The 144,179-nt window shown below is 41.7% G+C and overlaps 2 protein-coding genes across 5 annotated transcripts in view; one reads left to right on the top strand and one right to left on the bottom strand.

Moving 5' to 3' along the window:
• Positions 1-42,201: 42,201 nt before the first annotated feature.
• On the bottom strand, positions 42,202-114,247 carry antxr2a (ANTXR cell adhesion molecule 2a). The gene is made up of 17 exons (XM_067521527.1): positions 113,739-114,247; positions 109,960-110,031; positions 106,472-106,543; positions 105,101-105,182; positions 104,906-105,010; positions 104,623-104,691; positions 103,429-103,509; positions 96,935-96,995; positions 96,145-96,240; positions 93,998-94,067; positions 87,205-87,283; positions 86,481-86,576; positions 80,361-80,411; positions 78,979-79,068; positions 77,037-77,204; positions 76,516-76,596; positions 42,202-44,756 (listed from the first exon to the last, which is right to left on the bottom strand). The coding sequence occupies exons 1-17, from the start codon at positions 113,855-113,857 to the stop codon at positions 44,718-44,720; spliced, it is 1,431 nt and encodes a 476-aa protein (XP_067377628.1). The 5' UTR covers positions 113,858-114,247; the 3' UTR covers positions 42,202-44,717.
• A 27,483-nt stretch (positions 114,248-141,730) lies between these two features.
• The window catches only part of prdm8b (PR domain containing 8b), a 5,273-nt gene continuing 2,824 nt past the window's right edge, over positions 141,731-144,179 (top strand). Inside the window, exons 1-2 of one of the 4 annotated variants that reach the window (XM_067522157.1) lie at positions 141,731-142,084; positions 144,122-144,179. The exon at positions 144,122-144,179 is cut by the window's right edge and continues 167 nt beyond it. In XM_067522157.1, coding sequence (XP_067378258.1) covers positions 144,128-144,179 — 52 coding nt within the window. In that variant the 5' untranslated portion in view covers positions 141,731-142,084; positions 144,122-144,127. Of the gene's footprint in view, positions 142,085-142,197; positions 142,494-142,524; positions 143,087-143,822; positions 143,968-144,121 lie in introns of those variants that run through there. The other 3 variants (XM_067522161.1, XM_067522158.1, XM_067522159.1) reach the window with 3 other exon arrangements.

Raw genomic sequence — 144,179 nt, 5'->3', positions numbered from 1 at the left:
ATTAGAATTTTTTAATTCAAACTTGTCCTTACTAGGGTTTTCCTGATTTACTAACCTTTTAACCACTTTGTGGTTTGTCCATCATTCAACTGTCCATTAATGCCTTAAGGGCATAATTAGTAACGCTGGTAAAAATTTAGATATTTTTCATTCCACTACTTGTACTTAAATACTTGGATAAAGGTGCCTCTCTTCTTCTTTGCAATATGCAAACTGTGCATAGAGCAAACCAACTACAACACATGAAGGAAATGAATTAAAAATTGCGCACAAACCTTCTTACTGCAAGTAAACCCAACCCTTTAGCCACTGCAATACTGAAAAGAACTCATGAAAAACTGATTAACATGATAGAAAATCACCAACACTCACACTGTTGGTTTAAATAAGAGTCAATAGCGAAGGTGAATGCGTGATGTTAGTTAATTTGCCCAAAAAACAAAAGTTCGTTGGCCTAAAAATCTTTTCCTTTCTTGGTTTTGTGTTAAATGTGACCCCACACTCATGATCCAAACTTAAATATGAGTCAGTGGATGAGAGAACAAATCAGAATTGTTTATGAAACAGCTATGGTTAACGGTTGCTCTGTTTTTAAAAAAACAATCTAGAAAATGTCATTTAGAATTTGTTATCTATTCGGTAAAATTGAAAATTACAATTCGAGAGACTTGACTTGTATATGGTTTGTCTTCAGCCTGTCTGTGAAAATCTGGTTTAAACCTTGAGGTCAGTCCAAATGAAAAAAACAAAACACTTCTGAATTTTCTCAACTTGTTTGCAAAAACTAGTTCCCAGGTGAGATGCAATAAATACAGAAATGCATCAAAGCTAACATATTTTCTGTGTTTAAATGAAAGAGCAACACCAGTCTGACCACACCATTTATGTACCACAAACAAATGTGACTTTTTGTCTTTTCCAAGTAGCTGTTGGACCTCATCGTCCTTCTCTGTCACACACACAACTAAAAATCATCAGGTCCCGGTGTCTCAATGATAATGTATTCTCTCTTATTTGACTTTTTAATGGGCTTTTGCCTAATTATCATCACATGGTTTCTCAGATGCGTGCTGGAGAGGGAACCCAGGAGTCAGGGAACAAAAGGAGGTCAGATTTGGAGGTGTTGGCACATGGCCTGATCCGCTCCGGTACCCCCCTCTGCCCATTTTTGCGTGATGATAAATTTTCCCCTTGAACATGATGTCAATATGTTGATGTGCCTTCCTTTATTAAGATACCATCCAACTGATAACAAGTCCTGCTGTGTGTTACCAACATAAATAATTAGAATAGAGACCAAGGAACGGCAGGTGGCTTTTGGCACAAAGAAATAATCATACTTGATGTGGAAAAATAAAGTAAAAGGACCCATCTGTTCACGGCGGGGGGAGGTGAAAAAACACGTTAACATATTGTCAGTAACATTATGAAATACACAGTTAATAATTTAGTCATGGCACATGGCTCCGGACACTTGTTTTAAATAATCTAACAGAATGAGCCAGGGTCTGCTTCAAGGCTTCAAATTAACTGGAGATTTGCACGCTCATGACTTGTCCACCGGCCATTTTGTCACATGCACTGCCAATTATTTACTCAAAGGGTTGATGAAGAAAGAGGTAGCGAAGCCATGTGATGTTGAAATAATCATCTCTCATTTCAGATCACCCAAGAAGTACTGTACCAGCAGAAGGAAAACCGTTGAAGCCTAAACTCCGTCAGTTCAGTACACAGATTGTCACATTTAACACCCAATCAAAGTCCATGATGTGGAATTTATTCACTTTACTCTGCTTTTTTTAATGTTTGTATCATTGTCCGTAGATTCTTCTGCATATTATTTTGTTGTTTGCCTAAACACAAGTGCTATCTTCATGTAAATGATAAAGAGAAGCATTCTAAACCCGTTCCAATCTTTCCAGCCATCTATATCACGGCAAATGTCACATTTGTATGCAGGCTGACAGGCCAGATTGGGTATACAGAAAAGCTCAAATTACCAAAATGAAGAGCTTGTCTAGGATGGCCACTCGAGCTAATCAAACATCAAGAGGCCTCCTGTCAAGATCTTTTACTGTTACGAGGAAGCACTGGTACAGTAAGGCCACCTCAGGAGACTGCATGGATATACACTCATAAGACACTTTATTAGATACACATGTCTGAAGGCTTGTTAACGCAAAGATCTCATTCATTAGCCAATAACAAGGCAGCAATTCAGTGCCCTGGTCATGAGGATCAGCCAAAGTTTAAACTTTGAATGTGGAATGTCGAGTACAACCATCTATAGGGTGAGGTGACAGATGCATAAAGAAAAAAAAAAACGTTACTCAAAAAACAAAAAAAACAAAAAAAAACAACCGAGGTTCGCAGAAGAGCATCTCTAAAATATACAACGCGTTGAACTCTGAAGCAGATGGGCTGCAGCATTAGAGGACCACAGTGGGTGTCTGTCAGCTAAGATCGGGAAACAAACGCTGCAATTTCAAATGGCTGATCAAAATTAGACAGTGGAAGTTTGGATAATTATCTCAAACTGGTTCACTATATAGCCAATGGCCTCCAAAGTCACTAGTTCTCAATCCAGTAAAGCACCTTTGGCATGTGGTGAAAGAGGAGTTTTGTATCAGCGACTGTGTGATGCTATCGTGTTAATATGGACCAGAATAGCAAAGGAATATTTCCAACACCTTGTTGAATCTATGCCACATAGAACTAAGGCAGTTCTGAAGGCAAAAGGGGATCCAACCCAGTACTTGCAAAGTTTAATTACAAAGTGGCCAGTGAGGGTAATTTCTCCTTATTCTCTGGTCTACTAATGGATTCATCTGTAGAGACCTGTTTTACAAACGAGATGTATTTACTTGCCAATTTGAGCATGATCGGTTTAATGTTTACTGGTGTGTGGAATCATCTTTGGTATATAAATGAGATCATTAAGGCCACAGGGCTTCCCTGCTCAGAGAGTAGAACCTTAGAACACAGTGCTGCCTCCACTGTGAGACTAAACTTTGATGCACATTGTGTGCTCATCAGCTGGCAGCTTGCCACAGCTTTTTCTCTGTGACTCTGCATAAAGATGGAGTCATTTCAGTCAGAGAATACTGGAGACAAAGCACCGACTGCAAACCTCTGATGAGAAACCTCTGCAGAACACAAGTACTATGTAGACTACAGGGACATAATCCACTCCTCTCGATTGACATTTACATCTCTTCCATCACGATCCACTATCCCATGATTTTTGTTACGTTTCATCTTTTAACTTCAACTAACTACTAATGGCACAGACTTACAAATACTGGGCCGACGCAGCGTCTCAAGGCTTTTCTGGTTTACAATTCTGCAGTTCAGCATCATAATTCTCAAATAAAAAAATTAAAAAGAACTAAAATTGTCCCAATAATTTGAGAAAAAAAACTTCTGCTCTCAGTGTTTCCCAAAGGCATTACAGAAACAGTCCATCCTGAATATTGAGCAGGGTGATGCATCTCAAAAGCTTTATCCACAGATATTTCATCCTGAGGTCTGGTATTCCACCAACTTGCAAACACCCCTAAAATCAGTTTCACTTTGGCCTGTCACCAGCAAGTCTTGCCACTGACTTAACGTTAGTTTTCCCCTTGAACCAGCTAAGATGGAAAGATGCTAACATTTGTTGAAAAGTTATCTAAACCATGGTCAGAACTTACTGGAAGGCGGTAGTTTAGGTACATAATGCAACATGTATAAAAGTTATTAATGGTCGATGGAGATATGTGTGGAAAAACAGGCTAACTGACTGATTGTGAGCAATGGTTTGGTAAAACAATGCAAATCACAATGTTTGTAATGACTATGTCAAGCTGCCATTGTCTAGATGATTAAATGCAAACACTAGTCCCATGTCCCACTGTCAACTTGTGTGAATTTTATTAGAAAAATTATATTCTCTAAATTTGCACAGACAATCCAAGCAACTGCACCATGATCATGTTTTCTTTTCGTATGACACACCAGGTGGATCACAGGAATTTTTCAGCTAGGGAGAGATATACTGATACAGGGAAGTTTAATGGCATTTATGTACATGTACTACTCAAACTAGAACCAAACGAAGCAAGTTTAAACAAAATCAGTGCAGGTGTCCTTTAAAGGCTTGTATTTCTAGAAAGGGTTCAGATGTGTCTCTCTCATACAAGCTGGTTCATTAGTATAACACATTTAGGTTTCTCCCTTTCGGAAAATAGGCAGAAGTAGCTAATACGAATCCAGTGACTGGCAACATGTTTAACATGAAAGTTGCTTTTCTCATGTACCACTCTTTAATTCAATATATTAATTTTCTTTTACCAATAAATTTATCTTAAGGCCTCTTCTACTCTTGTTTCAATCAAGGGTGATGTGTTCAAACAAGATGCTGAGGTGCAACAGCAGCACCAGGAAAAAGAAGAAGAAAAAAAAAAAAACACACACGTCGTTTTAAAATCGCTGCTCCTGCACCCCCTGCAGGGAAACATTATTCCTAATAAAAGTCTTTAATAAATACTTCAGGTCCTTGGAGAGTTCCTTGAACCTGAAAGGAAACACTGGCTATACCCAGGAGCAAAGAAGGCCATTACAGCTTGTAGTGGAAGATTTAATAGGTGTCATAATTTATCATGTAAACCGAAAAGTGTTTCTTAATTAAGTGCGCACGTTAATGAATTTTTTAATTTGATCCCTGTAAGTACTTTGCCATGCTAATTGCAATATTCCACACATTAGTTATCGGCTATTGCCCTTGGCTATTTTGCTGTCGTAAGGAAGAGACCTCTTTTCCCCTCAGTTTAAGTTCATTATGAGTCTAAGCCTCCAGACTAAATTATAGAGGCTGTATGGTGAATAACTACAAATGTATTTGGGTTTTTGTTCTGTACAACAAACCGATATTAAATCAAAGCTATCTGATAACACACAAGTGTGCGCGTGCAAACACACACACACACAGCAACTTGAATCTGCAAATGTAAAGTGTGGATATTGCATAATGAGTAGTATTTTTTCTAGTTCAATCATCTGCTGTTTTATAGCATGTGCCTCTACCTTAGAACCAAATTGAATACAAGAGTGATCATTGACTGAGCTATTTAAAATGACTAATGTGAGCTGGGCTCAGACTTGATCACTGCCTTTTGTATCCAAAGTCTCACTATCACTGGTGGCAGGCTCATATTGTTCACTGCAATTAATCTGTTTGAGAAACATAATAATGGAGTTGCCAACTGCTGCCTGCGCTACTATTTTATTAATCAACTGCAATTAGGCAGCGGCGCTATGTCCTTAGGATGACTTTTCATTCACTTGCAGGGTAAAGCAGTATGCCAACACAACAGTGCACTCAGTGAGAAATACTGTTCAGTGCTATAGAGCTCACAGATGGCCTCAGACAGACATAAAGTAGCAACAATGTGGGGAAATTATAGTCAGTGCCTATAACCAAATGCTGGTGTGTTTTGGTTGTGGCTATTAAGTTGGTCTATGTTGTCAGTGAGTAATTTTGTGGCCAACTTATGCTTTTAAACTCTAGCTGGCTGCTAAATTTTATTGTGCAACTACTGATAACTGTGTCTAAAACATCATCACATTCCACGCTGCTGTTTACTGCTACACAACTTACAAACCAAGACTCATAACGCTGGATTTAGTGGTCACCTACTGTGATGTTGAGAAAAGACAATAGAAAAAAACAAAACTTGAAAAATCATTTTTTCTGCCCTCAAACTGTGAACAAATATGTGCTTCTGACACGTCACTCGGTCAATGTCAGAGCTACTGAGAAGGTATCTATGAGCAAAATGTCATGACTTGATGAGAAAACTGCGTGAGAAATTAGAAGAGCAAAGAAAGAAAACTGTATCGTACAGAAGACAACGAGCTTGATAACCCTGGAGACCTCAGAGGTGACAACACTGCACATACATACGGAAGCTGCTGGACAAAGTAGTGAGGAGCTCTGCTCATTAATTCCTCTGGTCTCCTTTTATTAAAGTGCCGAACCTATTTAATTTTTAATTAATAAGCTTTTGCTTGGGTAAAAGTGTCAGCTGCAAACCTTTGTTAAATTTTGAACATAAAATAACAGAAAAACGCACAGGATTCGATACAGTTTTTCATAATGAGAAATTAACCCGAGGCAAAAACACAAATCTGCTGCACTAAAATGTTCAGTAAGACACAATGGTAGCCACATAAATTTGTGACCACTGTATTTAAAACAAAAGTAGCAATTTCAAACAACACATTCATGTAACAGTTGTGTTTGACACATAACTGTAAAAAAGGTTTGCAAAATAACTAAAAAGGTAACTAAAAAGCGATTCAATGAGACCAGAAAATTCCAAAAATAAGTAAAAAAGCAAACAATTAAAAAGATGCACCAAAATGCACCTAAATCATTAAAAAAAAAAAAAAAGGAACAAATCAGGTACTTAAGCCAACTAAAAAGGGAACGAAAAAAAAAAAGACCAGACATTAAAAGGAGGCACTAATCTGCTTAAAAAGACATAACTTAAATAAAAAGATTGCAAAATTATGTCTATGTCACATGTTTGTGTTGTCTCCACCAATTAGCCGTCCACCAATTCCACAGTTGTTGGTTCGATCCCAGCTCCTCCTGTCGAAGTGTCCTTGCGCAAGACACTGCATAGCAGCTCCCTCATCGGTGTGTGAGTGTGTATGGGTGAATGAAGAAATAGGTAGAAAATTGCAGAACATTTACCATTTATCTAATCCATCAATGAATAAGATACAGTTGAGAGGAAAGGATAAGATACTGGAAGATGGGAAGTATTTCTAAAAGAGAAGAGCTGGAGGCTTATTTTCTGACCGAAGCAGGAAGGTTATTCTTCTATTTAGAGGAGCAACAATCGATGTGCAATTAAATCATTCCTACTAAACTCATGTAATTGAATTATGTTATACTGCACATTGTTCAGACTGACAGTGACCATCCTCACCGTATAATAGTGCAGTGAGTTTCTCCTCCCTTCAACCCCTGGCAGTACAGTCACGGCTAAGATGGATTTGCTAAGCCCTTTAATTTAGCCAAAACCAAAAGGAACACAAGGCCATTAACACAAATGTTATCCTCAAACTCCTCCCCTTTGTGTCATGACTTTCAAGCTTAACGGAGAACTCGGCAAAGGCAACTGCTTCCCCATAAATGTTTCATGAAGTAATTCCACCCATATGAAGAAACTCAGAAAAAAATCTGTTGACATTATCCCGTCGCTGTTGTCGGAGCATCTGCAGCGGAGATGTATTTAATATTCACAGGCCGTCTTACACTCTGACATTAGCGGAGGAGGAAAATCCCTCAAAGATTAAATTAAATGTAGGGTGGAGTGTTTAGTGCTGCTATTGTTTTCATTAGTGCAAAAAGGAATTGTATTCGCTTGCATATGATATTAAATCCTGCTTCTGGGCAAGCACTTGGAATCCATTCCCCCGTCCCCCCTCCCAACACTTTCAGGGCCCATAATCTCCAAGCAGCAGGTTAGCATTATAGTTTTTAACTACACTTACAGCTACTAAATATGCATTTGTGGTATTAAAATAAATCTTCTATTAGGCTAAACGCTGAAGGAGAACTACACTTCCTGGCTGCTGTGGGCCATTCGCTTATCTTTATTTTAGGGTTGTGACTGGATTTTGAGAATTACAAAAATGGGACATTTTATTTTTTTATTCAAGTAATCAGATGCTCTCTGTTGCAAGGGCTTCTGGGGAAATGTCAACAGGTTGCATGAAAGCAACATCTGCAAATTTTGATTAATTATGATTTGACAGATGTTACTAAATGTCTGCAGAATCTGGGATTTGAGAAAACAAAAGAAAGCCTTGTCCAATCCTGTTATGCACACTGAACAAGTCAGGTTATTAATGGACATTAAGCACAACCTTGTTTTCCCACTTGTTACCATGGAAACATCTCTATGCATTATTTACATATCCACAGTATATTGCATCATTTTAATATGGCAGAAGTAGATTACACATTAACAATCACTTTCTTAACAATAAAAACTACAGCAGGAAGTTGCACTATTTGAAAGAAATACAGAAGAGAGCAAGTGATTTTTTTCCATTTGAACATCCAGGGTTTTTAAGCTGATACTAAAAAGATCATGAAGGACGAAACAAGTTTGAGGTCTTTCTAAGCAAAAGCCTCCCTAAAGAATTTATAAAGCCAAAGAAAAAACAATGAATACAAATTTGCACTATAAAATCCTTTTCTTCCTCCTGAAATTCCTCGCTAAAGGGTATAGTCAGGGGACAAAAGGTGTCTTTATTGACATCTGCGAGAAAGCAAAAGGTGGTGCACTGCAGAACAGTTTCAAGGTGATGTGCGCAGAGAGCACTGATAGTTCTCTCTAACTTTACATGCTACTGACAAAAGATGCACAAAAATCAGACCATGTTCTCTTTCACTAGTTTACCTGTTTACATAATGGCTTTGGGTATAAACAAGTTAAATTTAAGTCTTTTTAGGCCTTTATCTACCACTTTAATTTAATTTAAGACCATCTTTGCATAGGCAATACACACCAAAAGTACATTTATTTCCAAATGTTTCATTAATTGATTTTTGATATCAATTCAAAACAACAATTTGGTAAAATTACAATTCTGTGTAATTCCACTGCCCTGATGCTCTTAAACACCTTCAACATACAGTCAGCCCAGTTTCAATGGGCTCACGCAGTGATACAATCAGTTCCCTGTCACCACTGCAGGTGCAGAGTTCCATGTAACTGTGGCTTCCCTAATTTGACCTTATAAATTTTGGGCATCTTATGAGGCACTTTATGTTTCAGACAAACAATGTTTAGAATATAACTAGATGAGTTAGACTCACCTTGAGCTAGTCAAGGCTTAGTAAGGCAGGCATAGCCGTCCGTAGTCCATCCCACTACCGTGGTCAGCCTGACACCTTAGGATCCCTGACACCAAGGACAGCACCCTCTGTCAACTTGGCCTGGCTGATCAAGCTGTTCCAACAACTGGAAGACATCACGTTAAACACTCATTATTTTAATTTGATGCTAATCATGTGTTAATGAGACTAATCCTCGCAATGATTCAGGTAATTTGCGTAATGGCTGCCTAGAGTCCAGATTACAGCAATCAGTCACGTTTGATAAGACGTCTGTTGCGGGGCAGGGGGGAAACTTCAGTGGAGGAGAGGACGACAGGGAACAGGTGAAGGCCAGCAGGCCACTGGGAGAGTGAAGACAAGCCAGTTCACCAACCCTCTCACCTTTCAGCCATTAATGTCTCAGAGCAGCATGAGTGGGAAAGCTTTTAATATTTCTTCTCTATAGACTCCACACGTGGTTCGCGGTTTTTGCCAAGCTGAAACGGCACATTGCAAGTACCTCAAAACAGCCTCCTCCTCATAAGCGACACACACCATTAGATTAAATGAATATAAAAGTCCTAGTTGACCCAACAAGACATCCGCTTATTACTGAGGTTCTGCATCAACTGTTTATCAAACAAGCAATTTTGTGAACTAAATCCTTGCTCGTCTTTGTGCTTATTAGAAATTATTGGCTGTCCTCAATAATGTGCTATTCAAAGTTGCTTCACTGCATTTTTCCCATGAGAGTGATCCAGACCTTTAGAATTGCAGTGTATCCTTCTGCATATACATATTATTGTGTGGATTATTTCAATTTATTGACAATACAGCTTATTTACTGAAAAATAATTGATTAAGTCATCAAACAATGTAAATGTATGATTGTGTTTTATACAGTTTTGTAACTATAATGATAATGCTGCCATCTCGCACTTTGAAATCTCAGTGAGTTTTTACCTGGTTAAATAAAGTAAAGTTCAAGGAAACGTGAGGTACTGTCACATTTTTCACTGTAGCACCTTAATTTCAGAACCAAACATATTTTAAAATTGACTGTCATGTTATACCAGAAAGCATTTCAGGTAAAACATTTTAAGGCGGAAAAATTACAAGACGCTGTAACTTTAATCTCACATCTTGAATTAGGGTTAGGATGACGTGGACAAAGCAGCAAGAAAGTTATCAGAATAAATATCAGGGTTTTCCACTGGTACATACAGCTGCCAATGTCTACGTCAGATAACAGTAGGTCTGTTTTGCGAAGTTATCCACAAACTAGTCTGGTTATTTTTAGGCTAACGCTAGCGTCAGCTAACTTACACTTTAGCTATATTTTAGCTAGCTGATCAGCTAATGAATCTATTAAATATCGGTACAAACGACAGTGTTTAGCTGGATTTATTTCGGTTATCAACAAACACATTAGCTTTATAGCGTCACAGTCCTCCTGTCCTACCTCTTAAGTCTATCCGTTAGCCACAGTCCCGAAATTCGACGAAACAGACTCAAGTCTTCAGAAAAGCCACTAGACTTTTCGGCTAACACACGTTAGCTAGTAACGGGGCGGGACGTCTGTATTTGAACTACTGACCTCTCTCACTTCCTGTAAACACGAAGAACATTAACTTAATTTTTTGAAACATTTAAATCTGTTTAAATTGTTAGTTTCATGGATTCTGATAGGCTGCGGTTAAAAATGTCAACAAAAAGAGATATAATTTAGAAGTGTTTGTTTGATTGACAGGGATCTCTGCCAATCACAGACAGCTCTATTTGCTCACCTGGTACTCACTCTCTTTGGCCTTAATCAAGAGATGGCAGCCAAATATAGAACAATACCAAAGATCCTCAAATGTCAAGTGAACTTTAAAAGAACAAAGTGATTTAGACATGAAAAGATAATAAACTATGTGCAGAGATGTGTTTGTATGATTGACAGGTCTCACCCCTTGAAACTGTTGCTGCTTTTTCAGTCCCACCTTGATTCATCATCTTCCCCTAAATTCTGAATATTTAATTTAGATGCTCAGAATAAAAATAAATATGGCGATATTCTTCCACCAAAATCCACCGACTCAAATGCACAGATGACTTTATTCTGTAAAGTGGCTTGAGATGACTTTGTTGTAAATTGGCGCTATATAACTAAAGTTGAATCGATATTAAATATAAGAGCTGCCACTGTTAGTTTGATAATCGGTGAGTCAATTCATAGCAAATTTATTATGGCAGTAATTTTCTGTTCTGTTACTGAATTAAAAAGTGCAAAAAAGATGCATTTTCTTAAATGGAACTGTCTCTTATATTATTCTGTACAATGTAGATCTGTGGCTTTGTGATTTTAATTTAACTTTGTGACTTTGTATTGGCATTTATAGGTATTATACACTGTTTTCTGCTGTTCAACATACCAAATGATCATGATGATGACCAAGTGTTTAAAAAGTAATTATTCATGAATCATTAAAGACAAGGTAGAACAAGTTCAATAAAAGCCAGAAGCAAACAAATAAACAAAAAGGTTGTTCAATACAGAGATGGCAGCAGGAGTAAAATAACAAAAAAGCAAAAGGTTCACTTCTAAGGCCTCTTACAATTACAGACGGATCCCTGATTGGAAGACACATTGTCAGGCAGATCAGTCCATCCTGTGAGGAGGAGTGAGTAAGTGAGCTCTCTTCCCCTGACAAATGGCCACAGTATAATGACCTGTGAGTGCTAACAAATATAAATGATATTCTCTTCATTTTTACTGTCATCAAAACAAATGCTCATTAGCCTTTTATGAGGGATTGTGTGAATAATAAATAGATCATAATTACCCCCTATCACAAATGAAAATGTGTGAATTAAAAGCAACGGGTAGTAAAACAATAGAGCTTCTCTCCTAGACTAATATTACATGTACATTTACTGAGTTATTGAGCAATTAATGGTTAACATTAATTTTTGTATCCAGTGGCTTTACATTACATTATTATTTATATGTTAATTAATCTTTCATTCATTTTGTTCCCACTAAGTTTATGACTATGTTCATGCACTCCAATTGTTTTTAGATGCAGTCCTGTCTAAGATTATTAATAAAGAATTTGTTATTGCTGTGACCTTTGACCTCCGACAATTAATGTAACAGATGTTAATGTTTTCAGTCGTGCAATATTTAGATCACGACTTTATTGTGTTGACATGTATTTTTTATGTGCTTTATATTTGAACTGCTATGCTGCATATCATATATTGCAATTTGCTGCAAACAAGCGCCACTATACAGCATGATTATAGAGGAAGCATTAAAACAAAGACACTAAGTCAAATCTTCATCCCTCCTCACATTTCTACAAAGCGCTTTTTGTCACCTAAATCAGAGGATAACCTATATTTTATGCTCTAATCTGACCTAAAACATGTCAGATGCCTACACAAGGGCCCAGTTCATTGTTCAGGCTGAGGGCTTATCCATGTTTCACATGCTGAGCAACAATGGACTTATGAGTCAGCCCAGTTGGCCCCTACAGTCTTTTAGAAGGCATTTAAATGTGTCGCATTTGTTAGTGCACCCGTTGATGCCTCACCCCACTCTGACCACTAACTCTACTATAAAGGGCCACTTCACCAATTTCCAACTTGCTTTCTATGACTTAAGTTTCCCTCTGACTTCCCTATATTAAAATAACATTATTTCCTCGTTCTACTTTTCTCGTCTTATATTTTAACATCACATAATAAACATGTTTGCAAAAATCTTCTTCCATGTGTGCATTACCTTACACCTTTGGGGATTCTTTACAATTAGATTTCATGTGGCGCTGCCCATCATTGGTATCAAAGTCCAAACAATATGAATGGATATTCTGTAGCTCTGCTCATGTGTGGCCGTGGCCTGTAGAAGTGTTAATTTCATATTCTGAACTCAAAAATGATTTTTATTTAAAACCATCTACATATATTGAAACGTGTTTGAGTAAAAGTAGAATGTCCTTGATTGAGTTGATAAATGCACAGTGCTATAAGCTGCGTGAGATAAATGCTGGTTCAGGCTCCCTTACAGACGACAAGGTGACTGACTGACAGGCTGACCCCCCACCTATCATGCAGATCATGTTTAGTCCAACAACAGGACTTTTAACTCATTGTGGGGATTACGTAAAAGGCCCCGTAGCTCTATACACTTTCCATTTCCATTATTGTTCGACAGGCAGTTGCATGTGGAAGTACAGTAACCCCACCCCCACCGCAGGCTCAATTCTAACTATGTGTGGATTAGATCTGCCTGATCCATTGGATGGATTATGATTATTGCCACGTCCCAATATCATTTCAGTTGTCACACCCCAATGCTTTGGTTACATATGGGTGCATGATTTATGTAATGGGCGGACAGTAGAATTCCACTGATTTAATGTGCATTACAGATTGTTCTCGATGTTCATGGATCCATAGTTTTACAGCTTTCTGCTTTGCGGATGCACTTGTCATCTTTCTCAAAAGAAAGGCCACAAAAATAAAATGGGATTCCAACAACTATACTTTACTTTAATGCTCAACCTTTGAAAATGGTGTAGTATCATTTGAGTTTTTTGATTGAAGTAATTTCCCTAATGTCACTGAAGTATCTTTGATTATATTTACATGCTGCAAACAGCCTAACTACCAAAGAAGAGTCACAGCAGCAAGTCAATAAGTCATTATTGCAAACTTACTTTGCACATACAATTGTATATAGTCCATATTTCTATTTCTATAACTACTATTTATTATCTATTACTATATAATACTTTTTTAAGTGCTGGTATTTGGCATTCACTGTGGAACATTAAAGAAAGAATTTCGTTGTACAGGGAAAGATGTTTTCCTCACTGTGCAGATGACAATACAAGATTTGATTTGATCTGATTTGAAGAAGTCTGAGTCAAAACCTGAGGGATGGCACCTGTGAGAAAAGGGGCACTTACTACCCTAATGAAGATGTTACAGAGACGCATTACGTGAATGTAGGAGACTGAAGAAACAAAGATTAATTTTGCAGAACTATATTAAATTGCTGAAGTTCAACATTAAGTTTCTGTTTTCACTTGTCAGCACTTGTGGTCTAATTCTGAACATGTATAAACTGTGAAACTAAGGCAATTAAACAAAGGTCAGGAAGATGGACATTTCCTATTTACTTTTTAATATGATGCTGACAGATTAAGTAAATGCTACAAGTTTATACCGATGCTCACAGTAGCAAACGTTCATTTCCGATATTTAACATGATTTCAGCAACGTTTTAGCAAAACATGAAGTCAAAGGGGACTTTAACTTCATTTTTAAAGTTAAAGTGATGGACAACAAGAAGAACTTCCTACTGACTCTAATAAAAAGAGAAATCATCTTTAGTGGCCAAAGCAGCCTTCATAAATGCCTGTTAGAGGGATAGAACTAACACCACGCTGCAGTTAAACCCCAAACGCTGAGAGGCAGAACAACATCACCCTAGAAACGATCCTCTCGTTGTGAATCTGCCACAACTCTCCTCGCAGGTCTCTGCAGGAAATGCTCTGTAGCTTCTGCCTCTCTGATCACTGGCCTGATTAATAGGAGGCTGAATTGGAAATTTAATTGGATGTGGTTACAATTATAAAGCAGTGCTCTCCCCGGAGCACAACTCTTGACTGTCGGACGGTGCAGACAGGGGAACAAGATATCAGCGGGGGAAACATGTTCTGTCACAGCACCCCCACATTATTCCAATAGACAGGGATGTGAGGTGTGTCAGATCAGTGTCGCCCACAGTGGAGCTGTTAATGCAGCCAGACTGCTCTGATGGTGGCAGCCATTGACCTCTCTGATGGTCTCTGTTGAATGGCCAATTTATCATGAACGGCCCGTGTGGGAGTTTGATTTCAATGACTTTTGCTCGTTTGCTGCCAGGTTTTTACTACAGGTGACTTTGGTAGTTGTTGAGGTGGAAATTCTTACAATATGGCAGCATGTAGAAAAAGAACTTTCCTCAATTTTACTTATCCAGAGATCACAAAAACGTTCTTTTTTTTTCCCCAGCACAGTTAAACACATCACACCTGGGGAGCCACACAGTATAACAGAGTTTTATAGTGAGCCGCACCACTGGAGCCTCTCTGGGAAGCACTCTGCTGAGCAGGGCTTGTGCAGACATGCACGTTCTCTCCCTCTCTGCATCATTTTCTTTCCCTCAACATGGCTTCAGCACGCCTACTCTGAGTATATTTGATCCATCCACTCTAATTTTCCAACCAATAAACCCTCTCAGAAATCCCCCCTCACACTAGCTCACACTAGCGCGCCCCCCCCCCCCCCCCCCCCCCCCCTCCCCACCCTCCGCCCTTCAGGCCTCTGGAGGTTGAGAGAGCCCTCTTTTGGTCTAAATCTGAATTACACCATTTTGGTCGAGTCATAAGTGGAAAGAAAGGGAGCTCTGACACAGCGACCCAGGAGTCAACGCCACACGTTGTGTTAGTCCGTTATACATTACGTCTGACACATGTTTTTGTGTTCAATGAGCTAAAAATATAAAGAACAAAACTCCTGAATCAGGATCCTCCAGAGCTGACGAATAAAACACATAAAAATCCCCCAAAACGTCAGTGTCGAGTAACAAAAATTACAGAATTTATATGACTTATGGGATGTTTTTGTCTTGCTTTGTTTCACCTTTAATCCTCGTATTTTAGGATGCTATTATTAACATTGTGTTTACATTGACACTCTCCCCCCATATGGACATGAAGGGAGCTTCAGTGTCAGTCAGAACAACATGAGGCTGTGTGTGTTTGTGTGTGTGTGCTGCAGTAATTACATGCACATGGATGCACGTGCGCATGTGCATTAACTAGTGGCTCCTCTGACCAGGCTTACAGCTATTTACTCCCTCTCCCCTGTCTTTATATAATGTCTCTTTCTCCCTCGTCCATCCCTCCCCTCCCCTCCACCCCTCGTTCTGTGTTGATGTGCCAAGTTGACACAGAGAACGTTTCATTCCTCGCCCGACTCTGGCACCACGGCTACTCTGCATGAGCAGGCCGTCCGTGAGTGCGTTTGACAAGCGAGGAGGATCCCCGATCAGCTCATAAAGTGAGATGCAGAGCAAGTGGGCCAAATGCAGAGAGAGAGAGGGAGAGCGAGAGAGCAGGAACCAAACATATGTGCACGTTGGAAAGTCATGTCCTATTTAAGTGACTATTATTAGAGCGGGTCACCATCTGCAGGTCGAGATAAAGCATGGGGTGGGGGGGTGGGGGGGGGTTGGAGAAGGGATTTTACTCTGTTGAAGATTAAGCTCAACAATTCTATTCAAAACAAACATATTAGCACATGCTAATGCTAGCTTGTTAGCAGACAAGCTGTAATGTACCATATGTCGTACAATGACTTTTCAGGAGGCATTTAGAGAGTCATATTCCCATTTTGTTATTCACCACGGAGCCATTTGCTGTCCGTCAGATGGTAATGGTAACATTTCTTTATTTCCATCAAGGGTTTTCATATAAAAGTTAAACATCTCTGTATAGATCAGAGCTATTTGATGACATCACTCTGACATCATCAGGATACTTCTGTGAGGCTTGACAGGAAACATTAACGTTGATGGTGTGACCCTGTACAACTACTAGCTAAGGGGAAACAAGACGGAACAAGTTGGACTTATGTAATTTTATGTTTTATTGCTTTTTGAATCTAACCCCTCCCCCTCCAAAATATTACTGTCAAAGCCCAAATATAAACACTTTTCATCCTGGGAAGCCAATCAAAAATTCTGCCTTTATGATCACGTCTCATTTACTTCAACTTACTGCTGATGTGAAAATGAACCACTTTCTCGATATTTTACACGACGCATCAGCCAAATATGCACATTTCTATTCAAACAGTGTCTCGTGGGGAAGTAGTCAGAGTGCAGCAGCGGTTGAGCAATGCTACAACACAAAGTCCGACCTCAGCAGTGGCTCCAGTGTGCAGCTAATCGGAGTGGGTTTGCTGTTCTCAGAGCTAATGTCACCTTGCTATGAAGGCACATATTGCACAGTGTGAGAGCAACTGCTTTTCAGCCCACACAAACAAAACAGATGTTGTGGGTGTCAGAGGTTGGTGTGCAAGCTGCACAGGCTTTAATCAACTATTTAAACAGCTGAGAGCCAATGATGTCATTGCAAACAGATTTACAGCCACTTTCAACTCCCTCTGGTGCCACTGGACACTTTTCATTTTAATTAGTCTTGTTATTTTTGTCGCATGATAATTCTTTTTGCGTTTACTTATTCCCGTAGTTAACTTTTATTTATGTTTTTTGCCAATACACTTTATTTTTATCCGCACGATGTGAAGTGTGTGTGAGTTTGATCATCTGAGGGGAAGTGTCAGGAGGATTTAGTTGAACTCTTTGTACACCTGTTGTATTAAAGCAGGAGAAGACAACTGCAGCCATTGAAAGGCACCATCAGTATATTGATATGCACCATCAGACAGTAATAATGTTTTGGCTCATCGATGGTGTTATTTTTGGAATTCATTTGGGGTCCTGTTTGTGTCCTCCTTATGATTCAAATTCCAAATTACATTCATTTCATTTTTGCCTCTGTGTCCCTCTCTATTGATTTAAAGCTTCTGACTTAGGTTTTTGAAAACAGCTGCTTGCTGCATCCGGAAACCAGTGAGGTAAGATTTACTTATATCACTCACTTAAGTAGAATTATCAATACCACAGAAGAAGTAGAAATACTCTGTTACAAGTAAAAGTTCTCCATTCTCCATGTGTTACTTAAGTAAAATCAATGTGTTACTTCAATAAAAGCACAAAATACAGTGTCTCATTTCACATTAACAAACATGTTTTAATAATTGATGCACTAATGTATTTGTAACTGGTAACAGTGGAGCTTATTTTAACAGCCTAAGCTGTTCTAAGCTGTTTGAGGATCACATGTTTTTAATCTAATAATTTTCATTTGAATTGTTTTATGTACTACTGGACAGCTTGTGAATTTTATAATGGGAGTCATAAAACTATGATCATTATACTGGGTTTGCTTTTATTAATGTGACTCTGGAAAGTAACTATGTAGTTCTCAAATACACAGTTTGAATAAAATGTTTTTTTTACCTCGTCTTGTGAAATATTGTGAAAATGTGATTTCTTCTTGATAGATAAAGTCTATGTCTTCTCAAAACTTTAGTGATCAATCTCTTCCAAGTATATCACAGTGAAAATTAAACCACAGTTAACCTTTGCAAGAAAGAGGAATGTGTCTGAAAACACAATGATTCTAACTTTATGGGCAGCAGTGTAATTGTGTGAAGTAAAAGTATGACGTAGCACAAAATGGATACTGAATACTCCAAACTGTACTTTACTTTAGTACAGTTAGGAGTATTAAATGTATTTAGTTACTTTACACCACTGCTGGATGTGATAGTGGTGAGAGGCGTTAACAGACACCAGAGCAGTAAAGATACAGGAACACATACGGTCAGTTCATTGGTCTCTCAGCTGTTATTAAAACCATAACCTCCATCATACGAACCTCCCTCCCTCCTGTGATAACTCCACACTCTCTTTTACATTTTGCAGACCTCACACAATGTTAGAACAGGTTGTGTTTGCCTGAGCGTCCATGAATCCCAACCTCAGACAATTAAAAGAACAGACCGAGGAGACAGACAGACGGACAGGCAGAGACACCACAGACAGACAGACAGACAGACCACCATTTGATTCCAGAGCCTCCCACTGCCTGCTGGGACGACGATGGCAGCAGCTCCTCGTTTCTCTGAATGACAGAACAGTGTGGCGGCAGCGGAGGGGACATCATAGAGAGACGGACAGATAGATAGGAAGGGAGAGGGAAGGGGAGCCTTGGGGGTGTTACAGTCAGTTTGTCAGAGAATCTCAACGGCCACCAGAATTCCTGGTCTCACCACATGACCCACCCCCCTCCCCGACCCCACCCCCACCCGTACACCCCATCGCGTCTGCCTGGAGATAGAAGATAGTTGCAGTGTCTGTGAAGTAAGGCTGGCTGGACCAACATGTAGAGCGAGACAAATGATTGATTCCCTCCTAATTCTCTCAAATAGGATGTACGAGGATGAGGAGGAACGGAGGGGGGGGCAGAGGAGACTGAACGATGATGATGATGGTGGTGGATTCGATGGGTGGGGGTGCAGAAGAAGAAGTGGGGCTAGAGACAGTAAGTAGGCCACCCTGTGTCAGGTAAACTTTGGGGTTGGAACTAACTGGACGTGTCAGGGCGGCTAAACGTTGAGCTGTCGCTGCGGAACAATGGGGTTAAAGATATGGCCTGAAAATCTTCTGCTAGCATCAGAGCGAGAAGCTGGGGGAGGGGGACACGAGAGAGACAGTATGTGGAGACTTCCCGTAGTTGAGCTTTTGTTTTCATGCAGTGAGACGAGATGCAAAAGTGATTGATTCTGAAGGTTTTTTCAGGTCCTCTGAGGAGTTAAACTTATTGCCATCTTGTTTTGTCACCATCTTTTAAGCAGATGTGCTCATGTTTTGCTCAGGAGCAGATCTGATTTGGTCGTCAGTAGTGTCCAAATTATCCATCCAAACCAATGTGGCCACTTTCAACTGATGAGGGAGCTGTGGCAGCAGCTGCTAAAAGTAATTACATGAAAAACGTGACCAAAAAGATTATCCATAAACATAAGTTACATAGTGCTTGAAAGTTTGTGAACCCTTTAGAAGTTTTTCAATTTCTGAATAAATGTGGCATAAAAGTGGATCAAGATTCTAAAAATGAGACAAAATATACACTTATTCATTTCTTTTAAAATATTTTTTAAATCTTATTGTTAACATTACTTGAATCCATTGTTAAATACTGTGCGACCTCCCGTATCAGCCCGTCATCAAAAAGCATCGTGAGGTTGTTTTCCCCAATCTTAACAGTTTTTCTGTGCACATAAAGTCGTTCCTGTGGAATCAGATAGTAACACCAAATGGTACCCGTGCCATGAGCGTGATGTGCAAAAGGACCGGCACTGCAGGGCTGGGGCTACGCTGTCGGGGGTTCAGACCCTTCTGCATGTTGTCAGGAAGAGTGGGGTGAACACTGATGCAAGCGAGTCATCGAGAGGTTACTTCTTCTTAGTTCCTTGGACGTTTCGTTTGGGGCTCTTTCTGAACTCCCAGATACACCTTATATTTTGGTATGAGCTGATGGCCACTACTGGGGAGGGTAACAGTGGTGTTGAATAGTGTCCATTTGAACAGGATCTGCCTGACAATTGACTGATCGAGTGCAAACTCTTTTTGTAATTTTGTAACCCAGTTGTAGCTTGGTGAGCATCAACAATTCTTCTTCTAAGGTCTTTACAAATCTCCTTGGTTTGAAAAACTCCTAAAAACCTGTGTCATCAAGACGTCTCTTACTTTACTGAAACAGGCCTCCCTAACTCACACCAGACCTGACTCTAATTTCCCCTTCAAATAAACTCATTATCGTAGTGGTTCACTTACTTTGTCCACAGACAAATAACTTCTTACACACATAAATGTAAAAAGTATACTTTTTGTCTAGTTTAATGAGGCTCCCTTTGTTGGCTTTAGGACTTGAAGCCCATTGAAAATCAGTTGGGTTTTATGTAAAAATTACGCAGAAATTGAAACAATTCTATGCGCTTCACTGTATTTGTGGACAAACAGTGGAAATGCCTCACTTTAACAGTTAAGGGCTGAGAGAGTTAAGGTTGGCAAATGAGATCGATTATTGGGATAACAGCTGGAAACCAGGTGCTTTACTGTGGCTTAGTTAGCTACCTAACAGGCCAGCAAGTCAATTTAGCATGACGCCCCCCCCCTCGACCCCACCACCACCACCACCACACTGCAACCAAGCATTCGGAAAATGCAAATAATTAGCATTTATTAGTGTGAACACATTTATTTGTCCAAAGTGACGAACAGTAAGTGTCAGTATTGACAGTATGTTCTGCTAATTAGACACAAAGTATTTACTCACTGTGTAAACAGCAGTAACACAAGCACATGTACCACATGTTTCATGGACGCCGCAGAACATACGTGCAGTATCTCATGACCATGTGAGCTAATAATACTTTGCCTTCCTACAATGATTCATTAGCTTTAAATTAACAACACCACACAAACACTGCCGTGTTGCTTTGTAATACGCTGCTATTTAGTTACTGTGTAATGATAATGTGCATTAGCTACATTGTACATCTCTTTGTCGATTTTCTTTTTATTTGTATTGATTTTTTTATGTACTTTTTTTGTCATACTGGACAAAAACGTTTGCCTCACATTTGTTCATTCTGTGCGAGGATTATCTTATTTTATGTCATGTGAAAAATTCCATCACACGATCCCAAAGCTGAAGGTAATTTTGTTCAACCAGGAAATGTTGGATGTTTTAGGAATTATATATTATCAAAAGTGTAGTTGTTAAATCAGTTGGTCCATAATAAATTGAAATTCTTACTCAGTGTATTTCTTCCTTCCCGCTTTCAGCCTCTAGCTGCTCTAATAACTCATGTAAACGTATGAGACAAACAACAGGGATCCAGAGCTCCTCTACAGAGACTGGGCATCTGCCTTCGTTAATCAACAGCCCCTTCCCCCCTCCCCGAGTACAAATTGGAATAATGAGTCAATTTATGTGCTAAAATGGCATTGAGAGATGGCAGAGAGAGGGATGGAGGGGGAGAGAGGAGGGGGACTGGAAAAGACAGTGACAAGAGACATGGGAAGTCTGTTGGAGAAGGAAGGAATTGTAAGGGAAACAGTATAGAGAAGAAATAGGGTGCTGTGCTATTTCATTGATAATTGAGTGTGTGTGGCAGCACAGAGCTTTTTCCCCCTTTTCTTTTATCACATCCACAGAGCCACACAGCAGCGTCCATGCATGACTGATGGTCTCAGCTGACACCCGCCTCCCCTGGCCTGTCTGTCTTAAGTGAGGAACCCTCAGGTTTAATTGCAAAGGGCACATTGGAAATGAATCATGAGAGAAGTGAGACAGAGGGGTAGAGGGAGCAAGTGTGTGTTCTGCTGAGACGATAAAGTGAGCGACAAATAATGAGAATGGCTGCGGTTTTACTTACTAAGTGTTTATTTTGGCGCATTTTGGCAAAAATGTAGCGTCTGTAATGCAAATGTTGAAATGTCTATGTAGGTCACCAGTTTTTTTGGATTTCAGCTCTGGTAATTCTGCACCAATTAGTGCAGCTAAACAATGTAGGTGGCTCTCATGCTCACTCACAGCTCTGAAACAACTCCGTCACACTGCGCACAGGCCTTCGGAGCAGTTGTTAACACAAAATAATACCAAAGAAATAAAGCGCACAAATACCAAAATCACTCATAAATAGAAAAAAAATAGAAAAAAACGATGAATAATTTAACTACTAACAGTGATGGCGGTTATAACTGAGCTGCATTGAATCAGCCAAATCCTGAGTGTCGATAATGCGGAACTGATTGCTCAGATCAAAATGAATCCCACCGACTTTTACTGGCGCCATCATTTTGAGGAGTTGTCCCTCACTCACATTCATTCACGCTTTTACTTCAGTCCACACGAAGTATCCAAGCAGCTAACCACATTAATCTGTTGGGTTGAGACATAATACTGCATGTCGACACCAGTGAGCATAAGAGACATTACAAATTGGCTGTGAGTGTAATTACCCCTGTTGCTAATTGTCCCCTGTGCAAGTGCAACTGCCCATGCAAGCACTTCAACCTCGTTGATCAATTATTTCCACTCTTGAATAATTAATAACAGCTTAATTGTCCACATTGCTGGTGAAGAGTCTGAGGCTTTTTCACTTATTGACTCTGCAGGAGGAGGATTTCTTATTTCGATAATGGTTCTGTATGAGGTTTGTTTGACATTACAGCTAAACACACAAAGGGGAACTGCTAGTGTTCACATGGTTATAATCCGCAGCCACGGTGACCTGACAGATCAATTATTCAGAGCCGCTCGCTTTAGAATCTGTCCCCGACAGGCTGCATGGACAACAGGAGCTTGTACAGCTACTAAGGAGAACACCAGGGGTTCCAGGCCCCAGCGGAGCTTTGAGTTCAGACGCCTGCACTCTTACTTTCAGCCTGTCACTAGGAATCACAGACGACCTTTAACGCTCCCACCCCTCCTGTAGCTAAAGTAAATTAGCAAGTGTCTCCGAGGAGCTATTTTACAAGGCGAGGGTCTTTTAAAATACAGCGTCTTACATCCGTGCAATTGCTGTAGCGTTCAGAGGGATTCAAGAAGAACATGCAGGCGGCTGGTGGTAAATTCAAGACAGCGGAGGGGAGAATTAAGGCTGGTTAGACACCTGAATGCAACATTGGTGATAAACAGTGTTAACCTGCACGTTACCATGCAGACAATCCTTACATTAACACTGTAGGTCTGACTGATGATGCACTATGTTTCCTTTTTAAGCAGATTGAATCCAGGCTTGAATCAAAAAATCAGTTTCTTTCTCTAATTAAAGCGTTTCAATTTTCAGTCATATGTGTATTCAGGGATAGTAAATAATGAGAGTTTGCCATTGTCGGACATTCAGTCATGGAAGGATCACTGAATGGGCCCATAGGCCAGATTCTTGTTTAAAAGAGCTCCGCTTAAAAGATGCACAAGAAGAACAAGCACAAAAGGAAGCGAAGAAAAAAGAAGCTCAAAAATGATCTGAAATAGGAAGAGAATGATCAAAAACAGACACCACAGACAAAAATGTTTAAGAAAACAGACGTAAATGTCACAAATGGACACAAAATGTCACAAATCTATCAAACCATTCAACAAGTTGCTTCTTCTTTGCTGTCTTCACTACTACTGTCTCACAAAGGATATAAATTATGCTGAAACTAGAATTGAACTGCTTCAGGTTTAAAGTAAGTTTTGTCACCGTCTGTTTCTTTCCTGTCATAGAACATTGATGCTGTCATCCGGAAACACTGACCACAGCCGTCATCTCAACTTGGGCCACATACTGTATTTCCTCAGTACACTGGACACAAATGTAGTTTATTCTTAAACAACTCTGTGGCTGCACTTTTTGACGTGGACAGCAGCTCAGCAAGTACATACCATACTCAACAACATGGTCTTTCAGTCTGAACAGCTGATGCTCCTTCCCCTTTGTACCAGTTTAATGTGACCGGTGTCAGCATTCGGGCTTCATATAAAACCCATCAGTCTCTGGCCTGTTGGTCAAACCCTTAAACCCCACTAATTTCCTTAATTGCACTCTAACAAACAAACTACTGAATCTCCAACACAGAGCGGCCTTAAAAGCATGTTTCCTCGCCCAGATGTTGGCGACGTCTCCCAGGCATTTGGAGCCCCGCACAGACAGGCTAAGTCACCCAGAGACGGTAGTCAGGAGGGAAATCGCATGAGGAATAAGAGCTGCTTTATGTGTTTTCCCATGCAGGCTTTAGGGAACAGTGGGGAGGGCGTTTTAATAGACAGTGCGAGAGGTGGTGCGATGGCACTGGATCCATGGCAGCTGTTTCCTTCAATGTTTCATGCTCATAGCCACAGCTGCTCTCCAAATGAGAGTTAATATTGCAGGGGGGGCCGTCCACCCTGGGTCGAGCCTTGTCGCATGGTCTGAATGTCAAACACAGCCCAGCAGGGTGACACCGGCTCAAAGGACACACTGTGGTGTGTCCCCCCCCCGCTCTTGCCCTGTCCTCCCTGTTGATGTGTCTTCCTGCCTCATTGGATCTTTTTCTCCCTACTGGACAAGGGTGAAATTTGTATATTTCATGGGCACACAAATGTGGTTTCAGCTTTAAATGAAAAATAAATGAGGAAATAAAAGACGGCTCGTTAGTTGAAGCTGGGAGAACTCGACAAAGGGATTCGAATGTTCTGTGTCTTTAAACGATGTCCCTGGCATTAATGTTTGAGATAATGCATCATGAGACGTACACATTTTACCACATGCTCTTTTTGTTCCATCGTCCTTAAAAAGCATTTTATCTCAAGTCTCAAGTGAAGACGAGCTCCTGAAAATTGATCAAGTACTTTTAATATCTGGAGCTGTTCGACAAAGGAAACCGATCATGATCCAATGATCACAATCGAGCGTTTGCAGGTTGAAGTGTGAACCCAGATACCACATATGACTTTGTATTAACATAAATTATCTTCCTGAGGCATTTAATAAAAAAAAAAAAAAGACAGCACAGAGAGAATTTAACTTCAAGAATTTGAAAACAAAACATTTTGAGAGAAAATGGCGTCAAATAAAGAAAACAGCTTGGTCATGTCCGTCATTTTTTAGTGCTCCCCTAGAAACAATTTACATGTCAAATACAGAGAACTGCAATGTTTCCATGTGTGTTCAGTTTAGCACATATCTGTATTTAGTTGGGCTTTGTGTATTTTTTCAGCATTTTTTTAATGCTGCATCTGTGTTTTCAGATTGATTCTTCTCTTAATAAGCCATATTGACACAGCGGCCATTTTCCCCCTGAGGCCACGCTCATGGTGCAAGTTTGTAAATGTAGATAATCTCACAAATCCCTCATTTCACAGCGTGCTGAAAGATGTCCAACTAAGAAGACAGTGGATAGTGAAGATCCAGAGGGACATTGGAACACATTTTAAGGTAAAACAATTTATTTGTTAGCATTAGCTAATATTACTATTAGCATTCCACAGCGTTCTAGCTAATGAAAGTTTTGGCCAAAAAACCTTTAATGTCATGCATATAATCAAACTTCTGCATTGTTTTGACCGGTCCCTGAATAAAATGGTGGTCGGTTTGTTTGCCCAGTTTTTACCATGATTGCAGTTAGGGAGACGAAACACGTGCTAAGCTTTTTGTTAGTTAGCAAGGACGCTAACGTTAGCTAATAGCTTATTAAATATGTTGTCCCCACACACCATGTAGTGCACTTTATGTGCCATTTTGTAGTAACATCTGAATGTTGTGTGCAAATCTGTCTACTAAATGAACAAAGGACCACTGTTTTTCTTGGCATTAACAAAAAATAGTTATGTCACATTGAATATTTCCAGTCCTGACTGCATTAGTCAACAGGTCGTCCAATGAAAATGTCAGACCTCTGCTCCTATGCTCTAATCTCTAATGTCTCTAATGGTTAAGGTTTGGTTAGGTTTTGATGCCCCCCCCCCCCGAAGTATCCCGCTGTTAGACATATCAAAGAAGATCTTACCATGATTCACAATTCACGATTCAACACAAAGCTTGAAACAGACTCATCCTCTGAATGTTGTATTACAGTTTTACAACACTCATGTCAAACACAATGACATCGCTTTAAGCAGTTGGGTCCCGCTGAGATGCTTCCACGGGGCAGTTTGAGGTGCGGTGGCTTTCATTTTTTATTTCAACGGATAAAAGCCTCAACATAAACCCAACTACAGCCCCACTCCTCCCACTACCGTGACCCACACACTCTGCAGTAAAGCCGTGCTTCCTCGGTGCTGATCATATCCATAGTGATAGATGTAGGGTGCCCCTCGACTTTCTGCTGTTTCGCGCCGTGACGTCGGGCTCTAGATCCCTTTGGACTGCCGCACACACACACACACACACACACACACCCAGTGGTAGCAGCGATGAGCATGATTTGAAGTGTCCTGTCTGTGGCGGTGCAGCTGCATAAAGGAAACAGCTGCTGAAATATCACAGCCACCCCCCCCCCCCCCCCCCCCCCCACCCCACTGTGTCTCCTAGTATCTATCACAAACACAAACACACACACACACACACACACACACACAGTGGCCACCTCAGCCTGGAGAGAGGGGACTCAACAAAGACATGCGCAAGATGGCCTTGGACACACACAACCCCACTGATGTGTGATGTTGTCTTCACTGGGAGGCTGATGAGTGCGCTGCTGTGATGTGCTCTTCTCCGTGGTTCGTCCCCCTCCTGCTGTTTTCTTTGTGCGCAGACAAACACGCAAACAGGAAGTGAGTCTTTGTTTGAAGATGCACTTCTGATGCTACATCTTTGTCTGGTTTCAAGGAGGGTCCAGGCCTGTGCCAGTCACTCTGATTTCTTTCCTTGTCCTCTCTATCTCCGTTTGGATCTTTGTTTGCAACTCGGATGGTTTGTAAGGCCTCCAGAAGATGTCACCGCAGGTCATCTGTGTTTACATCTTATGTGGAAATGCTCCTGGATCCAATAGCGTGCAGCAAAAAGCAGATAATCACAAGTGGAAGCGGCCATTGTGAGTAGGAATACAGCAGATACTGTATATGTGAACAACAGGGCTAAAATCTACCTGTGCTTCAAATTCATGTTTCAGCTAAGCTGGTTACTTTTGTATGAGGCTGAGGTTCATGTTAAATAAAAATGGTACCTGTAGAGATATGTGCTGTTATCAAACGTTTTCTATAGTTATTCTCACGCTTCTTTTCAATGGCTCAATATCACTACGGGGATCTGAAAATTAAAACATGTGTCAGCTCGTGTTTCCCCTATTGGAAATATAAATGGCTGCAAAACAACAACGATAACAGACCTTTACAGTAAAGTCCAAATTAAATATCTGACACTACACTTTTGATATGTTTCAAGATGAGTAAAAATTTAGTAGATGCCACAGTTTAATATTCTAAATTGGCTTTGAATCCTCCTGGTGAATTGTACACTTCGATCTCACTGTCACACGGCAGCAACGCCTTCTACGTAGGAGTTATATTTGCAAACCAGACTGAATATACTGTTTGTGGTCACTAAAAAGGTTTTTGAAAGAAATACTAATTGATCATAAATACAGTTTAAACATTGTTAATGTTGTAAATGACCACTGTAGTTGAAAATGTTCTTTTTCTTTTTTAACGGAATATAATATATTAAACCTTACAGAGGCTCATTATCGGCAAACATCGGTCCTGGGTTCCAAATGCAAAACTATTGGATTGCAATAAAAACTCCAGAGAATATATATTTAATCGTGTGGTGCTTCACTCTGGATGACAGAATAATGACTCCAGAAAATTAAAAAAAAGATAATATATTCTCAAAACATCTGCTTGCTGTCAGTTACTCTATCATGATCCTCTGGACCATATCAGAACCAGAAAAAAATAAACATATTTCTCCAGGAAACGCTCAATGTTTTCGACTTATCAGCTGTTTCATTTCCCAGTGGGGGTTTTGGGTTCATACAGTCTTTCTGGCTTCATTATTCCACCTTATCTCACTTTGAAGGGAAACAGAAACCTCTCATAGACGTTCCATGCAGCCCCACACCTGTTGTGATCCAGCTCCTTGGGGGGATGAACCACAATGTGGACAATTACAAGATTAAAAAAAAAAGTTCCTACGGATCCTGATTAAGTGGCTACGTCTGAGCTTAGTTTAGCCAGATGGTTTGGCAATCCAGCATGCTGAAAGGTGGAGTGTGTTGTTTGACAGATGACCCCATGATCCAGACCATGTCTAAGTTGGTTCTCCATGCGAAAAACTGTATCTTACTTCTAACAGAAACGGTCACAGGTTACAGCGGTCACACAAACTGCATTTGGGTGGAAGAATCTGACCTGCATTCCTTCATTGTTTCTCCGGGATCGACTGCCACCTGACCCTCTGTTTTGATTGGTTTTTGCTCAGTTGGGCGGCAGTGGCTCAGTTGGTAGAGTGGCTTCCTGATGGTCGGTGCCGTCAGGAAGTGGCATCCGGCACACAAACTGTCCCAAATCAACGTGCGGACTAATGGTCTGCTGTGGCGACCCTGAACTTGCGGCATAAGCCGAAATGACAAAAGAAAAGCTCAGTGGTACTGGTGCTGACTGAAGTTAGCAGCACGGGTTAGGGCAACGTACTAGAGCTCTTTAAAGTGAAAGGCACACGTACAACCAAGGGTAACCAGCCATGTAACTGATCTTAGTACCTTTATCACTTTTATAAAGATTATTATATAAATTATTACATAGTTTTTCGTTTTGAATTTTGTCTTTTCGCTCCTCTAAAAGCAGGAGGGAGGAAGTTTGGCTGCAATCTGCTAGTGTTAGTGGTTTGTGGTTGATAGCAATCAGGTTATGATGATGACTTTATACACCGTACTCCAACCCTGGGAATTTTGATTCCTGATTTGAAAACTGGTTAACTGCACATTCCATATTATACAGTGTGTGTAGAATTATCTCTATCAACTGCTCATTATGTCAGGTATGTATCAGTTTGACTTGTACACTGTGTGTGTGTGTGTGTGTCTCATAGAAAGCCATTTGTCACACATGTGGTTTTCGCTCCATGCTACTTCTCACATATGGCATTCTTCAAAGAACAAGATCTCTGCAGGAGCCAGTTTCCCATCTGCCAACGTCTTAAAGAGCCTCGGACACTGAGTTATATTAACAGTGACAAAAGTATATTGAATAATTATCTTTGGAATTAATACATTAGCCCAAACTTAAGTAAATGTCAGCAGATCAGTATATCTGGGAATGAGAACGAGAGAGGGGGAGAAATGTGAAGGACGCTGCGCTTCATTAATCACGTCTTCTAAAGCAAAGTAGGCAGATGAAATGGTTCTTACAGAGAGCTGTCATTACAATCACAATGGTCATTTTAGATATCACCATCACAAATTTCTCCACTGGATGGGGGCAGATAATTAACTCATTCAGTGCCGATTACTCTCATCAAGGGTTTTCATCCTACTGATTCACAGGTAGATGAAGCAGGAAGTTTCATCCAAGCCACTGGTCCAGCGTGTGAGCGATCGTCGTAAAGCTTTAGAGTAAAGCGAGGGTCCCGTTTTAGGCCTCCTGTCCCCTCCTTTGTCTTCTGTCTGTTAGATAATGGGATTTCAAAAACTCCTAAACAGACGTCAGGGACATTTTAGGGGCAAGAACTTGGACCTTCATCACGGGTCCATCAATGCTTTTTTCTTGTTTTATGCCTCGCAGCAGCGATTGCCTAAGACGGAGGCACTGTTCATCCATTACGTATTTGTGAACGCAATATCTCAGTCTTGAGGGAATTTGTTCAAAACTGGAATTCGTTCAAAAAAAGTCCACACGGACTCAGTCATGAACCGATTTTCCATTTTTTATGGTCAGTGGCTCAGGTCACTGTGACCTCATGACTTATAGTTTTACAGCAGGTGTAGTATGAAAGTATGCTTCCAAAAAGTCTGATCTCGGATATATTCGGCAAAATGTCAAACTTTTGTTTTCTTGGTCACGGTCTTGACTCAATCTAGACATTGTCGGACTTGTCTTGAACTTGACCTAAACGCCTCGACTCCATACAGCCCAGAGGCTAGAAAGCACACTGTAAAAATGCAGGCCTTCGATGGCTTAAAAGGAGAGTAGTGCATCAGCACAATCATCCAAAGTTAAGCCCACAGTGAAATATGACTGATATCTCCTGTGACATGAACATCCGCTCGTCATGACTTGAGCTGAGTTGCACACATCCGAACCCGAGCCTGCTCACTTAAAAAGCGTGTGTACATTATTCACTCGAATAAATAAGTCATTCCCAGCTCCTGATTGTGCAGCATATGTGGGGCCTACGTTGTGTTCATCTGCCATTCCAAACATCTGCTTAGCCACAGCCTCTGCAGAGTCCTGCTCAGCAGTGACCTCGCCTGAGCCAGTGGGACTCGACGATGAAATATACATGGCACATATAATAAAGAAAACACAGACGTGAGTGCAGAGCAGTGGGTTATTGATGATTCCCCATCCTGTCTTATTGTTTCCCACAACTTCTCCATATTAGATGATTGTTCCCTGGTCAGAGGTTGACATACAAGTTTGATTATGTTTTATTACTAGCTGAACATACTTTAACTGTACTGTTCCCAATTAAATGATAAAACAAAATCCCTGTGGAGCCACAGAATTCATTCCCCTCCTGCACTGCATTATTCTCTAAAATGTCACCGTAATTCTACTACAGCATGTACATGTAGAATACACAATCCCTATTTGCATGATTTCAAGGTGCAACTTTGAAACACATCCACGAGATCGGATTATCTCAGGCAGCCAAGTACTTTAAGATCTGAATGCATTTTTGCACAAAACAACTTCCACTGTAAAGGTTCTATCCATTCCTCCGCCATGAAGAGGGGAAAAGATTACAGCATGCAAAACCCCTAATAGCCTGACTGTTGTTTTATGTGTACTCGGTATGTATCCTGCAGGATGGAGCTGATCCCACAGGACAAAACTGTATGAAATAACAGGATGAGATCAGGGACACAGCAGACATCTCCCTGGCACAGTCTGCAGCGTTAATTTATCAAGATTAAGTTGTCTTGATCCTGTTCAAAGTGTGACCTCCTCAATACACTAGCAGGTGCTGAGGCAAGTTAAATGGCCCCAGATGATTGATGCCTTTTCAATTAGTCCCAATGTGAGACCTTCACATGTCACTCTCATTTCCTTATTAATGACATGCTGTGTTAATGCCGGGTGTGTTAGGGAACCTCTGAGTGAGATTTGTAATTAATGTGCACGTGCCTTAAAGCCACGGGTCGACCGAGGAATCTTAGTTTACCGGTTTAGTAACACACACGCTACAGTCGCGTGCTCATTTTCTTGTGATTGGAAATGAACGTCGGCTTAAGTGAAATGAACCCCGAGTTGTGAAATCTGATGGACAGACAAAGAGTTCAATCTTATCTCTCCCTGAGGCTACATGCAGTATAATTATGTGTACAAGAGCGACGTCTCTGATGCATTGACATAGGGACATGCTTTAAATTCCCATTACTTTATGACATGCTTCAGCCAACAGCATCAAAACACTGCATTTCATTTTGAAAGAGTAAAGTTGGTGATTTTCTATATTTTGTTGCTGTTAACAAATTGTTCTATACTAAAATATACTTATGTCATAAACCAGCATGTGTGAAAAAAAAAAAACATCGGTTCTTGCCGCTGACCACTTCCTCCCCTCTAGTTTTATATATAAATACATATGTTCTACATATTTCAATCGGATTTGATTTTCAGTGCATGTGCGCTTTCCAGGCATTACAGCATTAAGAATATGCTGGAAAAAGGATAAAGAGCGATGCTGCCCTTGCGTGACGTCTGATCAGAAGAACTGCAGGAGTTAAGCTGTGTAATATGTCGTCAGATTCCTCAAGAGATTTTCATTTGGCCCATATGACAACATCAGTGACCTGATAGCCATTGATCCTCCAGTGTTTGGCCACAGAACTGTTTATCTGCAGAGGAATACAAAATATAGGACTATGCAGTACACAGGCAAATGAAAAAGCATATTTTGGTATTTACAGTGTCTGGGTGATTCCCCAGGGGACACCTCTGATCTCTGTACTGGGCCAGAACAGCTTCTAAATACGGTACAATTCTTCCTGATCCCATTGGCTAAAAGTCTCCGTACAGTATGTGAGCAGTGAGTTTAGTAAATACACAACACTATACATAGAACTTACGATGCTGATATATCACTGTGGTACTGACTCTCTTAACAACATGGGCATACGTTCTATTTTCCATCTGGACCAGACTCCTGACAGAAACTACAAATACAAATGTGCATGATGTGATTATTAGTAATATGCACCCATGCATCTTGCCTATGGTTTTACATTTTCTTCTTGAAAAATATGGTCGTGATGCAAGAATGGTGGATTATTATTAACCTTGGAACTGTTGAGACAGATCATAAAATGTGTTGTGGTTGTATAAATTGCTGTGCAGTGTCTGAGCATTTGCTCAGCCTGGAAGTTAAACTGTTGGTAAGTTTAAACATGGATGAAGATGCAGAATACCCCTGAATATATGTATCTCAGGCCAGATCAATATACAATCACTCCAGCTTCAACTGCTCCTAACCCAAATTGTAATTTTTTTAAAAGGTGAAACTAAACAGGTTAAGTTGTGTTACCATAAAACCTTGAATGCATGCAGTATACAATTACACTAACAGTATCAGTAGATTACGTAACACATTTCATTCAATGTGAAGAGTACATTCCCATTCAGAGTGTGTGGGGAGTAGGCGCTGTATTCAATACTAGCCTTTATCATGGTTACCTATCATGGATTCTCTGAATCTATTGATGTTATTATATACTGTAGATTGTGGGATCTTCAAAGTCTTCGCAATTTTACACTGAGGAACATTTGTTCCACAATTTTCTGGCGCAGTTTGACGCAGATTGGTGAACCTCTGTCCATCTTTACATTCGAGAGGCTCTGCCTCTCTGAAATGCTCCTTTTATACGCAGTCATGTGACTGACCTGTTGCCGATTTGTTTTTGATTTGAGGCAATTACCTTTCCAGCCTTTTGTTGCCCCTCTTCCACATTTTTTGAGATGTGTCGCTGCCATCAAATTCAAAATGAGCTCATATTTTAATGAGTGTCATGGCTCTAGAAGGCAAATCCAACCAGTATCATATAAATGTAACTACTGAGACGAGTGGTACTGTTTTAAAGATACTTTTTACAATTTCACTTATTGCACTTGATAATAAGCACAATTTGATTTTCACTTGATGTCTACTGATTTTATTAGAGTAAATGTTGTGTTCTGTTGTCATTTTCACTCAGATGTATGAACTTCTCTACAGTAAACTGAGGAGAACGGCGGGTGTCAGGTCTTGACAGGCCTTTACACAACACTGTAATGAAGGCTTCATATCAGTGTTGTTTCCTGCGGACATGAAGGTTCAGTAGTGAAACATGTGGCGGATGGTTGTGCATGAGGTCAGCCTGTGCCCAGGGGCTTCCTCAGGTGAGGAGACGTCAAGGGAATCTGCAGCTGGAGATGGATTTCTTTACTGCAGAGCCATACGGGCCCCCAGGGGCCGCTCTCACTTTATCTTAATGTCATTCCCTTTCATCCATCCAGGCGGGTGAGATGATTGAGGCTGTCCCAGCCAATTGTCCGAGAAGGATTTGATAGAGCGAGTCAATGAGGAGGATAGATGTACTGTATCATACAGGCAGAGGGAAATATTCACAGTCACTGGGGTTGAAGGTGGGATGGTGCAGGGGGCATTTAGGTAAAGTGTAGTTGTAGGGTCAAAGTTCAATCCTCGACAGTTTATTGACACAGAATCTGCTCATTTTCTTACAGAGTCAAATAGATGTTTTTTCAAAAAAAAAATTTTGGTCATCAGAGGTTATTTTAGAAGCATGAATTAAACATGTTTTAAATATGCACAGTGCACAAGCACTAAAAATGCAAAACAACTAAACAAAGAGGAACAACTGTAAAAATAAAAAGAATAACAGGCAGAATGTCCAAAAACAGACATAATGTGACTCCAAATTGGCACAAAACGGTGAAACGACCATAAACACACACAAATTGACCAACAAGAAAAGGGTGGGAGGTTCACCACATCTGGCCAGCAGCCTATTTTCATCATCATCCATCTATAAGTTATTAAAAGCACTTATTCTGATGAGTGTTTCTGAGCTAAACAAACAAACAAATCTGGTTTTTAATATTAACCTATGGCAAACATACAGTAGCTCCACTGTAATTATTTCCCGTCTTAATCTGGGGACCCGGCGGGGGGATGGGTTGGTCTGCAAAACAGCTTTATTGCGAGACTAATTTCACCCATTTATAGGATGGAAACAAAAAACGATTGAGTGACTGTGGATTTAAAGAGGTGAAACAAAAAACAAAGGCAGGCCGGAGGAGTCAGAGGCTCGGTGTGGGATCGGCTGTTTTCGGCTTTCAACCTCAACCTTGATCCGTTTGATTAAAAGAACCGCGTGTGGGTTTTGGGAGCAGCAAAAATCCCGGCTTGTTAATGTAAATGTGGAATGACGTCCTCTGTTTTTCCTACAGAAAAGGGGTGAAATCGGGATCAAAGCAGCCGTGTTCAGCGCACACTTCAGACGGCAGCACCCATCCTGCCAAACTGTGCTGAGATGGGCTCCGCTGTATTTTTGCCATTGAAATTTCAGAGCCCATTTTCATGCAAATGGGAAATTTACTGTCACAAACCATGTACGCTGGCAGTAACACCTTATCTTAATGAATATCAAGTGTGGCTGTATTTCCCTGCCGCAATAGCTCACTAATCAAGTTTGAGTTGGAATGTGATTCATAAAGGGGACGATTCATGGCCTCTCGACTTCCACCGAGGCTCTGCGGCCGATATGGCCGCGCTGGAAGGATTGATGAAGTCATCCAGCAGATTGATCGCCAGCATTCCACCAAATGAAAATGATTATCGAATTACTGTGGCCGAGCCGTTAAGAGACCACCGACTCGTAAAACTGGGAAGTTAGAGCTTCTCTGAACCCACTCAATTAAAAAGTACGAGGTAATCGCTTATACATGCTGTAAGTTTGAGTTATGGCGGTTAGCACAGAGTCCACTCTGCAATTACTTAGGACATTATACATTCAGCCTTTAAAAGTATCAAAGGTTTAAGTTGAGGTGACCTTTAAAAGCACAGTAAAGTTAAACAGAAAGTTTGACTGTAAGGGCTTTTTTTTGTTAATTAAAACTGATGAGACTGGTCCTTAAGCCTCCGTCCGCTCAGTATCGTGTCGAGAAGTTTCAATCCACGAGTTGATACGGATTGAAACCTGAACACGAACTTCCGTTTGATTTGAATCTTTTTTTACACAATGAAAAAAATCCAATGTAAACTAGAGGCCTACTGACACCTGAGAGGGAGCCCTGCACCCGTTTGGGCTGAAAAATGAGCAGTTTTTAAATCAGTATCAAGTTTCACTGCAGCGTTGCTACGTGTAGTGAAAGTGGTCTCAGCAGAAGCCAAACCCGATGTCGACGAGCAAACGATCACGAAACATTAAAGTCACATCCATGATTTTGCTTTAAACGAGAGGACGTGTCGTGGTTTTCCGTCCTCCAGCATTTAAAAAAACCCCACTGTGGAGTTAATGAGCCCCCCAATGCAACCCAGCCCGAGCTAACGTCATGCAGTTTATGGTCAAAGTTTTTTCATCATTTATGGCTTTTTTACATTGAAAATCACATAACTTAGAGAAACTTTAGAGAAATCACAGTAGGAATTTAGCTTTAAAAACATGGTGACCTTCTACCTTCTAGTTAGCTCAGCAGGATGTTGTTGTCACGCCCAGCACTTCCTGTCATGGATAAATAAAAAAACTAGAAGCTCCTGTTAATTTACTATGGCTGCTAGACGTTTCCTCGTCATCAGACAACTAGGAGGTGGAACTAAGCTATAATTATGGGTTGATAACAAGTCACAGCCTACTGACTGGTGTGATGAGCCAAATTGCCTGTAAAGGATTTTTCTACAGGACTGTTGTTATAGTACAACATACAACTAATGTTCAAAACTGAAGATCCAAGTAAAACAACACATTTACTGACAATTACTTCCTTTGTCTAAAAACTTGGTATAATTACACAGTATACAGAGTACTCCGATATTATAAACTTATGACATATTACTCTACACACTGTTATGGACATGTTACTTTTTGAGCCCGAGATTTCAAAAGGAAGTTTATTTTCATATTTCTCTTTTCTTTGTGATTTACAAGAATATACAAACCAAGAAAACCCCCCCAACAAACACTTCACACATCATTAATATTATCCACAAGGCCACTTTACAGCAACACACGCTACACAAGTGAACGGAAGGAGACTTAATGGGAAGGATTTCAGGTGTTGTGCAATGAAAAACAAAGAAAAACATTCACTGATGAAAACTAAGCTTTTAATTCCTGTTAACAGTCAAAAGTCTTTTTGTCAGTAAAATAAGAGCTTTAGTGCTCACGGAGATGATGATTGGCCGCGTGTAATACTCCTTCTCTGAGAGGAAATAGTAATTCCCTGAAGACTTGTGTCCCTTTGTTTTCGACAGCTTCAATTACCAGCGGACGACACCGGGGACAAGGTGACAAACATGTTGTGCACATGAAATTGTTTGTTTGCTTCTAGGAACCAGCAGGTTGAGCTAATACCTCGCAGCCTTTTGCTAGATTTGATGGTTTGGGGGGTGGTGGTGGGGGGGGTGTCAGGCACCAGCCCCGGTTCCACCTTTCCAGAGTCACTGACCTTTGGACCAATAGAAAAGCAGCGAGTCACCCTCCACCTTTCCCCCCTTCACTCCCTCTCTGCCCTCCTCTCCCTTCATTCACTGAGGATCAAGCCTCCATAATCCCTGGATTTTATATCCACCAAAACAGCTTGGGCCCATCAGCAAATTGCGATGGCATATGGTATAGGTTTATGATTCATCTGGCACATGCATAGCAATGAGAGCCTCATCATCCGTGGGCAAACTCCGGCAAAATATCGTAATGTTAAACGATGCCAGCCATGGAGAGAAGTGGCACCAGGCGTGTGGGAGGGTTGTGTTTGTTCGGCCCAGCAAGCACAGCAGCCGAGGTTGTAAACAGTGTTTCGGATCTGCCGTCCCTCCTGCCGTCCAGGCGCCAGGAGTGGACCCTGTAGAGGTGGACCAGTGTCCACAGGGGAGGAAGAGGATGAGACAGAGCTGTGGCTCAAACTCAAGTACACATCAAGCCCAAATTTGTCAACATATGAACTGTATTAATGTTAAAAAATTTTCAGGTTCGACTTTGAGGCCTGTTCCCAGCTCAGATAAGGCAGCTTTGTATTTCGAGCCTTTAGTTATCATCAAATAAGGAAAGAAAAGCAACAATTCATCCAAACGAAGACCTTCCAGCTGCTACAGTTTAACCATCACTGAACTGATTATGAATAAGATTGATGTGTAGATGTGTTACAGGACCTGCAGGACACCATCTCAACTTTTTTGCACTCAGGACAAACCCAAACCCAGGATCACTGGAATCACTGGAAACCATCCTGCAATGTGAGAACCGTCCAGTAGACGTTACAGTAGCTTCCATTTTCTGTAGTGGGAAAAATTAATGTTGTTCTCGTTAGTATCAGAGCTTTTCTCTTGCTTATTCACCACCGGACATCATCCACAACATTAGCACCATTTCCAAACATCTGCTGCAGGAGTCAGAAGCGATCTGCTGCCTCCGCTCGTGCCTCTTTGGAAATGTGACATGACTTCACACAAACACCTCCAGCCAAAGTTCCCTCTCCCCCCGTCATTAAAGTGCGAGGCCGAGCGCTGGCGGCAAGGTGACTGGAGCCGGCTCCACCACGCCCACCAGGTTGGCCCGGGCTCGATTGGCTCAGAGGGCTGTCCGTCAGCGGCCCTGCCTGTGTGGATCTGCTGCTCGGAGAGGCCCCCGCCACGAGCTGACAGTCAGTATGTTGGAGGTTTATCATTAACAGGCTCCAGACGGCCCACCGACCCCTCTGGCCAGACAGGTGATCTCGCTTGGCCGTCTGACTCAACATATGCCCCTGCGGAGCTTCAGCACACATATTGCGCCATCATTATTTCATACCTAGCAGGAGCTTCTCCAAGCACAGCCCAGATTTAGGTGCACAAGCAGGTTGCTGTGAAAAGAGCTGTTTATTATATTCAGACATGTAGGACAAAGGAGGGAGGGGGGATCCACGTGTTTACTGTCTGCTGCGTATTTTACCTGTAACGATGAGCAACAAATATTTTAGGTAAATGTTCAAATCGTCTACTTGCCACTGAGGGACAAAGAGATTAAATCTGATCTCATCAGGCCTGTTCTCAGGTCTCAACTCCACAAATGTGGTTTTGTTTCACGGCAACAACTGCTTATCCGTCATCCTCTTACTATGAATCATCCCCAGCGGCTGCCTGCAAATGTATGTCTAGATTAAAAACTGATTAAGTTGTTTTCGGGTTTATTGTTTCTTTTACTCGTTGGAACATTTGGGGAAAAAAAAAAAAACACAAACTTAGTTTTACTGTGATAATGACACTAACATTTTAGCCAGATGAGACTATTTAAAATGTACAGAAGTGGAAACTCATTTAAAACTGGACATGTGAAGTTTTCAAATACTAGAAATTTGTCTGAAAAATGATGATGATGATGATTACTGAACGCTTACTGTTCACGCTTGTTGTTTCTAAGAGTCATCGTAACGAAATGACAATTGGATGTGCGACAACCACAGAGAGATGCAGAGGAATCCAAATAGGATGAATAATGAGATGAAACTCGAGTCATAAAGTGTCCACAAATATCCACAAAGTGACCGAAAAAATACCTAAAATCACCAATAAAACGAAAAAATATACACAAACCTACCAAAGCAGAAACCAAATGTCCAAAATATTCATGAGCTCTGTTTTCTGAGTAGGTTTAACATTTTTCATTCTGATAATTTACCACAGTAAAAAACATCTGACGCGTAACATGACTGGACTTATTTCCTACGTGCGGGAGTGAATTTAAACTCTTGAAATGACCGAACACCATCACTGACATACAGTCTAATCATCTTACAGGAGCCCTAAGTCTTTATCAGCACATATAGTATATTGGGCTTGAAAATGCACAGTGGGCTCACAGAGAAGAGCATCACGATAAAGCTCTGAAAGCCTGAACCGCCGAGCTCCCCTAATCCCCCCACCTGCATTTTCCACAGCCGTCACCGAACAGCAGCCCTCCGCATCGCCTGAGAAGGGGATTTAGTTGTAATGCTCTCAGAAATACAATGCATAAAATCAAGTGTCAACTCTAACAAGCTGTTCTTAGGACGGATGGTCCCCCCCACCCCCACTGGATCAGACGGGGGCTGGGCTCAGGCTTTGGAAGGTTAGCGGCCGCGCAGCGCCGCAGCATTTGATCCCAAGTTTCCGAGACAACTGTGCAAATCGGGATAACCTGGGAAGCCAGACGGGCTTTCGAGGGGCAACAGCTGCTTAAGTCCACTCAGTGGCTGCCAGAGAAACTTTATCAGGGGAAGTGGAGGTTGAAATTTTATGGCAGCTAAGCCCCCTCCATCAAATTGCGAAAACAGAACCTTGTGGCACAGCTCTGGGTGGATTTAGAAGTTTGCTCTGCATTTTCTTGGCTGTGAGTGTTAATATAAAAATAGAGGAATGTAAAGACCTTCGGATGCTTCTGTCCTCATGCGCCACTTTTATTCCAAGCGCAGTGTTAGACTATGGATCAGCCCAGATACAATGCTGAATTATTTTCTTCCCAAAGTCATAAAAACTCTCATTTAAACCCGCGAAGCCGCCGCAGCAACGCTGAGCGCGCGACGGGGATGCGGATCTCATCAGCTTCAGTCATAGAAAGGATCTTGAAAATTCATTTCTATTCTACAAATTTATTACCATGTATCTGTTTTGTTTGATATTTGTGAATTCTGTTTCCTGCTGGAGTGAAGAAAACTAAGCTTCTTTAAACACCAGACATCTTTTGGGTAATTCGAGCTGCTTTATTCTCCTCTCAGATGTCTTTTCATCTCCAAACTATTTTGTTTGTGCACGTATGGCAGTGTGGTGCTATGCACTGAGCCCGTTTACATATTGCATGATGTATAAGCTTGAATGGCAGCATGGTATATGAGCAGGATTCAGAGGGAAGTGATGGCACTTCATTAGAAAACAGACTGAAAAGTTGGTCGTTTTTGAAGCCTGGAAAATTGCATCTTTGTTAGTGGCATGAAAAGATTTTTTTATTTTTTTCCCCCTTTTCAGAATTTACTCTCTGGGAACGTTTCACTGTCCTCTCAGTAATTTTTACTCTTTACCACCTCTTTGCTTTTGTTGTTCTCTCACACATTAGACTGAAAAATGCAAACAACATTTGTTTGCATTACAATCTAATTCAAATGTGCAAAAGATTAATGTTTGTGCATGTGGGCGTTATTTGTCTCATCACTTTCCCCATTTCCTTCAGTCATTCCTTTATTTATACATCTGTTTAAATGTTAATATTTGCTTCGCTCATGCAGCACTTTTTCAGGATCAACACTGAACAGAGATTCAGCCTGTACAGTAGCTGCTGATGTTAATCGTAAGCACCGCAGCAGACAGAGCAGATAAGCAGATATTGTAATAAGGCGCTTTACGGAATTCTGCAGTTTTAAACACTAAAAAAGTAAAAAATAAAAATACGGTGACTAATGTCTTCAGTAGCTGGTTTGTCGGTGGTCAACTGAGAGCAGTAATCACATTATGGTGCTGATTTGGGTTTCAGAACACATTTTATATATATATATATATATATATATAAAATGTGTACATACAAACACACACACACACTTTAATAAAGAATGAGTTGCTGCCTAATAAGGGTTTTTCTGTCAAAATATTGGTTCAACTACATTGAATTCACCGTGTTCAGCAGTGGATCGAGTTTAAGAGAACACACCATTATTTGGCTTTATCTATGAATATATTGATTTTTTTGAGTTAATTGGTGTCACTACGTAAAAACAGACGACCTTTAGTGTCGTACAGCTGCCAATTTGGCCTCAACAGCAGTTGAAGTTGCTCAGTTTCCCTTAAAATCCCCGGTGGTTCCGCACTTTACAGTTGAGGCCACTGTTGTTGTGTGAACCCTCGAAGCTTCACACATGCTTTTTTTTTAAGCACATACCCTGATCTGAAACTGGCCACAGCTGGATCTCACAGGCCCAGAAACTCTCTCAGGAGTCAGTTGCTTGTGTTTTTGTCCTGACATGCAGTGTCAACAGCGCGACCTTAAACCCACAGGTGTATCCTCGCTTTAAACAACTGTTGTGTGTCAAAGCTTCTTCTCTGTCTGGAAAACTGAAGAGCTTCTTATTTCATTTGCTCGACAAACATGATAAATGATAACATGAGTTTGCCTTAAATAAAAATATGTCGTAAGCCAAACTCAGAAAAATTAAAATGTGTGATCTAAAAAAAAAAACAATAACAAAAACAAACAAACATCACATATAGATCACATTTTCTCCATCAAGTTATGGAAGGAGGAGAATTGTTGTGAAAAGATGACAAAAGAGGGAAAAGAGATGTGGTATGAGAGTCAAACCTAAGTGAGGTCCTAGGAACCAGTATTGTATGTACACACACACACAACTCAGCTGGCGTGTTAGAAGCAGAAGGTGTACGAGCGCATATTTTTTACTAAATGCAAGACCTAATTTTGGGGGAGCTGAAAACCTTGGAGGTATGTGTGTGTGTGTGTGTGTGTGTGTGTGTGTGTGTGTGTGTGTGTTGCCTCCAGTGACTGACTTTGCAGGGGGAGATGCTGCTCACTGTCCACTCCACTGTCCACACACACACACACACACACACAGTATAATCAGGTTCCCTGTCGGGCCCTATAAATCTGTAAGGGCCCAATTAAAGATCGCCTTTAGCATGTCCACCCCTACCAGCACACACACTCACACACACACTGACATGTAAGAAAGAAAAAAAAAAGGAAACAAAAAAAGGAGAAAAGGAAACAAAAACACACAGAAACTCTATTTGCTTGACACTGAATATATATTTGACATAACAGACTAAAAGAATCACAGGAATAGTTCGTCTACAATTAAAACAGTGAAAAACTCATAAAAAAAAAAACACAAACACTTTGTAACAAAGATGTTTTTGCCAATTTGGCTGCAACTCACACACATTCGTGCAGCTTGTGTGACTTGAACCTGGACTTGAAAGGTGCTACGTACACATAAAAAAAAAAAAAAAAAAAAAAACACTGTACAATTTGAAAGACAATAAATGATAAATTACAGTTTTGGACATTCAGTGAGCTGATGTAGAAAACAGTGCATGCAAATGAAGAGAATCCTCCTGTTTGGAAGAACAGCTGGAAAAGTGAATACATGGTTTAAAAAGAGTATTTTTTGGTTCGAGCCTTAAAATGGCAAACTTCATTAGTACAGAAATATAAAAATACATGATTTCATCAAAGGTAACAATTCACACAAAGGCATCAAGGAAATTGTCTTTTCATCAACAATAAAAAAAAGTGAATAGTGTGACACACAGGGCACATGCGGCGTGTTTCTAGCAGAGCGACTTGCGTTGTGACCGCTATGGAAATGTCTCATTAGTTCGGCTTCCTGTGCTGTTGGTTGTAACATTAAATGTCCAAGTGCTAAAATGTCCTCGTCCACCGAGCGTCCGGAAAGAGGCTGACGAGCCCACTAAAGGTCAGCCCGCAAAAATTACGCAAGAGGCTAAGAAGCGTTTAAGTCGGACATAAATACCAGCACACCCCGAGGATTCGATTCGGAATTACTTATGTCCCCCTGATCAGGACGGGGGGGGGGGGGGGGGGGGGGGACACAAAGGAATAATTAGACCGTCTCCCGCACTCCTGTGCCCACCGAATGCGAGACGCTCACCCGTTTCCCCCTCAAACTTGATGGTTGTTGCACTTAATTTTCCTGTCATTTGATAAGCTTCCCTGCTTGCACAGAGACATCCCACTGACCCAGCCACTGGTCATTGTCTATACGGCTTCCCGTCAAAGCCGGCGTTGCTTTGTCAGGTTTCGACTCGAATATCCATTTTGCATCTGAAGTACTGTATCCGAAGTGACTGGATCATTCGAGCCTTTTTCTTCAGCTGCTGCCCCCTTTCCTCCCCCTCAGTGTTTCCGCTCACACTAACATCATTTGGGATGGGCGGCATGACAGCGTGCTTGAGAAATCCACAATATATATAAATACATATACTCTGCTTTTTTTGGGCTGAGGGAGTTGGGGGGCGGAGAGGGTGGGGTTTGGGGGGGTTGGAAGCAGGCAGATCATTTCTGGAAATGAACAATACTTATCCGTCCATCGCATCCGTTGCTTTGGGTTTGCGTTTGGGACGTGGTACACCGTCACCGTGGTGCGGTGTCCTCTTTTCTCCTGTGAGTAACGCAGTAATAGGTCATTCAATGTCAAAAGGCGTAAAACAGAGACAGCCAAGTCTTCACAGGCTGCTGCTCCCTGTTGCCTTTAATTATTTTAATTAAACTTTGATATTCCGCTGCCGAAAGAACTAGTGGCTTGTGACGCGGCCGCGGAGCCCTCGGAGGATTGGGACGGCGGGCAGAGCAGCGCCGAGGCAGCTGTATCTATATCTTTGAAGTCCTAACTGATGGGCTTGTTTATGGGCTGTGATGCGCTACGCCTTGCTGAGCAGGGAGCAGACTGTGCCGAAAACAGGGGCAAAAAACACCAAGCGCCATGTCAAGGTCTTAAAGGCATCAATCCCTCAAACCTCGCTGGAGATCATGCTGGTCAGGAGGTTGTCCCGCGGTCGAATAACGCTCTATTAATTTCACCGTCCCGGGTGCACAATGGAAGGAAGGTGTCTTCGGAAAAAAAAAAATTTAATAAAATAAAGGGCAAAGTCTCGATGCCTTCCAATACCTTGGGGCATCCTGTCTACAATTTGTCATGCGTGTGCACTTCTCAGTGTTAAAATGACAAGATAAGCCAGTCAAAGGGCGGCCGCCAGGCATCCGGCACTGCTGAAGTTGGAGAGGATCCGTGATGAGACATTGCCAAAAGGCAATGGACTTCTGCACTTGTGAGGCCCGCTGGGATTATTCCCACTTACACGCCAAAGGCCAACAGTCCCTTTGTCCGGGTTTCCTTTATTTATTTATTTATTTTTATTTTTTTTTAAAGATAGCTTCCGTCTGTGGCCATGAAATTAGGTTTTTCACAGAAGGCACAAAATGGTGATGATACATTAGGCCTTTGGTGGGAACACAACAAAAAAAAACCTAACAAAGTGTGAGTGCTCACTGCTCCCTGTGCTTCTGCTTTCACTTTCTTTGGTTTAAACAAAAGGTAGAAAATAACTTAAAGAACAAAAGTTACATTTCACCCTGTGTGCTTCAAAGTCTGAGCAACTACAAGTGAAACTGTGCCCAAAGTGAAGCGGAGTGACGACATAGTGGCTGCAAAGAAAAAAAGAATGGAAATGCTCCTTTTGTCCACAGCGATCAGGAAATTTTCACCCGGTGGTTTCTTCCCTTCTACTGATGCTGCACACGGTTGAAATTCATACACCGACCCTGAAAAAAAAGACAGAGAGAAGGAGTTTACTTTTTTAATAACCAGTGCTGTTCAAATAATAAAAAGACAAAAGATGAGTGTGATGGACAAAAAAAAAACAAAACAAAAAAACAAACAAATGTAACATCATATTCAATAAATACAAGAACAAACAGCTCAAATATGCATTTTCTCAGCTCAAGCTCTTCTACCAACATTGTTGCCGACCGCATTTAAACAAAACATTGAGTCATGAAGCTGCAGCTTCCTGAACCTCACAGCCTTTCTGAGAACGCACACACAAAAAAAGACATATCAGATTATTCTTCCTGTGCACCGACTCACCCAACGTGTGTGTGTGTGTGTGTGTGTGTGTGTGTGTGGAAGCAGCTGTCTGAGCCTCTCAGCATAGCAGAGGCCTGTTCACCAACAGTAGGCCGACTGGCACCAAGAGGGAGCTCTCGCACAGCGAATCCCCAGCAGCCAGCAGGCCTCCAACCTCACACTTGCTCTGTCTCTCTCACACACACACACACACACACACACACACACACACCTGCCTCTCTGCAGTGTGCTTACTGTATTACAGCTGCAGTAACTCTGTTTTTTGTACAAGACAGTTTGTTCTAATATTTTAGGAGAAGCGAGTGGCTCCATATGTGACCACGGTGCCAACTTAAAGAGCACCAGCAGGAGTATTCTCAGAGGTCTGGTTCCCCCAAATCACCATGGAAAGTTCCAGTAAAAGCCAACGCTGCCTTTCCCGCGTGTGCTCGTATCTACTGGGATGAACGAGGCTTTTATTCTGCAGCACAGACGTCCTTCATGGCCGAGAGAAAAGCTTCACCATCACGAATAAAAACTCCAAAACAAAAGCCTTCAGCTGTTGCCGTCAGGGCCTAACGTGCGAACGCGGGTTGAAGAGTAAAGTTACCGTGAGACTCTCGGCTGCGTTGAGCCATAACTCGAACGCTAAGTGGTGCATCATCGTATCCCAAATTATTCAACCGAAGCCCAAACATCGCGTCTCACATAAGAAGAAACGTCCTCTCGCCACACACGGCGTCTTCTCACCGTGTTCAGCTTTCCACAAAACAAGAAAAGTCTCACATCACAAAAGCAAGTCTCTCGTCCAAAAGTGGACTAAAAATATGCCACTGGTGGTTTGACGACAGGATGTGAAGTGAAAGTGAAACCACGTTCTGACTGAAGTAACCTGATTAATCTTCAGAAAAGTTGGGACGCTGTGTAAAGTATAAATAAAAATTCGAATTTGCAAAACATCCTTCTACTAAATTGCATAAAGACAACACACTTTATTGAAACATCAGGCTGTGAGCAGTTCTTCCCCCTCAACCAGCTTCTCAGGATCCTGACCCAGTTATCCTCCTTTGTTCTCTCTGCTTTGGGCAAAGTTTGAGCCTTTACTACTTAGTAAATAGTAGATCGTAAAGATGCAGTATTATTCAGACGTGGTGTTGATGGCTTAGATGCGTTTGGTTGATTGGAAGATCACAGTGATATTTATGAATCCTTATTAAAGGGAACTCGAACAGGTCCTCGTGCAGGACTACATTAATCCTGCAGATGGACAATCGCACTGAGGAAAGTGCTGGTGAGGTGTGTGCTCAGAAACGTGCGACTTAAAAAGTTCCCAGCACTGAATGTGATTTGAAACGATCGGATCCATGTGCTGAACTGAATCTGAGCTGAAACGTGCCGATTCTTCAGCTGTACTTTCTTTGCTCTCTCATCCTGAGAAAACAAACGCGCATTCTTGCACATGCACAGGCCTCACGCAGTCCAGGTGGCAGCTTCCTGTCGAGGTCTTATGGACGGGCACAAATGACCAGGACGTTGGCCGAGGAGCCGCCTGCTGAACGCTGATGTCGGCAGCCAGCTCCTCTGGCTCGGCAGCTCTTACAGTATCCGCGCTACAGTTTGGCTCGGGAGCAAAGTGTGCATGGACCGACTGTGACGAGAGCTTTAGACAAGCTGGAGAATCTTCCATTTCTCATTATTTGGCAGGGTTGTCGGGTGTTTGGTGGAGGGTGGGGGCTTCGCTCCATCTCTGCATGGTAAGCCCCTCGACGTGTACCCTCTGCAACTAATCTCACACAGTCAACAAATAAGGCACATCAGATGCTGTTTTGGCCGTGGCCATCAGAGCGGCTAAGTTCAGTGGATTTTCCAGGTTTTACGGCGCGGGGGGCTCGGGCGAGGGAAGAAGCGCTCTCTGCGGCGGCAGAATGGCAGGCAAAGCAGGGGGATCTGGTGTGAGGGCGAAGCAGGTGCAGCACAATACGGTCAACCCCATTCCAGCTCCCCTGTTCTCGGATGAGCGGAGGCCTGACTTGGCAGCCAACGCTGCCTGGTAACTGGGCCATGTTGGAGAGACGAAGGCCCCACCTGTGCCACCCGGAGCCGCAGAACAATAGTCTGAATGTGTCAGCACGGAATGTCAGTGAAATCTCATCAGACGGACGGGAGCGCGACGGCAGATAGACGGGAGGATGAGTCAGGTGGAGAGACGGGGAGGTGAAGCGACAAGAGGAAGGGGAGGTGGTGGTGGGGGGTCAGAGAGAGGAGCCCACTTTCAAATGAAGACTGATTAACACGGTTCATTACAGACACTCTGCTTCAGAAGAAATGTATGAAATGTCGTCCAGTGCATGAATCTCAAAGTGTTGTCTGTCCTTTAAATATTAAATTAACTGGCTCATGTTATAATGCAAAAACCATTAGAAGATCTCAGGGTATTGTTTCCCATTTTTTATCATTTCTTGGTTCGTACAATTATTTACATGACCTGCTGCATAAAGTCAAAATCAAGTCAGAAAAAAATAAAACAAAGGCCAAAACTTAAAAGGTTTTGCTTCATTTTTTGTCACTGAACTTATCATTTCATAACAAAGAGCTGCACATTGGATGTTAGGGTCTGTGATCTGTGCGTCGTAAACAAACTCACTCAACACTGCACTCAGTAATAATTACTGCTTGTTCAATTCAATTCAATTCAACTTTATTTATATAGCGCCAATTTACAACAAAGTCATCTCAAGGCACTTTACAGAATAAAGTCCAGACTACACAAGTATGTAGAAGTAAACCCACAAATCCCCCTTGAGCAAGCCCTAGGCAACAGTGGAGAGGAAAAACTCCCTTTAATGGGAGAAACCTCCAGCAGAACCAGGCTCAGGGTGGGCAGCCATCTGCCTTGACCGGTTGGGGTGAGTGGAAAGTGGAGAAAGAAAAGAAAAGAGCAACGAAAAGCAACAACAAAACAACAACAAAAAGCAACAACAAAAAAAAGCAACAACAAAGCATTGTACAGGTTGTAGGACACAGAATTAATGGCATACAGTGGTGACAAATAAATGTATAGAGAAAAGCTACTTAGGGTTGAGTGAGGATTATTAACTATAAGCTTTATCAAAAAGGAAAGTTTTAAGCCTAGTCTTGTCTGGGAAAGGAGTTAGTTTTGTTTCTAATAGCTGAGAATATGCAAAACTGTGTTGGTAAAATGTACCAACATGGACTTTAAACACCAGCAAATAATGATTTTTCAGTTCAATTATTCTTCTTCAGGTAGGTAATAAGTTCTGCTCCCGAAAGTCTGAAGCTACAAGGCACCAAAATGTCTCTGCCTTTGAGGGTTTGGTCTGACATCTTCTGAGTGGATGGAAAGCAGGGCTGACCCATCCACTCGTCCACCCGTCCTGCATCTCGCCAAAGTTCCCAGTGTTTTGACAGGGTAGCTGGTCCCGACCGTGAGTCCGTCTTACGATTGACGCGGGTCAACAGGAAATAAGCACAGCTCCCAGCTTGTTGTATGAATTGACGGTTACGGCTCAAAAAAAACTATGAAATGAAAAGGAAGTGGCAGGAAAGCAGCATCCATTTAGGTTACAGAACGAATCTCCCATCTGGACTGTGGTGTGAAAACACTTGCAAGCATGAGAGTTGTAATCCAGTTGCAAGATGCTTATTTTGCATTGATAAGCTACAGGCTTTGAAAGACTTTATTACCAGAACAGAGACTTTTTTCCCCACATTAGAGCTTTGCAGCCTATACAGTAGCTTAGTTAATCTAGGGCTTACTTAATCCAACAGCAACAGGACGACTGCAACACTCCTCACATTATTCCAACATTTGTCTGTTGTTCTGACAAAATGCTAATGAGCTGAGCAGCCAATTTATACTGCAAAGTACTGAGCTACTGCTGCACACACTCCATTCTTTACTACATACATGTGCTACTCATGTAGTTCTCGGCGAACAGGTTCTAAAATTCTTTGTTCTCGCCTGAAAATCACAACGAAAGCGTCAGACTGACGTTTTCTCTATTTATTTATTTTTTTACACAATGTGTAAACTGGTCAGACAATAATAGGACAAGCGCTGAATTTTTTAATTATTTGAAAAGGTCAAAAATGTGCTCAGTTTCTGGGGGAAATAGCTGGTACGCGGCCGCATTGACTACAAAAACGAGTGGTATCGTACAGGAGGGTTAAAAAAAGGCAAGAAAGGAAAAAAAAGGGCCATAATTACTAAAGAGACACACTATTAGAAGTAGAGCAGGATGTGAGAGGTCATGTTCTTTTTTTTGTGATTGATGTGACAAGAAAAAAACAAACAAACAAGCAAAAAAAGCAGACGACAACAACAACAACAACAACAACAACAACAAAAAACAACCCTGTGATTCAAGTTGTAATTGTTTGGAATGTGATGTGATAAAGTTGCTGAAACAAGTGAAAACTGCATAAATGGTTGCATTTGTTTTGTACAATAAAAAAAACACATGTATAAATCAAAGGCAACCTGTATAGAAGAAACTTCAGTGTCCTGAGTGACACACACACACAGATGTCATGCAAACAGGCCATCACACTAACATGCAACAGCATCTGTCACTACAATCAGTTTTTGTGAGTTTCAGCCTTTCTTCAGTTTTTTTTTTTTCCTTTTTGTGGCAAAACAACTTTTGTTTGTATCCCACCACAATATGAGTAGTGGAATATGTGACAGTATGCGACAAAGGAAGCTGAAGGTTCTTCCGTCTCATGTCATCTGGACTCATTTTTCAGCTAAAAGTACAGAGATATTTTTACATAGAGACGTCAGAGGGGAGTTTAGTAACATTCATTAACAAGTTCTCCCCCAACCACAGCCGAGAAGAAGCATGTTAAACATCAGCGAAGGCCTCGTTTACAAAATCAAAAGCACGGAGCATTAACAAACTCTCATCAGCTGTTCTCACATGATGTGTTCAGGGACATCACAGAGTGTAGTAATTGAAATTCCGGAGGGACTGGAGCTTGAATTTAAATCTTTTTTTAAGCCCTGATGTTAGTTTAAACTGCTCCCTGCTGCTGCAGTCAACCCTAAGAACCGTGAGCACAAAGACTCAACAAGAAAAAGTGTCTGTGTCTGTTCCTGTCGGAGATCCACACTCCTCCTCTCTGCTGGAAACAGCCGACTCTGACAAGTTAAAGCACAACTCCTCTCAGCGCCGTCCTCCCCTCAGTCACCAGGCATGTGTTCTGTTGTACTCCCGTGTCCTCTGCCACATATTGAGCAAATTAAAAGTTCAAGTTGGAGGGAGAAGCACAGCTGCACGGGGACAGAGGAGAGAGCCAGAGTGTGAGCAATCTTCCCTTCACAAGGCTGCTGGCCCTCTTCTCGCAGCCCCTCGTCCACACACACACACACACACACACACACACACACACACACACAGCCCACACAGCGCTGCCATCTGGCCTGCTGGGAAATCAGAGCCACCTGAGACTCGGCCAAATACATGATGCTCGCTGACAACTCGGGCATTTCTTCTCATTGTAAAGAGATGAATAAAGATTATACAAGCACATAAGGTACATGGGAGGGGGACATGAAAAACAGTTACTCCTTTCACTACTGTGAAGTTTAGCAGATATGTTGGAAGATGAGTCTGAGCTGAAATTCAGCTGCTGTCGCAAAACAGAAAAAGCATTTTGGTCTGCACTTAATACCCGCATTATAAATCCCTCCATGTTTATATACGAGCAGGACAATGGGTAAAAGTCCCAACTATGACCTTCAGTACATTAGAAGCACAGGATCCTCTGAAACAAACTCTAAAACACTATATGTCTGACAAAGACAAACAAAGTAAACACACAAAATACAAAACTGTCAACGCACCACTTGACATATTGTGCATTACATGATATGTGGGAATTAGACTGTGTTGCAGTAATTATGATGGCAGAGCTACACGTCGAGTCAAGTCATGTGACGTCTTTTATTGTCACTTCGACCATATACAGTGTGAACGGGACACATTGAAACTAAACAACACCCCACGAGACCACTATGCTACACAAAACACACAACCACACAGGCTACACAGGGTTAAACTAAACGAAAGCTAAACTACAAGGAAACATAAAGTGCACGTATTTAACGCCAACTAGTACAGCTGTAGACCTATGTCTGCATGACGAGTGTCACGCTGTCTGCGTAACACGAATATATGTGCAGTAAACCTCGTGATCCAGCTCCTGATCAGAAAGCAATGACAAAAGTTTACAGATATAATTTATGATGATATAAAAACCCAACCTCTGACTCTGTATTCTCAGGCAGCGGCTCCAGTGGGGAGTCTCACTGTGGTGGCTGATGGGTAATCGGGCTGTAATGGCTACTTCACTGACCCTGAGAGCAGACAGGGAGTGAGCAACAGCTTGCAGTAAAACGTTATGCTAGCAGGCTGCAGCATATGGCCTGCAGGCTGTCAGAGAGTCACGGACTCCTATTTCCTGCAGACAGGAGCATCGTTTACTGCGGGGAGAAGACAGAAAAAACGATGGTGGAGAAAGAGTCCAGGTTCTGGATTATCTGCTAGCAGTTCTGTATTTTGTGCTGAACCCTTCACCTCCACTCGGAAACAGAGTTGACTGCGCTCAAGTTTTCAGGACAGAAAGCGCCGTCTGCTCAAAGGTCTGTACTTACACAGTAGATTTCTACCTTAGCGACACCCAGCAAGCTTCCCAGCCCGTTTCGTCTCTCGCCATGATTAAACTTTCAGCATAACCTCCCACCGCTGAGGAAACCGTGTCCGTCAGACTCAACAGACCACCGAGTCACATGGCACAGCATCCTAAAACGTAACCAGCACGGCAAATACGGCAGGAGACAGTTTTACGTGTGAGCTGCCGTCCAGTCAGCAACACGTCCAATATGGCCGCCAAATAAATAAAGCACCATGTGACTTGGTGACATGAGTGAAAAACCTCAATATGTATAAAATGAGCAGGTGACAGTGACAATTATTTATCTGCTATACTTCATGTTTATGCATCTTTTAATGCATGTTTGGGGGATTTGAACAGTACAGCGAGAACAAAGACCACCTAACAACACTGTTAAAGTTAGGGGCTTGTCAGAAGACACTTTAGAGGAAACAAATCTGCTCTCTTCCACCATAATACCTACAACACAACACATGTTTACAATACTTGTGTGGTGCGTTTGCGCCTGTTGGAGCAGGATGAACGGGTGGGTAGCAGGCCCACCTGTCTCACCATGCAGTCAGTGTGCAAGAGAAACGTCTAAAATGTAAATCTGCATTAGCTATTTATCTGTTGTTGCAGGGGTGAGTGCTACTTCCCGAGAATTGAACATGGATGCTGCAGCACTGTAGGTGCAGCTGTTTCCTGCCTGGGCCTCCTGTTTGCTTCCCCCCCGCCCACACACACACACACACACACACACACACACACACACACCCTCTCTGGTTTTGTCAGAGTAAGTGCACATCATTGGCAGCTAAAAGCTCTGGGCACCGTCCCTCTGGTTGTTCCAGAGAAATGCCAATCGTTTTGGCGTCGACGGGGCCCTCACAGACGGCGCAGGAAGGCACAGATGGCACTAATGGACGAGCAGAATCCAACCGAGGGACCGGGACAGAGCCACACCGGAGCGCCGTCCAAATAACTGTAGTGTGAATGTACTGTATGGCCAACGTGCCGCTCTGCTCTAGCGGGGCCGATGCCACGGCAATGCGGCATAAAGAATTTAAAACGATAAAATAATCATAGGAGAGGGAGACCGTGGGAGGATCGGCGTGGAGCGGTGCCAGGAGGATCAGACAGAGGAGAGATTGTTCTCGTCTGATATGTGCTGTAGTGATTTCGACAGGCCTCCTCCAAGTCAACCCACTGCAGTCAGACAACTGGGTCTGCAGCTAATGGACTGACTGTCACGGAAGAGCTGGTTCACAGGCCGCACCTTGTCCTGGTACAGTGCTACTTTTGTCCAACGTGTGAGCCAGCTGATAGCCTGTTTGATGACCTGCGAGGTGACAGCCTCACATTTAGACTTGTAAAAAAATAAAATTAAAAAAAAAATAAAAAATCACCCAACTCTTTCCCTCCATTTCCCACATGATGCCCACATGCTGCACAATTTTACCATTTGTTGTGTAATGCATTCACAAAAACACTCCGCCAGTCTCCTTTTTAGCTAGTAGTGCGAAACAGATGCTTGTAGGAAGAACTAGTCACAGCTTTCGGTGGTGCTACAGGGCCACTGAAAACCTGTTCGGAGCTCTGTGTTCTTTTGATTAAAGTTTAGATACTTCTTAAGGGTCGTGATACCTTAAGTTTGAGCCTTTTGCAGCCTTCTGTGTGGTTGCTAAAAATGCAAGCAGCATTCAGAGTTAGGTGGAAAAGCAGATAGGTGGGCAGATTGGAATTGGAAAATTATAGTGTGACATTTTAATATTGTGCAAAAGCACCAAAGAGAAGAATCTACAGTAGATTAAAGTTTCTTAGGTGCTAGTTGGCAACAGAAAATAGAGGGAAAAAAAATGTTGTACGTATTGGCAAACTTCTTCACAAATGAGGAATCAAACATTAAAAAGACCAAAACATGCTAAATTCCAGCCTAAAAATAAAATAAAGAAATGAAGGCAGTTCTGCAGTGGACACACAGCTGTTCAGTGTCTCCAAAGCTCAACATGCACAAACAACATGTGCATCCCTTCTGAGCAGGGACTCATGAAACCCAAACCCAAAAAATAAGAGAGGGGGGCCATTTGTTAATTTTTCTACTGGGTGCCACGGCGTATCAGCGTCCGCAGAGAGCCAGTGGGCTCATCTGTACTTTTAAATTACGTGTCATCACCACAACCGTCCTCCCAGAGAGACCAGGAGAGACGCCACAAACGCTCAGAAGTGCACTAAAAACATAAGCTCACATCATGTCTCCAGGCCACGGCCCCATCAACAAGCATCTTTCCTCATCTTTTAGTGCTTAAATAAAGCGTGTGTAATATTTGCCCGTTAATTCTTGACCGCAATATGTGTGTGTGCCTCCGCTTTATGGACCTTGTTGTTTGCTTGAGACCTCAGCACTTTCAGATAATTAAAGTGCACAAACTGGTGATTAAAATAGGAGTTAACAGCATCCGTGACGCTGGAGGAAATTTCTGCATTTCGAAATCTAAAAACGGTGCAAAATATAAACAAACAATCCCATTTCTGCAGGCAACAAGGGCGACACAACTTCAGTTAAACCACAATACAGTACATGCTTGTCTGCATTAGGAACCAGTGTGTGGTCAGTGGGAAAAAAAGTGTGAGAAGGAAAATATTAACAGTAAATCACACGCCGTTCATGTCATGAAATCCCCAATTTTGTTGAATTGTGCTGAAAGCTCTGCTCAGAGTAAGAAGCCTTTTGTACCTGCAGTGCGAGCTTCTCATTCATGAATGTGCTTTAAATGTTTGTAACGTTTTCGCTGCATATTGGCACTGAAATATAAAATATGATATAAAATATAAATATATAAGATTCACTGACTAGATAAGACAAAATCTAAAACCAAAAATTGACAATGACATTTAGAACTCAGAGACATCTATTACTTGTTTTAATATTTTCATTATTTTGATTTTTATACTTCAGTGATGCCCGTGGGAAATTGTTGCTGGAGAGCTGCCCGGGCATCGAACCACCGACCCTGGGGTTCATGGACGACCGCTCAGAGATGCTACAGTAAATCCTGAATCGGATTTGAATGTTTCCGTAACATGGAGCCACTGGTTTGGTTTTCACTCACGACCGCAACAATGATTTTAATTATGTGATTTACATAATTAATACATTGTTGTTGCAACAGCACCTTTTCTCAGCAGCGTCTGTCTGCACCGTCAAACAACCAGGAACATATTTATCTCTTTTCCATCTTATGCTTTAGAAGGAACAACACCAAGAGAGAAATATGGTTAATATCCATTTGGGCTAAACTTTGTTGCCTTAAATTAATCTGTCAATATTTTAAAAACACAGATGATTCAATCTTCACAAACCTATCTGTAAACAAAGGTCTCAAGATGACTCATTAGCAGCAATGCGCTTTACTCTGATGCCAGTCGTGTTTTTGTCAGAGTAAGCAGATATATTTTCAAGTGCTGGAGATCTCATTTTGGAATGACACTCTTTCATTGGCCTTAATTTTTGGAAAGTGTCCCTTCAGTGTGTGTTAATGTGTGTGTGTGTGTGTGTTACTACTCCTGTTCCCTACATGGTTCCCCCTCTTCCCCCTTCACCAGTGGCATGCTGGAGGGGGTCGTGTGCGATGTGCCGGCCATTCGACAGGAAGGGCCAAGTAATTGGAGTGAGCTGTCAAGACGGGGCAGTGTGTGTGTGTGTGTGTGTGTGTGTGTGTGAGTGTGTTGCACATGCCAGGGTGGCTCCCCTCCTACAGGGTGGCACTTAAAGGCCCCGATGAGACTAATGCAGGGGGAAATGGGTTTGGCATCGCTCCCGGTCGAGAGGTGAAAGCAAAGGCTGGTCTTACTCGACCCTGATCTGAACTGAATCTGAGGCTGAACATTCGTAGGTTGATTTGTGTGAGTTTTTTTTTTTTTCTTAATTGTTATTGTACCACAGGATTTGATTTGCAATGAATATTCACATTTTTCCAAGCGAACACACACACAAACTAACAAGACAATGTTTCTTTCCGCAAATATAACAAAACATCTCATATTTGTATCATTACTGAATCATTGATCCTTCAGATGCAATTAGTGAGCACGCGACAGATCACAGCCCTCGTTTCTCCTGTTAAGAGTTAATCAACTAATTGAAGATGCAGATTCGCAGCTAATGACGCAGCGACGTGAACTGCCAAAAAACATGCAGCGCTCTCCTGCAGTTGACATGATTAACTACAATTACAAAAAAGGTAAAACAAAAGCATTAATGGGAAAATCGTCTAATCAAAGCCACAAAAGGAGATAATTGCATTGCGGCGTGACGGCTTTGTTGTTATTAGTTTCTCTGACAGTTTCATGTTTGCCAGCACGTGAACATCTGTAGCTGCCTTCTTCACACAGGGCTCTGACAGACAGAGAAGTTACTTCTGAAACACATCGCGTCATTGATGAACCGATTTATAAAATTCCTCGTGTCATTTTTCAACATGTAATTCATCTTTTATGAACGATAACCCTTATTTATTTTTTAACATCAAGTGATGTTTCGTCTCAATTTTTAAGCCTTAAATATATGATTTTAATGCCTAAAGGTGAGTTCAGGTGCTCAGATTTAAAAGTTTGCTCCTCTTTAATAGAATATCTTTACTAATCAGTCACGGCTAAACTCTTATAATGAAATAACATTTTCATCATTCAAAAAGATGACACCTTCCTGCTTGTCTAAATTAATATGTAGTTTTTTTAAGATAACGTCTAAAGATTTTTGTACCATTTTCTATATTAGCGTCTACCGCACATTTGCATTGTTGTTGCATGTTCCAATATTCTAAAAGGTGTTTTGCTTATTTAGCAGAGCTCACGGTTGATTTACACTAAAGCTTCAGCTGCTATAATTCACCACCAAAATCTGTCTTCATGCTCAAAGTTAAATCTGATTTTACAGCAAAAAAAAAAAACCCCAGCTTTAAATCTCACGAGGAGAAAAGTTTATATTTACGAGGCTGTAAACCAACAGGGTGGAAATATGAGCGAGCAGTGGTGGTGCTGCACAGCGAGTGGAAAGGCTCGGTGATAAAGCATCTTGTTAGCTCTACTGAGGAAAATATGCTTATCAAGCCGGATATTAATACAAGCAGTAAATAATGTTATCATCGGCCAGCGATGCTGGAAATATAACAGCGTGAAGGAGCCTGAAGCCTCGCTGACTGCAGGGAGGTGTTGAGTTGTTTTTTTTTTTTTTTAAGCATAGGCTACAAACTGTGAGAAGTGGGTTAATGTGACCTGAGCAGGCAAGACATGAGCAGAAACACACAAAGTGGGTGGACCAACAACAAACAGACACACAGGCAGATCTTACTAAACCTCATGTAAGTGTGTAGTGGAAGGATACACAAATAAAACTAAACGTAAGATTTCAAAGTCCGATTTGTTTCTGGATGTCTGCTGATGCACTGCTGGGAATCTTACAAATTCAGCTTATGTGCCATTTTCAGGTTAACATGAAAGTGAAGGGAAAAAATAAATAATAATATATAAATTGATTCCACCATGTCTTAAAGTGATCAATTTAAAAGTGAACCCCATTATATGGAGGCGTGTTGCTGTCATTTCATTTTCTCACCCTTAAACTTTTTCAACAACCTAAAGAGGACGTGACATTTAGCCAATGGACAAGAAAGCAAAAAAAAAAAAAACAAAGGAACAGACAGCAGGTCTTTGATTAAAAACTACGACTTCCTCTCCTCTGTGTCCACTCATCACTTCCTGCTCAGCATGTTTGCTGCCCTGACACGCAAACCTCTCATCTTCTCACTTCGGTTGCTGAGTCACCTCGCTGCCTTTGGGGCGAGAGCAGGCCCGCGACCTTTAACGTGTTATCGCTCATTATATCCGGGAGACACGAGCGCATACGATGACACGAGACTATGGACAGTGAAGACACACCAGAGGTAAAGATGTCTTGGCAGCCATCGCTGTGGTGAGAGAGACCACTCTGATTAGCCAACAAGGGCCAACGTGCTGCGTCATGTGAAACTTCCTGTCAGACGCATCCTCTGTTAGAAGACGTTGTAAACTGTCTGGTGAGTGAGAGAAGTGTAAAAATGCTCCGGCTGCTTCGTTCAGGTTTAGTATATCTGCAGGCAGCTGATAGCTGTGACCTTTGTGGTGCATTCAAGTGCCACTTGTTAGCCAGGAAGCGACCGACGACCTTCGTCACAGGTGCTACTCTGATGTTGACCTGGTCCATCGTGAGGTTCTGTAGAACAACATGTTTTTTTCTTATTATTTTTGTCCTTCCTGCACAGCTTCCTGCCAGCTGGTTCTAGGAGAAAATGGATGCAAATGTATCTATAAACAAGTCTCATCTGCCTCACAATTATGATTCTTTGATCAGAGCAACAACAATAACAACAAGCAAATGCTGGGTGCCTCCGTGATACATCCACTTCTTTTTAGGTGGTCGCCCTCCATTCTCGCGACTGTCCTTCTTCAGCGCTCTTGGCTACGAAGCAACCGAACTTGCGTCAACTCTGGTTGACCCGGGAGTTGGTAGAAGAATGGGGGGGGAGGGAGCCTTGATTTGCAGCATGGTGAATCGTCGCACAGCACACTCAAACCTTCCCCGAGGCCCAGCAGTGAAATTAACAAGTTTGGCAGGCCGGCACTGCCTTCTCAGGCAGTCGCCGAGTGCTGCTTTGCGAGAGGGAGGCGGGCACTGCCTCTTTGTCTCAATGGAAACAAATCTTGGGCGGACTGTTTGTTTGGGTAAGGGGTGTGAACGGCACACAAGTCCATCAAATCAATTAGAGTCTTCTGCAGAGATGGCATGGCTTGGCCTGGGCTGAAGGAGCTTGGCCCGATCTTTTGTGAGGGTTATGTGAGTCAGAGTGTTGCCACAGCCAACAGTCATGACTCGTGTACTCACAACACGAGTATGAGCGGAGGGAGGAGGGGTGAAAAGCTTGCATATGGCCAGAGCCAGTGTGTCACATTTGGGCTAGAGTTCACATTGGGCTCAGATGCTCACACCAATGAACTTGTGAGGATTGTCGAGCTGAAGCAGTGCGGCCGTGTTTGCGGGGGAGATTTACCAGCTTAGGAGCGGAGGGCGGAAAACTGTACAGCATGTACACTGACGTCGACTGTTTAAGTCCATTTATTCGCCACCTCATTATATAACTTGTAGTCCACAGTGTTTTACCGCTTTTCAATTGTCGTTAATCAGAAGGAAACTAAATTGATTATGCAACAGGTGTGTTGGAGTAAAAAAAAAAAAAAGTCCTGCATATTATCTCATTTAGGCTTTTGTATTTATTAATTTGGACAGAATCTTTTGTTGTCGCCTCAACAATAATTACACGGAGAAAAGCTCTGCTAAATGACACATTATCCAAGGTTTAACATTTTGTAAATGTACATTTTTGTTAGTATGTACAGCATGTGTGGTAAGATGTGTGGTACCACAAAGAGGGCATGTATTACTACTTCCTGTCTGTAAATCATCAAGCTCGCATCCAGACCTGTGTCAACTTACCACAGCAACCACTGTCACCACCATGTGAGTTTTTATTTCTTTAAGCGATTTAAGCCTTTCTCACCTCAGCTTCCTACATTTGAATAAATGCAAATTAACCTTTTCTCGTTCTTTGATGGCCTGATGACCTCAGCGAGATTACGACCAGCAACAGATATCTGCTGGTTTTAGTAGGTTTAAATCTTTGTGACAGGTCACAAACAAATTAAAAAAAAAAAAAAAGTAAAAGAATAAAAAATAAGTGACTGGCAGAGTTGGACTGTTAGACCACCACTTTGGATATTGATGAGCCAGTGATGTAGGATGCAGGATTCATTTTGGGATGGTGTGTGGACCCCAAAGTAAATGTTGGCGAGTAGCACACCGGCATTTTCACATAAAACAAAGAGATGTATTTTTGTTTTGAGCTTCAGCACCAACAAAATCTTTCAAACTCAGCAAAACACTGGAAAGTTCATATAGGCCTGGACTGTGAAGACAACTGTGTAAACAGAGTAGAAATAGTCAGTTAATTTAATACTTTAGTTATTTATCCACTTTTTTTATGATTCATCCAATCACTTATACATTACACATTAATAAAATATAATTAAAAGACGAATAAGTTCCATCACCACTGCACCGAGTTATGACGTATGACAATGTCCTGCATGTGTTTTACAGTGGAACTACTGCTTGAGCTGCCCTCAGCTCATCTTTTCACACTATATTTGTTCTAAAAGAAAACCGAAACAAAATGACTTTCTGCCAGTGACTGATAAGAATGTCACCACACAACACATACAGTTTTTTTTTTGTGTGTGTTTTATTTTTTAAATCAGCTTTTTGATAACCTGGCAAAACCTTGGCAATGTGCTGTTTCCTCAAACTATCACACCATGCATCCTGCAACCTGTCCTCCCTTGTCCAAATCCAAGATGGCAGCTATCTGTGAAACAGTCCATGGGACACGCGCAGTCGTCCTAGCGTTGACTTGTTAAAATTCTTCCTGCTTCATAAAATACAAAAACGTTTGTGTGCATATCTGCAAACCCACAGGCTAATGCTTAATCCTATAAAAAGCACACACACGCTTATGATACTCTGCTGCTGATAAACCAGAGGATTTCTAGCTTTGCATGTTAAAAAACCTCCAAATGTCAACTTCCACGTGGGAAGAACGAAGGCGTTTCAGTCACTGCTCTTTTCTCGATTTCACTTCTGCAGAAACTAGGCAGGTTTTCCGGCTCGGCAATGGGTCAACTCTCATATCAACCTCTGCTGCTGCCATGAGCACAAATGTGAGTGTGATCTACATTATGGTAATTTATTTGCATATGTTGGAGGGTAGAGACATTCACAGTTGCCTGAAGCTTCATCTCAAACACTGAGTATTAAGTGTAATTATTCAACAGCGTGGAGACACTCGATTTTCCTTTGAGTTGCGTTGGAAGAGCTCATATCAAGGCCGTTTTCCTAATGGCGCGGTTGGTGGCCGCGCAATTCATTATTATGTGCATACAGAGAATATTTCACCATGAGGACCCACATATGATGTTGCATTAACTGGCCGAGAGCATTTCGCTGCAAGTTTCCAAGTTTTTCCCGGGACTCGAGCTGTGTGAAGGGCGACACGCATGCTAATCAGCGATGCTTCATTCTGTGGTCTTTCATTATGCGTTTTTCAACGCAGCGCGTCAAGAATATTTCCTTTGAAGGAAACGCCAGCTGTCATGTTTTATGCATTTGCTTTTCAGTTCAATTTCTCCTCCCCGTTGCTTTTTGAAGATCCAGCTTGACTTATGCTTCAACTTCATGTTTTACAGTGCACAGGTTTCATACATTCACTGCAGATGCTCAGACCTTGATCACATGCTAAGCTGCAGCCCATACAGGGGTCATGGGATATGACACAGATGGGAGCATGTGTGGTTCCAGGACTAAACTGTTCAGTTGTCATGAAAGCACAAATGTGTTTTTGGGTCACTTAATCATTTAATGTTATATTAAATGAGTAAAATACACAATGACAACAGATGTATGTTCAATCCAAATATGGTTCTGCAGGTTGCACGAGGAAAATTATCACTTACAAAAGGTTCTTAGCACCGAGTACATCCATTTTGTACTTTCAGCGGTTTGCATTCACAGCAGAATTTAACCTCAACTTTGGACAGACACCACAAATATTCATGCAGCTGGTGTTTGTGATGGTTTTCAGTAAAATGCCGGAATGAAAACAACATATTTTCCTGATTCGTTTGTCCAATTAATCTTTTACGTCAGCAAAAGTAAAAAATTAACCATTTATAACCTTATACATTTCTAAAAGAAGAAAACTGGAAATCAGCATCATTGGAAATAATGGTGCCGCACTTTGACACAAATATATTGAATTGTATCATCTCTTCTTCATGTCAACATGAAGATAGTGATGAGCAGCAACATAAACTAAACTTTCTCAATGCATCAGTTCTAATTAGAAAAACCTGTCTGAATGTATAAAGAAATGTTTCCTGTTTTGTTTTTATTGATAACCACACACACACACACACACACACACACACACACACACACACACACACCCCCCTCTGCTGTCTGGAGAAAGAAAAGATACCGCAGCATTATTCGAGCACACACAACCAGAATGTGTAACAGTTTCTTTCCCCAATCCATCGGACTCCTGAACAAACAGGGTCTGGACTGTCGTGCACAAACTCACTTTAGACACATGATACTTTGTACTTTGTTGCACAAATGTTTACTGCTGCTAAGGACGATCTGAGGTCTCGTTTTCATCTGAGTTAGTATTTGCATTTTACAAACTCTCTACATAACCTGCTTTTTTTTTTTTATTTGCAAAATAACTCCAATCACTGTGTTAGCTGGCCTTAAATGTGTCTGTGTCAACATGTCGTGCACTATTTACACGTGTGCACTTTATGTTTCCTGTTGTAGTGTAGGTTTTGTTTAGTTAAACTTTGTGTAGCCTATGTGGTTGTGTGCTTTGTGTAGCGCCATAGTCATGGTTGAAAGAGGCTTTATTTCAAAGTGAAAAAAATCAAAGTGGATTCTAAGAAGAGGAAGGTTCGAATGTTTCGGCCACCTCATTCATTTTAAATACGGCGTCCACCTCTTCTCATCATACGCTCCAGTATGACTCCACCGCCTACTTTGACCTCGATAATAGAAGCATTGTAGAATTATCCCTTCTGCCCGATCAGTGTATCACAACATGTAAAGTTCACATCAGGGAATAACTTTACTATTCACACAGATGTGACTTATTTGGAGCTTTCGTAAAACATCTATTTACTGTGATCAAAAATTAAGAGGATATATAGATCCACTAACTATCAAATATTAATATTGAAATGTCGTTGAGCAAAAAGGGATCATGTTAGACAATATGAGCAGCAGACAGCGGGACAAGTAAGACATAGTGTGTGTGTGTGAAAATGGACTCGTCAGTGTAAATGCACAGCAGCAACTCTCACGTACTTGGTCTAATTTTAATGCAGCTCTAATTCAGCCCCAAGAGGCCTCTGGAGCACACACACACACACACACACACACACACACACACACACACACACACACACACACACACACACACACACACACCCACCCCCTGTCCCCTTCACTCTCACCACCATAGTCGTGGCTTCATTAGCAGCGGTTTGCATCATCCCTGGTGAAAACGTCACATGTCATCAGTGACTCCATTCTTTATCACTTCCTGCACTACAGACAGTGTAACCTTCAGAAACCTGCTGCCCACAGTTTTACGTCTTAATTAGGAGCACTGTCAGAGGCGCCCAGCGTCCCTCGTCCCGATGTGAACGGACAGAGAGGAATGAAGACGGAGACGGAGTGTGAAAGGCGCAGAGGAGGACAACAATCAGACACCAAGGCAGCAGACAAAGGCAGGGAAGATGTACCATACAGAGACGGAGAGAGAGAGACAGTGACAGAGTGCAATAAGCCAGATGAGGGGAAGTAGTTTGGGCAAAAGTTTCGTCATGCAAAACACGACAAGTACAATGACTGAAAAGAAAGGCTGCTGTTTTTCTGCAATTTAGAAAATGTTTCCATACAAATGCATGTAAAATGTCAGAAGTTTGGGGTTAAAGCAAAAAAATCTTAAATGAGCTGGAGATTCGAGTATGAGCTATTTTAGCTGTTTCTTTTCATTTAAGCCCCAAATGCAACTAGAAGAAGGAAAGAAAGAAAGATTGTAGAGGTCATAATCCTACATAACTACAAATATGGAAAGTGCTTTACCGCTTTTATTTGCTGTAAGCCTGTGGACATTAAGACGACCTGGACATCATTACGTTCGACCAGATAAAGGGTTTTCTGATTCACTAAATCTGGCAAAAAAAAAAAAAAAAAGGGGGGGGGGGGGGGGGGAACAAAACTCGAGTCTTTTTAAAAAATATATTTTCCTGTATGATTCCTCACAGTCATCAACATTCAGTTGGAGAAAACAGGCAGAGAGATGGAGGATGATTTTCAGCAGAACAGAGTGGAAGTTGTGTTGGCTAAAAAGAGTGAAAATCCGGCTTATCGGGGAAAAAAAAAAAACAAAAAACAAAAAGCACACACACACTGGAGATGCTTGTGTCCTCAGTTTGGGGACAGCTGACGGGTTAACACTATTAAGACTGCGGAGAACACGGGACTGAATGTGCATCTGTGCTCCCAAACAGTGGGATTGAACGCTGTTTTCCAGGCATTCACTCTGAGACACAGATACATAGACAGACGGGCCGCAGAGAAGCAAAGGGACGACTCAGGAACACAGATCCTTTTTGTTGTTTTTCCGTGTGTTGCTGCATTTCCCTGACAACTTTTACTGATTGGGGAGTTCATTAGCAAACACGGCTTTGCGATGAACTCCAGGTTTTATGTGGTGAATGTCTATCATCACAGTATGGCGCCGTTTCGTTGAACCAATGCAGCATTTTTTTTGTCTTTTTGTTCATGTTTCACTCCAACAGTATTAAACCTAATCTTACCTATGTGTTGATCTCCCTAAGATATTTGAAGTTTAATGAACATCTGACTATATGCTACAGTGGCTGCAACGCCAAGTAAAAAAACAAAACAAAAAAAACCCCACAGCTATTAATAAAGGAAAAACCAACTAATACTGTAAGAAGCTATGTGGAAAAAAAAGACAGCACTTAAGCATTAATTAAATCGGTATCATCATTACTCAGTATAATTGAAGGTGAGACAACCTATCAATTGTGAAAGATCACACTGCCATTAAGTTTAATAAGCTGTTTTATAAACTATAGCCATTAAAATCAGATGCATCTATTAAAATGATAAATGACATATTGATAAAATAGCAGTAAAAGTGGAATCATCTTCGTGACACGGGTAAGAGACAAGTCAATCCAAATGTTATCAAAAACAATACTTCACACTGGACTTTACTGCTGAAAATAATAAAAATATTAATGAGGATATTTCATGACTGTGGAGAGGCAAAAAAAATAAAAAATAGAAGACAACAACTACATCTGGAAGCCCTTCAAGAGGGTTTTCAATTAGACACTGTGCAGTTTTGCCAACTATTGTCACATCTGCATCTTTTCGCTCAATCAATTATGAAACGCTGTAATTTATTCATGGGACACCCAGGCTCCAGTGGTGAGGACGAACGAAAGACAGAAAAAAAAAAAAAATACAGCGTCCTTAGAGAAGACAACTGTTTTCAGTAAATAAAACCCATTTTAACCGTTGGACTGCACAGAAAGAGTCTATTGCAGCCACAGCACATTACAAGAGACTATTTTATCATGTTGTTTTGTTCGTTATGTAAAAGTTCAGCACGCATAAATCCAAAACCAGACATAATTGATGAGATCACCTGATGTCAGTAAAAAAGATTAATTATACAAATTACAATGTCTTTACATTGCTGCTGAGTTTAGCGAAGGTTTGGGATGAAAGAGCTCATGCTTAAGCTCATTAGCATAATTAAGCTCATGTTTTACAAAAAAAAAAAAAAAGAAAAAAAAAAAGGCAGAGGCCTTGTATTGATGGAGTTAACGAGGTGGAGCCAGTAATTGGACGATAAGTGACCCTTTTACAGCTGGTAGGGGGAGAGGGACGCTGCTAATTCACTTAAATGGTGACTGGAGGCCAAAAGTTTAGATCCAGAGAGATATAATTAGCATCTTAAGCTGCTTTACAGCTAACAAAAACTAAAAATAAACCACATGCTGGAAGCGTCATCACAGTTTGGCATTTTTCACATCACCACTGTGGTGATTTTGTGACATTGTCCCTTTTTAAGCAAAACCGATTTTATATTAATACAGTATAAAAATATTCTCCTGTCATGAATTTTTTTCAATGCTGCTTTATTAGGCTCCAATCTGGCGTTTTCAATGAAGTGGAAACTGTGAGAGGACCAGAACGGACACGATTGATCATTATTTAAACAGTTTAAGCACAAACTCTCATTGGTTTCAGCCTCTTAAATGTGAGTATTTACAATTATTGAATTGCTGCTGTTGGACAAAATTAACCCTGTTGGTTTGATATGGCACATTTTAATTGTTTTTCTTATGAGGAATAAAAATTACATAAAAAAAAAATAGATACATTTTCTACACTGAAGCCAAAGAAATTTCTCGCTATTGGAAATTAGTCTCATAAGTCTCATAATCTCTGTCTGTCTGACAAAGGAAATATCACCACCGACTGATATTCAGTGGAATTTTGGTGCCACAGTTTAATCAAATATCAATCTAAATAATGGTGAGGGTCAGATTATGCCATATTGTGACAGAGCAATACTGCAAAATATTTAAATTAATATTATGGTATATGAAGAAAAACACCATGTTATGGTTCTTCAGCAAAGTGCAGGATTAAACACAGTGAATGACCTGTAGGAGTTTGAGTAGAGCAACAGGACAATAGTGGAGAGAGGAGCAGATGTGGAAGGAGGTGTGTGTGTGTGTGTGTGTGTGTGTGTGTGTGTGTGTGTGTGTGTGTGTGTGTGTGTGTGTGTGTGTGTGTGTGTGTGTGTGTGCACGAGGACAAGTCTCACAACCGCAGACCAATGAAAGGAGCCGCGTTAGTGACACTTCACTGCCCTGTTCACAATAGAGAAGCGAAGCTCAGAGACTGAAATGCACTGGTTCCTTTGCAGAGACCAATCACCTTCTTATATAAACAAAACACAAGACTATTAAGAGAATCAAACCTAAAACTAATAAAACACCTTCAGTGGTGAAAAAATGTAAACTCGCCTTGTAGAACATTCAGTATGAGAATTACCATCTGAGGTTCGGTGGCACATGTTTGCATGTTTATTCATAGCATGCGTCTGTTATCAAGTGCAAACATTTTAGAGCAGATCATATTACATTTAGCGTCATGCGAGGGCCCTTCACCACATATTAGCCGCCACCGTCACGCTGTTACATTCATGTATACAAAATATGAGCAAGCTAATTGAATATTCACTGTGAACATATTCCCTGCATACCATGACTCGCCTGCTCGCATCTTTTTAAAAATTCAAATCGATGGAGAGGAGGGGAGGGGAGCACTGGAATACATTAGTGCATATATGTGATTCCCCTCCTCCTCCTCATCCTCTATATGTCTGTCAGGAGGTGAGCTGCTACAGGGAGGAAGAGGAGGAGGAGGAGGAGGGCAAAGTGCACGCGACAGAGCCGGCCTTGGCAAAGCTGACGTTAACAATAATGTAATTTAATTAAAGCCAAGATCCCAGCGGTCGTCGCCAAAGCGCCGCTCGGCTTTGATTTTAATAGGTGATGAAGAAAAGGCTCGGCACCGCGACACCGCTCCAACCGGTCTAAGGGGTTCTCAAAAAAATAAATAAAAAATGAAATCAAATAAAAGGCGGCACCGGCAGGACATCAGTTCACATCGTATCAGGCAGAGGAGGAGGGAGGCAGAGGAAGAGGGGGCAGTGGGTGCAGGTACCAGCCCCGGCCACCCAAATACAACAACACCGATCAGCTAATGGAGGGGAAAAGGGGAGACGTCCAACACGGGCAGAGAGGAGGGGGCTGCAAATCCCCCCCCCCCCCCCCCCAAAAAAAAAAACCATAACAAAACATAACAAGACAAACAGCAGCAGAAAACACTTTTGTGAGCAAGTGTGTGAAGCTGTGTTCAAAGTGGATTTAGCTGCAGAATGAGATTTGAAGGGAAGAGAAAAACAAGAGCTAATCCAGGAGAAGGGAGATCAGAGTCTGAGTCTCCCAACAACGCAGATAAATGACAAATCAGGAAGGAATTTAAATGTCCAACAAACAGCTTGTTTTGCTTTATTTGTAATTCATTACTCTTTTTTCCTTTTGGACATGTTACTTGGGAAATTGTTTATTAATGCTGGGAATCCATCATTTAAACAATAAAGATAAAACCAATGTTTAATCCTGTCTGACTCCACTGACCTCACAAGCACAAAAGAACTTTTTTTGGTCTCTGATGGAGTCTCTGTGTCTTAGATCTCTGATGGATGTAGACAAACACTCCTGAGGAGCTTTTTGGTAATATTTAATGCTGTCAATCACTAAACTAGCTGCTGCTATGCAGAATATTTTGGAAAGAAATGATTGTTAAAGTATGAAAATGTGGACGACACAAGCCAAGATGTAGTTTCTGAGACAGAAAGAATTAAAGAGATCTGGTCCTGATGTCTCGCCGCCAATTTTTTTTGTCTTTTCCTCACAAACCCACATTCATTGGTAATCCTGTAACCAGCCAGGTCCCAGCCTGGACTTGCCGTGCAGGGACATCGATAAAGGGGGGGGGGAGGGACACACGGGGGATTAACATGCCGGTCATTATCAAATTTACAACAAGTCATACAGACATCTGCCCTACTTTTCCTCGGTTAATGTAAAGAAAAGGAACTAATTTGGTTAAGTGTGTGTGTGTGTGTGTGTGTGTGTGTGTGTGTGTGTGTGTGTGTGTGTGTGTGTGTGTGTGTGTGTGTGTGTGTGTGTGGACTGAATGGAGCTGTCAGCTGGCTACTTGTTAGGGCTAACAAAGCGGTTCACTGATAGGACTAATGAGGCCCACGGCTCGCCACTACCACCCACAACACAACCCACCGCCGCCGCTCCTGCTGCATTCGTATGCGCTGAAGTATGTGCACAGCCATCAAAAAAAAATAAAAACACACAAAAAAATAAACTATAAAATAAAATGAACTCAGATCAATCTTTACTATAAACAGAAAAATTATAGTGAGAGGAAATAAAGAAAAATACATAATTTGATTTAAATTAGTGTGTTAAAATTCTCCTGTGCACAAAGAAAAAAAAAAGAAAAAAAAAAGAAAAAAAAAATTGCCCTGGCTGAAAACAAAAAAGATTCAGCAATAGAGAAAAGCTAATAACGACAGAAAAGCTTTCAAAATAACACAGAATTTCTCGAAGCCTACGCATGTTTATGCATTTTCCATGAAACAAATTCCCTCTTTATTTTAAAGACATTAACATTTAAGCTCTTTAAAAGAAATGCCTGGACATAAGAAGCATTGAAATTTTTGCTGGTGCACAAAAATGGATGTTTCTTGTTCCTGCTGTGCGTTTGGAAGAACAGAAGGCTGCGATAAACGAAAACACTCGGCGGCTACAGAGCGATGAACCTGTGCAGGTTCCTCTGTCCGTCAGTCCAGTACAACCCACTCAACACACACACACACACACTGTAACAATAGAGCAGCAGTGCTTCTCTCTGTGTGTCTGCAAGCAAAAAAAAGCCACTGAATAAATTTGTCCCTCTTCCACCGGAAAGATGAATTTGGTGGTGGTTGGGGGGCTAAATGTCAAGCATGAGTAACGTGTGATTGTTATTCGGAGCTTTGTTTTTCAGAGTCAACTCCAGCCTCATCTCTTCTTGCAAGGCTTCATCATTTGTGACGCTCTGGTTTAATTCCAATTACCCCCGTTAATTAGGAAATCTCATGCTCTCTGATCTTGGGGTTCGTTTCAACTTAATGTCATTTGCCAGGTTGTTTACTTTCGATTAAAAGGCTTTTATTGTGAAATTAAGTGTTACACTTGTATCAGCGAGGCAGTTATCCGCGTGATGGTAAACATCCCGACTGGCGTCGACATGTACAAAGTGCTGCTGCATCCGTTTTCCTGGTTCTTTAGGCTTATAGTAAAAGCACAGGAACATATTGTCTTATCAGATGTTGAAGTATCAAATTATTCCTTCCAACGGCTGTGGAGAGCACAAAACGGGGCCTTCTGCAATACCGAAAAACCTTCGGAGATGTGTCATCCTTTGGCTCCTTTCGGGAATTTATTTTAACACTGAACAATACAGTTTGACGGCTTTTTATTAGTTTCAGGAAAGATGTTCTCACCATATTCAGTGTGACATTGTAATGCAAAGAGATAAAGGAAGAAATGAAACAGGAAGCGTGAAAGGATGAGTATGTGTGCATCTGTTTACATTTCTTTAACAATACCAAGCAAATGTTTGCTCTGCTTTACATGCTGTGATTAAGTGACAAAAGATGCAAAGAAAGAAGCTGCTAAACACATCCTTTATATATAAAGGCTGAATAAACAAATCTGCTGAATGAATTCTAATGTCGGTGGTTTGTTTTTTTTTGTTTTTTTCTCTCAGCACTGCAAAAAGAACTTAAAAACTATCAGGCCCATCAGAGCTTTCTTTCCTTCCTTTCTTATTGAATCTAACTGGGTCACTGTGCTCATCTGATTTCCTGTGAAAAAAACAAGTATTTCCTCTCTGGGATCATCTGCATGTGCCTGTACACACACACGCACACACACACACCCAGTATGATCCTACAGCTTGGCTGTACTCGATGTGACTTCATTTCACTACGCTGTAGTCGACGGCCCATGGTGGAATATCAAGAGAGACACTCAACTGCACAATTTAAGACCTCCTGGTATCTCAGGGATGAACATTACGATTAAAACCTGAAAGACAGGTGGACCATTATCTATAGAAGTAAAATGTTGACAACCTGACAAAGAGGTGCAGTATATATATGTTTATGATTTGTGATTTTAGGGTGGGAGAACAACTGTGAGCTACGAGTTACCCGAATAAGTAATAGATGATGGAGAAAAGATCATAGTCTTTGTGCGGCTTTCATTCTGAATCAGACCTAAAACCAAAAAAATAAAATAAAATAAAGACAATACTGCTATATAAACGGAAAGTTTGGTGAAACTACTCGCATTCCTACCAAAGTAAATACTTATACTTTGTAGGGATCCATGCTCAGTATGGAAGTTACATTATTGCATGGCAAGATTTAAAGAGTTTCCCCCCCAATGTGAACAACATCCTAAAAGCAACCTGATCTTTTTACTGGTGGATTACAAACCTGAGGTGGGTTGAACACCAAACTCTGCACGCTCAGCAAACTCACTGCCAATATTAAAAGAACAGCTGAAAACAGAACTCTTCCGCATCTTCCTGCAGATAAATCTATAAAAAAAAAAAAAAAAACACACATCCTTTCTGTTCTTTCTTGCACTCGCATGTTTGAAGTTTTCCTCCCCGACTTAGAATTTTGCTGCCTTGTACCTCACGTGTAAGTCACCTTGGCGTCTGCTAAATGACTAAATGTAAATGGACAAATAGAAAACATACAAAGACAAAAAATTTTCTGCGAAAATGTCAAAAAGTGTTTCATTTCGCTAAACCACTGTAAATGTTTCCAAAATGGAATAAAATAAGTAAAAAAAAAAAAAAAAAAAAAAAAAAAAAAAGACTCCATTTCCCACATACCCCCGCTCTTCTCATTACATCTTGATGTTTTGATCAAAGTGCTTCTCTGTGGCAGCCGATAAACATGTTGGAATTTTTTCTCCCTATTAGTCGTTCACTCCTCCACCATCTGCCATTGAGAGAAACTCTCAGAGAAACTTGAGCTCCATTTGTGCTTGAAGAACATTTCCCACAAAATGTGACCCCGTGGCTCACAATGTAAAAATGCAGTGTAGAGGCCAGCGGGAGGCTGCCAAGCCTCTCAGCCATGGTCTTGTTTGTTTACAGTAATTATACTCATGCCTCAAAATGAATGCAGTAATTACTGATGGCTTACTGATGTTCAAATGCTACATGTAGCACCTTTACGCCACTCAAATATTGAAACTGCAAAGCAAATATCTTCGGCCAATTTCTGCTCTAGTGTCTCACTTGGCTCCATTTCCACGCAAACAATCACCTCTCAGCATCCTGTTTAAGCCCGCAGAAAGCGGCGGCACAGAGCTGCGGAGGAAGGAGAAAATACACCCGAGTATATATTTCTATGACCCCCAAGGACACGCCAGGCCATGCGGTACCACGCCAGTCACCTCTACCCTTTGCTTATGCCAGCCTGTTTCTTTTCCCCTCCTCTTTACACCTTGCTCCAACATCCATCCTTTCCTGTCTCTCCTCCCTCCGTCTGATGGGACTCTTCCAGAGCAGGTCCGTGGAGTCCCTCTGCTCACAGTCACTTAATTAAATGCTCCCACAGCACCGTCTACAACGTGAGCGACGGCTGTTAAATTAAGATGCTGTCACGGCCGGGGCACCGAGCGCTGGCAGGGTGAAGGAAAGATAAACCAGCCGAGCGAGGAGGAGGAAGAGGAGGAAGAAGAGACTCACAGGGGTTGGAAGCTGCTTCTGTGAATGTAGTCAGTAGCAGTTTCTTACAGTTATTTCAGGGAGAAAAACTCAAAGTGTCTGACTCCAAAATCCAGTTGGCTCTAATTTCCATGATTGATTTATTGTTTTTCATTCATTGTAAAACATGTAATTGACAAAATACCAAAATGCCATTTTTATATATATATATATATATATATATATATATATATATATATATATATATATATATATATATATATATATATATATATATATATATATATATATATATATATATATATATATATATATATATATATATATATATATATATATATATATATATATATATATATATATAGTACTTAAAAAAGAAAAATAGGACTTTTCTCTGAAATAACTTGAAACTAACAGTAGTAATAAAAGAAATAAAAATACAAATCTGATTTTGCTCCTGAGTTTTGATTTAACAGAACATTATTTAAAAAAAAAATAGTCATTTTCTTAATTCAAAATGACTGATTATATGATTGAAGACAAATGATGGTACTTGCAGGGAACATTTTCAAGTATTATTATTATTATTATTATTATTATTATTATTACTACTAGTACTTTTACACTTATGCACCACTTATGATGTTTTGTAACAAATCTGGGTCATTTTTACTAGTTGTATTATTATTAAAAACATTCAACTCAAAAAGTCAGATTTTTTATTTCTTTCTTTCATTTTATCACATTTGTCTGTTTCAAATTATTTCACAGAAACACGTTTGTTTCTTCTTCTTCTCTGGACAGGTACCAACAATAGTGATTTGCAAGTTGCGTCACAAATGTGAAGCAGCAGACAATGGAAACTCTAAATTTGTTACAAGAGGAGGAGAAAATCATGGCATCCAATGCGTCAGCAACACAAAATGTGAGGTCAGAAACGTAGGATATGGCAACTATGAATATGGACTGAAAACAATTGCGATAAACCTTGAAAGTTTCATTTTCAATTCATGAACTAATCAATTCACTTTCCTTCCAGAGCTGCAGCTTTAAATCCTGCACTCAGTTTGTTTGTAGAGCACACAGCAGGGATTTACATTCTTTCTACTGATGTGCTCATTTGTTACATGTACGTATAAATATGTCTTTCCTGAAGTAACAACTAAAATACAGTAGGATTTTCTATGTGTGTGAGGTTGAAAGTTTTGAGAAGAAATTTGAGCTCTTGAGCAACATCCAAGATGCTTGTGGATGGAAGCACAGAGCTTCTGTTTCTCCCGTGTGCTCATTGCACTCGTGATCACAAACTATCCCCTTATTAGATTCAAGAAGCATTTGCTCCCCCCGAAAAAAAACAACATTAAAATACATTCATGAAGCTCAAGAGCAAATATGTTTCTGCAACAGAAGTCCATCAGATAATACCATTAACCACCACACACTCTCTCACACACAACAGCACACTCGGCCCACACGTCCCCCTGGTGAGGAACAGATGAGAGTGAGAGGAACAAATGGAAATCCAACTGGAAATCCACACAGATTCACAAGAACTAAAACGCCTATTCTCCTTTTTTGGCTTGTCTACTCTCGTGTGCCTTTTTCTGTAGGAGGACTCGAGAGTGTTTAATGTATGGTGATGCATCATTTATGGCACACCTTGTTTGGACATTTTGCAGACAGCTGCTTTTAGAAAACAATACCTAGTGCGAAGGTGGTGGTGGTGAAAGGGGGCTGCAAATGAGACGGGGGGAAAAAAAAAAAAAAAAGCAGACATGCAAAGACATCACCGCCTCTTCAAATAGAGCCTGAGTGAGCACCAGAATAAGGCCAACCTCCCTGCCTCTCTCTCTCTCTGCCACCTTCCTCTACCTGCTGTCCCCAGTCGATCCCCGGCAAAACTTGGCGGCAGATGTTGCCGTGCTAAGTTGGCTCTGAAGTGCCTCCCCGGCTCCCCGGTCTCACCGACAACACAGTCAAACCACATTAGATCTCTTTATTTGTGCCTGGGGCAAGTTCGGCACTGCAGCTGTGTCCACCCCCGCTCTACCTTTGGTGTTGAAGGCCCTCGGGCGCTAAATGTGAGACCACAAAAAAAAGAAAGAAAAAAAAAATGGTTTCACTCTCATTTTCTGTCTCTCTTCTGCATCTGCTGACAATCCAGCAGTCTGGCTCCGGGCAGCAGTACTGAGGGAGGAAGAGAGGAGGGAAGGAGGAGGGGCAGGAAAGGACACTGCTGAGGGTGAGGATGGAAGCTCGGCGATAAGAGAGGGAGGGGAGGTGGGCGAAGGGGTGGCACGGACACCCGGGTCCCTGTGCTGAACAGATGTCTGGGACAACCTGCTTCCTTATACCTGTACGAGTCCTTGTAACCTCGCGGATGGAGCCTGCTGAAAAATTCATGACCCTGGAGGTTTCCTGTCCGCCATCAAAGACTGCTCCCCCGCTCTCCCTCCAGCCTCCCCTCCCTCTGCTGCTCCTCTCCACGCCACCGTTGCACACTCTGTCATCTACACCCAACGTTCTGCCGGACGGTTCAGGCTCCTCACACTTTAATTCAAGTTTACGCGTAAAGTCCAAAATGGCGTGAACGCTGCAGCTGACGACATCTGACGGCGACTTGCTTCCAGTGATCGGAGGCTGCTGACTACGAGTGTTTAGGAAAAAGTTTGGCTTCTGAATCATATTAGAAAAATTATATCTGACTTGTCGTTGTTTAAAACTCATTTATATAAAACAGATTTAATCTTCAAAGTTGAAACAGGGCAGTTCTAAATCATAACAGAGGCAGCGTTAAAAACCCATTTTCGTCCCCCCACCAAAATTTGATTACCATCCTCTAGCCACCATTGTCCGGTCAAGACCCCACTTCAAACACATGCCGCCTTCGTGGGCTCCTGTTTGACTGATTCTCTCCTGTGCCCGCTGTGTACAGTCTTGATCACAGACTTTAAAGTGGAGTTTGGTGCAGTGATCAGCATGTGAATGAGGAGCGCCAGCAGTGGAAAAGAGGGGGGGTGGGGGGGTGTATCCACTGGCAGCCTCTTTTCCATGTCCTTTTCCTGCACAAGTGCTTTGGTTTGCTCAGCAGTGGGCTTCACTCTCAGTTTTCGGCTCTAAGCGAATGAGGTGACCTCGTGTGTGGGAACATCGATCATCTTTTACACAGTGGGAGCAGCAGTCATTTTGCCCTTTTCTGCTAAAAAACAACTGTGATTATTGTGCAGGGGAATTGATGTCATTTCAATAGGACAACACAGACGTTTGCTCACCTAATGAAAAGTCAGGCCTCATCACAAAGCCTCACAACACAAACGGACCCAAACAAAACTCATCTCACGCTTCAGACTTTACACCCTAACAGAAAGCAGTTTTTGCTACAGGGGAATTCACAGCACAACAATAATGACAGATCTGCAGTGGTCTTTCTTTAGAACAAACACAGAAGGCATTGATGTGGATCATCCAAAATTAGATACATAAATACAAAATAAAAAGTGCATGTACTAAAACCATATATTGAAATAAACAATAGAAGGATGTGCAATCAAACCTGTGTGTGCAAAATATTTGGTAAAGATTTTGATCTTTTTCCACCTTGGGCCACTGTACTTGTAAACTTTCAGTCCAAATTTCACCAAGAGTTTAGATGTTTAGCCTTTGAAAACTGGGCTGCCAGCATTGTGCTGCCCTGGGTAGTGACTGGCAGGCTTACAGGTGGCCCACTGGCTTTTCCCCACCCCCTATTTACTTCATAGCAGCAAACATTGTTCCACTTGTGAAATGTGCGGCCTGACATCATTCTCTGGATGAAAAGTTTGGTAGCCCTCCACAAAAAATGGAAAGAGAGGAAAAACACACTCACAAATTGCTCTGAAATAACTCTAAGTGACACGAGTGATAAAAAGAAAAACAAATGGGGACTTTGGTTTCGATTTAACATAGCATTGTAGTTATTACTACTGTATGAAAAGTTTGTGGAGGTGACTCCATATGAAGAAAGCATGAAAACTGGATTTGATCCATCTATCATATGCATACATTACACACCACTCAGCACATGGACTAGGATTTTGATGAGGGTTTGTCAGCGGCGTGCTTTTCTAACTGCCTGCAGTGTGTCGGTTTGCAGAGTGTTTCCTCTCCCCTCGTGGGGGCTGAGGAGAGAATGACCATATTAGGTCGGCCATGTCGTGCCTGCTTCTGTGAGTCTTCGCAGCTGCAGCTCACATGCTTCCCATTTGGTGAGCAACCCAATGCTAAACTTGTGCCAGCAGCTTCCTTTTGCTGAGACGCAGTACGCTGATTATTGTTCACGCCACAGCTGTTATACACTATTACAGTAAAGTAATACGATTTTAACTGTAAATGGAGTCATTACAAATATAGAAATTAGGTCACAAAAGGAGAGAAAATGAATAGAAACATCCTCACTGCTTACTCATGCAGCACATTCTCCATTTATAACAATACCCTGCATTGATCAGCACTGCTGAGACCTTTAAGGCTGTTAAACCCCATCCCACCCACACCCCACAGTAAAATATGTGTGTGCACACTACCACACCAGCACTGCAGGCCTGTGCACTGTATGTCCTCATGTCCGTCTTTATTAACATTGTTTTTCAGCAACTTACCTGGTCTGCAGAGGTGGGACGCATTAGGGAGACTCTGTCGTACTGCCGCCGCAACAAAGCCCACAAAGCATCGAGACGACCCTGATGGAAGGGAGAAATGGGACAGTAGTTCACTTTACTTGCAGAAATAGAAGAAAACTATGTCAAAGACAAAATAACCAAACATGTGAAACCCACGAAAAAAGAAAAGCTATTTTGACCTTTTTTAGGAATTTAAAATAAACTCAAAGAACGGCTTGCGAGCATTTCTGGGCGCATTCTCTTTGATGGTGACGTCTCAGGGAGTTTTTGACTCATTTCAATAGTAATTATTAAGATTTCCACCTTGATGACACCATGTTATCATTCACGAAAAGTCTATGCTTCATGTCCTGATCGATAACCACAAGAGGCTGCTTAAAGCTTCAAAAAGCCGCATGCAGTATGACTTTAGCAGTTTCTGTGAAACAAAATGATCTAAACTACATTTCTTGGGTTTTTCTTTTATCTTGTTGGTGCAGGTGGACAGCGGAGGGGCTCACCTTGATTGGAGTGTACCACTTAGTCTCGGTTTGATGATAGCTGGGGGCAGGCTTTGGAGTGGGCCGTTTGACTGGCTCCTCCACGTCCTCCGGTATGGACACTATGGCGTTCTTTGCTTTCTCCAGCCTGGCGCCCTCCTCAGTCGAGCCCTTTTCGCCCCAGCGCACCTACACACATAAAACCAACCAAGAGCCAACAGCAGTCAAAAAAAAATTACCAAATTCTCATTTATTTCACACATTGTATAAACAAAATAAACATTAATCTAATATAGATCCACAGTCCAAAAACACTGGATCCCTTAAATTTAGTCAAAAGAAAATTGCCGTTTCTGCTTTGTTTAATGGAAGATTACCAACAATTTTGTCCATGTCTTTAGAATTGCTTTAACGAAGGGTTTTAAATTTGTTTTCTCAAGAGACACAATGGACAGTAACACAACCCGTTATACTCGAAAATTATTTGAAGTTGTAGCTCTTAATTTAAGAATAACACATTGTCCAAAGATTTCCAAAGAAGATCTAAGTTCATGCATTCAAAATTAAGTCACCAAGAAGTTTTTTCAAAGATCAGCGGCTTTTGGCTTGTCCATTCAGGGGTCGCCACAGCGGAACATGGTCCGCATGCGGATTTGGCATTGGCGTTTACGCTGGATGCCCTTCCTGCAGCTCGGGAGCGGCACCATGGTGGCCCTCGGTGGTTGGGTGGGGCCACACCTGGTGGGGTCTACCCCTGAGCCGCCAGGCCCCCCACATTCACCTGTGATATAAGCTGTTATTGTGTGTGTGTGTGTGTGTGTGTGTGTGTGTGTGAGTGTGTAAATGAAGGCCTGTGTCTTCGTTAAGCTGCTCTGCTTTTTAATTGAATTCATCACATCTGTTATAAAAAAAAAAAAAAAATCCTACATATCATGAATGTAGAGAGGTGACTAATTAGAAACACACTTTTCAAGCTGTAGGTTAAGCCGTGACAATATAGAACAGCTTTTCAGATTAATCTCTGGGAGATATCCCTGGCCTGCCATATCATCAGGAAAAGACAGGTCTGCAATGAATAAAATATACGTTGTCACCTCAGCCGGCTCTTTACGCGTTTGAAATATTGGCAGTGGCAAAACGGTGGAGGTGGAGGTGGTTGTTTCTCAGGGCGACGTCTTAAAAGTGGTAGCAGAGGAGAGAACAGGTTGGTCCCAACAAGCGTCTCGTACTGCATCCGCGGGTGGTGTTGGTGGTGGTGGGTGGTGTTGGTTGTGTCGGTGAGAATCAGCTTGCTCCGGAAACAAGACGGAGATGGGACGGAGGGGGTGGGGGGTGGGGAAGCCAAGCCGTAGGAGCTCCCCGAATATGCTGGGAAATCCTATGGCTGGGAAGCGGTAGGGGGGCTGCAACAGTAAGGACTAAAAAAGGACGAGGAGGTGGATTCTCCTCAGAGGAGGCAGATAACAAAGGCGCTGCTAAAGGTTGAGAGCTGAGAAAGGGGGAAGTGCAGCAGAGAAGTGGGTGAAGTGGATGTGTCAAGTTGACAGCAGCGCTCAATCCCTCATCCTGGCAATGATTTGATCCAATCAGGCCTGCACAGCCAAGGACGGGATGGCAGGGCCTGTCGTGTCAGAGGCATCAGTGGACTGACGAGCACGGTCCACCTCCTCCTACCGCCTGTGAAACTCAACAAACTCCGAGCTCTAGAATAAAGGAGGAACGTCAGCATGTTTCTCCAAACATGATGCAAGGAGGAGTCAGTGTGTGCTGCCCAGGATTCCCACAGAAGGTTTGACTGTTTCAATGTTGAATGAGGAAAGTTTGACCCCAAAGCTTTTTATTTCAGTGATGTTAGCAGCATCTCTGCTACGCGAAACATAATGGAACAGGATGTGACTGCGATTAAAGTGTAAAACCTACAAAAAAACCAAAATGTTGGGGGGATTATTTGTTTGTCTCTGACCTCCATGCGCTTGATCCCTCCAGCCCCTCGTCCTCCATAGTAGGAAGCATCCACAGTCGGCCACTTCTTCTTGGGCAGCTCCTCCGGCTCCTTGAAAGACAAGGAGTCAGTACGTATGCAGTGTACAGTAGAGGGAGGTATAAGCAGATTTCATTACTTTACTGTCTTGACAAAAGGAAATGAGCAAATTAGTGACTGTGCTCTATTTGTCAGGAAGGAACAAACACTTGGGTATTTCTGTCACAGCCATCAATTTCCTTCCTTTCTGTATTGAAACTGTCATTATATGAAGCTAAGCTTTGAAGTAAGAGCTCACAAACGAAACCTGTTTGTTAACACACTGATTATCTTTGTTTATTTTCCAGTAATGATAAATTGCTTTTTCATAATAACAACACAATAAAAGCCAATCGGATTAAAATAGATAAGGAAGAATAAATTAAATAAATTAATAAAGAATAAATAATGCATTAGTGGCTGTGGGCAGCAGGAAGAAGCATTTTTACCACTCTCACTCTTAAGTGTGGTGTATGCTGTATTCATGCTAAGCTAATCGGGCTCATGGCTTCATAAATTTCAGTAGCCCGAGAAAACACATGCAAATAGACAAAGCACAAGCAAATGTCAACTGCTTTGACAGTTTCCTACAATAGTTCTGGGGGATTTTTAGTTGCTGCATTATGCCATTGTCTCTCAAAGCTGCGCCTGTGCTGTCAAACTGATGAAGTGGTTTTAAATTTGCTTATGCTATTTTCATGTGTTTTCTTGATTTGCAGTGCTACGAGCTCTCAGGGCCACACTAATAACTTAATAACTGATGGTCACTTTAGTAATTTGAGATGTGAATAAATTGCACTTACTCGCGACTAACAGAAAGGATTTGATGTCTGTCTGTAGTCTGGATCAGCTCATTCATTTGTGCTGAAGCTCTTCATTGTTGTCCAAAAAATGTTTAATAAAAACCCACTCAGCTGGGTGACATGTTTTTCTTCGTTCCAAAAAGCTTGGTTGAGATTTCAAAATGCACAACAGCTGATGTGAATTAGATTTATTTATTTTTTATTCTCACCCTGAAATTGTTTTGTAAAAAACAATCACGTCACTCAGTGGATGGGTGTCTAGCTGATGTGTTGTTAATAGTTTTTGGACAACAGATCTGTAACACAGACGGACAAGCTAATCCAGGTTGCGGACCAATGGATATCACCCATCAGAAAAGACAAGGCCTGGTTGATTTAATGTCTGTATGTCGATTGTGGGCAAAACCAAAGTTATGCTTTAACACAAAGACACAAGTGTGGAAATAATCTTCTCTTCTTAATATTGGAAAGAAAGCCAAAGACTGTGACTTTGTGAGGCGACAAGACTGTAGAAATACTTACAGGTGGTGGAGGACGGGAAGGTGGGGGAGGCGGCGGTGGGTCTTTGATGACCTGGATAAAAATAAAAAAAGCAAACGGAGTGTCAGCACAAAGTCAATCAGGAGACGTGTACAGACACACACTGAAACCTTGTCAGGACAGGCACGGACGAGGCTGACAGAGGTGATTTGTGACAGGTGACTGAGTCAAATAGAGACGTCCCCGAGCTCGTCACGCGGCGGAGACGCTTGCTGCTGCCAGGCTGCCTTCGTAGCATCAACTGGTGCCCCATCGCTCCGCTGACTACTGATTACAAGGATTTTGCTTGTAAACCAACATCAGGGGCCCCCCGTGCAAAATAAAGAAAAGCTAAAATATCAACTTGTTGACAGGGGAGTCTTTGGGGCGAGCGCCGCTGCCCGTTTAGTTCTTAATTAATTGGATGGGGTTCAGTGCTCCCAAGCAATCCCCCCCCCCAAATCATAAAGTCCTAAGGAGTTAATTAGCTCCAATGAGATACAGAGGAGGAAGCTCGGGCTCAGCTCCAAGCCGGTCTACGTGGAAGACAACACACACACACACACACACACACACACACACACACACACACACACACACACACACACACACACACGGGGAAAGGATCCACACAAACATAACTACGACACGTTCTCCCACAGCAGACTGACCAGCCCGGCGGCATTGTTCATGACAACACTAGATGACATGGCACCTGAGGAGCAGGTTGTCCACAATGCGATTCCACTCAAGGACAAGATGCCTTGACTGGGTTTTTCAACTGTGCGTTTGCAAAGCAAAGAGCAGCCTGACAGTGACATTTGTCAGGTGTCAGTCAGACGCTTCGCATACTGATGTCCAAGTTTTTGCTGAAGACGGCGCTGCCACTCAGTCTGTGAGAGACTTTATTTTTACGTGTTCTGGGCTTTTGGGAGTTATGAGTAATCTTGTGGTAAATACTCACTACAGAGAGCAGAAGTGTAGGAGTCCTGCTTTGTGTTTGCTCAAAATTGTGACCACAGATCAGATTTACAGTCTACACATGGTGTTTTCTTATATATGGGGCTTTTCAAAGGCTTACACCAACATTTTTTTATACGAAGAAATGTAAGTGACAGGAATCAGGCTTTCGGGGTATGAGTTTTTAAATTTCCCAGAGAACAAGGAGGAAAATCATTTAGAGAATAATAGAGAAACCGTGTCGCACCCGTACTTTTATTAGAAGTGACATCTTACATTTACAAGGGGTGTGGTGACATCACTGGCAGCATTGCAAACACATTCACCTCTAAAAGCCTTTTGAGTGATGTTCAGCTGATCAGAGGTTTAGAATTGTGACTATTAAGTTTACTCCTCTTTTAAAAATTTATATCATTACAAGCTACAAATCATTAGTTTTTACTAAAATGGTTTTGAAGGTTGACCCCCCCCCCCCCCACCACCTTAGGACTTTCTTATCAACCTCTGCTGATGAACAAAGGAAATTGTGTTCACTCCTCCTGCGAGGTTCCAATGGGTGGCCGAAGCCCGGCCTGGCGGCTCCCTCCTTATAATGTAATATTTATGGCCTGCCAGCACTTTGCAACATAACTGAGGGTGTCATACAAGTTTAAAATGCAGGGTGGCAGCACCATGCTGCAGCACGGTCTGGGTAAACTTGGCGCTAAGTGTAAAACAGACACGTCTCGCACGTATAACAGATTTTCACCAAGTACTACAGTACCACAGCTAAAAAGAGGAAAGTTGATGGTGAGGGCTGCTCCTTCCAAGAAAGCCACAGAGTAAAAGGAAGCTACAGCATTTATTTTTTTTCGGCCAAAAGCCTTGAAGAAAATGCTAGTGTTTGTGAGCAAAGATTCTCTGTCATGAACAAGCATTGCACCAGAATCACTGATCACCACAGTGAGAACAGTACAGGATGTGACATTTTACGCATCTCAAGCTCTGCTCTGAAACCTGACCTGCAACATACGTTGGGCCGCACTTATACACTGCTTTTACTGTACCCAGCAGCACACAGTTCGAGGTTTGGGTTCAGTGTCTTGCTCAAGGACACTTCAACATGTGACTGGAGGAGCTGAGGATCAAACCAACGACTGCTCCGTCTCCTGAGCCACACGTGGTTAGAACTGTGCACCCGGACTTTAAGCTCTATAGTTGTTGACACCGGTGTGATGTGCTTGACTGCGGCCCCTCGGGCATCTTCGGTGCTCTTTAAAAAAAATAAAAATAAAAAAAAAAAATGTTGGGACAATCCTGCAGTACCGGCCCTACAAACACAGCAACTGGCCTATAAATGCCCAACACATAATTACAGTGAGAACATATCTCAACTTGAGGTGAGCGTTAAAGTAGAAGGAAGACCTTCGTCCATTAGTCAAAGACAGATACTACACTGTCAGCACTGGTTATGCATTTGCTAAATTGGTTTTGGAGTGAAAAAAAAAAAAAGAAAAAAAAGAAAAAGAGCAATGTAATTATAGCATATCATAGATCCTAACAGCTGTTTCATTCACTGTTAAGCGCTGAGGTATGATCACACTCTCCACATACTGTCGTCATTAGAATAATGAAAAATAATCAATTAGGGTTAATTAATTGCTCTTTGACACACAACTGGCTGTAAGTGAATCCAGTAAAGGTCTCCTGGTAGCCTCTCCATACGCTGATTAACATTATTTCAGCCAAACCTTACGTTGACAGGATTATCTCTTTTTATTAAGTAATTATGCAGCAGATTTCCTGGACATATTGTGGGATAAATAAAGCATTATACAAATGACAGAGCTCTGCTGCTCCTTCCCAGCCACCTGATGGACAGATGTGATGAGAAGCGCTCCGCTACATGGCAGCGTAATTAAAAACTAAACCGCGGGATGCTTAGCCATCTGACACCAGCCCCAGTGGTTCGCCACTGCAACCACGACACCGGCTGGAGTCGACCAATTAGAGGAGCTCAGGGCATCATCCCCATATGGCTGTGTCTGTAACTGTCCAACTGGACTTCATAATCTGTACATTCCCAACCACGACATCAAACTGTGTAGTGTCAAGCCGTTTCCAGAGGCTTTTCACGATGGCTCCGCGGCAGGTAGCATATGTGGAAATTTAAAATTATTTGTGCTTTGTGCTATGAACACATCAACTAGTCCATGTTAAACAAAGGTGATTCCGAGAGGCACAGGAACAAAAGAAGAGCAGCACTGATAACTGCTAACAGGAAATAACTAAAATAAGCAGAGATTATTAACATAACAAGCAGCACACAAGTTGAAAATGTGGACAAAAGTGTGTCCAATTTAGCAGTGAATTGTTTGCAATGTGGATAAAGTGGCGTTGTAATTTGAAACCACATCATCAATCTTCAATCCTTTCGTTTGAACTGAAAGAGTTTAATTTCCAAATCATAAACAAGGAAATTGCCACTCCACAGATTGTATGACCTCTATACTAGCATCAATCCATGTGGGAGGGAGATGCAGAGAGGGATTGTGGGAAAGAGGTTGGGTATGAGTAAGTATGTGTGTGCGTGGCCTCATCCCGACTGCTGAAACCTGGCAGACTGGGGGTTTAAATATTAACAAGCCACACATGGCCCTCCTCTTCTGCCACGTCCCTCGATGGAAGACAACAGCAGCTCTCTCCACCAAGACAAACACGTCCACGGCCAGACATGCTGCAGGGGGTTTACATTTTAATGCCTTTGTTGGTTTTCCAAAATATGCTTCCATCTCATCCTGGATGGGCTCCCCGCAGGTCCACAAAGCCAGGTGACGTCTATCATTTAGGGGGCAATGGGAGCGAGTGAGGGAGCCGAGGTGCGGTGGGAGGAAGGACTGGATGTGGAGGGTAAATCAGATCTCAGTAGGAAAAAAAAAAGAAAAGGCGGAGACACAGAAAAAGGCCGGGGTTCACCATCTGTAGCCCCTCTCTCATAGCCCCAAACGATAATCTGTTGTGGATTTTTGTAAATGGGGGGGTGAGGCTTGTCTTCCAACTGGGGTTTAGGGAAGGTGAGGACTAAACAAATGTTTGAACAATGGAATCTTTATAAAAGAGAAATAAATACGATCAACGTGTTGTCGGCAAGTTCAGAATTAAATTGCAAAATCGAGGCTCGTCAATTAAAACGCAGCCCCGAGTTCCACCTTAACAAAACACCCTGCTCACATGGGACCAGTAACACATGGCGATCTGTAGAACTAATGAATCACCTCCCAACTCTCCACGTTTACAGGCACAAATTAGCATTTACTAATGAAATTCTCCTTAAATCACCAGAGCTCCAGAACTCGCAGACATTCTTATGAAAACTGCATATCCACATAAGTTGGGGTGCTGAGTAAAACGTAAATAAAGAGAATAAAATAATTTTCAAATCATTTTTAAACCTTATTTGATTGTCAGCAGTACAACAAAATACATTTTTCTTTCAACATTTGCATATTTTGAATTTGGTGCCGGCAACATGTACTAATATACTTGGGACGAGGGCAACAAAAAGATTAGAAATGTTGAGTCAAACACCAGGAATAGTCTTATAGAAATAAAGATATCAATACACAATTCAGAGAATCTGGAGAAATCTCTGTACACAAGGTTCAAGGCTGGAATCCAGTAGTAAATAGCCATAATCTTTACCCTTGAGACTATATGTATACAACTGGCCTAAAACGTTCATCTACCTTCCCTGTAGGAACAAACCTCTCTGCTTTCATCTGAAAAAGTCCTCCAGATGACATCATCGAAAGGATTTTTTTCAATTTAGAAACAGCCTTCTCATTGTTCTTACTACAGGAGGTCAACATGTTCCCTCAGGACTTTTTTAGATAACATGGCCTGAACAATCTGGAGGTTTTTTGTTCAGCTAAACGTGTAAAGATATTTTAATATCAGGAAGACAAGGGGTGTTTGAAATTATTAATAGAACCATAGGAAGCAAGTTGAAAAATGGTAAAGTCTGCGTTTAAGACTATGATGCTATAGTGGAAGTCACTGCATGGACTCTGCAAACACATTTGTCACTGCATCCACAAATGCAAAAGATCTATTTGGTCTTAGATTTGGCATAATTATTTAAAATACTGTTATTAATACTATTAACTATTAATACAATTATGCTGAGCTTTTTTCTCCAGGCATCCACCCATTGTTGGATTATTATGTTTTGTCCCGCCGTCGGTTGAAACCCTCATAAAAGACAGTTGTTATTATTAATAAAGTGAGTGCATATGCTTAGAGAGCATAGTTCCTCCACAGTAAAGAGATTCAGATTCTATGCAACTGTCAATGAAAATTGACCACATCAAAATTTTAGCTTAAGCAGTGACATGATAGATTCAAATGTGAATAATCACTTCATTCCCCAGGTAGCCTTTATATTTGTCCTCCACAAACAAAGCGTCTGCTAACTTTTGCGCAATCTGTTGCTCACATCCACCTGCTGAAAAACTTTGTCTTTTTTTTTTTTTTAAAAACATTGTTTGTATGTTTTTCTTCACTTCCCCTCAGAGCTTTTATGCGATCACGTGCCCTCATCAGAAAAATCTACAGGATGTGGGCTTTTGATTTCCTGTTTGAGGTTCTTCCTCTGTGGCACAGCTAAGCCACTGCGGTGCCACGGGGTAACTGGAGGACGTGAGGTTGAACAGATGTTCGACACCACTTCCCTTCATTGGCGGCTGCTAAACAACCTGAGCCTGCTGCGTATGAGTGACCTCAGACACAAATGAACCTGATGTAACATGCTGGTTATGCTTAGCTTATAGCTGTAGTTTTGGTCTGTGCACAGGCATAAACTTCCCATGTCTTGGACCACTTCCATAAAACAGTTTTCAGCTGAACTCATGAAGATTTCCTAAGAACAGCTGCATTTGCAACAACAGAATGTTGAATCCGACTAAAAAAAAAACATTTATAAAAAAGATAGTGTGTATCTCAATAGATGTGTATTCACAACTACATTTTTCCCTCAACAGAAAAGAAAACATTCAAATAGGATTTCACACAGGGAGAAAGTCGCCTTGAAAAAGGCGAGAAAGGCCTTGTTTGTTTTCCTGGTACGGTTTGTCTACATGCAGACTTTTTCCCAGACTTGGTAACGAGCAGTGCAGCAATACTCACAATTGTGCAGCAAAGAGGCCAGAACCACCACATGAGAGCCAGGGCCACAATGAGCAGCAGCACCAGGATGACTATGACCACAATTGAACCATCCGACTAGAAAAGAAAGTGACAGGAGCCATCAGGTTATACGTCCTAAATACAAATCAAATCACTGTGATCACTGTGTCAACTGTATGTTTCCAGTTGATGACATATGTGGCAAATACAGGATACATCCTGGTAAGTGTTCTTATGGGTCCAAAGTGTATTAAATCATTAGCAGTTTAAGGTGCACACTCATTCATTGTGAAATTTAGCTATTTTTTTCTTCAAAAAGTAAAGAAATCCCACATAATGTTTCTCTTACGCGTTAGTACTAATTCAATTACAATTATTCAGTTGCAGATGTTCATCAGGTGTTTGAAGATCCCATGCACCTGTTGCATGTTCCGGTGTGTGGAATGCATTACAAGGAAAGGCAAATAAAGACTAAGATACAATGGAAGCATTCAACAACACTAGGCTGACATCATCACATATGAATACATTCAAATAGAGGAAAGAGTAGAGGACTTCTGCTTATAAGTAAGTGGAAGAGTCACACAATCAAACCACAAAAAGAGAAACAGCAACTTAAAAACTGAATGAGGAAATTAACCCCATGAAATGTTTGATATATAAAAACGTCGGTGAAAAGTAAATTAAAAGAAGCTTTGAGTTTCAAATGAAGTATTTCACTCACACATGTGGATGCAGTGATTTGGTGGGGAGTGGATATGTAGGACTGGCCATTATTTAGGCTGATGAGAACATCCATGGTCCTGCAAAGAAAAGAGTTTAATCAGTGCAACTGTCCAAAATGAATCTCACAAGAAATGCACTTTGTTGATTTTGCTCCAGTAATGTTTACTATGTTAGACTATTAAGAGTCCAACACAGGAAATGTTCTTCTAATTGATCATATTTTTTGTATTTATTACCATGTTTTACAACTGTAATTATCATGTCTCAACAACCAGGAGCCACACTTTTACATTTGTTTGGATGAAAGACAAAAAAAATAAAATTCCTGTTTTGGACAGAGATGCTATCATCGTCCAGCAGCTGTAGCAACGGTCCAGTGGCAGTAAAAACACAAGTGAACAGTCAAGGAATCTACAGATGCATTTGTCAACTCAATAATTCACCAATTCGGGGCTAAAATGACCACAAATGACCTGTTTCTCAGTATGTATTGCTACAAATAAATGTTTTCCAGGTTTTAGAAATTAGTAACAAGTCGAGTCAGGATGTTACTTCATCGCTTACTAAAGAAGACAATGAGGGCAAACTACCTGGTCAGACTCAGAGGGGGGAAATCCTCTCATTATCACGGGCGTCAGTGTGCACGTGGATGAAGTAACCTGACTGGCGGTTCCAAGGCTCACGGAGTACTATGACTTATTTAGAGAGGAAGAACGCAGAGGCCAAAATGGGCACAATTAAAAGCCTAATGATGAACGGCACCGCAATTTCCATATGTCTATTGTGCCCAATCCAATTACCGCAGGTTTAATGAGAATTCAGGATATGGAACGAGCCGAAATCCTTCCTCCAATACAAAAAAAAGAAAGAAAAAAGAAAAGAAAAAAAGAAAAAAGTAGTGCAGAGTGTGAGGGGCCAGCTGTGAGTGTGTGGTAGGGTACAAGGGAGGCCTGCATAGAAACTAGTGCTGTGGAATAATAACAAGAGAGCTCTCTTTGCTCCGCATTGTGCCTGAGGCAGCGCCTTGGGCCACCAATTCTCCTGTGGTATAGAGCAGATGAGCAACCAGACCATGTGTCCATTACTATGCAGTGTAGTCTAAATATTCTAAAGATGACTCCTTTGCACCTTTCCTCATTTACCCAAACTAAATATTTAACAGACAATTCACAGAACTTTAACACCGGATGCAGTGTCTGGGGTTAAAGTTTGAAACACAAAAGTCTGCTGAGTGTTGAAGTCTGTTTAAGTGTCTCCACTACTGTTCCTTTAGATTTTGTTTTTTAATTGGTTCAATTGTATCTTAATATTCCACGTTTACCTTTTTAAAATCAGGCATCATGTTTACTATGCTCTTAATGAACATGCAGCCCTTTGCTGCACCACTGTTAACACCTAAACACAATTTTCTACCAATGTATCCCAGTTTTAGTGGCATGCAAATAATCTTGGATCTTGTAAAGGATAGTGCCAAACAAAAGAAGAGGTAAACATTATTAAGTGCCACGTATGGGAACACTCACTGACCGCAAGAGGAGACAGGAAGTCCTCACTGTAGACACCTCTGTAAAGGAATGAAATCTTTGGAGGCTTTTCGGTGCAAACGTAACAGGATATCAAGCAGTTTGTATTTGTCGTCTGAGGGGTGTTAGCACTGTACTATACAGTATGGAGTCTACCTCCTTGTGCTGTGCAGAATAACTAAAGGTGAAGTATTTGTTCATCTTCTGCACAGAAAGGTAATTAATGCACAATGAACGAACTCTTTAAAAACTCTTCAATTTTGAGTGAGAATCTGTTTTCCTCGTTCTTTGAGGACTCAAACGCTGCACGCCTCTGCAGCTCGGCGAAGGCGTTCTAGCTCCTTGCATGTTAACTAAGTGCTTGTGCTGAATGGGTGAGGGGAGAGGCTAATTTAGCTGACACCCTTAATCCGTGATAATGGCGGGCAGGTTGTTAATCAACCTGGAGGTGTGAAGCTCAGCATGTGAAGGATGAAAGCTCCCAAGCGAGTTACACTGATGAACGCCCGCCCCTCTCCCTCGCCTGACATCGCCGGACATCCTTAATGCACCACATCCCACTATAGTTGGCAAAGCCTTTCCCCCCCCTTTACTCCCCGACACTCTGACTGCTAATTTACAAAGTTACTGTTGAGTAGGCAGAATCTGCTCTAGCACAGAAGCATAAGTCAAACATCCTCTGCTTTTTCACACTGTTACTTCGTAAATTATTTAAAAAAAAAAAGAAAGAGGGGAAACTAAATTTGAGAACACTTTTTTTTTTTGGTTACTCTGTGCTGCTGTGTTATGATCGAAATCGTGCTGGTTGCTCAAGAGAAAATTATTAATTATTTTGTTAATATACTAGTTGTAAGTGGAAATTTGCTGCTTTTGTGTTGTTGTTTTTTCAAATAGGTTTGTATTGTAGACAATAAACTTATAATCCACATCCCAATTTGTTGTTTTGTGATATTTGGTGATGATGGTTGTATGCAAAACGCAGGAGTAAAAAAAAAAAAAAGAAAAGAAAAGAAAAAAATGCAACTTAATAATTTAAAACAACACTCCCTGTCATTTAACTTTCCTGCAGTGACTGACACTGAGGAGAGCTCTGCAGCTGCTTGGTGGGTCGGTGGTTATGATTAAATAAATAGGAGATGAGAGGGCAGGTTGTCACGGGGCCGAGGAATCAGTCAAAATTTGGGTAAAAAGCAACACAGTCTCCCAGGGACACCAGTTGAATAGCAGAAGGCTTCTTCCTGCAACAGATCTCTGGCTCCATGTTGGGGAAAACTTTGTCCCCTGGCTCACTATAATGTGACAGATAGTAGGCCTGCCGTGACACTAAGCTTTGGTGATGCAACACAGCTGGAGCAGCTGACAACGGCCACGCTAATGGCTCTGAAACTTCCCTTAAAGACGGGAAAATTGTGGAAGCTGAATAATTCACAGCTGAGCATATGCAACGCCTGCCACCCGGTATCCAGGAGTCATCACTCTGCGGAAAGTTCTGACAATGGGATCGACTCACGAAGCCTGGTGACCAGATGAGAAGTTCCAGACTTAGACTTCCGCCATTTGGCAAGAGACAAGAAGCCCATAGAACGCACTGATATTGGTAAAGAACTAAAGAAAAAAGACAAGGCAAACTGTATCAGTGTTTTTAGGCCTTTACCTAAAAATCCAATGCATGGGGCGGCTGTAGCTCAGATGGTAGAGGCGGTCGTCCACGGCTATATTTCGAAGTGTCTCTGGGCAAGACTCTGAACCCCTAACAGCCCATTCCCCTCCCCAGCTGTGCAGTGCCGGTCAGAAGCCCGGTGGAAATTGGGGAGGGTTGTGTCAGGAAGGGCATCCGGCGTAAAAACTGTGGCAAGTCAACATGCGGACAAATGATCCGCTGTGGCGACACTGAACTCACGGGATAAGTTTTGTTTTGAAAACCAACAGCTGACTAAAAGCACAGATCATACAAAAATAACCATAAAGTAGTAAAGTAGAAAAAACAAACATCACAGCAGCATGATTTTTTAAAGAGACCTAGACCCTCAAAACAGAACAGTTTTTAAAGAAAAAAAAATTCTGTTTATCGGGTTTGTCTGAAATCTCCAGTTTGTTTCTAGAAAACTACAGCACAATTTCAGGCCTTGTCTGGCCTTCAGATAACCTATGAAAACTTAGGGCCATAACTTGTCATACGTAGATTATGACGAGCGAAAAAGTTAAAGATGTTTGTAGCGAACCAGCTTCAAAGCAGAAAATGAACCAGTAAGCTGTTAAATTAATGCAACATTGGATCATTTACATATGAAAAATGTGACATGTAAATGGTAAACAGTCTGCTCTTTTCTACCTATTGGTATTTAAAGCACTTTACACTGCTTCTTGTTCACCCATTCAGACACACACACACACACAGATTGGGGAGCTGCTCTGCAGCTGGTCAACACTCACCAGGAGCAACTAAGTTGGGGTTCAGTGTCTTGCTTAAGGACACATCAACATGTGACCGGAGGAGCCGGGGATCAAACCCACAACTGCGAGATTGGTGAAAGACTGCTCTACCTTCCTGCGCCACATGTAGTGAAGTCAAACGATAGGAAATTTCTACTGAGGCAGATTTGAGACTCTGCTGTGAGCTGCAGCCCTGGAACAGCCTGTTTATGGATGAGCCTAGCATTAGCTACTGTACTTCGTAAAGCAGGTGTTGCTCCCCCCCCCCCCAGTTACTGTGAAAACACCAGGTGAGGACATGCTGCTGCAAGAGTGCAGTCACTTAACCTCTCAATCGACATCCCAGCAGGGTACGCCGGGTCTCCTAATGGGGATACAGATTGGGGGGGAGGAGGAAGAGGAGTGGAAGGGAGGAGGCAGATGCCAGTGTTTCTAGCCTGATGCCGCAGCTGTCAGCGCAGATGATGCCTCTGCTGTGAGTGCTCCTACACAGCTCGATGACCAACTGAGGACGCTGCGATTCCTGGACACGGAGGCTGGTTGTGGAGTCTCCTCTGGGACAAGAAGCAGCAGCTGAGGACTACGACTCGAGTGCATGAAATGCATACGTTTCCCCTGCAATGCACATTTAAGAAGTAAAAAAAAAAAAAAAAAAAGAATTCAAGCGGTCTTCACTACAGACGAGGCCTCGTGCAAAGCAACGTGGAATGAGCGTGCAATGAAAAGGCGATTCATCTTCGGCTGAGTAGAGCCACATTTAAGGAACGCCCTGTGCGTCGCTAGCAGTGATGGAGCAGAAGCAGACAGATGGACGGAGACGGAAGTTTCCAGGCTCTGGCGTTCCGTGCAGGTGGTCCGGGGTGCAGGGATTGGTGAATTATTTAAATGGGAAGCGCGGAAAAGGGAAAGGCCGCATCTGTCGCACATCCTTTTAAAGCCCTTCCAGCAGATGTGTTTACTCACCACCCGTAACAGCTAACTACTTAATGGGTCACCATCGGCAGCCAAGAGTTAATTAAGCAGCCCTTTTGCAAATGGCGGCCATGCAGCCTCAGCATCAGCTCAGGTCCTATCAGGTCATTGGAGGCGCTGAAGGCCTGTGGTTTACAGATGTAGTCACTCAAGTTTGTTTTTGTTACTGCAAGCTGGTGAAAGATGTCAACTTGTGTTGTATTCTATTTTCCTTTCTTGCAATATTAAGTATTGATTTATTCCAAATAAAAAGGGAAATTCATTGCAATTTGAAGCACAATGAAAATGTTTTCAAATTTAGCACAAAGTTGTTGAGATGTTCTGCTAATTAGCAAACAGAAACACGCTGGACAGAAGACATGAATGTAAGCCGTAACTAAACAACACACACACACCCACACACACACACAATGTATAAAAGGAAAAAAAAAAGAGAGAAAAAAAAAAACACACTTGTCTTCCAGCTTGTCAGCTTTTTCGGAGAAAAACATGTTATCATGAGCAGTTTGGACTTTAAAACAGAGCAGATTATCTGAGGTGAGGTTCAAGTGGATTTAGAGTAGTTACACATACAATTTGCATCACCGTCATCATATGATACATAATCTGTTTTAAAGCTGAAAGACCTTCAGGAGCCAGCAGCACTCATAATCATACATTTTTGATTGGATTGCAGTCAGCGAGGACATTAAAATCTGTTGTTCCATCTAGACTGCCTTAGTGATCATCTGTTGTGGTTTGGGATTAGAAGAGATGACGTTATAATCAAACAATAGCTATGCAGCCAGGAATAAATGCATATTTACACTGTTTTCATTTAAATCTTTGCCTATTTTTTTATATATATATATATATCTCTCTCTCTCTCTCTCTCACACGGTGGATTTCCTCTCAGGGCTTCGTCTACAACGTTTACTGTATCTTTACGCTACTTTACGTTTGAACCTACAGCTGATTTCTAGATTTAGGATTTGTTTATCTGCAGATATTTAACAAAAGAGGAGAATACAAAGTCAAATAAAAACTGAGCATTCACGATCTATGAGAGATACAGGTGATACAGATGAGAGCAGTGCTTTTTTGTTTTTTTCTCCCCCTTCACTATTTACGGTAACACGAGGCTTTACAGGAGGACATACATATGTCTATTCAGATGGTGCCATTTATAGATGCCGGATTTATTCCATGAGACGCCAATCGTTAAAATTTCACACCCTTGTTGTGTATGTGCCAAAACCAAATCTTAAATCTATCTACAGAAAAAGTTAACTCACATGATCCACATATACAGTTATTTTGGAAAACGTTTTTTATGCAAACTTTCATTTTATTTTCTTAAACTGGTTTAAATGACAGTTCCCTAATGCACACGCCCACTTACTCTACTTGCATCTGAATACTATGATAGAAAAGGCAAAAATTTGGGTCTATTATAAGTAAAACCTGTAACAATTCTTTTTGTACCATTTTTCCCAAAAAAAGTTTTTTTTGTTTAAAGAAAATATAATAACATTTTTGTGGAAGTACTGATTAATGTTCAGTCAGGTGACATGTTATTTCTGTATAAAAGCTTGGAAACAGACGGTAGTTTGAGTGTTTTTACACCATTTCTTTTAATTTCCGTGACAAACACAGTAGTAGCATTTCGCTAACAGGCTCTACATGATTTACTCATTTAATTGTAGAGAAACTTTGCAATGCACCACTGTGTCAAATGACCACAACCGAGCAACTGATGAAATTACTTAAAAAAGTAAAGAAATCAGATTTTAAAAAAAGCATTGCAGTAAATTTTCTGTGTTTCTGTGTGCTCAGGTCAACATCTTCACCTTATGCAGCACTACCATGCATGTGTGTACTCACTGTCCAACATCATACAGCCTCGGTGCAGGACACAGCAGATAATCATTGCGCACAACGCTCGGCTTTTGATCTAGAAGAAAATAAATGAACAAAGAAAAAGACAAATCAAGATTAACATGCTACTTGATGAGTAGAGAGAACCAGGAAAAACCATTTACCCTTTTGTTTGATGCTGTGAATACAAACAAGTCACATCTTCACAAGTTATTATGTGTCTGTGTAGGACTAAATTGCTCTTGCGTTCAACAAGACCACACCTGGTGCTAATTGGTGCCCACTGTGGTCAGACGCAGAAACGACAGGATGATAGAGCATTGAACTTTCGCACAATTCTTTTTTCTAGCAATACGTTTAAGAAAACAGGCCAACACGTGAATTTTACCCCTGCAACTGTAAAAAAAACTCAAAGATACAATATGTGACTCGGCTCCACCCCAGCTCCACCTCTCCTGGCTCTGCCATGACCGTCCTTTTCAACGGGTCACAAGAGGCATCAAAAGCACCTCTGCACATTAACGTATGTTTTGGCATAAACAGTCCATCCAGCAAACAGTTCTTTCCGCATTCAACATATTCAGTTATATTGGTAACTTCATGTGCTTTAAAAATAATATGAATACATTTTATTTTGCAGTTAGTAAAGTAAAAATACTGCCTCATGTCTGGCAAACTGTCATCAGGGATAAAAAACAAAAAACAAAAAACAGATTGGATTATGATGTGCGCGTGTGTGTGTGTGTGTGTGTGTGTGTGTGTGTGTGTGTTCATCAGCACAGGCTGACAGAGGCCTGAACCATCTTCAGTCATGGAGGTCGTTCAGATTATTGTTTTTTTTTTTGTTGTTTTTTTTTTTTGCTCGTCTGCTCAGTGCTCCAACTGCTTTGGTGATGGAGAAGTCTGTAGCATCTGTTCCTCATATGTGGTGTGTGTGTTCCATAGTTGCCATCATGCCTGTCCATAATTATAAGGTGCCCCACTGTTAAAAAGGTCTGGGCTGAACACATGCAAAAGCCAAAAAGGGAATAAATAGCCCCAAGTGGGCGAATGTGAGACAGCCTAAACTGAGAAAGGACTAACAGGAAGACATCTGCTAATGGCCATTTCCTAATTCAGATAAAGTTCTTTTTTAAAAGGAAAAAATATGCTCAAGTATTTTAGTAGAGTTGAAATGATGAAAATCAAAAATAGCTTGTCAAGGAGGGAAGTGTTGTCATTGGCAGTCGTCGATCCCACAGATCCCACGGCCAAATGAGAGCTTGAAAAGATTGGCTTTTGGTGCCAAATCCCGTTTGCTTCCTGAAAAAGGATTTCTCTACAGAACAGACTGCAAGCTCAAAATAAGGAGCACAGTGACCTACATAGTCTCCTATCTTCTGTTGAATTTAGATTATATAGATAGGGAGCTACAGTGAGATAACAGACATGTCCAGACTGAGTGGCGGCTGTGGGGGGGTGGGGGGTCGTTTCTGCCATGTCAAACCTCTGAATCTCCAACATCATTTCACACTGCTGCAACTTAAATAAGTAAACAAGCTGTGCAGGGCGATTCGATAAAATTAGAATGATGACTATCAAACATTCCTTAGGACCATTTACTGCGCTGCAGAGGCTCTGTGTGAATGTCCACTGTCCAAAGCAAGACACTTTTGTTGAGTCACTAACTATCAAAATGTGTTCCTGAAGCCATCGACAACAAATCCCCATCATCTGAGACAAAAAGAAGTGAGCGTTGGTCAGCTCCCCCATCGGTGTGTGAGTGTGTGTGTGATTGGGAATGTGAATGGGTGAATAAGAAGCAGTGTAGAGCACTTTGAGTGCCAGTAGGTAGTGCACAACATTTACCATTTACGAGGTGGCTAGAAGGAGGATGACCATGTTTTCATAGAGCGGCAGCACTTTGTTTGCTGTTCTCATCACTATTTTCAATGATTTGTGTGGCTTCAGCTTCCTCTTGATAATCGGTTTTGTTTTGTTATTTTAATTCTTGGTAAATGTCTCCATAAAAATCAGAAATGTGTCATGGTCATATGTGCAGACACTGGATCTGGGCCAATGATCTAATTTAGTTATGTGTCATAAGTCTAGAGCAGCACTATGGTTATGTAAAACCTCAGCCTCACGCACTTATAGTAATTTACATCACTTACTGATGGTTTGTTGGTTGATGATAAAGCTGCAGATGACGGCTTCGTTGCTGCGTCCGATGGTAAAGCCGTTTCCTATGAGGACGATGTCGAACGTCTCTGGAACGTCAAACAGAACAGAGGACTGAGCACAGGCCTAAACGTAGTTGCATTTATGTGAAATTTCCCCCTGTATTGCTGCTCCATGCCAAACAGTATCCAGACAATCATGTCAAAGCTGTTCGTGCATTGAGAAGTTACTTATTTCCTGTAGGTGTTATGTCCACAGAAACGTGATTAGGTCTCAAAATCAGCCATGAATGAGTCTCAATGAATTTGGGACATTTTGTTTAAGTGAATGGTTCCACCATCCAATACCCTCATGGATAAGGTGAAAAAAAATTAAAATAGGTTTATGACTTTTCTGACTGAAGCTTCACTTCTCTGCACACTTTAATGGTCTTAATGCTCCTCAAACCTCTGCAAACCAAAGAGAGTGAGAAGGAAAATGTTCTCTTAGCCAGTGAAGAACCCTCACCAGTACAATTGCTTCATTTAAAGAAGTAGAAGGTTTAAAAGCTACAAAATAATTTGGGGTTCAGTAGAGTCCAAGTGTCCTGTGTGAATGCTCAGCATTGCTCTACTTTATGTCTCGAAGCAGACATGCTCCCTCACTACAGCTTGATATTGAGAAATATTCCAAGAGATGTCATAAGTTGAGTAAGCGTTTGGTAAGAGAGGGATTCCTGCACCGGATGCACATATCTGTGCAGAGCTCCAGAGACTGGCTGCAGCAGGAGTAGGTTTCACTCACCATTCACACAGACACTGGAGGGCTCCACTCTCTGGATCTCCGTGCACGAACGCTTCAGTATCTGGAGGATGGGGAAACAAATGAAATGGGGGCATTATCGCTCGAGGTCCAACAATAAATACATCAAGTGCCGACGGTTATCGGCTCTGTCAGGTTTAGAAAACAGATTAGGGAGCAACACCTGAGAAACGTCTCAATCCTGATCGGGGCCTGGCGGCTAGAAGGAGAGCGGTGAATATCAGCAGCGAGGAGAAAAAGGAGGGAAAAATGGCAGCTGTGTCAGCCTTTATGGGAAAATTATGCAAGACTATTACATTCTTCCGTTCTATTAAAAGCCTCCGGGATCCTGCATTATCATATAAAGAGGCCTGTGTGAGCCCACTGTCATGGAGCTGCATGATCCGCTATGATTCAATAAATCAACAAAGGACAAACTATGCAAATCCCAGTACACAGTCGGTAAAAAGGAGCATATTAACTGCAATACAGGACACTTGAACCATTCATTTGATGTTGGGCTAAACTTCAATCTGAGGAGAGGAAGGAGGAAGTGTTTACAGCGGCCCTATTAAACACGATGGTTTGATATGGGATTGGTAAAAGGGGAGAGGGTTGTAGATGACAGCTGGGAGGAAAAGAATCTGCTGCTGTTCCTCTGTGCCACTATTTTCCCCATCTAATTACTTCCTTGGCAGTGCCCGGGAAAAAAATACGAAAAGGGGAAAAAAACTAAATTGACTGTTTGCCCGTCTAAGCTGAAAATGAAGGGAAGACCTAAAGAATAACATAATTTTCCTCATTAAGTGTAGTAATGTGAACAGCTTTGCTCCCGAAAGATAAATTTGCCATTTGGAAAAAGTAGCGTTTGCTCTTAAATGAAGCTAAATACTGTACTTTTAAAACAGAAACAAGGCTAAATGAAGTGACTCTACCAGGTTTGTAATAGCAACAAAAACTACATCTCAGCCTTTCGGAGATATAAAAAATCAGCTTTGAGTGCTGAGATTAGAGGCCTTGGTTTGGTTGAACTCAAACAGTGGCTCTTCATTTCTCTGGGATCTAGTGACAAACATTATTTACAGGCTGCAGGGGGAAAAAATGAGGCCGTCATCCAAATATCCAAAGTCGTCCAAATATCTCAGCCAGCGTTGCAACTGGGGAGGGCGGTCCTGAAAGGATGAGGCCGGTATAGTCATTTCATGGAAATAATTTGTTAGAAAGGTTGATGGGGGCATTTTTTATTTTTATTTTTTTTCAAACAGACCACGATATAAAACATCTAAACATCTTGAGGTGGGTAATAATTTACAGCTTGCTGGACTCAGCTGGATGTTTTCAGTAGTTAAACAACATTTATGTGGCAACACTGCAACTTCGGATTTTCCCAAAAGTCCCACAGCTCAGACAACAAAGGCTTAGTGCTGTGAAAAAGAAGAAGTAGGGGAAAAAAAAGTCCTAACGCTGCAGAAACCCAACTTTGCTGAGCTCTTTCTGTGAGTTTTGTCATGCTGGTCACAGAGACAGTGTGGATCCTGCAGTAAGAGGCTGCACAGATGATCTTAAATCCTTGAAATCCAACAGAGGGGAGAGGAGGCCAACTAGTCAGGAATCCAGTATTACTAATCAGGGAAGAATGCTCCGCGTTTCATTTGGATGCAGGCAGCGTCACACTCCCTCCGAGGACTGAGGAGATGAGCTTTTCTGTTGTTGTGCTGGACATTCTTGCAGAGGCTCTTGGGGAAAATTAAAAAGTGTTGTTGTGTATTTTAAAACATACAAAAATAAAAAGAAATATTTTTGAACGGCGATGTAACATCGCTTTGGCTCATGTTGGCTCCTCCTAATTCTCATTAATCAAATCCACCCTTGAAAATGTGCTGGAAACCTCTGAATGTTAATTATTACAAGCTGGATGCATGTCAATATGGTAGAAAGAGTTTGCCAGTTTTTACTTTTATACTTTCAGGGAGCTAGTCGTGCTTACTCACACTTTGGTCTGCAATAAAATGCGATTACATTTGCTTTGGCTTTTTATTATTTTGCTGCAAATATATAAAACATGCATCACACAGAATAAGATTAAAATACCAATAATGATGTCTAGGGGGTCATGTAACATGTATTTAAAAACAGGTCATGCATTATATAGTAAAAAAAATCAGATTTAAAATAAATTTTATGAAAGATTTCCATTTATGTCCATTAACGGTTGCAACCGTTGAAACTGGCAACGTTCCTGACGTGTGCTTTTTAAAAACAGAGACTTAGAGCCACAGTTTAGTAGCACAATCAATCATAGCTGCACACATCACACAACAGAAAGAAGTTACGCCCTTTGGCTTTGTTTCCTCCCAGCTGCAAGTCTCACAGCTCTGTCTCGTTTCACTCTTGTCCTCATAGGCTGTGAAGCAAGTCGAGTTCAGGTCAGATTCAGGTATAAATGTTGCCATGCAAACACCAGCCTTGGCTGACGGTGTTGCCGCAAGCGCAAAATGTATCACGAATCAGTGGGAGATGGAAAATTTGCAAAGTGATGCTTTAAAAAAACTCATTGTTTTTTTTTTTTTATAACTTTGACATATAAACTGCTATATGACTAAATATAAATAAACAGTGAGCTTGGTTGCGCATTTACTCATGGATTGTGGGTGACAATATATAACCACTGCTTTTCTTCTAAGGCTTATAAGTGCATGTTCTGAGGGGCCAGTCAGCAACAGTAAAGAAAGCAAAGAATGACATCACTTAACTGCTCAGGTCAGAGTTACTGATTTCTGATTAAGGCATAAATACAAGCAAAAAAAGTAAAAAATAAACTGCTTTAAAATAGTTGAGAGATGTTTCAGGACAGAGATGATACCTATGTTCACTTATTGTCTAATGTTGTAAAAGGCATTTGTATAAGCAACATTTGCAGACAGCAATATAATTGTCAGATAATTTCACAATATACAAGATTAGGACATCATACACGCTACAGCCTGAGGAAAATGTTACATCATGGCGGAACTGGATCAAGATCTGTTCAGGATCAGTACTGTTGCACAACTCCAAAAAAAAAAAAAAAGGGGACTAAAGGAACTAAGCTCTGCTGGTAATTTTACTTCACTGGATTGTATAATACAATAATCACTGTACTGGTCAAACTGCTCTTTGTATCGGTGCATTTAATTCTTCGACATGTTTTACTGCACCTTTTTGGGCCTGCGTGCTCCTGATATTTTCTTTTAATCATGCAGATTAATGGACTGATCTACACGTCTCTCTGCAGTGTTCTTACAGCCCTCACCCCCCCCCCCCCCAACTCCCACATTCCTATAGAGACTTGTCTGTTCCCGGACCAACGAAATTACATAATCCAAAAACCACCATAAGGAGTTAATCATAATAACCTAATAAAAGTCACGACTACTCCTCTTACAGAACAAAACCCCAAACTATTAAAAGTGGATTATTAAATATCAGATCTCTCTCTTTTAAATCTCTGTTAGTAAATGACTTAATTACTGATCATCAATTCCATTTATTTTGTCTCACTGAAACTTGGTTGCAGCAGGAAGAATATGTCAGTTTATATGAGTCAAACCCCCCAAGTCATATTAATCATCATGTTCCACAAAGCTATAACTCATGTAAGAGTCTTACTCTTAGTGTTTCGCACCCAAACTGGAAAAATAGAAAACCACTATTATTTGTTATCGTGTACCGTCCTCCAGTCCCTTACTCGGAGTTTTTGATTGAATTTTCTGATTTTCTATCTGATTTAGTGCTTAGTACAGATGAAGTCATCACAGTGGGTGACTTTAACATTCATGTAGAGTTACTGCCTCAACACTCTGTTTAATTCATTATTAGATTTAATTGGTTTTTCCCAAAATGTAAATAAACCCACTCACTGTTTTAGTCACACGTTAGACCTCATCCTTACATATGGAATTGAAACAAAAAATTAACAAAAAAAAAAAATAATAACTCTCTTCTGTCTGACTATTTTCTAATACTATACATAGACTAAAATTCCACTATAGCAGATGCTTAAGTGAAAAAGCTGTAAACAAATTATTTCTTCATCATTTGCTTCACCATATGTTAATACAATGGAAAGTTGCCACCTTAATGTTACTCCTGCACAAATAGATTATCTAGCTGACAATTCTGCAGCCTCACTACATTCAATACTCGATAGTGTTGCCCCTCTAAAAAAGAAGGCAGTAAACCAGAAGAGGTGATCTCCTTGGTATAGTTCACAAACACGCAACTTAAAACAAGCAACACGAAAGTTAGAAAGGAACCGAAATTTAGAAAAATCTCATTTAGCCTGGAAAAACAGTTTAAAAATGTACATAAAAGCTCTGTGATGCCAGAACAACATATTATTCATCATTAATAGAAGAAAACAAGAAAAAAACCCAGTTTCTGTTCAGCACTTAAGCCAGGCTGACTAAGAGCCATAGCTCTGTTACAGGCTATGTACTACAGGCCTATGAGGTAGCTGTAATTAAACCACTACTTAAAAAACCCTGTCTTGACCCAGGTGTTTTAGCCAATTACAGACCAATATCTAATCTCCCCTTTATTTCTAAAATAATTGAAACAGTAGTTGCAAAACAATTATGTAATCACCTTCATAGGAATAATTTGTTTGAAGACTTTTAGTCAGGATTTAGAGCTCATCATAGAGACTGGAAAATAAAATTGGGATTAAAGGAACTGAAATAGGTTGGTTTAAATCTATCTGATAGATTTCAATTTGTTCATGTTAATGATGAATCCTCCATGCACACAAAGGTTAGCTATGGAGTTCCACAAGGCTCTGTGTTAGGACCAATACTTTTTACTTTATATATGTCTCCTTTACGCAACATTATTAGAAAACACTCCATAAATTTACTGCTATGCTGATAATACCCAGCTCTATCTATCTATGGAACCAGATGAAAAAAAAAAAAATCAGTTAATCAAGCTTCAAGCCTACAAGACATAAAGGCCTGGATGTCCCACAATTTCTTACTTCTAAACTCAGACAAAACTGAAGTCATAGTATTTGGGCCCAAAAGTCAGAAATGTGATGTCCAACCATGTTGTTACTCTAGATGGCATAAGTCTGGCCTCCAGTACTACTGCAAGGAACCTTGGAGTTATTTTGGACCAGGATTTCAATCTCAAATCTCTAGACAAACCTTCTTCCACCTACGGAACATTGCAAAAATTAGGTCTCAAAGTGATGCCGAAAAACTGGTCCATGCATTTGTTACCTCTAGGTTGGACTACTGCAATTCCCTACTTTCAGGATGCCCCAGTAACTAAAGAGCCTGCAATTAATCCAAAATGCTGCAGCCAGAGTGCTGACTGGAACCAGCAAGAGAGATCATATTTCACCTTCACTAGCTTCTCTCCATTGGCTTCCCATTAAATCTAGAATAGAATTTAAAGCCCTGCTTCTTACAGACACCCTCTCTCCTTTTAAGTCTCGGCTTAAAACCTTCCTCTTTAATAAAGCTTATAGTTAGTTATAGTTATGCTGCTATAGGCTTAGACTGCTGGGGGACCCACCCCCCAATGCACTGAGCTCCTTTCCCCCTCTTGACCCTCTCTCCTCTCCTCTCACCCCACAATTGTGACCACTGTATGTATGTAACTCTGTGTCCTTCTCCGTCTCCCTCTCTCTGTCCCTTTCTGCAGGTGTCCCCGGGCTTTGGAGCTGTGTGTTTTCCAGTGTGCAGCTACTGGTCCTAACAACCTGCCCGATGTTTTGTTGTTACTTTAGTTGCTCTTTTCCTCTCATTTCTCTCTCCACTTTCCACTGACCTCAACTGGTCAAGGCAGATGGCCGCCCACCCTGAGCCTGGTTCTGCTGGAGGTTTCTTTTTTTAAAAAGGGAGTTGGGGGAATTTTTGGGTTTTCTCTATTCATCTATATAGTCTTCTGTAAAGTGCCTTGCGATGACCTTGTTGTGAGTTGGCGCTAGATAAAGAAAGTTGAATTGAATTCATCTGTAAAATACAATCCCTGTTATCAGTAGCCCTAACAACAATAGATGGTAGCTCCATTATTTTTTTGCGCAACAAAAGCTTTAATTGCATGGAAGCACTTCTGCAGCACTGAGAGTTTCGACACTCAGCACAACAGCACAAGAGGATGTCATATGGACAGTGACTAACTGTCAAGCTGCTCCCATTCCACTGTCTAATTTGCTAAAGTGAGGGCAAAACACTTCCCTCACTCTACTGACTGAGGACCCAATGAGCAGTTATTTCCACAGACATTTTCTATGCAGCCTTGCATGGAAATTCACTGAGATTTTTGCATGAATTTGTGACAAACTTCAGTCAAGTCAAGGCAGAAAACCTTTGTGACCACCATCAATTAATTATAAAATTAGAACAAAGCTTCTAAAAGAAAGTGCCCAGGAGCTGTGGGGAGGAGCAATTTTATCTCAAACTCACAAATCTGAAGTTGTCAATAACACACAAACAGACGGTAGGTGAACTTACAGAATTGACGATGCCTTTGAGTGCGTGGAAGCCATCTTTGACAGGAAATACCTGGTCCTTGGTGTCGGCAATTTCGGCAAGCTGTTAACACGAAAGAGCGGCGTAAACGTGAAGTACTGCTGATTTAAGGCTGCTTTCTTCTTTTTCTGTTTTCCTCATTATGACTGAGCACTGTCTTTCCTTTCATACCATGGGCAGGAGGAGACATAGCAGATGGCATGACTGGTGCAAACACTTTGCTCAACCATTAAAAAAAAAAAAAATTTTTTTTTTTTTTTTTTTTTTTAAATCACTGCGGCACCAACTGGGAGCAATATTGCCTTTGTTTTGGACTTAATAAGAGCTAATCACAGGATGGTTACCAATGGTTACAAGGGACAAGCCACCAAGTTGGAACATTGAAGGCAGTAATAACAACAAACCACCATGACTTGTGAAGGGAAATTACTGAATTGGGTGCAGCTCAGACAATCTGGCATCATTTTGTGAAAGGAGCACAAACTCTAGGATGTGGAGACTAAAGTAAACTGTAATGAGCAGATGTTTCTGTGAACAGTGTGATGGCTGCAAACCGATTTCTGCTGTTACTACTGGTAAAATCACCCACTGCACAATTTGCTGTGCAATGTAAGTTAACCCCCCCAAAAAAAAGAAGCTTTATCCTTAAGATTATAATGTCCACAACATCATTAGAGACCCCACCCACTTCCACCAGGGTCTTTTGTCCCAATGAAATTTTCAATGACACTGTATCAAACTGGGAATTTTGAAAAGTTATCAGTCTTTTCCAAAATACACAGACACACACTACTGTGCCTGACGCTGCAAAGCTTCACTGGAAGCAAAAATATTTCGGTGCTTGCTGATGCATATGAGCATACAAAAAGTTAAAGAGAGTTATGAGCTATTAAATTGTATTTTGTTGGATTTAAATAGAATCTAAATCTATGCTTTCTACCTGCTATTAGAAATGTTCACCCTTTTCACTGTTTTCAGTTGTTTTGGAGCAAGTGCCTCAGTTTTTAGAGCCAGTTTTCTGCAGGTGAGGGTTTGATTTTACACTGCTTTTTCCAAACAGGAAGTAGCACTTATGCTACAAGTGTCTCAAGATAAATTCCTAATCACTGAGCATACATTCAGTGGCAAGCTTCCCTGGTGTTTGACTGCTGCAGATTAAGACTAAAGCTCTCTTACCTGCTGCTCATCGAAGTCCTTGATGCCCACACAGTAAACACGGGCACCATATTTCCTCGCCGTATTAGCCTGCACATCAAAACGCACGATTAATATCAAACAGAGACAGAGAGAGAGAGAGAAATACAAATTGAACCTCAACAAATTATTCATTATTAACAGATGAAGTAACAAGTGAAAGATCTGTTTTTTTGGAAACCAACACAAAATCTGTTCTGCGAGTAGAATTTCAACATTTAGGCAACGCGACTTGTGCGCGTTTGCGACATGATATGAATCTCACCTCTTTCACCGAGAGCTCGTGAATGTAAACTTCCAGTTTTCCATCTGTCAAAGCCAGGATGATGCTGGAGGACTTGACCTTCTGTGTCTGAATCTGGTTTGAGGCCTTTGAGTTCAAACAAATGACAAAACATTGCATTGGGCTCTCAAGAATCTGATGACTTTTAAAGTGATATATTTGAGAAGGTAAACTGACCTCTTTTATTCCCTCGTGCATGTAAGTCTCACCTGCTGGTTTAACGGCCCGCAAGCTCTCCAAGCCATTTTTTATCTCGTTCCTTAAAACACAGAGAAAATTAACGACAGTGAGAAACAGCTGTAACGGCATGTAAGCAGCTCACTGAGAGATTTGTACTATAGCCACTGTACATGATGTGGTGGCAATTTGTGGTTATGGTTCTTGTAGTAAGTTATTCTTGAAATAAAGATGAAAAAAAGAAGTCCTTGAAGAGTCTCTCTTTTTTGGCCTGTGACAATCCTGTGGGGATTCAACCACTAATCTAAGCATGCAAACATTTCATCTACGATGGTCGGGAGGAAGAGGCCAAGCTCACTGTAAAACCAAATCAACCACATTTTCATAGTAACTATTATCAACTACAGCCTACTGAAAATATTTGTATTTTTACTTAACTTAAACAACGGTCAGGTGCCCATATGAACACTGAAAGAACTTTAACTTGTAACTGTTCCTCCTGCTCATACTGTTCCTAAAGGCCTGTCAATCCAAGTTATAGGGGTCAAAATTCACAGTCCTGTTTAAATGAGCATCTGAAGTGAAAATTTGTTTAAAAAAAATGAAGTGGATATCTTTCAGAGTAAAAGACTTTGGAATAAAATCCCCTCTCTGTGGTTCCTTGTATTTAAAATGAGGGTGGAAAATGAAAAACACGCACATAATGTGGCTGAATTGGTAATAAACTTCCTAATACATTTTTCACACATTTGGCCCCTCGTCCTTTACACAGGAAGCAACTTTTGGAGGGATGTCTTAAAGACCTGAACAGGAGGAATGATTAGAGGCAAAAAAATAAATAAAAAAAAAAAACAACCTAATATTTGTTTAATTTTTTAAATTTAAATCAACTATTTTTTATTGTTTTGTTTTTTCCCCTTTTACCGTTTTGCACCAGCTTCTTACTCATTGCAGTGCAGATTTTTTACATCGAATTAATTTACCTTATCTTTTTGTGCAGGTTGTAGAAGTAAGTAAGACCAATGAGCCCTACATAGAAAATCAAAGATATTTAAAGGCTTTCCTCTAATGAAATAAAAGACTACAGTTGACACATTTACCTCATTTCACAATGGTTTGTGTGAGAGGACGGAAACAACCAACAAAAATACGCTTCTGTCCTTCCCTTTAGTGCCTCACTTTCTAAAATAAGAGACATCTCTGGACTTATTTAGTACAGGAGACGTCTTACGTCTTAAAGTGCAGTAACCATGGAAGCAGCATTGTAGTTTAGAACTGATGCTGAAAAGTGTTATTTTGAAACCAGCAACACACAACGTAATGGTAAGATGATGAAATGTACTCGTCCAAGTTCATTTTGGGGTGTGGTACCTGTCTCCAGTCAGCGGTAGCAGGACTTGGGCTTTGGCTGAGAAGACGATGAATGAGACTCTCATACTGGGGCTGAAAAAGAGAAAGAATAATAAGATATATGTGCGTAAAGAAAAGCTGAGTTCATTCACATATCTCATATTCAGAGAAAGAGAGTTGCTCTAAGCTAAAGCTATATACAACATCCAATCCCTAACCCTTCATAACATCATCACTTCATCAAACAACCACCCACACAGCGTGAGATGTACAACTACTCAGAACGGCTTTAAAGAGGTGAGCGAGTGTGACTGACACTTTTCTAAATAAAGCTTTTACATGAGCTCATTACAGTTAAAGAGAATTAAAGAGGCCGAAATAAAGAAGCAAACAGAAAAGGCTCTTCTCACGTCAACAGATATTAATGGAAGAATTAAAGCAGCTTCTGCAGGGCAGAAGGAAGTGATTAATCAATTCTCAGATAGGAAATGCTGTTGTGATGAGTCACACATAAACACACACACTCTGACACACACTGTTGAATATACATATACTTTGTACCTGTGACTTTAAGTGTGTGAACTGACGCTGGACAGCGATGTGTCTCTGACTACATTCGGTACAACCTGTACATCCTACATCCACTCTCCTATCAAACACATCAACCGCTTTTTGGGCAACACCGCTGGTTTTCTGTAACATGTTAATAGCTAAATCAGTGTAAACCCCCGCCCCCACTGTAAAAATGCACCGTTACGTGTTAGAAACCCCGTCTAAAAAACTTCAGTATGAGCTAAATGTAACAGGGACACTCACTCATACTAATGAAATAACATCCATCTCCAATATGTAGGCTTTGCATTATTTTTGACTGGTTAGTGTGGAACTTTTTAAAAACCTTTTGCTAGAAATATACACACACACACACACTTTAAAATCACTGCCAGCAGTGCAGAAATATTCACTTTTAAAAGTTTTGCACGAGGCTCACACCAGTTACATTAAGGACTTTAAGACCTTTTTATTACGACTTTCAATTAAAAAGCACCAAACCTATCAAGGAAATACAAAGTGAAATTAAACACATTCCAAACGACTGCATGTGTGATTTTAAAAGACATTAAAGACATTAATCTGAATTTAAGTCAACTTAATACTCTTTAATTAGTAAGAGATCGGAGTGTAGAGAGGAGGGAGAGGTAGAGCTGTGCAGAGCATCAAAGACTAATTGCTGAAACTAGCTTAAGTTGCATTTTGTAATTTAAAAAAACTAAAAGTCTGAGATACAGAAGCCTTTTGTCTCTAAGCAGCAATTAAGATTTTATGAAACTTGGGGCTTTAAATAACGTTTCGTATGTACTGAAGTTTAATCAGGAGTCATTTTGAGCATTTCTATGCTTTAAGTTCAGTTAAAGGGCTACAAACTGCTCAGAAAGTCACTTTGTTATCAAGCTGATGCAAGTTCAAGCGGTTTGTTCAAATTTGCAAACACATCTTTTACGCTACCAAAAGCTGTGTTTTGTGAACTTCTACACGATAATGGCCTTGTTAAAGAGAAGTGACCAATTCACAACAAACACATTCATTACAAGTAAAAGTGCCACTGGATAGCAGCTAAAAATACAATTAGTTTAACACAAATTTTGTCTTTTGTATGTCCACTGTACTAGTGAAGAAGTGATGAACAGACACGTTACTTCCCACATGGAAGATGGATCCCAATCATCTCCAAACTATGTGATGCACAGAGTTTAATTTGAAAAGAGCATTATCAGAACTAATATATGGAGATAAAATGTAACATCATGCAACAATATTTCAAAATCTAAAATGCTACAACGAACCAGTAACGCAAGTGTCAGATACACGTAGTAATTACAGAAATAAAAGTCCTCTGCTACTCCCCACCTCGGTAACAAACACAAAGCACATGGATGCCATCCCACAGTGCGAGTTAAAACTTCAGATAATTAAGCGCACAAGTGTTTCCTTCAGAGATCTGGAGCCTTCAGAGCATAAGGAGAGGTGCTGATATTTCTCACCCACGTGACACATGGCCCAGTCGCGATCCTCCCCCGCAAACATAGCACAATCTTTAAGCCACACGGCCAGATTTGGCAGGGAGCGGCAGCATCCGTATACATCCACATCCTGTCTGCAACTTTCAGAGTCATATGTGGACTAAAAGCTAACGGCGCACAAGTCACAGATGAGAAAACGTGGGTGGTGACTTAACGTCAAATTTTCAGCAGAGCTGGATTGTATATGTTCAGTCATACCGAGATTTGTTCTATGTGTAAGAAAGAGTCAGGATAAAGAGGCAGCTATGCCAAGGACAAATCAGAGGGTGGTGTAGGGATTATTTGTCTTTGAGACCAGTGGAGGGGGGATTGATGAAATAGTCCAGTTTGCTCCACATGGCAGAACAGAAGTGCTCTTGGTGAGCGAGCATTGTTTAGCAGATTGTCCTCGTCGCTTTCCAGTGTTCTTTTGCTTTACTGTACATTGTCTGCCTGTCAGCCGTTCTGTGGTGGAAGCAAGGGATAAGTGTGGAGCCGGACCCCCCCGGTGCAAATGGCCATTCTCACAGCCCAGAAGACTGCTCCTCTCTGCCACCCACTCCCACCTGGTGCCTTTGCTATTTTCTTCAACCAACCACTTCATTCTGGCTGGGTCGCTACCGTCTGTACTGTGCTGGCAGGCGCCGTTTGACTCAAACATTATGCAAGTGGAACGCTGAGAGCCGGTTACTCCGATTTTGCCTTCTTTTTTTTTTTTTTTTTCTTTTTTCTTTTTTAAAATCAAGTGCAAAAAGGATGTCGTCGACTTTGCAGAATTTGTTTGTGAAACAAGCGGGAAGTCGTTTGAATCCGTGCAACAGGCTACACCTCATGTTGTAAACTCCTGAATTACAAACAGACAGTTTGTGATGTGAAATATAATTTTAAAATAAAGGAAATCAGTCAAAAGTTCTGCTTGTATTTGTTCAATATGCAGTACACTCACCGGCCAAAACATCTATAATACAATTGTACCTTTACAAATTTTCTCAGGCTTTAAATTGAAACTGTCAGAAAGGTGACTATGTGGTTATTATTAAAGTCATAGTGGGATGCATTACATTAAGACGTGGTTCTAATGTTGGACCACACTATTTAAAATGAAATACCACCTTTCTAACAGTTTCAACTTAAAAACTGAGAAATTATGACCTCGTAAAAGTAGAATTGATGGCAGAGCTGCTGTCTTGGATTGCATTAGACTGTACAGGTGTACCTATTAAAGTGGCCAGTGATATTGGTCCATGGAATATATGCACAGCAGCACCCAGATGTTCTCCCTGTTAATGTTCTTTATTTGTGATTCTGATTGTCCATAATATAAATCTACTACGTTGTTAATTTCAGGCCTTCTTCTTCTTCTACTACGCTGCCGTTTTGTGAGATTTTAATTCTTTGACTCAAGGACAGAGGATCACATAACTTTGACACTGGCGACTTTATACTCACCTCACAAATCGATCAGTAAGGTTCTTCACAAACGAGTAAATCTCGATCCAATCATTGGAAACACTTCCAGACCTGAAACGAGAGGGGGAAAAAAAAAAAAAAAAAAAGGAAGCAAAGAGAAAGTCAGCTCACAGCTCACAGCTCACAGCTCACCAGTCGCAGCAGATTGTGTGCTGGGTAGTAAAATATTGTACTGTATTTGTGCTTTGTACCACAACCACAGTTGGACATTAACACCAGCCACATGCTGGATTACTGTGCTGATAAGTCTGCATACTATAGCAGCCACTTCAGCTGTTAGAGCCCTCAAATGTTCAGAGGAACAGAGTTATAGAGCTAGAATATATATAAAATCCAAGATAAGGGAATAAACGACAAATAAATAAATCACCAAAGTAACAGATACACAAACAGGACATCCCCTCCTTTGTCCGTTACTTAGCTTGTTCCTTCCTTCTTCCTGTCACGCGTTTAGTCGTCAATCCTTCCGTTTCTCAGCTAATGTGAAAACTTGAATATACCCCAAATTGGAAATGGGAGGTTGCGCTTTGAAGCGCTGCCATCTTCCACCACTTATCTTTTTGTCTCATTAAAGCTAACGAAGACGTGCTAATTGTCGATAACTATGAATTCCTGCCGTAACCAAGGACAACCCAACGTGAGGTGGGAGTCGACCTGCAGCCTTTAGCCCTTCTCACTCGTCAGTAAGTCAGTCCGACCACAGTATGTAAAATGTGCCCTTGGTGTAATGACAAAGAGCTAATTAAACCAATAATTACAGTTCACTGTATGTGCAAAGAACATAAAACAAAAGAGTTTGACCATTAGTATCCTCATCATTTATTCCACCTTTCTGCCCTATCAGCTGCACAAAGACAAGGTCACGCAGCAGTGAGAGGAGAGACGACCACGTGGGTAAAGTTCCACTGCACCTTGACGATGCTGCAATGGCAGCAGGTGTTGGAGCGGTGATAAAAAAAAAAAGGCTCTACCTACTCCAACGCATTTCAACTGTTTTCACGTCATGTCAACGCTAGTAAAGGTTAGTGCTGCAAATGCGCTGTTTATTTTGAATTCTGTCGCCGCCCTCCCTAAATATAACACACCACAGTTTTCAGAATAGTACTCAAATGTGTAATGCAGACACAAGTTAGGAACTGCAGAATTCTTTCCGAGCTAATTATAATGCAAAATGCGGATGAAATGTTTATTTATATTGTGATCTTTTATTTGACATTTATTAACATCTGTTATCAAGTCATTCTTCAGTCCATCACAGGGGTCCCTGTGCAAGTCGCTTTGTGTTAAAAGGGGCACAGCACTACTAATGAGGGGATGTAATGACTCCGGGTCTAAAGTAAAAGCTCGGGCGGACTACTCCGATATATTAATCATGGAAAAAGGAGAACTGTAAGTTTTCGTTTTGTAACAAGCTGAAAAAGCATTGCACCATCACACATCATGCAGCCTTTGCAGGTAGCACATAACTATTGGAAAGAAACTCTACTATTATCTCCAAATCTATTACTATACAGTATGTCCACCCTAGGTTTTACTTCTCACAGTCTCAGCAGGTGTGGGGCCAAAGGGGTGGCCTGAGGTGGCAAAGGCCCCTTTGAAAGTCTGGTTGGCCACCCACTATGTTTATGAGGCCTACAAGTGTGTTCAGAATTATTGTCAACTAAATAACTGTCGCCTCCGCGCAACTGTTTCTTGCCATTTGTTATGTCCCCTGTTCCCTCCATCTAAAAATGTTTTAAAACTGTCCCCGTGTACAAGGTAGCTGTGACTGGATGGTTGGTGGGACTCGCAGGACTAATCTGGGTATGAAAACTACAGGAGTAGTGCAACAACAACTCCACACCCATGATCATTACTGGCTAGGACACTAAACTCCTACAAAACTCAGGGGTCAGGGTCTCTACAAAGCAGCTTCCAGCTGTGCAAATGTCCAATGACTGTAAGTGAGTCTCCTGACAGGGACAACGTAAGTCTCAGTGTCAGATGACAAAAGCAACACTCTACTGGACCCTTTCTTGGGAAAAGCAGCCTGAGTGCTCACAAAACTAAGCATAAGCTCCTACATGAACTGGCCTCAGGAAGAACCACCACTAGGAGTCAGAACACAAAAAGGGACATTTCTTTGTGTAGAAGCATAGTAAATTGCTGCTCCACCCCCTTAGTCTTATCAGAGCAATCCAAAAACTTTATCTCCAGCAAACATCCTGCGAAAATCCATGCAAATATTTGACAGCTGACGACGGGCCAATTACAGCTGGCTATGCTTTTAGGTCCAAGTATAAACTTGCAGAGGGAAACAAATGAGGCCACCAACTTTCAAATGCAGGGGGAAAAGTAAGATCAACACACTTATAATCTTGGTCATCATACTGTAATTTTGCAATTTCCATGAGGGCGGGGTGGTTTGCAAACGGGTCAGGGTAGCAGTGTTTCAACTCAGTGGCCCTGAGCGATGGCGTGTTTCCAAGCAGGGGAGAGGAAGGAATTAAAAACAGTTGCTGTCAAAGCTGTAAACTCTCTCGTAATTTATCAGGAGTTCTTCTTGCACGACTACTGCAGGACTCAAACGTTCTGCTGAACTGATCGACTCTGGGTGTGAAGTACCTGTACGCTTGATTCGAGAAGCAGCACACCGAGTGCATCAAAAGACACAGGAAGTGGTGCATTGCCAAAGTGTGTTCCAAATAGTGCTGCAAGGTTTCTTGCTGGTTTGCACGATTAACAAACAATGCTCAATGTTGAATATTCGATTTCTCAACAGAAGTGGCCGCGTGTTTTTTGGCAACGTGCTAAAATAAAAAGGGCCTTTTGTAGAACGGCTCACGAATCGGCTTTGAAGTAGTAAGAAATGTTTCTGTTATTGTGAGGGAAGGAATTAAAAAAAAAAAAGATTTCCTCTTTCCTTAATTCCTCACATTTGCAGCACGTTGCATGCAAGAGATACTATTTAAGAATAAACCTCACAACTTCACCTCTGCACCTCTTTAAGCCAGCTTGGTTAAGGCTTGGTTAACCAAGAAATAGTCATGAGGTCACTTTTACTCCAGTAGAATGCAAACAGTTAGTATCGTGCAGCACCAGACACAGGCTTTTTCTTATCTGCCACTATTCTCTCCTAATCTAAAACTGTCATTTCAGGGATCTGGTCTTTCCATAACACATTTATAGCTCAGATTTGGTCAAGGAAAAACCACCACCAGAGATGCACGTCAGCTCAGCACAACCTCAGCTGACTTAACTGCTAAGCCAGTAGTAATTTCTCTGAGACTGTGTCATCGAGGGGGAAGAAACCCGTGAGCTGAACTGATGTCAATCCGACCAACACCTGCACATCACATCCATATGTGACCGTCTCCAGTCTATTTTTTTTTTTTTTTAAGTTACCCAGCTGCAGGAATGTGCTTCTATCCCACAACAGCAGTGCTGAGGCCCAACATCACAAGGATGAACCTGGTTGAGGTCAGGACTTAGACAACTTGTTTTTCATGGCCTCGGCTTTGCTGCAAATACTTTTGGCCAACTTATGTAGCCTGTCTGCTGCGGAGTGAAGTCAACCATGTCTGGTAACTGTTGGGGAGAACACAAAGTGTGGCTAGACGCCAAAACGTCCCCGCTGAGCGTCACACAAACAGGGTCACACCTGCAACAAAACAGCCCCCCCCCACAAAAAAAAAAAAAAAAAAAAAAGAGTCCCAGTTCACCCCGTCCCATCATTCATGTTTCAACTTGACCCTGTGGCCCAGGTCCCTGTGACCTACCTGTCCAAAACGAAGTAGAGGTCGTAGGCTCCGTGACAAGATGCTTCCTCCGTCCAGCAAGACGAGGCGAACCACCCGAGCAGGACCACAGCGACCGCCGCCGAACACTTTCCCAACATGGTTTCTGCTCCCAGAGCTCAACTTTGTGACGAAGACGCGACAGCAAACGGGTTTTGGAGGGTTTCACAGAGCGGACGACGTGCACATCCCGCTGAATGAGGAGCTACATGTCCAGAAGCCCAGAAATAAAGGAAATCACCGCCTCGACGTCATCCACTTTGTACTTTTTATCATCGTCCTGAGTCACCGTCCACTCACATCCTCGCTTAAACCCCACCTGGCTCCTAAACCCGTCCACACTTGTTTAAGCTAACAAACTAACAAACTAACAAACTAACAAACTAACAAACTAACAAAAAAAACCAAAAAAAGCGCTGAGAGCAAATCTCCCCGAGCTGAAGTCAAACTTCAGAGAAAAGTCAGACCGCCTTCAAGTGCTCCGTGAAAGCTCGGACTTCGTAGCGATGCAAGCCAGCTTTTTATTTACTTCGTTTGCAAAACTTATTGCAACATGGGCAGATATTACAGTGACGTCTATATATGAATGTAGCGTATAAAAATGCAGTAAAAACATGAATATGTATCAGCTCAACACGAGAATTTAATTTGGGAAACTGTAAAATAATGTTAGGGCTAACAAGGGTAAGTCAAACTTTTGTGTACGCATCATTTGCAGCCGAAAACTATTAATTTGGTCACTTATCGTCATATAGACACTTTCTTACTAAGCTCTGGTGGATCATCCAGCTTATTCAATAACCCAGGATTATTTGAGGACAACACACACTGGATTTGAGATATAGAACCCAAAGCATTCCTGAATATTGCATCGGATTTCTGTTGCCTTTAAACCCTTCTCAGTCGGCAACCTCCAATATGATTCCCATTTTTCCGACAATCCACAAAGGCCACCGTCTCCACAGTTCAGTGCGCATGAGCGACGAGGAACCAGCTGTTGGGCTTTGGAGGAGGTGGATATTCCAGTGAGTGCGCCCACCCAATAACATCTGCATCATCTTTTGTGGGAGCCTGACTGTTAATGTCAACTACTCTGGAGCAGCTCACATCTTTCATAAACTATGTAATTACGTGTAAAGAAACAGCATTTTCTTTATTTACCCCTAAAATATGTTGTCATTTTTTTTAAAGCACTTTGGTTCAAAAAGATTTGTCAGAGCTGCAGCAGATTGAACACCGTGATAAATTACTTGCGTATGAAACAAAATCTCCATTTGTGTTGCACCTAAAACCATGTGCTTCTTGTTAACTTCTGGCTTGCAAACTACAAAACTTATTCAACAGAGAAAGAGGGCGTTTGATACAAAAGTATGATTTCCATTTCCCATTTTTCAAGCTATTATAGTGGTTTGCATTCTGGAGCAACCACACACGTTGCATTTGCATGAGAATAGGCCTATTCTTCTCTCATGATATCAGTTTCTGGAGATATTCCTTTAAGATCCAGGCTGAGAGGTTCTGATTGAACCGTCATTATCAGTTTGGCATCCATGCATGTGTGTCTGGGACACATTTTGTCAAAAGCGGTATGAACACGTGGCGATCGAAGAGAGTCTTTGAAAATGAGGGCAGGAAAAGACTGCAGATGTGAGGTCTCTGAAGTTTTCATTAAATTTGAATTTAAGTTGAGCTGAATTTACTCAAAAAACTTCTAAGAAACCAGTTGCCTCAAAACAATTAAGTAATGTGTGATCAAAGTGAGTTTAACTTAAAAATGTGAAATGTTATTTTAAGTTTACCAAAATAAAATACATTTCTTTACAGTGATGTAAGTTCCTCTTGTTGATACCTCAACTCCTATTTATGTAAAGTGATCTCACTCAATTCAGTTAAGTAATATTTATGGAAACTCTTAGAGTAGAAACCATGTTATTTTAAGTTTAACAAACTAAAAGTCAAGTTCATTCAAATTCAAATGTTTTTATGAAGCACATTTCTAATATTTAGTGATATTTAGTGAAACGCTAAAAAGTGCAATTTTCCTGTAGGGTGTGAGGTGTCTCTTTTCTCATGCAGTTTGTGTTTTTTTCTTTTCTTAAATTAGTCACATAATAGATCATAGATAGCACGATAACGTTTTGTGAAACCTGCACGTGTGTTTTCAGTTTGCTGCTTTTCACGTAGAGGAACATGTTTCAAGAGCATGGGTGTTTTTGTAAATTCTACATTTAATTAAATTTGCCTTTTTAATTCAAAGGACATTATGGAAGCTGCAGGTGCCTCCAGCTTCAGCGTGGATGGCTCATTGTGGGATTTAAATCCCTAAACCTGGCAGACTCAGAGCATTGCTCCACTCATTCATCTACACGAGGAGCTGGACCCCTAAAACCTGGCAGTGCACCACCGAGCTGCAGGCGGCAAACCAAAGCCTTCCTCGCCTTGTTGCTGCCACGCTCCGCCCACTGAGCTACACTGCTCCCTTTAACTGAATGCAACATGAACATGTGGCCAAGTTGCATTCCAAGACCAAGTCTTTAAGGGAATACCAAGATGGATGATGCAAATGTTCTCACACTTGTGTCTATCCACTCTTGATGAGTAATTACATTTCATAACTCCAGTGTATGTGCCTCCGTTCCACTCTGGTTACAATACAGGCTTGCTATGTTTCCTCAGGTGGTATCTTCCAGGACATAGAGGAAATTCCAGGTTTGGTCTTATCTGATTGCTAGTGGCTGTTATTCAAACAAGGTGTGTGCAGCTGGCAGAAGCTGTGACTTCAGGCTATGGAATTAGGTAAGAACACACAACAGCTGTTGTTTAGCTCTACCTGGTTTACCTGTACCTGCTAGAACACGTGTTCTCATCAAGCTGGACTTAAAGGACTTTGTATGGCAGTTTCTGCAATCCGTCATTGGCATATATGTTTCGAGGTTTCACATTCCAAGGTATGTCGCTGTCTACTCATACACACTGCAAATAAACTAGCTGACAGAACAGGTGGCACCCGCATTACATTTGATGTAAATCTATAATCTTTGGCATCCGTAATCATTTTTAGCTGCTGCCTGCATCTTTTATGAATAAACAACCATTTCGTTCTGTGGAATTATCTATTTTTGCATGACATACAGTGAGCTTTTTTTTTTTTTCTGGATCAGTTTGGCCCCAAAAACCAAAATGTACATGTGTATCAAAATCCAGTGGCTTAGGAAAATAGTTCAATTTGTCATGGGACTTTTAAGCTGGAGGAGGAATCAAAAGTGACAGTTGAAACAACAACACTAATTTATGGAAGCAGTGAGGTGTTGAAACTCTTTTAAGAGACAAAGCCATGACAAAATACAGGGGGAGGGTCCTGGATGTGTTGTGCTTCATAATTAGTCCAAAAAACATCATCAACCGCTGCATAAAACATATCTCTCTACTTCCACCTGGAAAAATGCCTCCAGATTACATCACTTGGAGGAACCCTAATTTCAGATTATGTGATCTCGTTTGCTCACATGGTGGAGGTTTTAATACTAGTAGCGAAAAAAAATCACATCAGATGACATCACCCGGAGGAGTTTTTCAGCTTGATGCAGAGAAATATTTTAATATGGTGAAGTCAGAGGTACGTTTGAAAGCATTAATGAACAATTACAAATTGGCGAAGGTGCCCTGCAATACCATATATTCAGGCTTATTTTTGGCCTTAGCACTAATAGTAAATGCGTTTTATCGCAGTTACTCATTTAGAGAATGGGTGGATGTGTTTATGATGCTAATTGAGCTGTGAACAAAAATGTCCTGCTATGTGCTTTATTCACAAAACGCTAAAAATGTAAACTCCACATACTAAAAGCTGGTTATAAACCTTCTAAGACAGATGTCCACTCCTGCCTTCACAATTGCTTCTCCTTTTCCACCAGGAAATGGCTCATGGTATAAAGGGCCAATTACGCACAGCACAGCTCCTACTAAAACGTGCATTATGATGTGAAGCCACTAAACCTCTTGTCTTTTGTTTTGCCTCGCCACATCATCGAGGTAATTACCACGAACACACCTCATCAAATCTGAATAGTCCAGAGAACAGCAACACACGAGTATAATTATCTGGCAAATCAAAGTTTAATTAGATTTTAATTAGAATGTTAATTCTCCTGCACGCCATTTGGTTTCAGTGTATGCAGCCTAACTTAGTGTGTCAGGAGCAGGGCTGCAAATAACAAAGAGAACAAAAAACAAGCATGTATTCCCCATTATGTGTTTGTAATGTACGTGTACATCCCAATCCAGTGACTCGGGAAAATAGTTAAAGTACATCAATTTGTCACGGGACTTTTAAGCTGAGAGAGGAATCAGAAGTGACAGTTGAAACAACAACACTAATTTAAGGAAGCAGTGAGGTGTTGAAGCTCATCAAGAGACAAAGCCATGACAAAATACAAAAGGGTTAGAAAAAGTATTTTTAATAGTTAAGAAAGATCCTTATCTCAGTCAATAACCTACAATGTGATGTAATGTGATGGGTTTTTTTTAGGTCTATTAAAAGCCATTAAACACAGAATGATGAATGACATACTTCACCTCCAAATACTCAAATCCACAAATGTGACTTATACCAAAATAAACTGCGGTGACACGACAATACATAAACTCTTCACGAATGCAACAAATTCAAGTGATCTCTTTTCCACTTCTGTTAGTGTTTGTGCTGTGATTCAGGATCTAAACAAGTGCTAAATAGCTTTATTACAGCACATTTCCCTTTCCACAGCCATCGAATAGCCTGAAACAAACAGAGTAGGACAATGGAAACCCAGGCGCTTCGATGTTTGAGCAATGGCAATGGCATAGAAACTTTTATAGGGAGGTGGAGGGTGCACCAAGTGTGTGCCGTTGTCACTCTTTGTAACATTTTGGTTTTATGTAATTTACTTTGTAACATGTGGAAAAATGAGCCGCTGTGGGGAAAATCTCGTAACGTAACCTTACCGTGAAGTTTTTGAGCCTAACGCCAACTCAGTTTTTGTGTACATGCAGAGTTGATTCCATGGCGTTCAAACTGTGGTGGTCCTGAAGCCTCCAACATTAACACCAAAGGGTACCTGTCGCACGTTGATACGCCAGAGGACTTCAAAAACCGGCACAATATGACGCCGTAGGAACCGTCGTTATCTGACGCTGTGGGATGAGGATGTGTTGAACAGCTCTACCATTTGCTTTAGCTCCAACCCCGTTCAGTCACACTACAATAGGTTCCATCCACATTTCAGCACTTGTGTGCTTGTGCAACATGATCAAAGGTTGCAGCCCACTGTGTTCAGGAGATTGTGAGGATTCGTCCTTGAAGATTACAACTGCTACATGTTTCTGATTCCTCATCAGGAGAAAACAAATGACATTATTGCCTCCCCATTGCTATCATCAATAATGGGGAGGCATCAGGGAATCAAGGCACCTCAAGAAGAGCAACCAAAGACATATTAGTTCCAATAACAAAGATCCATCGAGGCCTAATAGCATCTATGACTCATAATTACCTTAATAACTGTTATTTTAGCTTGTTTTCCTCCTTTGAGAAAGCATTGTTTGTCACTAATGGCATCTTAAGTTGAAATTGAGTGCCCTGCCCAGGAGTAAACAGCATCTATCAATCATGACTTGAGCCCAAGTGCTAAAAATCCCAAAAGTGTTTGTGTGTGTGTGTGTGGTATTTCAAGACCCTACACCTGCCCAGTTGGTGTAAATGCTAATTATACTCACAGTGGGCAACTTGTGTTGTCCTCAACTATTTTTTTCTTTTCCAAAAGTAGCACAAGACACAATATAATGCCAAATATTAAACACAGACAGAAAAGCAATCAGCAAGATGAACGGAGGTTATGGTTTAGCATGTGTTCTAGGTCCAGTAGGGTGCGTCAAAGTCAAATACTGAAGTCAGTGCACGCAAGTAATTTTTAATTCTTGGGCTGCTAATAAAGGACATATTTAGTTGAATTTTTATTTATTATGTAAGACAAAAAAAAAATTGATAATGCAATCTGTCAGTCCAAAAAAGGACAAAAACGAAATTCAACACACAAAACAGACATGAAGCAAAGTCATTCATCAACACATTCGAGGAGCGAGAGGAAGCATTAACTTATTTAATCTCACCCCCTTCTTCCTAAAAATTAGATACGCAATGTGTGCGGCCAATAAAGTCCCATCTGTTTACATTTACATTTAGTCCATTGGCAGACACTTTTATCCAAAGCGACTTACAAGTGAGGAACAAGGCAGCAAAAAAATCTATGCCAAGACGAAAACGTCAAAGCAAAGACCTAAGAGAAATTGTGTTTTTGTTTCATGAGATGCAATAACGAGGGAGCTTTTTTTTTTATTATTTTTTTTTTTGTAGATTTAAGTGCATAGTAAGTTGCAGAAGAGTTCTGTTTTCTGCAGTTTTATCAGTATTGGGAGTGAGGTCGCTGACCGTGCAGAGTTTGGCAGCTCTCTGTGACCACTGGGATTTGCTTGGGCTCTTTAGCTGTGAGGTGAAGGGACCACCAGATACTGTTTGTTGGCAGGGATTGGAAACCTGAATGAGGGAGTTCAGGGAGACAGGTTCTGCTGAGTCGACCACTCTGTAGGCAAGAGTCAGAGCTTTGAACCTGATGTGGGCAGCTGCAGGCAGCCAGTGGCGTTAGACCAGAACTTCTGTCATGGAGAGGTTGAGCTGAAGATGTGTGCAGGTTTACAGCGTAGTAATACAGCGTTTCAAGGTACTTTACAAAGGTTTACTGTAGTAGATTAAAAACTGTTTAAACAGGGGAAACTTGAAAATCTTCGTGACCAGAACAATGACAGCTACACAGTAAATGTCAGGTCGGCCAGCGTGTTCAATTATAAACGAACAGAGTGGCAAAATTCCAATTTGCGTATGATTATTCCCCGTAGAACATACCAGCATCACACAGTTATCAACACTTTGACAAGTAATTATGCATCAAACTGCAAATTCATATTATTAATCGACACGTTTGGACTTGGGCTGCACGATGGGTCTCAGTTAAAGCACACATCTGCCCCGACTCCGTCGTCCTCAGAGGCAGATGTTTAGAGGAGGACAGGCATCAAGGCGTCGTCCAGATAATGAAATGAATCCACGTTTGATTCTCTCGTCGTCTCCTGATAATTGGTCTCGATTCCCCCTTTGTGTTTCACGCTCGACTCCCCGCTCATATCAGGACCCATGAATAAAGACGTGCTCGTTCTCCCCATCGGTGATAGCAGAATTCGGTGATTAACAAATCAAGGGTCTTCTTTGCCTTAATCTGTCTCGAGGCCTTTTTCAGTTGGCTCTTGCAGAAACATGTTTGGCAGTGACAGCACCTCTGCTCCCGTGCTTAATTGGATTAGAGGGAAGTCATGATTAATACACTCTCAGACGGACTGTGTGAGTGGAAAACAGGTGATGAAGTCGTTTCCGAATTACCTCTTTAACTTTTTGCGCTGCTCTGTTGAGACATCAAGGATTTCTTTGGCGTAGAGTATCATGGGAGGAGGTGAAAGCTCCTGTAATTTAGAGAAACATTAGGCTGAAACCATTAACGTCAAAGTGGGAACATTCCTGATGTTCAACAGTGCGGATGGGGCAATGCAAGGTAATAGAAAAAGTCTGAACGTGATGGCATATTTTTTTTATATTTACATTTTCCTCTTGAATAACGTCCAGTGGTCTGCGACCATACTCAAGGTTCTCTTGATAAAAAAGCCATGAACTTAGGTTCCCAAGCAGCACTGGAAGCCCCTACACCTGCCATCAGGTGCCACGGGAACATTTGCTGCTTTTGAGTAAAAATCAGTCAAAATGTGTTTCTAAAGAAGCTTTCATACAAGTGATTGCACTTCAAAGTAAACTCAATTCTATTTAGTAAAGCTTCCTTAAACAAATCATGAAGCCATAATCAAACAACTCAGCATCACAATTCTGGTTAAACTGAATTCTACTGTATTAGAATAATACTAAGACTATGATAATGTCGCAAGGATTTATTCAAAATCTACACTTCTGGATTCATCTGTCATGTTAAAGCGATAAGCAAGTGTTTAAAAAATTTGCCTCTTTGGATCTTTATGCCTCAACATTCAAAAGTTGTAACAACATTAACGTCTGTGTTGAATAAACTTGAACACGAATAAGTGCAAATAAAATGTGAACGTAGTTTTGAATTCATTCTGAATTAATGGAGGGAACAAAATGATCCAGGTTTAAGTGCAGTTCTGCTCCGATTTGCCCCTGAAGGCCCTAACAATCTACAGGCAAATCTTTGAGGATAAATTTCAAATATTTATCTCGGGGCGATGGTTGTGGCGGCAGTGACATCATTCATGTGCTTGACATAAATAGTTCCTTCAGTGGAGTCGGAGGAGTTGGGCCACAGATCTCGTCCAAGTGTTTCTAAAGTCCACCAATTAAAACTCGATGGAATTTCTGGTCAGATCCAAACCAAACACATCAGATTTCATAATCGTTATGTCAGAAACATGCAAAGTACACTCTGTACAGCCTCTCTGAGGGAAAAGGCTCTGAATCGCTGAACAACATGAGCGGACATGCAGCAGACATTAGGTTGCACACTAATATGCACCACTGGGTTTTTTTGTTGTCTCTCTTATTTAAATGGTTTCCCGCTGCTTGTGCATGAATAGGAAACATTTTAAGTAAAGGGTTCACTAACTTTAAAGCACTTACAGTGAATAGCTGCTTCCTCTAGTCTGTAAGAACACAACCAGCAGTTTGCATCCATCTCTGTCCTCGGTGTCACCCCCCCCCCCCCCCCCCCCCCCCCCCCCCCCCTCCTCTTCCTCCCTCCTCTGCGTTTTATTGACTTGGCTGACGTGCAGCCTTCGTGCTGGCAGCTTTGTCCATCAAAAAGGCACCTGCTCCTGCTGATTGTTTGCCCACCTCCCTGTCCAGAGAGTCAGCAAAGACATCAGTGACTTCCCTTTTTTTTTTTTTATCCCACACTGATGAAATGTGTGTCTGGTTGTGACTGGATGCCTTTGCAAACCACATCAGCATCCTCCTGAGGCATGTTTGTCTCTGGAAAAGTCACAGAATTTCATCACGGCATTGCATTTAGCACACTATTGTGTTGAGAGCCTCTTAAATGAGTGTGTAAGTTGTTGCTTAAGGACATTTCATAATGGATGACAGTGTGTATTATGCAAAGTTTAGGACAGACTCTGATGGCAAACAGAATGTTCACAGTTTTAAAATTTCTCATCCGAAAGTCACAAAGCTCGACAGGAACAAAGTGACAACAAATACAGGCTGAATCTCATCACAACTGAAAAAAATAAAGAATAGAAAGACACACCGAACGGCAAAAAATGGACACAAAACGAGCAAAAAGAAACACGATGAACAGAGGAGGCACAGAGCAAACAATGAAGATGCAAAAATAGAACAAAATGGAAGAAAAAACTGACAAAAACTTAATACAACATAAGTAATTTTGTGTCTCCTTCAGCTTGAGGGTCCCACTGCATGTAGAAGAGGTGGGGGTCATTTAATCAGTCTGTTTTTTCTGTGTGATGTCGCATCACTTTTACACGATCTTTGTGACGTATCTACTTTACTTAAGTACATTTAATTATGGCTACTTTGACTTTTACTTCATCACATCTAACAGCAAATATCTATATTATGTTTCGCTTTACAGTCACATTATTTTGCACATTTCCTAATAAACCAGGATCAGACATGTCAGTTCCTCCTTCCATGGTCTTATGAGTCATATTAGCAGAAATCAAAGTATGCAATATTTCGGTGTGTCTTGCTGAGAAGTCAGCAGCTCACACGGCTCCGGATTATTGGTCTATTTTCACACATTATTAACTTAAACATTTTCTCAGTGGTTGGATTATTGTTTTTTTTTTTAAATGACAGAGCTGTTAGTTAGACTGTTACTGTCACTGTGTGGTGGTCCGACATCAGGAGGTTTGTCCCCCCACAGAAAGGGACGGGGAGACAAAAATATTCTGTACTTTTACTTTAAGTTAGTAAAATATAAATCACGTACGTGCTTTTACTTAAGAAGAAAATATTGGTACATTGGTTTAAATATTGTTTTTTGGTTTTTTTGTATTTTTATTTACTTCATCGACCACTGGTTTGCATCATGTCCTCCTGTCTTCCTCTTGTCACATCCAGCAGACAGTCAAAGGACATTCAACAAAGGATTACAAAACAACTATAAAGTCATAGGACAAAGTTGACATCTGTGCTTCATTCTTGGTGCTGCTGTATTATTGTCACCGTTCTCACAATATACACTTGAACTTGTGGTCGTGGTTTCCAACTTTAGGTTCCTCTACGGTCATTTTGCAGCCGAATGGTGACGTGATGTGTGTTCTGTGAGCAGTGTGCGTTCTCAGGCTTCACATCCGTCCGATGATGAGAAATAACATATTACACTCATCAACACAATGAGGTCACTGAAAAGAGTAATGAACGACCTTTGACATCCTCTATTGGCAAACCGCTGCAAACGCAGAAATCATGAAAGACCCAATTACCTCAGATACCACACTTCCCGTGCTTCACTTCGCAGGCAAACACATTTATCGTGTGAGCACCTGATGACCACAATACCCCGCAATAAAGAGTCGTCCTGTTGCTCTTTTAGCTTTAAGTGAAAACTTGTGGGAAATGTGGGACTTGGAGTTAAAATCTGTAAAAGTAGTGAGTGGAGCCGTGGGGTTAGGACTTTACAACTGCACCAATGTGTGTTTGAGCGAAGAAGAACGCAGCCACTGATGTGAAAGCAAAGTAGACGAGGCCTCCGAGTAGCTGTTGCTTCACATGTCAGGCTGCGGCGCCACTGAACCCTGATGGGGGCTGATTGGTGAGGCCCATCGCCTTCACAGCGTAACCACCGTCCCACAGCGCCCTGTCCCTCGAGGGTAAAAACACTTTCCGAAGAAGAAGGAGGAAGTCCACGAGCCCCGGGCGCTCGGAGCAAGACAGCACAGCCAACAATTGCCGTGTTCACAGTTCATCTTGCCGATGTTTTCTCCAGCCTGTCATGGGAGTCTTTGCACTTTTTCTGCATTAGGAGAAAACTTGCTGGCCCCTTTCTTGTTTTCAGGAGATGGTCGGACCTCACATGGCCCCACGGGGCGGGTGGGGGGGCTGCCGTCGTGGCTGAGGGCTGCGTGAAACTGTAATATTAGTTATCGGAGATGAAGACAAACCGGCCGTATGGTCAAAACCTCCCCGTTGCTTTCTTGGGGTTTGATTAACACAAGGTGAAGGCAGTTAAAACTGTCCCTCACACTTTTTGGAGCTTTAAAACAGTAAAGACCTTAACACGCTGGACTTGGAGACTCATCTGCTCGCTGATCTTCACTTCCCCCTTTGTTGATACACACAGAATCAGAAAGAAGTCTTCTGTGCACTAAATCAAATTATGAACCGTTAGAAGTGGTGATGTTAAACGAAATGTGTTACTATAATAAACGTCTGTTTGCCAATGACTTTTTTTCCGCAAAAATCCAAAGGCCAATTATTATCTGCTTGTATACAGTAGCACTTTACAAAGCTGCTTCTCATTAACACACACACACACACACACACACACACTAGGAGCAACTTTCCGTATTTTACCAACTTTATCAACTGAGCTCCAACCGCCTTGTTGCCTTTTTGAGGAGGGAAGTGAAAATTCTGACTTTTGATTGGCCTACGAAAATGCACCAGCCCAGTGATCTTATGCTCATCACTCGGAGTTTTTCATCATTGTTGCTAAAAAAAACGACAACATTTTGAATCTCTGCCTCTGCTTGTTTGGAACCAGGACATCTTCGGATTGGATGTTGAATCCTCATCAACCATATTTTAACATCCCATCTAATACATCCTATTGTACATCATAAATAAATTACGTTTTACTTGACTAATGTAAAAATTAAAATCTTCCCAGATCTTTCAGCCACATGCTAAGAGTGTTTTCATTTTTTAAAGCCATTAAAATGATCAAAAAGCCCCCAAATAGCTTCAGATTTGATCACAGATTTGTATATGTTCTCCACCCACTTCCACAGCAGGAGCGGTTTGAAAGGTTCCATCAATTTCAAATTGTCGCCAAGTGTGCGAAATCAGATTGTTACATATAATTGATGTGTTGTGGATATGTCTCCAATATCTGAAGGTGACTTTTAATGTGAGGAGATATACATACCATCTGCTCCCCCAGCTTTGGTGGAATCAGTGAAGAAAATCCCTCCTGCTCTCGGAGCTTTAATGGATTTACCTATCCAGTCACACTTGAGTTCACACATGGACGAAGCTCCTCATTCAACTTGACAAGCTTTTCTGTCCACATTTGCTCGGATGACTTGGAGTATGTAACGCATGTGACAAAGTCCTCAGACAGACCAGGGTGGCGGTAGGGTGGAGGGTGGTCCGATCTTGGCTGCTCCCTCTCAGCGTCACATCTCCTGACAGCTGCCATTTTCAGCACTGTGCTTCATCGTTGTCGCCGAATCCCCATCAACCTTGTTTCCCCGCTGCCTTTTCCTGCTAAGGTTCCCAGAACGCAGCCTGAGACAGAGCAGGGAGTTGGAACGGTGTCACTGTGAATTAACACCGTGGGTTCAAGAGCCCACAGTCTTCCACCCAAACCTGAGTATTAGCTGGAGAACACTGACACATCCTGAACTTAGTGCAAAGTTGGGGATGAGGCGGGATGGAGACGATGTTCTTCCTGATGCTAAGAGATGTTGATAAGGATCAAACTGAAACGGACATATGTGTCACGTTCATGTGGGGAGGGGGGCTCGGTTCACTTCTTCATGTTCCTCTGAGCTTTTAATCAAGCACATTGATTGATCTTATTGGATATGTTTGGATACGTACGCTCTGGATGAATTTCACGTTTGTCTCTGATTTCACTTTGAATCTGTCAAACCTTATTTGCACTTTTCATTCACGTTTATGCAATTAAATAAATGCCTCACAAATAAGAACAAGTGTGAAAGAAAGTCAAAGATTTGTGATCAATGCAGTTTAGCAAATCCCGCGAGAACGGAAATTCTCATGTGTTTTTCTGCCGAGACAAATATGGCTGCGACCAGAACAAAGCGCAGGTTTGGGGTGAGATGCTGGATGGAAAAGTGTGGATAACATGGACTGTAGCGTCTCCACAGGGATATGAAGGTAAAAAAAACGTTGGAAACTTTGCTGTATATAAACCTTGTTGCTGCCGATGTCAGTCACGAATATTAAACCTTTTTAAAATATTCTTGAGAAACACGAGTATGACTGTAACTAGATCTTATCACAGCACAGTTTGGATTCTGCTTTACGTTTGTCCTCATTATTTTAAAACTTGGAGTATTGGGGGAAGTATCCAAGAAGTTTTACGAGTACGAGTGGTACACAGGCAGGATCAGGCCTGATACCCGCATCTCTATATATCGTGCTAACAATTTGTCAAATGTTGTTTCTGTGGGCAACAGTGAACCTTCAACCTGATCTAAATTTCTATTGCACATTTCTAATATAATTTCCTGCTCATCTCTGTAAATGTCTATATTAAATATGTGGAGCTGTAAGGATTTGACCTGGCTGGTAAATAGTCTCAACACGGATCGAAGCACGGATCTAAGTGATAAATGTGCCGAAAACATGCAACTTTGAGTAGAAATATCCATTTTTCGCCTCAAGTTTTATTCATTGCCGAGCCAAAAATTGAGAGTAATATTGGCCAAAATTTGACAGAAAATTCCCCTGCTGTGTGACAAACTGACAGTGTTGATTAGCAGTCACTTCTCATCCGGGCTAAGATAGACTGGCTGAGACACAAGTGAATCTCTGCTTTGTGCACTTCTCACAAGTGTAATCAATAATCTCAGCACATTCCCTTGTCGCCGAGCCCGAGTGAGAGAAAACACATGTTAGGTATTTTAGAAGTATCACTCAGCCAGGCGGCTTAAACGAATACAAGCGTTGTTTAAAGAACTTGTCGTTTGAAGGACGGAGAACACGACGTCATGTCTGATGTTGAGTTGTAGCCTAGAGAGCAGAGAAACAAACACAACACACAATGACTGACCTTTCCTCACCCTGAGACTTTGGTTTATGAGGAGGCACCATGATGGATCTTGTTTGGGAACTTATTGTTTGATTTTGGCTGCAATGCCATGAAACCGATATTCCTCTGGGAAATCTGTTCTCATTATCTTCAGGAAACCGCACAACTCACAAACAGCTCGTCGTTTATTGTTTGTCTCTAAGCTTTGTTGTGTTCAGGGTTACAAAGAGGGAAGATGTTTGATTTTGAGCATATCTGGGATCTAAGAACATGCCGCATTTTTAAAAAAAATATTCAGTTAGACCCTAACCGGGAATTTTACTTTCCCTTTGATCAAAAAAGGAAAAACAAAATGTTAATTTTGGAGCATCCAGGGACGACGTGATCGAGACAACCACCTCCATCCGAACAAATAAGGACATGAACAAGTAGGTGATAAACTGCCCTTTAAACAGAGTCGACTTTCTAAAGAGGAAAATCTCCAAATAACTGGAGTGGACCAAGAAGGGCCAACATCCGAACGCCTTTAACAGGTTATGATGCTACTCATGAGCGGCTGATGGGCAGCCACCATCTTGTGATGTGTACGGTCTGTTTACCTGTGGCCTGCTACAGTGGCTGGAATGAGTTACCTAGGAAGAGGGACTCTGTCTGGAGAAATCAAAAAATTTAACGCAATGGTTTAAGAAAAAAACTACTAATGACACAGTTTTCTGCATGACAGAAAAATGAAACACGGCCTCAAACTCATCGAAAGAAAGGCAAAGGGATCTTTACGAGATGTGAACACCACTGAGTCCATGTGAAACAAAGACGTCAATTAGCACATTTTCCCGTTATTTCCTTTCAAACTAGACCAGCAACATATTAAATCAGTAGATTTTAACGTTTCCTTGTTGATAAGGATAACGATAACCTCTTAGTACAGCAGGAGTCGATTTCTGTCCACCAAGGTTCAATCTACACTATTGTTTATTGGACCTTTAAAAGGCAAAAACCTACAAAGTGGTTCGAAACAGTAAAAGATACATATATGTTTTTTTTATGTCACATTTATTAATGTCAAGTAGCAAAGGATGCAAACGGATGCAGGATTCTTAGGGGGTTCAGACCCAGTGTAGTTTCCCTAAAGGTTCAGTATTGTTACTTATTTGCTGAATGAACTAGTGGCAGATACAACTGTTTGACAAAGAATAAAGTTTTACATGTGCACATATTCATAGAAACATAAGTGTTATCATTGATTATGTTCATTTCACAGCAGTTAACTGTTCAGTTAGTTTAATATTGCTGTTGGACAAAGGGTCAGTATTCTTCTTTTTTTTTTTTTCCGGTTTATCCCGTGAGTTCAGGGTCACCACAGTGGATCATTTGTCCCCGTGTGGATTTGGCACAGTTTTTACGCCGGATGTCCTTCCTGACGCAACCCTCCCCAATTTCTACCGGGCTTGGACCGGCACTGCACAGCTGGGGAGGGGAATGGGCTGTTAGGGCTTCAGTGTCCTGCCTAGAGACACTTCGAGATATGGCCGTCCGTGGACGACTGACTTACCAACTGAGCTACATTCGCCCCAAAGGGTCAACAAACTACTAATAGTACTTATTGTCTTTACATCACGAGCCGAATCACCTCCCTTCACCCGGGATCCCGGTGAGGACAGTCACAGCACCGACAGTTTCAGACCACTGTGTGAACTTTTAATGCGATTACCGGCCACACAGAATGACATGAGTCCAGGCCACGACGTCCGTTTTCCCAAAGCGAACATAAGAGGTTTGGATCGATGGTGGGCAAATACCCTTTGCGCATCCCTCCTGGCATTCACTTCTCTGGTCACCAATCTAATTTTAAAGGGCTGTGACATTAATGAGCGCTCCGGATGTGTGGTCCGAGGCTGCAAGATTAAATGGGAGCACTTACAGTACCAGTAAGCTAAGGCCAATCTCAGCAATATTTAGCCGGACGTTGAGCTGCAGAGCCTGAGCCTCAAGTCGCGTTAGCTTAGCACAAATGCCACTCAAAGTGCAGTGGTGTGTGTGTGTGTGTGTGTGTGTGTGTGTGTGAGATGCTAAGACTCGAGTCCAAACACTTCAGCCGGTCACATACTTGGCTTAGCAGTGAGACATTTGCCGCTTCCCAAACTCTTTTGCTCCAACATCCCAGGGCGGTTGGAGCAGCTAAACCTGAGCTGCAGTTTTCTCCACTCATCAATAACAAGGGACACATTCATCACGACTTACAGCCCACTGCTGCATTTGCAAATGAAATTAGGAGTGTGGGGCTTTTGTTCGGGGAGATTATTTTGCTCGGCATTGAGCACTGGGCTCGGATTTTGACAATTGTCCACATTGTGTGTGTGTGTGTTTGTGTGTGTCTTTATCTGTCAGTCTTCATTCTGGCAGCCAAATTTCTCCTATAAATCAATCAAAAATGAAATTGAAGTGTGTCACCTTTTTCCTTTTCTTTGCACAGTCTTTGCATCTCTGCATGCTTGAGGCCAACAATGAGACCAATTAAAAACTCGGAGCAGGGTTCTACAACCATCCTGTCTCTTGGCAGGCGTCCTGCTAATGACGCACTTTCTTTGCTCCAGAAAATACTTGCGATCTCCACCCTATTTCCCAAAAACCCCACAAAAGACAAATGGGGACTGGTGGCTCTGGGTGCATGCCAGGCTCAGACGAGCGACAACAAAGACAAAGGAGCCAACGCCGGGAGTGAGGGGATTCCTCAGCGAGCAGAGAGGGGGACAATGGTGGTTATGAGGTAAATCCGCCGTGAAAGTGCGGAGGACAACGATGTCCACTTTGACCTGACGTAGCAACTGATGTACATGGGACATGACCCCTGAGTAAGTCAGGAGATTTAGAAGCTGGGGGCAGTGGCAGGGGTTTGTTAAAACCAGGGGTCACTCATTAAGCCTGGGATCCTTCCTTCGGTTTAAAACGGGGGCTTCAGGGCGATTATCGTCAGACGCTGTTATCCGTGTCAACCAGGGTCAAGAGTTAAAGGATCCCTGGTGACTGGCGTCACGTCCTGGGATGGCCCCAGGTCCCCTCTTTAGCTCCAAGTCCGGAGGGATTTCATTTCCTTTTTATTAATGCCACCACTCACATCCTGCAGGCCATATGGAACTAAAACAATTTGGAGGACGGGAGTGTTTTTGGCTCTGGCCCTGGGGTCAGAGACTCATCAAATAAATATTATACGTAAGAACATTAAGCCCAGACGAAGCAATACGTCTTTTTACAGTGCGATTAAACGTTTGCAACAAGTAAACTATCGTTTATTATCTCGTGTCAGAGTTGTTATAGCTGCAGAAGGGAACATGAAGCAGCATGTTATTAAGTATAAAAATATTAAACTGAAATGGTTCTTTTCAATGTTTTAAAAAGAAACAAGTTTGAAAATAAGGAGTTTTTGCAATTGTAGTACAATAAGTAAATGTGTTTTCCCTGCATCCGTCCTGTGACTTACAATAATTATGGGCCTTTTAATGTGTTATTTAATTGTTTGCTGAAGCCAAAGCTTAAATATGGTAAAAATGTGACCCCCCCCCCCCCCCTTCTCTGAGACCTCTATCACGTCACTGTCACAACAACTTGTTTGCTCTCATAAACCAGCAGTTTTTCAATTCAACTATTCAATAATTCTCATCCAAAAACACTGACTGTCTGCATGTTTTTATCCAGCCTGTCAGCTGACTCTCCAGCGACCCCCCCCCCCCCCCCCCCCCCCCCCCCAATTCCCGTTCACTTTTCTGTCTCTATGTGTTTTTGTCTCTTTGAGATAAAACTTTGATGCACTTAAGGAACGCAGAGCTGGTCCCTGTTCAGGGAGTCTGAGAGGGGGCCACACACCCCCGAACACACACACACACACACCCACATAGACACACCTCAAATGCCCTCTACTCAGCAGCTGTGTCCTGCTGTTTGCTTTAAATGAAAACACACACTCACACACACACACACACACACACCGCTCAGCTCGCTGCTGGCGTCCAACCATCGGGACCTGGTTGTGTGTTTGCTGCTGCTGGCTTTGATTTACCTTTTTGTGCGGTGGTCCTGCGGCCGTCCCGGGCCACCGTGAGTTTGGAAGGGTGGACTTGGGGGGGGGGGTATACTGGTGCTGACAGCCCCTCCTCAAGGCATTCACCATCATTTGTCACGTTCACGTCTTTTTCTCCCCTTTCTTTTCTTTTGCTCTCTGCAACATCAAAACAGCTCCCGCCTCCTCCACTCAGGAGTGTTATCAAACCGAGGTTTCAAATTAAAATTGGTGACATGAGCTTTATTCACACAGGACTGTTACTGATGAGACCTCATGCAGCTCAGAGTAGAGTGTGCACAGAATTCACAGCACAGTGAAGTGAAGCACAAAATGGTCAAATGTAAAAAAATAGATAATATTTTATAATATGACAAATAAGGATAAAACCTGCTTCAACCTGAAACAAAGTTAGGGGCATCTCAGAGTTTTAAAAAGCATTTGAATTTAGTTTTTTGGCCGTGTTTTGAAAAAACATTACAGTGTGATGATAGCAAACAGCTTAATGTCTGCATCAGAATAGAGAAGCTCATTTTTGCCAAAATGTTACCAATGTGACTGAACTGGTGATATGAAAAAATGATTTTAGGCAGTTTAAATAAAACACAGGCTATGGTACAAATTAGAATTTCTTTTTCATTTAATTTTCCTCGAGCACAGTTTAAGAAATCGACAATACGTCGTTTTTAAAATTCATTTCCCCTGATGTTGCACTTGAAAAACACACTTTTTAAACTTTTTAAATGAGGGAATTCAGTCAGCTTGAATTACCCTGGTTATGAGAGACGCGGCGAGCTGAGCCAAGCGGAGCATTTGAAGACTTTGGAGGACGTTGCCCTGCCCTGACAGTGGCAGACGTGCGGCTCTCTCCCCCCTCAAAGTGTGTTTTTGTGTGTTGGGCTGTATATGGGTGGAGGCCCTGAGGGCAGAGGAACCTGGAACATTAAGCCTTGCCATGGCGGCTCAGCCCAGCTCTGAGCCCTGAGCTGCTCTGGCAGCTTGCCGGGGGTGGAGGTGGCACTGGGGGTGGCGCGGGTTTAGAAAAAGGCCCCTCTGCTCGCTCCCCTTCGTTCATCTGGGACACATTGCCTGTCCGAGGCGGTGGAGATGTTTTTGTCACTTGATTTTTGGAATCCCGAATGCCACAGAAGGCAGAGCTGGCCCTCGCAGCCTTTGGTCGATCGCGTTCACCCAGAGTTGGAAGACGGGTTAAATTAGCGATTCGCTTTGTTAGTCTAGGAAAAAAAAATAGTAAAAGCACCAAACATGACATGAAGTCTTCAACAGGAAGCTCAGGTCAGTGCTGCATTCACCAGCCTCATGGTCAGTACGAACAGAAGCTTGATTAGTGAATCAGGACAGACGACAAGAAAGAAGCCTCCGCTGGCCAAGTTAAAGCTTCTGCGAACGTCTCTCGGCTTTTTCACACGAAACAGGCTCCGTCACAGTCCCGTGGAGTCTGCACCGAAATGTGAAAGCCAAGTGTTCCGCGCCACGTTAGACAAGGAAGTCGATTCAGTGAGTGGCATGTAGAAATTTGAGTGAGCGCAATGTTACAACAGAAACAGCTCGAAAAGCCGCACAATTAAAGACACAAACCCCGGCTGAAATATCTGGTGTGAAATCCCCCGAGCTCGTCCCTCTGGAGCGCAGCCAGGTGCGACTGCAACTTTCACGCTTAAACAATGGCACCAAATTCTCGGGGCAATCAGCCTCAGGTTCAGTGTGAAAACGCCCTTAGAGAGCTATCACACCTACACTACATTTTCTTGGACGGGACAATATTGTTGCATGTGAGTGATATGTTTAGGTTGTTGATTGCTAACCGGGGCTTAAGAGCAAAGTCATTTAGAGACAAATGGTTTGGTATCCTGCTCAGTTACTGGCACAGCACAAAAAGAGCTTCTGAACCTTCAGCTGCAGCCCTCTGTAGTGTTCCAGGTCATTTTCTGTCTGCAAGCCAGAGACTTGCACCTCACCCTGCACCGTATTCAACGAATGCTGTAGGACGGTGGGCTGCTGAGTTAATCTGTGTGTGACTGGTATTTACAACCAAAGTACGGGATTCTGTCGGCTGCGTGCCACTTAAAAAGGGTCCGAGTCGGTTTGAGTGCTGGTTTGGAACCAGCACCTAATTTACAACCAGTGTAACTGGTTCCAGAGTGGCACCGACTAACACCAAGATCTGCTTACGTCAGGGGCTGGAGGTGGAATCATTGTGAGCAACAACAGCAACTAAAGCGTAATTGGGAAGATGAAAATCAGGCATTTTCATAGAGAGAATGTGAACTCTTGGGAACGTGGGCGCCATCTTGTGATCTCAGCGTCCTGTTTGCCTGTGCACGCTACAATGGTTAGAACTGGTTATTTCATGCAGGTTTGAAGGAAACAGGAAGTGGACATACACGATTTAGAGTCACCAGTTAACCTAACTAAGTGACCAGTTTTCCATTGGATCAGAGTACGGTTTGCTAATTCGTGACCCAGGATCCTCACAAGATGGCGCCTGCACCCCCCAAAAACAGTGAACGCGGCGTGATTCTCTATTAGTTTCTTTGTAGCTGCCAAACTCGTATGTTCAGCGCTAAGAGTCGGAACATGGGTAAGAACATTTGTGATGGAAGGAATCAGGAGCAGAATAAAAGTGCTGGAAAAAAGTCAGGAACACACGTAAAAAGACGATCCTCAGTTAAATGGCCGCTTATAAAGCGCCTTAGAGTGTTGCTTCTCATTCACCCTCACACACACTCACACACCGATGGCGGTGGCCTATTGTTCACATAGCTGGGAGGGACCGGGAATTGAACCACTGAGCCTATGGTCCATGCACAGGTGATAAAGCAGCAGCAGATTAAAGCTTCTGCGAAATGCGAAGCAGTGTTGGTTACTTGTTCACTGCGTGTGTGTTTTGAGCGGATGTGTAGCACTTTGAACTGTCTTTGCCGTCTTGCACCCAAATGGAAAGTGGAGAGAGGCATCAGGGCCCATTTTCAGTCCAATTCAGCGAAAACTGAATGTCCCCTCGTCCCCCAAAAAAACCATTTCAATTCAAAGTGTCGAAAGTGACATTTTTTTTGCTCCACCTGAGCTTTAAAGTGACCAATGACCCATCACATGGAACAGAGGCAGAAAATGTTACCGGATCAGAGTCCGGCCCTGTAGCGTCTTTTCCATCTGCCTCTCATTTTCTCTTTGTGTCTTCCGTCTCATTCGGTCTCCTTCTCTTTGCGGTTGGAGCGGCAGAAGCTGTGGAGAGAAGAGTCCAAGTCAGCCAACGGAGCTATTGAAGCATTACTCCTCACTCGTCTCCGTCTCTCTCCCTCTGTTCAGGCCTTGCTGTGTTTTTGGCAGTTACTACTGACCATCATGGACGTCATTGCCAATTTTTGTGAAAACTGGCACATATGGCAGCTGAAGTGCCATATGCCATACAGAATATTTTTTGGCCGTTTCCCCCATTTGTATAATCGCTGGATCCGGTATAAAAGTGTCTCATTATTAATTCATTCCTTCCCATTTTTTCCCCCCTCTTTGTGTGTGTGATTCTGTGGTTTTGCTTTTTTTCCTTCGCTTTTTTTTTCCAGGTCCATTTGATGTCTACGAGGACGGGAAGGACAAGTTAATTTAACATGCTGTACGGGGATTAAAGCGCTTGCTTGATTCAAAGCTTAACGTGGGGATTTCTGCCAGCGAACAAGTCCATCTTCAAGCATTACCGGTGTTTGTATTCTGCACGACTACGGCACAAATTAGCTTTTAAACGCTTTACATCGAAACTAAATGGGTTGATTGTAACAACAAACCCGAACTCTTGTGACATTTAATGAGCGAAGAGAAGTGTTTGATGTTTTTCTTGGACTCTTTTCCTTGGAGGTTGTTGGTGAATCGAGCCAACGTGTAGCGTTGAAACAGAAATATACTGTAGGCCTCTATGTTTGTCACTGCCAACAAATGAAAAGACCAAACCACCAATGTGCTCATCTATCTCGCCGTATTTCCTCGTGTATTTCCATGATTTGTCCGGTTGGTGCTCAACCCCGAGCCCACTTTTTTCCTCAGAACCATAGATTAAAACAAAGACTAACAAATGGCTCAGGAAGCTCCTGAGACAGCTGGGTGCTGACGTTCCTCACAGACACTACCTAAAGAAGAAGGCACATTTTTCCATTATGGGGTTGAGGGGTCCGAGTTCCTTGTGATAAAGGGACAAGCCTCCCTGGGATCTGATTTATTTTCACAATACTGTGCTACTGGAATCATCTGCTGCCAGAATCGCTGGAAATGTGGTCACATGGTGAACTACACCTTTTCCTGTAGGACTGCGGGTTGGGAGGGGGGTTCTCGACAGGGATGGCACCACGTAGAGGAGTAGTTATGGCCCGGGATACGAAGACGTGGGAATACAAGGGGATTGAATTGTTCATTAGGGTCGTTTGTCTGCGTGTTTTCGAGTAAAACGTTGGTTTTGTCCACAAAGACCCTTTTAACACAAAGTCCTTTTACTTCCCTGTAATTTAGCTTCTCTTTGCCTGAGCCCCTCACTTCTTCATCACGTTTATTAAAGCTGAACCCACGTCCCAAACAGCATATGTAAGAACTCTGACCTGGCTGCAGGTTGAGTTCAATCACTGACTCTGATTTATCTGAAGTCTTACAGAAATGAGCTGAAGCCTCCTCTTGGACACAGAGACGTCTTTTACCGTCGCCTGTTCTCCCTCCTCTGTCTCATGAACAGCCTTCACACACATTCCTCTTCTTCTGTTGCTGGATTGTCTCTTTGTGTGTTTGTGTGACTTTCTCTCTCTCACACACACACACACACACACACACACTTCCTCCTGAGAATCTCTGCCTGTCTCTTCCCTCTCCTCTTCTGCCCTCCATTGGAAAGAGACAGGAAGGTCTTCACTGACTCCCACAGCTCCGTCTCTGATCGTTCATCATCGTGTCCCTTTGAGATTCAAATCAACCTTCATCGCAGCATCGGAGCCAGAGTCTTGTCGTTGACTCATCTGCACCACGATGATGTCACCAACAGATAATCAGTGAACGGGGAGGTTGGATCCAGAATCACTCTCTTTTTCCTGCAGATCGTCACATTGTAAACACTCATCAAGCTTTTGTTCTTTTGGAATATTTTCGGTTTATGTCCTCTCAGAATGATCATATGTTGCAAATCGTGACACTTTTTAGTGGCCTGACGTGGTACAAGGACAAAACTTTAATGCAGCAGATTGTGTTGCTGCACAACAGACAGTGTTCAGAGTTGGCACATTTGATGATGTTGCAAATTTAAAATTTCAATCCAAATCAATCCAATCAAAATAACCCACAATATGAAAAGATTAAAAAAAATATATTACACAACAGAATGAACCTGACAACTGAAGGTTTATGTTGTGAATGTATGTGAAGGTTTAATAAGAGATTTTCCGGTTGTGAGATTTTATTATTTTGAAGGAATTTGCAAACTTTTTCAGAAGTTTGTCACTTTGTTAATTGATTGCTGAGCAAAAATAGCATTTTTTTGTCATAAAATGTGCAAACAGTGAAGTCTGAGCACTTTCTGTCGTGACTCTATTTCTTCTCAGCCGTGCAGACTGTGCTGTTGCAAAAGAGAATTTGGATTGAATTTGTTTTTACTGTTGGATAAAACACACTGAACTGTTTGTTTCAATGTAATAAGAGCAGATTTTTTTTTTTACAAACTATATAAAACACCCATTATCTTACTCCTTGTTCAGGTCGGTCTTCTTTTTGTATTTAATAGCAGCTTTTCCACAACGCAGCAGCAGCACTTTGTGACCATATTACGTGTGAACTGTTGTCATGTGGGTTTGAAGATGATACTGAGCTGCAGACGAACTTCATACTTTCATACTTTCATGTTTAGCAAACACAGGTGTGTTTTCTGCACATTATGGACAATAAGGGAAACGAGACAATAAATTCCAACTATTCAATTGTAACAGAACCTGCCGTTAAATTTCTACTAGGAAATAAGTAAAAGGGCTTCATTTCGTGTGGTCATCTGCTCATCAATGTTTATTTCCAACTGTCGACCCCGATCCAGCGTTGAAGCTGATATCAGCACATCTTCATACTCCAAATGTAAAATATTAACGGTTAAACTTCACCGACGCCACGTGAAGACGAGCTCCTAATATCACCACCACCTCCTTAATGCAGACACACACACACACTGGCAAACAAGAGTTTCCCAAAGAAACAAATTGCCCCATAATTTATTTATGCCTGGACGTGTGTGAGTGTGATGGACCATTAAAAAAACATATTCAACTCCACGTATGGAGGCAGAGGGAGATTCACAAAACAGCTTTGTTGGAAGCAATAACTGTCAACATGTCCACCACTGAGGACTTTGACATCTGGGTGAATAACTCTGATGTGTTTACCCATCACAGATCAATGCATTCATCTTCTGACCTGCTTTTTCTTTCTTTTTTTTCCCTCTTCTTCTTCTGAAGCACAAAACACGCCTAATATTTGATGAGACGTGGTGACAGGAAGACAGTGCGTCCAGGACGCAGCGCTGTCTGCCTGCTCGAATCCATTTGCAAACGCTTCTCCGCTGAAAGAAGGCGAGAGAAATTAACTTATCATTAGCACAGGATTCTGCACCACAAGGACGAGATTAAAGATAAAGTTTGGTGCAGGAGCTGCTCAGGTTGATCCACGCTGAAAATATGATCCCGTCAAAAAGTCTTTTTATAATAGATGGAGGGATATTTAGAAGTGTGAGGATGATGATAGTGAATTAATGATGCTGTGGGCATCAATCTGCTGCCCCCATGCAGATTTATTCAACAGGTGATTTAAGTGGACTGAGACAGAAAAACTGTTGTTGAGAATGTCGACAACGCATTTGCTGCTAATTGTCCTGATTGGACATCTTCTCTACGTTGTTCCTTTTTTTATTTGCAGCCAACACAGCAGCAGTTTACTTGATGTTTGTTGCCATTTTAAAGGAAGTGACACATGAAAGGATTGTTGATCTGCATCTACAGATCATGTCTGGGGTCCAGTGGTTGATGCTGTTGCAGTAAAGTGTCTCCTGTGTGTAAGTGTGACTCTTCCCCAACCTCAACCAGGCATTTTAGTTGTCCATTGTCCATAACTGAGAGACTGTCCTCCTGCACCAGCTGCCAGAAACTACCAACGGATGTGTATTGAACTTCAGGCCATGACATGGTGTTTGCGTTCTCAGACGTCTATGTAGAGGAGGTCGGACTTTCCCGCGGGAGACCACGGTTTGAGTCCAGTGTGACGCGGAGTCAGGCAGCGCTAACACTGTCACCAACAATCACAGCGTTTGCACAGCTGGAATCCAGTGTTTTGGACGGTTGAGAGCAAAAAAACACCGAAATCCGAGGCCATTTTGGCACCAACGTTGGAGACCGCAGCTCCAACAGACGCCTGCCTCCTGATTTCACATGGTCTTTGGGTCAAAGGTCTGTCTGTCAGTGATGGTCACAATAGTGCTAAGCAGCAGCTCGATCGGGCCGATGGATCGTCTGATGCGTCGCCATCACGCTTGTTACACACTTGAATTAGTGACACGTCGGCTCTAAAACCAATGGACAAATATTCATCTGCTCGATCAACTAAATTAGCTGCAACGATTTCATTATTTTCATTTCGAATGCTCCACTCGATTTGTTGTTTCTCTGCCACCTGCTGTTTTTTAAATGTCTTTCTCTAACTCTGCTACAGTCGTCTTAATTACTGCAATGATCACAGACTGTCAGCGGGCTTTTTTTAACAGATCTCACTCCCTCTTTTGTGCGTTTTCTCATCTTCATCGGGTGTCACTCAATAGTAACTGCACAGTCTTTGCCTGGAACCTGCCTGAAATTCGAGCGACTCGAGAAACAACCCAGCTGTTGAATTGTCCAGAAGACACTCAGCCGTCCTTCAACTGTGAGTTGCTGTCTTTGAAAAAGAGAAAAAGAAACAAGAAAACACACGAACATACACAAACCCTCCCAGCGACATCACACACTCCCTGTCTCTGTGAACACACACACACACATTTCTGTCCTCTTTCTTTTCACTCACACTTCTTGCGTGAGAGATATTTTAGCTCGTCGGATGAAACTACACAGCTTGTGTTTTCTTCTCTTCTTTCTCAGGAATTCAGTGTGCAGACTGAACCTTAACACGAAGTCTGAAAAGATCAGGGAATGAGACGCAGTCACAGAACACAGCAGTGTGAAAAGGGATTTTTCTGTTGTCCTGTCTTCAATTAAAAAAACTGCAAAACGTTTCACGTTGCATCACTATGCGACATCTTTAAAACTTAAATTCAGGCTTCTAATCAGGAAGGTGTTGGAGTCTGAATTTTAACTGTTTTTATTTTCATATTTTATAAGTCATAGCATCTCACCACTTTATGGATTTTGCATGATGGAAATGACGAAGATGATTTCACCCCCAAAACACCCTGAACGTGTAAGTGTGGACACAATGAGCCTGGCAACTTCTCATTCAGGGGTTTCGTTGTAATTTACCTACAGCACCTGATTTATTCAATCAATGTACTGAAATGGTATTGACCCCCCCCCCCCCCAAGAAAGAAGCTGACAATTATTTAGACCCAAACTCCCAAATTTAATACACGACAGTTAATATGATTTCACATTCAGAGCATCACTGTCACTCCCTCATGTTTGCTGCTGCTGCCGCCTGTGTAACATTCATTTCTCCTCCTCCTCCTGTTTGCAGCAGCACATCATCATGTCCAGGTTCCTCCCGATGACCTTTGACCTTCCTGGCCACAAGTCTCACAACAAATTGTTTTTTTGTGATGTGGTGTTTAATGCAATAAAAAACTCAGAACTTTTATTGTGAAAAGTAGGAAATTCCATTTCCACCTTAAACGGACATTAACAAACATTGTTAATGTCCGTTAACAATTAGAAAATGTTTGATTACACATAAAACATTTTTTCCAAAACATTCAAATGATTGTGATTGTTTTATTATTTGACTCTTTGTGGCCAAGTTCCATCTCAGTTATTTCCATTTTCTTGCAAATATTTTCTTTCAACTCTTTATTTTAAATCTTAAGCAACAGAACGTTTCTCATGCATCGAATTGAACGTTGTGCTAATTACAGTAAAAAGAATGAAAGACACAACTTTTAATAATAGTTCCATGTGCAGAACTGTCCCCTTAGAGACACTAAATGTGCCAACATCAGTGCTGGACTCCAGCTGAGCTGCAGCTTCGCTTTCCATCTGAATATCAAGCAGCACTCCATGCAAATTATACACTGGCGCCCCCTAAATGAGCCTCACCACAGTACAGACCGACCGGGATCCTCACCCGCTTCGGCCGCGCTCACAGGCGCTGAGGCGGCGCTGCCTGCTCGCTGCGGCCCTGAAGAAGCAGCAGCGGGGATGCGGGTAAATCCGTTTAATCAGCAGACAGTTAAACACCAGTGGAGCAGTAACAGTGCGCAAAGTGGCGCAGACTTTAGGTTCTAAGCCCAACACCCCCGTCTCTTTTTTCTGTTTTCTTTGGTTTGGGGGGGGGGGGGGGGGGGGCTTTTTGAGGGCTAAATCACTGGTAATAATAATAGTTTCCGAGTCATGCAGCTGATTGAATTTTTTCTCTTTTTAAATGTCACTTTATTCTAATGCGGCCACCAACTGATTAGAATCACAATAATAGTGGACTGGGGGGAGAGAGGGGAGTGGTGGGTGGGGGGTGTTCTTATTCCCTCTCCACGTCCATAAATCGCACCAAATGACAGTCGGCCAGTGAAGAGTTAAAGGGAGGAGACGGAGAGTGACACGCCTCATTGGGTAGATTATGTGCTGCAAACAAAAAGTGTGTGTCGCCGTGTCAGTCAGTCAGAGCATCGGGCCCCATCTGCACGTCTCTCTCTGTCTCCCTTTACCCCTCCAGCGTTCTCTGCCCCTCGGTCCCTCCCAGCGTCGCCGAGTATCTGCAGCAGCAGCAGCAGCAGCAGCAGCAGCACACCGGGGGGGGGATGTACTGACACTACGGAGGAGACCGGGAGCGCATCAGCATCTCCATCACCTCCATCGCCGCATCCCGCTGTTTGTTTTCGGGGCTTTGATTTTTGTATTTCTTATTTTTTTTTCCGGGGGGTGTGAGCCGCTTTTGGTGCGCAGCACCGCTCTGTGGATTATTGTTCCCCATCATCAAAGGTAGGTTTGTGAAACGCAAAGCGCTGTGTGCTGTGGATAGTTTTAGAGGAGGGGGGAGGGGGGGGGGGGACTGGTTCTGGTTTGTGGCTCGGTCCTGCAGGTGCTGAAAGCGGCACAGACAGGAAACGCAGATGTTGGTTTAGGACAGTTTTCAGCCTAGTGCGGCTTTAGCAGATGGGTCGTTCACCCCCCACCCTCCCGCACACTGGCTTTGAACGGGAGTGTGGCAGCTTCTCTTCAGTTTGAGGGGTCGCAAACGTCCCACTCTCGTGATTTTTATTAATTTAACGGTGACACGTGTCGTTCACTCGAGATTTTGCGCGTCTTAATTTTCTGTTCACCTCAACAAAAAGAGGCTGTGGTGTTTAGACTCGCAGCGCGGAGACGCTCCGCATCACACGGTGAGAAGGTTCGTGCACGAGCAGGACGTCAAAAAGACGGACTGTTTCGTTTTCATCGAACGAAGCTGCAGGAAATTGTGAGGCAGGACATAAATAAAGCTCTGGCACATTGGAGCCGATAGTGGAAATTGTGCGTCGGCCTGTTTAGTTCTGAATCGGACGCTTAAATGCGCAAAAGCGCAGTTGCGCACAGATTTTGCGCAGAACCTTTGCGCTGACTGTGGATGGATTTTATTTATCTTACTTTAAAATAGGTTTTCTATAATATGCGTCGTGGCAAAAGTTGTCAGAGCAGCTGCTGCTGATTTATTAACAATCGACATTGATCGTACAGCAACTCGCGGTGCCACAGGCCCGACGAGCAACAGCCAACAGTTCAGATGAATTTTTACATGTTCAAGTCCAAAAATACTTTGTGCTTTTAACGGAAACACGGGGAGTTCGTGTTTTTATTCGAAGGGGCTTTTCTCCCATTTGCCTGTGATTTGCCTGTGATCGGCTGTGGATCCGGTGGAGGTTTCCGCGCTCACTTTCTCCGGCATTTAGCGGCAGAGAATGAGGGAGGAGAGGAGCCAGTGTGAAGCCAAACACACATTCAGAGGTTAGAAAAAGGGAGAAAAGAAATAATTAACTGGTCGTGCTGCTTTAATTACAGTCTCAGAGGGGAAAGTGGTGGATTATGGTAATGAGGCGACATACGCTGCCGCTTGTAGAAAGGAGAGAAAGGTTGGCTGACATGAAACCGCTGACTTTGACAGTCCACTTGAAACCCATTGGACATGCTCTTTTCCATTGGACACGCACGGCCCTCAGCAGCTCGCACCCGGAGTGTGAATTTCATTCTCTTTTTAACATATGTCTATATTTTGAAAAACGGAGTTTTAGAAAACGTTTCGATTTTTGAAACGCGGCACAAAGCGCCGCGTTGAGGCCCCGCGTTTGACAAGTGGCTTTAAGGGACTTTTTCGGGAATTTTACTGAACATTTTTACTTTTTAATTATGACACAACTAAATCTGAAAATAATTAATGTCTAAAAATCATAGCAGACAGGTGAATCCTACAGCAGACAATCAAAAATAAATGCACGTATTATTACATTTATTAAACCGTCTTTCTTTAATTTGTATTTTTTACAATAATAAACAATAATATGACAATAATGTTATTTAACGCCTATTTCTTAATTACGTTTGTTATGGAATAGTTGTTTTGGTTTTTTTTTCTAATTGACAGTTTGGGGGGAACCACATCATCAATATGCTGAAGATGATGGCGCCATGAAGTTATTACGAGGGTTGAATTAATTAGAAATTCTGGCCAAAAAGAAAGAAAAAAAAAATCCCAAACGACGCCCCTGACAGCTGGTTTAGCCAATCTGTCCAGGAAGAGATTTATTTCCTGTCAGCAGGGACCGAGGAGACTAAACCCGGCAAACGAGTCCGTAACACAGGTGGAGCGTTGGATTTATGGCGCATTTCCGGTAGATTAAAAAAAAAAAAAAAAAGACTAATTTACGCGCTCAACGTAAATCACAGTTTCTCCTTTTTTGAATTTTAGTTTGGAATTTTCTCCAGCTTCTCTTCCAGCAGCTCATTAATGTCCCCGGCTGTCCGTGTCTTCTTCTGTGTCCGCAGTGCGAAATGGAGGAGTCCAGCTCTCAGAAGTTGCTGTGGGACGGGGACGCCAAAGCGG

The sequence above is a fragment of the Channa argus genome, chromosome 11, assembly GCF_033026475.1.
Source record: "Channa argus isolate prfri chromosome 11, Channa argus male v1.0, whole genome shotgun sequence".
Classification (NCBI taxonomy): domain Eukaryota; kingdom Metazoa; phylum Chordata; class Actinopteri; order Anabantiformes; family Channidae; genus Channa; species Channa argus.
Note: the sequence above shows the minus strand (reverse complement) of the source record. Positions and strands in the feature narration are given on the sequence as shown.

Bases quoted from the DNA above. Each gene is read 5' to 3' on its own strand.
- antxr2a (XM_067521527.1), bottom strand. From the start codon at position 113,857: ATGTTGGGAAAGTGTTCGGCGGCGGTCGCTGTGGTCCTGCTCGGGTGG. The intron at 105,011-105,100 runs GTCAGTTTACCT...TTGAACTCAAAG, and splicing joins TGCACGAGGGAATAAAAGAG to GCCTCAAACCAGATTCAGAC. The intron at 80,412-86,480 runs GTGAGTATTGCT...ATTTTTATCCAG, and splicing joins GGCCTCTTTGCTGCACAATT to GTCATCAAAGACCCACCGCC.